This window comes from Haliotis cracherodii, unplaced genomic scaffold (assembly GCF_022045235.1).
Source record: "Haliotis cracherodii isolate W230 unplaced genomic scaffold, xgHalCrac1.p SCAF_10, whole genome shotgun sequence".
In the NCBI taxonomy this organism is placed as follows: Eukaryota; Metazoa; Mollusca; class Gastropoda; order Lepetellida; family Haliotidae; genus Haliotis; species Haliotis cracherodii.
The window spans coordinates 39958920-40103098 of NW_027266265.1; the positions used below are offsets into that span (position 1 = coordinate 39958920).

The following is a 144179-nucleotide window of genomic DNA, read 5'->3' on the forward strand; positions in this document are numbered from 1 at the left end:
TCAGAGAATGAAGCACCTAATCGCAAGCACAAAAAGTCAGCGATCTAACCCACTCCGCTATGGGGGCTTACTCAAAATGGAAGTTGGACAACTGGTTGTCTAGATCATGTACTTTGTATACACCTAGAGGGGTGCTTCACTCTAAAAGAGTGGGTCCGAATCTGAAATGGAAACTAGAATTTGTACTTTAATGAGAAAGTACTGTAATATGCCAAATATAACATTTATTACATTTGACCACTTTCTGAAAGGCATTGTGTATTCACTCAATCAACCTGTTCACAGAGTCTGCCACCTGATCCTCGGCAAGAACAATGAGCAATTTAAAAACACAAAGTTCCACTTTGAAGGGTGCACCAACAATTCAAATTGGCTTAAATCATAGTAGCCTTTTCTCAACAATAAGTTCTGTATAAAACTGTTTTATTCCAATAATTAAAATAACAAGGTTTGCATGTGCAAAGCGTCAGCCATGTTTGGAATAAAAATATAAACAACACAACAATATTTTCTTTGTACAATTGAAAATGTCAGTGAAAATATTAGTCAATCTCAAAGGTCTTACACAAGATTATCTGATTTTATAATATACATTACTGTTAATGATTCAGCAATAAAAAAAAATGTGTGATATCCAAAAGGATGCCTGCACATTGTTTTATTCACAGAATAAATGACACTGTATTATTACATATGGGAGGAATATGTTACTTTTCTTGGTTAAGCGTATTCAGTCACGTTTTGGCCACGCTCCCTGCAGCTGAAATATGGAGACACACAATTGGTGTGACCATAACTATATATAAACATTACTAAATACTTGGGGGATATTGCTGGAGCAAATCTTTTAAATGTTTGGGAAGTATCCCCTGGTTTGTATGTCCTATTATCTAATTATTTTTTTTAAGAATTCTTTTCTAGTGAAATAATCAGTTTCAAAAGAAATGATATCATTGTGAAGAAACTGCTACAAGCACTTTTGGCTTAATTAGTCTTGTCTTTTTACCATAACCATTTTACTTGAATGTTCTGTTAATTATTGTAAATATTAGACAGTCGGAATGTTTAAAAGAAAACATCAGGTATCAAAATAGAATCTGAAACCAATGTGACTACAAAAAGTATACTACTCAAAACAAGTTAAGAAACACCCCCGATTGGACGGCTGTGTTGCAATATCTACCAGCCATGACAAATGAACTATAACCATGTGAAAAAAGTGTGTGTTCTTTACTTCTTTTGAGTAGTACTGGTATTGATATGCAATTCCTCAATAAAAGTGACGTCACATAATTAAAACACTTGGCTTCAAATAGCGTTTACTAAAATAAATTAAGATCTGTAGTACATGTATTAGTATTAGTATTTATGTGAAACCTCATTATATGATAATGAAATTATCTGAAACAAAATTAGATGAAATTGAACTAGAGCTGCAACAATTGACGTTGATTCCATAAGACATCTATTTCAATAGCATTGCCTGTTAGAGAACCAACAAACACATTCAGTAACTGCTTGAGAACTATTTCAACTGGAGAATTTTTGCAAGAAGACCCTTTGATACCATTCCTCAAAGTCTACCACTGGTGGCAGCGAGTGTAACGAAGCTGTGACACGCCGGGAAGGAGCATGAATGGCCTCATTCATGATGAGGTACTTCTACCAGTGAGTGAGTGAGTTTGATTTTACGCTGCTTTTAGCAATATTCCAGCAATATCACGGCGGGGACACAAGAAATGGGCTTCACACATTGTACCCATGTCTGGAATTGAACCCGGGTCTTTGGCGTGATGAGCGAATGCTTTAACCACCAGGCTACCCGACCACTTCTACCATGTCACAACATATCACAACATACCACAATGCACCAAAAGTTAAGTGAATAGCTCCAGCCCTAATTATAAGACAGTAATGATCTTGCAACAGGAATTAATGCAACTAAAATACATGCAAAGTTAGAAACATACAACACACTTGCAACATAAAACACAACCGATTGTAACTGATGATATGTATAGAAGTACTAGGTTGGTTGGTTGATTTGTTGTTTAACGCCGCACTCAGCAATATTCCAGCTATATGACTGCGGTCTGTAAATAATCAAGTCTGGACCAGATAATCCAGTGATTAATGTCATGAGCATCGATTCACGCAATTGAGATCGATGACATGCATCAACCAAGTCAACGAGCCTGACCACCCAATTCCGTAAGTCGCCTTTTACGACAAGCACTACTAATGTTGAGGCATAATTCTGCCAGCTTCATTAATATAGCATTTTTTGGTCGGTCAGTCTTGTAAACCAACTGAAAAATATATATGGCCTAGGTGAGGATTGGTGTTGGGAAAGGGTTAGAAATATATCATCAATCATTGGTCACAATCATCTTGTTCCAACACTGCAACTGATTATAAATTCAGGGATGAGAATTGATATTTTCCTTTCAGTTGAAACTTCTTTGCAATGGAGTTGCCCATAATTTGGGGGTGTTTAGGGGGAAGCCATGAGATTTTAACAACTTTGTGGTCACTAAAATTCGCGGATCCGCGGAAGATTCTATAATCAAAAATTGTTCATTTCTCTTTTTTTCCCCAGACATTTTATGTGAAAGACCCTTTATTTACAAAGGTTTCGTGACATAATTCTTAAGTGAAAATACTTGATTGGCTGAAGACGGCTGTACATGATTATGTGTACCCATCCACAGAGCACAGGAATGCTTGATCAGGTTGAATACTAGTACATAGCATTTGTCTCCATCGTCGATTCTATACACAATCAATCATTGGCACAGAATAAGGATCAATCAGTCAGGTTCATTAATAAAAATGCCAAATTTCCTTTGCAAAGATAAATTTTCAATATTGTACTGGGTTTGTAGACATTCTCTTTGTTTTTTTGTGAAGCTTTGAAGGCTTATTACAGATTTAGAATCCAAACTCAATAACTGAAATTCTGAATTGGACTTTGTGTTTCTTATTGGAAAAGAACTGTCAGTTATATTGTGTATGCACAGGTGAATTAATATTAATTATGTTAATGATTCAATCAGGTATGGTTTTGTTTCTCCCATTAGGTTAGCAGTGTATTAGGCCTGTCAACCCTCCCACATCTGGCGGGAGACTACCACAATTTGATGGAATCTCCCGCTCTCCCAATGAAAGACAATTTCACCCGCAAAACAGCATTTTTCAATAATTAAAACTGTGCCTCCATTGTCCCCCGAGTAAAAACAAAGAACAGGAAGTTGACGATTACGAAAAACCACGAGTAAGTTTTCAGTTAAATTTGTATGCAATTGTCTGGCTACACTGTATAGTATGTGCACCCATTACCAAGTTAATGGGTACAGGAACATTATCAGGGATTGTGTCCAGTCAAACCTCATGATGGTTATACCACATATCGATTACATATCCATCAATATACAACACTATGAACAGCTGCTGTATACGTAATGTTTATACCACATATCACTCTTCACATCAAATACTACACAAAAGAACACAAGGACCACCCAATTCTTTCATATTACTATATTAAGTCTGTCATGTTATGACATATAGTAATATGAAAAAATCTGGTGGTCCTTAACTTCTTTTGAGTAGTATACTACAACATTGTATCTGCATTTGCTTGTGGTTTTACCATCATTGAAATGGTCTCACTATTGTGGTTCCAAATACTGTGACCATTAGTGTAGGTAGATTATTTCACAACAAAAAGGGTGAATACTGGATGTGAGCCATAATCACTGGATTCTGGCACACCGAAGGGGAGTAACTCTGCACAAGCACATTGAATTGCAGAGCCTTTGCTAACAAGCCATTAGTGCCACCCCGTACATTACTCACGACCAATGTACAGAAGTGACATGGGTGACTGCAGCATGCATCTCCCTCCCTCCCTCTCTCACAGTCCACATCTGGGATGTCACCAGCAGATGAAAGTCTTTAGGTAAATAAATCCATGTATAATGACAATTATAAGCATCTTGTAAAACATTAATCTGGTTACAATAAAGTGTATACATGTATCATTCAAACATCCACAACTAAATATGTCTGCTGTATCTTGCTAGGAAACAGAAATGTCACATCCACTCTTCATTACTGACCACTAAGTTGCAGTCTCTCATGACGGAATGTTCCAAGTTCGACTGAAACTTGTGTAGTAACCAGGGGTCCGGAAATAGTCATATGCGCCGGACATGTCCGATTGGGAATCTAAAATGTCTGATTTAAAATATTGCTTACCGGACATTTTAATTTTTCTGTCCGGACATTTTAAAAAACAAACAACACTACCTTCGGGGTCCAAATAATTGATGAGCGTTATCGTATCCCTTCAATGAATTCAGGTGAATAAACTCTAGTCCAGATAAACAATGAACAAATCTTTTTATCACCAGATATTATAATGATGGGATTAAATTACGTACTTCAGTTCGGATTTGTTGACTGGTATTTCCGTCGTTAGGTGATCGTGGTGATCAGCTGATAATGTTTTCTGAGATGAGGGAAAACATTGTGTCATTGGAAAACTTGAGTTTATTAAAAATGTTAGTAAATTTTGGGAGCCAGGCTTTACCACGCGCTATAACCGAAGCGCTCCATAATGAGGGAACACTGTACTTAACAACTTGTAATGTGTGTGAAAAGTCGTACAAAAATACGCTACTTGAAGGGAGCGTGGCCTAAATGCAAATGTCCGATTGGGATTTAAAATTTTCCGGACCCCTGGTAGTAACCATGACAACTTGACAATCATGTATTTATAAGTCATTTGCCCTTGCATAAATTTACATCAGAGTTCAAGTCACACGCACTCAACAACACTGCAGTGTCCTATATATCCCTGAAACTGTTGCTCTGAGGAAGATGGGCAAGCTGTACCATGTACCAGTGTATAATGTACTAACGTACCATGTACCAATGTATTTGTACCAAGTACCAGTGTATAATACATCCTCTCACAGCTACAATGTATCAAGCATCTTTTCTCAGTTTTGAAGCTCAATATGCACAGAGCTGGACTGTCAACAGTATCGGGGGGTGTGTGTTCCTGATACAACCAGCATTTATCATGCTCGCCTCATGCATGACACTACACAGAATGGGTTGGGTGTCACCTTGGGCAAAAATTGTTTGTGTAATTTAGCTTTCTTTGATCACAATTTCCTAAATGTTCCCCATGGTTCTGTCATCCATATAGCTCATAAATCACAATGCAGCGATGGTCGCTCACAGAAATCACAATATAATTAAAGTAGCTGAAAGAAATCACAATATCGTGATTGTAGCTCAGAGAATTCCCAAGATGGTGATATGTCTTGTAAAGCCGACACAATCCTAGGCAAGTATAATCATCCCACTGACATGCTTCCATATGTGTTGAGATCCCTGTTCTGAACAACCGTTGCACACAGATTCAGTCCGATGCACACCTGCACCAACAAGATCACATAAATATGTGACATATCACAGAATCACACAAAAATGTCTGGATCACCATCACCTGTGTCCAAAGAAAGCGAGAGATAAGTCCCTCGTAACCGATCGTCTTGTGATTGGGGTTCCTCTCTCTCTGCTTGCCCATGCCTTCGAGGGCTGTGAGCTGGCACTATGGCTGTGGAAGGAACACGGAGTACCACCTCTCCACCCTCTGTAGAACTGTCTCTCACATGGGAAGGTGAACGGTTACTCTCTGATTGCCTGCCTCTCCTCCCCCGTTGCCGTGGACGATCAGATGGTGACTGAGGCTCGGATTGTGTTTGAGGCTCTGGTTGTGTTCGAGAATCAGGTTGTATTCGAGGGTCAGGCTGTGTTCGAGGCTCAGGTTCTGATCGATTTCTGGAGGATTTCTTCTTCTTTTTGGCTGTGTGATCCCGATCTTTCCCATGAGCAACTAAACTGTCTCTACTTCTTCCTTGACCTTGACTGTCACCTTGACCTGGGCAGGCTGCTGCACCTTGCTCCCGCACAGCCTCACTTTCACTCTGTGGTTTGGGGTCCTTGTTTCTCAGAGTAGATGAGCTGACAGGGCACTCTATGAACTCATCAACTGGCTTACTGTGTCTCTGCTGGTTCATGCGTCCAGACTCATCATGGCGTCCAGACGACACAGATGTGTCATGAGGGGGGTAACAGTCCCTTTCTGCTACTGTGGAATCCGACGAAAAGGACGCTTGGCATAGATGGCGTTCCATTTGTGATCCATCCGACGATGTGTCAGATGCTCTTGGAATGTCGCATGAGTGGGACTCCAGGGAGTCCGAGGAACTTGTGGAGTCTGCCGATTGGTTGAGGACATTCTGTGAGGACGTGAGTCGAGGTACATCTGTGGTCGGGCTGGTTGCCTCCTCGTAGGTGGGTGGGTTAACGAGTCCATTGTTGACGTCTGGCTGGGACCACATGAAAGCCTGTAAGTACAGAAACTGTGTCAGACAGCCCGGGTTATAAACTGTGTACTTTTCATGGCAACAATGTACACTTTTCATCTCAACAATGTCTTTAACTGGCAGTTAGAAGATGTAGTATCTGGGTATGAAATGGGTTTAACGTCACATTCAAGATAATTGCACGTATATAGCAACTTGAGGGTTATAACTGGTCAACACAAAGTATAAGCCCATCCCATCATACAAAACTTTACCAGGACAACTGGCCATGTATGAATCTATCCCAAATAGTACCGTATACCAGGACAGTTAATTAACGATGTATAAGCCAATCCCCTCTTACAAAAGTGTACCTTGACAACTGGCCATGTATGAACCTATCCCAAATAGTACTGTATACCAGGACAGTTAATTAACGATGTATAAGCCAATCCCCTCTTACAAAAGTGTACCCGGTCAACTGGCCATGTATGAACCTATCCCAAATAGTATGGTATACCAGGACAGTTAATTAACGATGTATAAGCAAATCCCCTCTTACAAAAGTGTACCCGGTCAACTGGCCATGTATGAACCTATCCCAAATAGTATGGTATACCAGGACAGTTAATTAACGATGTATAAGCCAATCCCCTCTTACAAAAGTGTACCAGGACAACTGGCCATGTATGAACCTATCCCAAATAGTACCGTATACCAGGACAGTTAATTAACGATGTATAAGCCAATCCCCTCTTACAAAAGTGTACCAGGACAACTGGCCATGTATGAACCATCCCAAATAGTACTGTATACCAGGACAGTTAATTAACAATGTATAAGCCAATCCCCTCTTACAAAAGTGTAACTGGACAACTGGCCATGTATGAACCTATCCCAAATAGTACCATATACCAGGACAGTTAATTAACAATGTATAAGCCAATCCCCTCTTACAAAAGTGTACCCGGACAACTGGCCATGTATGAATCTATCCCAAATAGTACCATATACCAGGACAGTTAATTAACAATGTATAAGCCAAATCCCCTCTTACAAAAGTGTACCAGGACAACAGGCCATGTATGAACCATCCCAAATAGTACTGTATACCAGGACAGTTAATTAAAGATGTATAAGCCAATCCCCTCTTACAAAAGTGTAACTGGACAACTGGCCATGTATGAACCTATCCCAAATAGTACCGTATACCAGGACAGTTAATTAACAAAGTATAAGCCCATCCCCTCTTACAAAAGAGTACCTGGACAACTGGCCATGTATGAACCATCCCAAATAGTACCGTATACCAGGACAGTTAATTAACAATGTATAAGCCAATCCCCTCTTACAAAAGTGTAACTGGACAACTGGCCATGTATGAACCATCCCAAATAGTACCGTATACCAGGACAGTTAATTAACGATGTATAAGCCAATCCCCTCTTACAAAAGTGTACCAGGACAACTGGCCATGTATGAACCTATCCCAAATAGTACTGTATACCAGGACAGTTAATTAACGATGTATAAGCCCATCCCCTCTTACAAAAGTGTAACTGGACAACTGGCCATGTATGAACCATCCCAAATAGTACCGTATACCAGGACAGTTAATTAACGATGTATAAGCCAATCCCCTCTTACAAAAGTGTACCTGGACAACTGGCCATGTATGAACCATCCCAAACAGTACCGTATACCAGGACATTTAATTAACGATGTATAAGCCAATCCCCTCTTACAAAAGTGTACCAGGACAACTGGCCATGTATGAACCATCCCAAACAGTACCGTATACCAGGACAGTTAATTAACGATGTATAAGCCAATCCCCTCTTACAAAAGTGTACCAGGACAACTGGCCATGTATGAACCTATCCCAAATAGTACCGTATACCAGGACAGTTAATTAACGATGTATAAGCCAATCCCCTCTTACAAAAGTGTACCCGGACAATTAGCCATGTATGAACCTATCCCAAATAGTACTGTATACCAGGACAGTTGACCAAGTATATGCCCACCCCCCCTCCAGGACAACTGACCATGTTGAGATAGCCAATGGGAGTGTTCTGGATGACTTCATCGTAGGAAGGCGGAGCATCTTGCTGGATCGTTAGGTTCATCCTTATTCGACTCCTGTTCCTCCCTCGTCCTGCAACATGACATACACACACTGGATCTCTGGAGATGGTTGTTGTCATAAATATCCTGGTAAATAAATCCCTTTTCACCCAACTTACATCCTGGGTGATAGCCATTTCATGTAGGATGAATGAACATAAACAATATGGATAACACCTGTAATAGCCTCCGGCTCGTGGTATAAAGCCTAACGCGGGAAACATTAAACCCCAAGTGATCTACTACAACTTTATCTTACCGACATGTTCTAATATGACATTGTAAAAGAATTCAAACAAATTCAAAATTGAAAGAAAACAGATTGTCACTTGACTTCCAATCCCTGGGAAAAAGCATGCAGCTCTTTTCTTTGAAGTGGGGTATAAGGGATTTATTCTGTCTCTCAAACATCCACATGCAGCCTGATTTGCTCCTGGCAGGGCTTAAGGGATATATTTCCCCACTGAGATCTCATCATTCTGACATGGAGGTTTGATAATTATCCTTATACTGTTGTCAAGCAAGGATCTATACCGAAACATCACTATTACAGTATAATAAAGACATTGTTATCCATACTTTTTTTGTGTCAACTTTGTAAAGTCAAATGAGAAAAAAAAATGACAGGACTTTGTTCTGAAAATGTATGGACACAAAAGATAATAGGACTATGTAAATAAATTTTCTTGTGGCAATTTCATTAAAATTTGAAAGTTTGCATTGCTGGCTCTTTATTCCTTGTCACAACTCCAATTTATTCAGGCTCAAGAAAAGAAACCCTTGTCATTATATACTGTGACCATGGTGACAACTCACGGTTCCGACGCGCCATGTTGCCGCTGACCGAGGTGATTGGCTGTCGACCATTGCGTGGTCCCTGCTGGGACAGCGTACGACATCGGCGGATGAAGATGATGAGCAGACAGATGACGACGATGAGGAAGATGGAGATGACCATTGGGATGATGACGCCGATGCTGATGGTGTAGGAGTAGCGGGAATATTCCCCATCTTTGGTGCCTGGAACAAAGACACGGTGTTATTGTAATATCAACTGTATATAGTGTATACTCCTCAGGGAGCTGAGAATGAAAAAAAGATCGCACACTGATCCAGGGACTGGGGTCATAATGCAGTGCTTTGAGCATGCTTTAGGGTGTGGCACATAATAAAAATACACATTGAATAATAATAATAATAACAATATCATTAAAATCAGATCTAAGTTCTCGCTGCCGCTAAACAAAGATCTGAGGACATCCCATTACGGGTCACGTCAGAACGACCTTTCGTGAAGTTTGACCGACCACTGAAATGACTAACAAGAAGTCGACGTCAGCCAATTAGAAAGCAGCTTTCATGAGCCTTTCGGCACTCATTTCAACCTGGTGACTTCCATTTCAGACTACGCTTGAAAAATATGTTGACACAGTTCTCGATTAAAATTTTGTAAAACTGATCAAACGAACATTCCAGAATGACTAATATATGGTTGCGATTGTATGGCAGTGCTTCCCACGTACTGTGCAACGCCTCTTCCGTTCAAATGATTATCACATGGAAGCGAGAGATAGGCGATAATTTTGACAGAATCAGTCGTACAAGCCGTAACTGTTGTTCGGAATACCCCGTGTTAACGTTTTCGAGGTTGCATGATTAGAAAACACATTCCGACTGTCACTTTCACAATCTGGTAAGCAACGCTCTGATTGGTCAGATGAAAAAAGGTCGTTCTGACGTGACCCATAATGGGATGTCCTCAGATCTTTGTTTAGCGATATCGAAAACAAAGATCTGATTTTAATGAGATTGTATTAGTAGTAGTAGTAGTAGTAGTAGTAGTAGTAGTAGTAGTAGTATCAGCATGACTGCATACACATAATGAGTGAATGACTCTGAACAACAGGATTTAGGTGATACAACATGTATGTATCCACTCTCAACATATATCCCCTCTTAACCATCCAAGCTATCGACTTTCAGCAGCCATTGTAATCACATGACAGCAGATAGCTTCCTAGCATTCTCCTATACATCAATGACAGTGTCGACACTTGCAAGACTTAAAGGTGTAATATTACAACTTGATGAGGAGCGGGACACCATCTCATACCAGACTGACCTCTGACCCCTGAGTTTTATGTACTACATTCACAAAAACAATTTCTGACACAAAATGCTGGGACAAATAGTTTGTGACTCTGGTTTTACAAAACTAAAATAATAAATCACATCACATGCCAGATGTCCTGACAAAAACAACATGGTGTGATCTCAGAAATATGTTTGTGGCTTCTCTCTGAGTAAGAGTGAGTGAGTGAGTGGTTTTATGCCGCTTTTAGCAATATTCCAGCAATATCACGGCGGGTATAACACCAGAAGTGGGTTTAAAACAATGTGCCCATGTCGGGAATTGATCCAGGGTCTTCGGTGTGACGAGTCAACGCTTTAACCACTAAGCTACCTGACCACCCCTTTCTGAGTAAGAAATGTAAATTTACATGCTTGGAAGCAGCGACTGAAAAAAGATTCAAACCCTAACATAATAAAATAACCTGTATATATCACATCAACTATCATAGTGCTTACAATTCAGTGATCATTATCATGATGAACCTTGGATTCAAACCCAAACTGAATGGCAGCACCTAGGCCACTTTATCCACTGTACCCACAGGGGGTGTCATGACCGCCAGATAACATATGGTCTTTTTTTTACATAGAAAAATCCCTCTACATATAAATCTCTCTTCATTCAAAACTATTAATAGAATAATCACACATTGGAAACCTTTTTTCCAGACCTGACACCCTGTTTAACAGGGTAGTGGAGATTGTCAGCTCTTGTATGAAAACATAGATGAATAGGGGAGGACATCTTGTATCTACACACAACAGATGCTGTTACAGATGCAGTTATCAGACTGAATGACAGACAGCTCACATCATCCTGACTTACCTCTATCAATCGGGGGATAGGGGAGGATGTTGGACATCTTGTATCTACACACAACAGATGCTGTTATCAGACAATCCAAACAGCAGACGACACATCTCACATTATCCCCAAAAGTAAGTGTCAACTGCCTGCCTAACTTCCCACAACACCGTACACGGTGAAGTAACCAGGATCCCTGATGTTAACACAGTAGTCCTGACGGCCCTACTCTAAGGACCGCATGTTATCATTTCCTTATTTTCCTCGAAAAATATCTTTATTTCCCTGTGAGCTGTTGACAGACAACAACACATGACTGTATCCTCAAACAAGGGAGTCGTAGCATGACCTCTACAGCCTTGTGACCCCTCACCTATGACATAGCAAGTCAACAAGGTGTGTTTGAACTCGGAGTCAATACAGAAGGTGGTCTTCAAAGTCAGGCACATGTTTTGCTTAGTTTACAGTTCAACTTTTTGCCCTGCGAGAAGTTATGTCAAACATTTCCTGCAACTGTGTCACAGCTGGACTGTTTCGGTGTGGGTTGAGTTGGGCGAGGTAGGAAATGTGAGGTGAACTTGAGGAAATGTGTCCTGTATTGGCCGGAGTCTGGGCGGTTTAGTGGAGTGTGTTGTGTTCATGGTGTTGGACTGTACACAGCCGAACATCCCAACAACAATTGCAGAAAGCTGGGACGTGTTAATTCAGGACTGTGTCACATCTCAACATCATTTTCAATATTTTTATTTACTTTTTCAATGGTTTCACACCTTATCGCTGTTACATAAACATCAGTTATGTGTCTATTTACAGAAGTATAGGATGCAAAAATTTAACGATGGTATTTCTGACTACACCCTTTTTATTGAGAACTTATTTCATGTGTGGGCTATAAACAGCATATCAACACATGCACACATCCTGGTTATGACACGTTATCTTTGTTTGTTTGTTGTTTAACACTGCAATCAGCAATATTCCAGCTATATGACAGTGGTCTGTAAATAAGAAAACACAACAACAAATGACATTCCCCTGGTAACTACTGCTTCTCCCTACTGCTACCGTCTACTGATACTGTCTACTGGTTTGATCTACTGCTACTGTCTACTGCTACCGTCTTCTGCTACTGTCTACTGCTTTTGTCTACTGCTACTGTCTACTGCTACTGCTTCTGTCTACTGATACTGTCTACTGCTTCTGTCTACTTATACTGTCTACTGTTTCTGTCTACAGATACTGTCTACTGATACTGTCTTCTGATACTGTCTTCTGATACTGTCTACTGCTTCTGTCTACTGGTTTGATCAACTGCTTCTGTCTTCTGATACTGTCTACTGCTTCTGTCTACTTGTTTGATCTACTGCTTCTGTCTATTGATACTGTCTACTGGTTTGATCTACTGCTTCTGTCTACTGATACTGTCTACTGGTTTGATCTACTGCTTCTGTCTACTGATACTGTCTATATGTCTATTGTTTCAGTCTACTGCTACTGTCTTTAATATTGCCTTTTGCTTTTATCTACACAAAATGACATCTACTGCTCATGCAATAAATCATGTAAGTGACGGAAACAAATGATCTTTCCTTGTATGATTTCATAAACATTTTTGCTTATTTCTTTCTCATAATAACATTGGAAAAATGCACATTAATTAACCAGTTAGAGACTTTAGATTGATTGATTTCACCAGTACAAGTGATTGAGTGGACCAGCCCCTGGTGTGTGTACCTGGACATAGCTCTGCCCAGGGCCAGCCTCTGTGGGTCTATGTCAAACAATGGGAGTTACACCAGTCACAGCGCCAAGATCACTCCCCGTGGGCAAGTGGTGCCTGGGAGTCGAGACAGTTGTCTCCTGACAACAAACAACTACTACTGTGTTGTCAAACCCTAAACAAACGACTCCAGTGTATCCACACACCTCACAAACAGAAGCAGTGCCTTCGAAGAATATGCACTTAAAGATCAACTTTTGTTTGTTTCTTTGTTGTTTAAAGCCACACTCAGCAATATTCTAGCTATATGATGGCGGTCTGTAAATAATTAAGTCTGGTCAAGACAATCCAGTTATTGACATCATGAGCAGTTCCATGCAATTGGGATACGTTGACATGCATCAACCAAACCTGACCACCCGATCCCGTTGGTCGCCTCTTATTACAAGCATGGGTTGCTGAAGACCTATTCTACCCTGGATCTTCACAGGTTGTTTGTTTGCCTACATACAGCTGCTGGGGATACATATCAACTAAAGTACTCACGGAAATGAAAAAAAATATGTTTTTTCGACCTCAGATCTTAAATAAATGCAGTTAATATACAAAATATGTAAATATTCAAACAACTAAATTAGAGCGTATCAAATGTTTTTATGCCTTTTTACACGTAAAAGTGTGTAAAAATGTGAATAAAACAGACTATTGTGAAACAGGGCATAACCAGGTGTAAGTAGATCAAGGTGACCTATGACACCTTGACGACAGGTGAGAACAGGTGCATAATGCCTATAGTCTGTTTCTGCTATGTCAATTTGGACTTAGTTTTATTTTTGAATGTTGAAAGTGCCGACAAATTACCTCCTGTAAAGTACATTTTGTATTGTTCACTGAGATCAAACTAGCAAATCCAGACTAGTACTTTTCGAGTTGTTTTGTCATTTCGTATTTACAGCTACGTAACACTTTGTGTCGATTTTTAAATTGAGAAAAACAGTTTTTTTCATTTCCGTCAGTACTTTAGACTGGAGCTTCCTACAATACATGCCTTCCTAGCTAGGGTCAATGGCCATTTGTATTCTTTTAAAAACATTTTACTTTCTAGCGACAGTCAAGGGTCAGGTGTATTGTGTCAAAAAAAAGCTACTTTCCTAGCGAAACCCAATGATCAGAGTGTATTGCGTTAACAGAATACTACCAGGGACTCATCGATGATTCCAAACTACATGCCCTTGGCAGGCAAATTGGGAAAACATTTTGTTCAAATTTGTGATATTTTGTGAAACTCATATTTTCCTAAATTCCAAGGGACGTTAATAATGCATCCAGTGCATAAATGTATGGCCAAGCATTATATCATCTTCCCCTGTTACAGTGAAATACAAATCACTTGACCATGCCATCACATCAGTTATAACTGTCACAGCAGGAAATGGGAAATTAATCATTTCAATTTGAGAATTTGTGCAGACATTTGCTGCAGGTCTAGAGAAATCCTTTTCTATTTTGCTAGCTACAGTAAATGATATGTATGTAATATATTAAAAAAGTACTACTTTCCTTATTACAGTCAATGATCAGTATGTATAATGTTATAATAGTACTACTTTCTTAGCTACAGTCAATGATCAGTATGTATTATCTTCAAATAGTACTACCTTCCTAGCTGCGGTCAATTATCAAAATGCACTGGGTCAAAATAATAATATTTCCTAGCCCCAGCCATTAAGAATGGGCTTCAGATTCTGCTAGTACAGAGAATCAAAACCAGGGCCCACTTGCACTAAGCGATCTTAGCGCTACGGCCATTGTAAGCCTATGTTAAAGTATGGGAGTTACGTTCATCTTAGCGCTAAGATCGCTTTGTGCAAGTGGGCCCTGGTCTATGCAGCTGTATACCCCACCCACTAGGCTACCCCTATATCAAGTTAAAACATCATAAACTGGGTACAGAAGATCACCTAGTTTCAAACAAGCTGTTTCAGTACAGGATATTTCGATGTCACTAGAACACACTTAAAACCTGATTCAAATATGAATAACCTTGTGTTGTAGTTTGTGCCGTTGTCCACGGTGATGAGGTTGAGGCCCAAAATGCTGGCCTGTTGTTTCCAATCACGGAGCTGGAAGCTGGGAACCGATACCCTGCCATAATGGAAGCCTTAAATCCAGGCACAAGACTGCCTTCCTAACAACAGGAATCACTGTGTATATCCATGGATATCTTCTCCTCAATGACTGATGGAGCATGGAGATCCTAGTTGCTGACAACTATCTACATGTGTAGAATGTTGAGTTTTATACCAGGAAGACAAGATGGCTAGAGTACATGCTGGTCTGTGCACTGGGTGGAGCTGGACAGACTTCTGTTTGATGTTTACCACAGCAAAGAGTACAAGGCTGGGAGTTAAGTACGGTGCAATGCACTTGTCAGTGCTACAAAACATACTTGCTACATAATGCAGTCATGTTGCCTGTCTGGGGTCTTGTTTCGTACATGAACATTTCAGTTATCGATAGTCTTGATAACTTGTCAATTTTCAAGCAATATCGAGAGAGGAATATTGACAAGGTGTTTATTGTGGAAATAATGATTACCGAGGTACATGCTCAAGTATTCAAAGATAATTAAGATCCATTACAGAGTTGGCAGAAGTGGTGAAAACCCTAACCAACTCAAACATTTATACATTCTGGAATTTTCAGGTGACCATACTAACTTATTTTGTGAAATATTTCACAAAATTACACGATCCCTGAACACAAATATCCAAAAACCAAAATTCACCCCTCCTCTCCCCCAATGCTATATCCATGGTAGTGAGTGAGTGAGTGAGTGAGTGAGTGAGTGAGTGAGTGGGTGGGTGGGTGTGTGGGTGGGTGGGTGGGTGAGTGAGTGAGTGAGTGAGTGAGGGTGGGTGGGTGAGTGAGTGAGTGAGTGAGTGAGTGAGTGAGTGAGTGAGTGAGTTGTTTAACGCCGCACTCAGCAATATTCCAACTATATGACGGCGGGCTGTAAATAATCGAGTCTGGACCAGACAATCTAGTGATTGATATCATGAGCATCGGTCCACGCAATTGGGATCGATGACATGCATCAACCACGTCAGAGAGCATGACCACCCGATCCTGTTAGTCGCCTTTTACGACAAGCACAGTCACTGTGAGTGATTGAGTGAGTGAGCAAGCGAGTAGTTTATGTCCGCTTTGAACAGTATTCCAGTGATATCGCGGCCTGTCAGCTTGATGTGAGAGAAGCCTGAAGTGATGCAGGTACCACATGTTACTGGTAGGTTCACTCAATTTACTCTGAATTTTAAAACTTATGAAGGAATTCATCCTGTTACACAACAGCCAGCAACATTTCAGTTATATCATAGTGAGTGAGTGAGTAGCAACTTTTTTTGTTAACAACCTTTCAGACAGGAGGAACACTGCAACATGTAAATTGCGCCACAATAAGTTGATACAATGTCACATGTCTAGTTCTTATGTCTTCAGGTTACATCCTGAACTGAGGCTGACGTTTGACAAGTGACAGATCAGTGAGGGCCTGTTTATAAGTGAGTGGGTGAGTAACTAAAGTGGGGTTTAACGTCACGTTCAAGATTATTGCACCTATAGATCCACATGAATGCATGTGTGTGTGTGTGGCTGATTGAACTAGTACAGACAAATGATGGTTTTATAGTACTAGACGACTAATATGATAAGCTACAGTTTAAAATGAATACCCCACTCCACACACTCTATCCCCGATCAAAAGACACAATAACAGTAAAATGGAACAAGAACCCCAACCTTGTCCATGATAAGCAAACACATGTACCACCAGATTGTAAGACTATCTCTGTTGAATGAATAAAACACTACCAGACTCAAACAGGGACTAACCCATACTGGACATCAAACCCCAACCTTGTCCATGATAAGCAAGCACATTTACCACCTGATTGTAAGACTATCTCTGTTGAATGAATAAAACACTACCAGACTCAAACAGGGATTAACACTTCAAACCCATACTGGACATCAAACCCCAACCTTGTCCATGATGAGCGAGCACATTTACCACCAGATTGTAAGACTATCTCTGTTGAATGAATAAAACACTACCAGACTCAAACAGGGACTAACCCATACTGGACATCAAACCCCAACCTTGTCCATGATAAGCAAGCACATTTACCACCAGATTGTAAGACTATCTCTGTTGAATGAATAAAACACTACCAGACTCAAACAGGGACTAACACCTCAAACCCATACTGGACATCAAACCCCAACCTTGTCCATGATGAGCGAGCACATGTACCACCAGATTGTAAGACTATCTCTGTTGAATGAATAAAACACTACCAGACTCAAACAGGGACTAACCCATACTGGACATCGAACCCCAACCTTGTCCATGATAAGCAAGCACATTTATCACCAGATTGTAAGACTATCTCTGTTGAAAGAATAAAACACTACCAGACTCAAACAGGGACTAACCCATACTGGACATCGAACCCCAACCTTGTCCATGATAAGCAAGCACATGTACCACCAGATTGTAAGACTATCTCTGTTGAAAGAATAAAACACTAACAGACTCAAACAGGGACTAACACTTCAAACCCATACTGGACATCGAACCCAAACATTGTCCATGATGAGCGAACACAGGCCCCCGCAGCACCATCCTACCTTGCAGTTAACCAATGACATTCCTACGACTAAGACACTATGTAGTGAGTGAGTGAGTGTTGTTTTATGTTGTTATCATCAATGCTCCAGAGATATCATGATGGCCAGAAAATCATTGAGACTTGACATAGCAAACCTGTAGCTGGATGCATCAGATTTCGTTTGTTGATTAACGCCAGTCTCAGCAATGTTCCAGCCATATGACATGGCTTGGAAATAATTAAATCTTGACCAGACAAACCAGTGATTGATCCTATGAGCGTGATTCCTGCTGTCAGGTTACAATGACATGAACTTAACGAAGTCCTGACCTCCCCATCCATTATGTAGTACAACAAGCAAATGTTCCTGGGGAACTATTCTAACCCGAAATCCCCACAGGGTGGCTGCATCAGCAACCAGCAACACTGTGGGGTTACCATGACACAAAATAAACCAGATGACATTTCAACCATTCAATCCCCATCGTTCTCGTACATCTAACACGAGCGTTTTCCATTCTGCCTGGGGATCTGTGCAGGGTACTAAGATGTTTTGAAAGTGCCTACCACAGAGAGAGGACCTTTCATCCGAGTTGTCGCCACAGTGGTCGTAGCTGTCGCACTTGAGGTCTGAGGAGATGCAGCGGCCGTTGAAACACTTGAAGTCTCGGTATCGACAAACTCCTGCATCAGAGATGGGAGCAACATCAGTGCAATTGAACAAAACTCTTATTTCAGTCTTGAATCATATCGTAGGTTTTATTTACACTGTTAACATCTTTAACAGATTGAATACCCATTACAAAGAATTATTATTTTCACAACATTGTAAGAACGTTTTCCATCAACCATGGTACAAACTGGTTGTCTCCCTTTGTCTACATCCAGCTATCAGTCCAAATGAACCATACAGCACATCCAAAAAAGCAACAAAGCCTGAGAGGTTGTTAATGAGCATATTCGTTAGCTAAACCACCATCATAACACGCAAAAACTACAGCCTGTGACTTTAGACACTTATTCATGTCAGCTTCTTTATTTCAGTATTTCTGGGACTCATGTACAACAGTTTATTGCTGCTTTGAGTGAGTGAGTGAGTGAGCTGGATTTAAAGTCGCTTTTAGCAATATTCCAGCAATATCATGGCTGGGAACACCAGAGATTGGCTTCAAACATTGTACCCATGTGGGGAATCGAACCAGGGTCTTCAGCATGATGAGCGAACGCTTTACCCACTAGGCTACCCCAGCGCCCATTTTGCTGCTTTGAACAGTTCTTCATTATATCATGGCTCCTTAGCTTCATGTGGGCAGAAAGCCCAAGGACTTTAACATTTACCTCTCTGGCAAAACCCACATTTAAAGTCTAGAAAACTCTATTTCTGCTAATTAAGTTTAGGTAATAATATTCTATAGAGAGACACTAAAATCTACTGAAAATGACATCAAAAGATGTACGAAAGAGGACTCAAACATATTTGGCACTGAGAGCACATATTGGAAAACCACTTTTTGGTTTCACCTAACAAGTCCCAAGCGCTCCGTGACAATGTTCCATGACAATGTTCCATGACAATGTTCCGTGACAATGTTCCGTGACAATGTCCCGTGACAATGTTCCATCATGTTGTCTTACCGTAGCTGTAGGAGGAGTAGGCCAGAACGAAGTCCCGGGCGTTTTGGTACCGTCCCTGGAGACGCACATAGAAGCCAGTGTTGTTCACGAAGCCATGGTTCTTGTAGCGATCCAGGTTTTCATACTTCACCAGAGCCACTTCAGTGCCAAGGGAGGTAATTCCTCCCCGAATCTCCACCCGGTCCTGCTGTTGTGGGTAGTACACTGGGAACAATGAGAGTGGAGGTTTACATACTCGGACAACTGTTCTGTAGATCACATGTTTAATATATGAAAGTTCTGGATATTTGTGACAAGTTGGTCACTGATCAAAATCTGTGTTAGCCAACACAGCAAGACCTTGACAACAAGAACTCCATTACATTCTACTCAAAACAAGTTAAAGAACAGCCATTTTTTCATATCACTATAGATAATCTGCCATGGCTGGTGGGTAGTGCAACACACAGCCTTCCAATTGTTGATGTTCTTTGACTTGTTTTGAGTTTTGTTTGTTTGTTTGTTGTTTAACGCCACGCTCAGCAGTATTCCAGCTATATGACGTCGGTCTGTAAATAATCAAGTCTGGACAAGACCATCCAGTGATTGACCACTTGAGCATCGATCCACGCAATTGGGATACGATAACATTTATCAACCAAGTCAGCGAGTCTGACCACCCGATCCCACTTACGGCAAGCCTAGGCGCCTTTTACGGCAAAAATGAAGACCTATTCTACCCCGGATCTTCACGGGTCTGTTTTGAGTAGTATATCACAATATGGTTAAAGACAGGCATCCAGTATAGTCAAGACTGGCTCAATGGTCAAAATAGTGATACTCTGCTTGTCTTGAAAGTACAGACAATTTAACTCAACATCAGTGCCCAATAAACTTTAAGATAAACAAGTTTCATTGTTCAGTGAAATCTTGTTCATTTGTTCCCATTGAAGTGTGACAGAGTACCGTATTTTCTTGAGTATAGTGCGCACCCATGTATAATGCGCACCCCCCTCTAGCGGGTTCAATATTTTGGAAAAAAAAGAAATTTGAATATTATGCGCAGAAAAAATTTACACCGTACCCTTTCAGCGAAGTCCGGCAAACGAACGGGTGCTGAGAAACTTCGTCAGTACAAATTCGAAATTTGAGATAAAAAATCACCAGACATGTTTATTTACCGTTTAAATAGTATTTATTGTTCTGCTAGGCATTGTTTTATATCTAGGGATTAAGATTACCTTGTGTATTTTCTCGTAAACTAAGCCGGAAACAGCAATCAGCTGTACACACGTTTTCTTGGAATCGACCGGTGATTCGGTCAAGACACACCCAGTGATATAACTTTATAGGATTTTTAATGCAAGGATCGGCAACAATTGTATCTGAAACTATTTTATTTATAAGGAATAATATATTCCATTATTTTCTTAATTATATGCAGCCTTTACTAAACATATTTAAAATAATAATAACCCTAAGCAAAGCAGCTGATCGCTATTCCCGGGTATTATTTTTTACATGGAACATGTCTGACCAGTCACCGTCAAGGCTCATGCGCACGTGAGCACGTGAGCGCGAGAATTTCATGTTGACATAGAATCGTCAAACAAAAACAAATATGACTTTTAAGGAGTCAAAGTATGTCATTTATGATATATGTATCCATTCTCTGTCAACTAAAGTTTGTTTCAAGGCGTCAATAGCGGTATTCTGACCGTGGTTGCTGTTAATAACGGTGTGTTGTGCGATCTTCCGATCGCTTCACACACGATTTCGCCGAAATTAATAAAAACAATATTATAAGGAATTTTGAATAAAATTAATGAAGTAAGTTACAAACATAAGTCCAGAAATACAAAGAACACTTTTTATAGACAGACAGTGTAATTACGTAATTATTTTGCGTACTTCAGTATGGATTTGTTGACATGGTATTTCCGGTGTTTCGTGCTCACGGTAATGTCTTTCCGAAAAAAGGTGCGCACTATACTCAAGAAAATACGGTAACAAATTTTTGAATTATTAAGTGTAATAAATCAAAGGTCGAATAGTCAATAACTGTTCCCCAGATTAACCATCCATAAGCCAGGGTTAACAAAAAGCTGGAGAAAACATCATACAATAAAATGTATACAAGGTTAAAAAAAATATAAGAATTGGCCCTCAGGCAATGACGTTTGAAAATATAGTGCAGGCTGGCAGTGTTTGTTTCTTTTTTTTTGCTTGTTCAAACTAGTATGTAACCAAAGAAACAACTTTGTATATCAACCTGGTAAAGAGCCTCCCTACATAAACAAGCATACAAACTCCCATTGCCACCATGACCATAACACCAGATAAACAGTAAAAGCAGTGCTCATGAAAACCAAGACTTATTTTTTAGCCTAAACATTCCTAAGACTTATCATCCAGAAAGCAGGATTCTGGGATAAACAGGGTCTGGATTACGAAGGTTTCACTGTATAAGAGTGTGTGATAGACAACTCACTTGGTGAGCTGTCATATTCAATGAGCTTGACTTGAATCATGCTGAACTCTCGATGGCGCCCGAAAACCCAGATACAATCGTAGTATTCATTGGTGCTCATCACAGGGTTAAAGGTCACGACCCCTCCTTCCTTGTCCATCAAGTATCCTCCACAGTCTAGACAGAAGAAAACAAATAAAGTAAGAAATATATAAACACATACAACCTCAATGCATCACAAATCACACAAAGCAATAAGTACCCCGGTAAGTAAGAAGCAATTACTTCCCACATACAGGTATAAGGGTCGGTGGGGAAGCCTAGTGGTTAAAGCGTTCGCTCGTCACGAGGGGCCAGGTTTGATTCCCTAAATGGGTACAATGTCCATTTCTGGGGTCCCCCGCTGTGATATTGCTGGAATATTGCTTAAACGGGGAAAAACTATATTCTCTCACTTACTACAACATATTATGATAAAAAAAAAAGACAAAAGTGAGTTGGGTTTAATGCCGCTTCAAACATTATTTCAGTTATATCACGGTGTGTCAGCTTGATATGGGAGGAAAGCCTGAAGTGATGCAGGTCTCGGACATTAATAACTTGAGCACTGGTATGGCGCTGGCAAACCTAGAAACATAATTTGGGTGAACAGGATTCAGGGTTCTTGGACACACGATGGATGAAACTCGGCACAATGAATTGTTTCAAAATACCAACAATCAATCTTCCAAGAACAAGGTTGTTGAAGTTTGGTTTGTTTGTTGTTTAACGCCACACTCAGCAATATTCCAGCTTTTTGAAGCTGGTGGTTGTTGAAGTAATATTAAAAAATTGACTTTTGGGATGAAAAATATACACCAGTTGGTACTTGAGCTGGGATTATTGGTTTTGTAAGAACGATATAAATGTTAAAAATCATTTTTTTTTAAAAGCTTGCAAACAGTTTTAATAAATATATACAAACCTAACAATAAAAACGTTTATAAAAAAAAAATATATACAAACCTGTGATGGGTCTCACTGTTTGCCTCCGATCTGAAAAGTACGAAACACATGTCAGACACACGCCATGTTAAGTCAGTAGAGTTATTTCCCTTTGCTCATATCAGCTTGTAGAAGATGGTGATGTTTATTCATTCATACACATCCATCTCATGGCAGACTGTAAATATTTGAGTCTGGACCAGTCAAACTATTGGTTGACAACGTGCGGAGACATCCACGCCATCTGGTGTACATTACAATCAACCTGGCGACTATGCTTGTTGTAAGAGGTGACTATGCTTGTTGTAAGAGGTGACTATGCTTGTTGTAAGAGCTGACTATGCTTGTTGTAAGAGGCGACTATGCTTGTTGTAAGAGGTGACTATGCTTGTTGTAAGAGGTGACTATGCTTGTTGTAAGAGGTGACTATGCTTGTTGTAAGAGGCTACTATGCTTGTTGTAAGAGGCGACTATGCTTGTTGTAAGCGGCAACTATGCTTGTTGTAAGAGGCGACTATGCTTGTTGTAGGAGGTGACTCTGCTTGTTGTAAGAGGTGACTATGCTTGTTGTAAGAGGCGACTATGCTTGTTGTAAGAGGCAACTATGCTTGTTGTAAGCGGCAACTATGCTTGTTGTAAGAGGCGACTATGCTTGTTGTAAGAGGCGACTATGCTTGTTGTAAGAGGTGACTATGCTTGTTGTAAGAGGCAACTATGCTTGTTGTAAGAGGCGACTATGCTTGTTGTAGGAGGTGACTATGCTTGTTGTAAGAGGTGACTATGCTTGTTGTAAGAGGCAACTATGCTTGTTGTAAGAGGTGACTAGGCTTGTTGTAAGCGGCAACTATGCTTGTTGTAAGAGGCGACTATGCTTGTTGTAGGAGGTGACTCTGCTTGTTGTAAGAGGTGACTAAGCTTGTTGTAAGAGGCGTCTATGCTTGTAAGAGGTGACTATTTCTTGTGCATATATTTGATAACCGGAAAAAAAAGGAGCAATGTGTTATTCACACAGAAAACATTTTTCATCACTGGAAATACCAACACATAAAATATGCCAGTTTGCTATCATGAACTTACTGTTATTAAAAGAGTAGGTGGCTTTAAAACCAATATAGTTGCGATTAGACGATGTTTGCGGTATCCCTGTTTTGAACTTGACAATTAGCTCTGGGCCGTCAGACACAACCACTGGGCGACTGCTGGATCCGTAGATCGGGCCGATAATGTCACTCTTCTGGAACTGAAACCAGAAACACCTTATGTACTTGTCACATTAAAATATTCTCATTCTCTTGACCTGCAGCGTGCCTACCACAGGATAGATCATCCACACTCACATCAACTCACCTTCAGGACAGATCACCCACACTCACATCAACTCACCCACAGGATAGATCCCCCACACATCAACTCACCCACAGGATAGATCCCCCACATCAACTCACCCACAGGATAGATCCCCCACATATCAACTCACCCACAGGACAGATCACCCACACTCACATCAACTCACCCACAGGATAGATCCCCCACATCAACTCACCCACAGGATAGATCCCCCACACATCAACTCACCCACAGGATAGATCCCCCACACATCAACTCACCCACAGGATAGATCATCCACACTCACATCAACTCACCTTCAGGACAGATCACCCACACTCACATCAACTCACCCACAGGATAGATCCCCCACATCAACTCACCCACAGGATAGATCCCCCACACATCAACTCACCCACAGGACAGATCACCCACACTCACATCAACTCACCCATAGGATAGATCCCCCCACATCAACTCACCCACAGGATAGACCTTGGAGACATATGCCAGTCGTCGAACGTCAATACAATGTACTCGTCGATGTTGACGGCAGAGAAGTGGTAGATGTACTCTTCATCATTCTCGGCATAGAAGTTGGGGAAAGCTGGCGACATGATGTAATTTGAGTCAGAGGGCGTGTCATAGGCTGATCCCCGAATAGCTTGCTTCTTTTCTGAAATGAACAGACACAATTATCAAACAAAAGGGAACTAAAAATTAATTTTCAAAATGACAATAAGACTCAAAAAAAGATAAAGATGACTTTTGTAATATGAAAAAATCTGTGTTCTTTAACATCTTTGGAGTATATATATACTCAATACCACAGAAAATTTACTTATTGCTAATTGCAATCTCTAATAAAGTGTTCTCAAAAAATGTTTCAAAATGAAAATAATTATGTTACTCCACATTCTAACACCAATATCATACATACTCATTGTTTTTAAATAACTTTACATGAATAACCAATGGAAAAATCATGAAATCATCCTCCGTGATCTCAGAGCATACAGCAAATACAGAACTGATCGTGACATTTCCTGCTGTCAGTGTGTCTTACCAACGACAGTGAGTTGCAGGCTCAGGTGGATATTCTTCACCATGCTTCGATTAGAACACACAACAATGTAGAGTTTCTTTGACAGCGAGTAATACGGTGACTCCGGCCACGGCGTGGAGGTGTACGACCGAGATGTCTCATTCACATAGTCCGGATCAAACATGTGTAGGTATGTGCACCTGAAACAAATAGGTACTTGTAGAAACTTGGAAAAAAATTAAATTGGTCCTATCTCAGTCAATTCTATATGTGAAGTATAAAACAGATCCATGGGTTTTTATGAGATAAACCGACTTTTGCACTCGAAAATAAAAAACAGATTGTCTAAGTACACAATGCACGAGCTGGTGAGTTGTCAACTTTCGCAGATGCAACAAAACTCTCTTGTGACAACAAGGAGCTAATGCTTTAAAAATCATAGACAACAAAGTGTATCTGTTTGAATCATGAAGACACTTCTGCACATATCAATTTGTGATACCATATTCGACATAATAAGCGTCCCACTCTAAAAAGCGCCCACTGCGATATTTGCTAATATATTGGCTTGCGAACAATCCCAATTAGCACCCCTTCCAATTAATCAATGTACACAAGACTTACTTATTCGTGTATAATACACACTTGTGTGTAATGTGCACCCTTAATTATGAGCAATTAAATCTGGGAAAATATATCTGTCGTATATGAACATTTCAGGCTGTCAGTGTAAACCATGAAATCTATCTTTCAACTCTGTTTTTTTCACCAAGATAATATTCTAATAAGAGCCCCCTATTTTTAATTTTGTGAGCGCCCTGGGTGCTTATTACGTCGAATACGGTTATTTGGAAACACTACAACATATTTTATCACACACCGCCAATAATAACTTATAACACTCCAAAGTATGGCATCAAAATATCTTCCCATCATACATATGGCCTCAGTGGCCAAAGTGATAACGAGGTGAGAATTATTAGCGAAATGTCAAGTGATGTATGAGGGAAAGATTTTCAGCACAGTTAATAAAAGTTTATGGGGATGTCATATATGGACTACATATATTGTTACATGTAAAGATTGTGGAGTTTATGAAGTATGATAAACTTCGAACATTTAACTGAAAACTTATTATCGGAAGTAGTAACATGCATAACCTTTTTTTATTAATGACAACATTGGTGTATAATAATTACTTTATTCATAATTTATAACAATAATGGCTCTAGTCGTGGTAACTTCCAAACTTTCGGGAAGTTGTAATCTATCGGACCGTCATTCAGGCGATGTTTCTGACGGATCACGATCCGAAAAATACTATCATGAAAGTGTTTCCCGTGGATAAGCCGACCCCTTTCTACAGAATCTTTTTTCAAAATTTGGCTTATCTGCGGACATATACTGTAGTACTATTAAACTATATACTCTGACATTTCAAGACAATATTCATCAACATCTGATAGTTCAATACTACTAAAAAGAAGTTGTAGCCCACCCAATGCTTTCATATCACTACAGTCAATCTGTCATGCCACGACAGATGCCATGACAGATTAACTATCGTAATATCAAAGGATCGGGTGGTCCTTAACTTCATTTGAGTAGTATAGTTTAGCGTAATGATATAGGATGCTACTGTCCAGTGAGGAGCGAACATGAGTTCATATGCTTTGTATGCCACAAGAAACAAAGTGTTTGTCAACTATGTGTTAAAACATGTATTGAGTCATACATTATTCTTCATGTATGTGTTGTTGCTATGGAAACAAATCAATGAAAACAAATACAGTAGGCCTAGATCCAACAAAGTTCGCGAGTCTGACCTTGCTTATTGATCAGGAATTGTCATGCCAAATGTCTCTGATTGTGCATCAAATATTAAAACTGACAGCCACTTCAATGCTTAATCTTGGTCCCAAATGAACTGGCAACTGTTCCACATGACTGAAATACCACTGTTTGCTTGGGCTCAAGTTTTCAAATCTGATATATATATCATTTTATATGGAATGTAATGCTGATTGCTTCTAAAGGATGATTAATAATTGATTCATCTTTCATTGATCAGGCAGGTTCATCTTACATTGACCAGGCAGGTCAACCCAAACTGCCATCTCAAGGAGCCTGACATACTGATTATATAGCATGTAAACAGCCATATCCAGTAGCCTGACATACTGGTTATATACCATGTAAACAGCCATCTCCAGGAGCCTGACATACTGGTTATATAGCATGTAAACAGCCATATCCAGTAGCCTGACATACTGGTTATAAACCACGTAAACAGCCATCTCCAGGAGCCTGACATACTGGTTATATACCACATAACAGCCATCTCCAGTAGCCTGACATACTGGTTATATACCACGTAAACAGCCTTCTCCAGTAGCCTGACATACTGGTTATATACCACGTAAACAGCCTTCTCCAGGAGCCTGACTTACTAGTTATATACCTGTCACCACGAAAACAGCCATCTCCAGTAGCCTGACATACTGGTTATAAACCACGTAAACAGCCATCTCCAGGAGCCTGACATACTGGTTATATACCACATAACAGCCATCTCCAGTAGCCTGACATACTGGTTATATACCACGTAAACAGCCTTCTCCAGTAGCCTGACATACTGGTTATATACCGAGTAAACAGCCTTCTCTAGGAGCCTGACATACTGGTTATATACCTGTCACCACGTAAACAGCCATCTCCAGTAGCCTGACATACTTGTTATATACTACGTAAACAGCCATCTCACGTAGCCTGACATACTGGTTATATACCTGTAGCCACGTAAACAGCCTTCTCCAGGAGCCTGACATACTGGTTATATACCTGTAACCACATAAACAGCCTTCTCCAGGAGCCTGACATACTGGTTATATACCACGTAAACAGGTATCTCAAGTAGCCTGACATACTGGTTATATACCACGTAAACAGCTATCTCAAGTAGCCTGACATACTGGTTATATACCACGTAAACAGCCTTCTCCAGTAGCCTGACATACTGGTTATATACCATGTAAACAGCCATCTCAAGTAGCCTGACATACTGGTTATATACCTGTAACCACGTAAACAGCCTTCTCCAGGAGCCTGACATACTGGTTATATACCTGTAACCACATAAACAGCCTTCTCTAGGAGCCTGACTTACTGGTTATATACCACGTAAACAGCCTTCTCCAGGAGCCTGACATACTGGTTATATACCTGTAACCACGTAAACAGCCTTCTCCAGGAGCCTGACATACTGGTTATATACCTGTAACCACATAAACAGCCTTCTCTAGGAGCCTGACTTACTGGTTATATACCATGTAAACAGCCTTCTCCAGTAGCCTGACATACTGGTTATATACCACGTAAACAGCCATCTCCAGTAGCCTGACATACTGGTTATATACCTGTATCCACGTAAACAGCCATCTCCAAAAGCCTGACATACTGGTTATATACCACGTAAACAGCCATCTCAAGTAGCCTGACATACTGGTTATATACCACGTAAACAGCCATCTCCAGTAGCCTGACATACTGGTTATATACCTGTATCCACGTAAACAGCCATCTCCAAAAGCCTGACATACTGGTTATATACCACGTAAACAGCCATCTCAAGTAGCCTGACATACTGGTTATATACCACGTAAACAGCCATCTCCAGTAGCCTGACATACTGGTTATATACTAGGCTAGAATTCCTGGTCTCGATCATAGCACCACCAGTGGCTATTACGAGTTATGTCCCTTCTATGCCACTCCTATGGACTAATCAGATACCACCTCTCGTATCACTTGCATTTGCTTCAAACACTTGCATTTGCCCTGTCAAGACAATCTAATCGATAATCAAGATCTATATTGAAGAAAAAGAAATAGAAGTCTCACACTGCGAAGTGCATCAAATCATGTGAACACCTTGATTAAATATGAAACATTTGGAAAATATCTGTTGACAATAAGTCGGCGGTGCAAATGCTTTGCAGATACTGCAATCAACCGAAATCTGCATGAAAGTTTACGAACCGGATTTTGATTTCGTTGCGTGATTTTGATTGGACTATGCATAGACTCCTTAGTCCAGTCGAAATGTAAGTTCATAATATCACATGCTTATATATTCAACCTGGGGCACATGGGTTCTTCACTCAACCTGGGGCACATGGAGTCTCTAATCACCTTGATGCACACATGGCTCATAACTCACCCTGGAGCACAGCGGCCTCCATAGTTCCTATACACGTTGTCCCAGAGACAGTTGTGGTAGCTGAAGTTGGTGATGGGTTCGACGCGGAAGCTGCAGTTGATGCAGGTGGTGAAGCGCATGAGGCAGTGGTACTTGGCCTGGGCGTTGGTACCCGTCAGATTGATGGACACCCTGGATGTGTCGTTGATCTCTGGGAAGTAGTCGCCATTGACCGAAAACCCTGGCTTCACGTCACACAGGTTGTAAGCTAGGAGGACAAACACAATCACTGGTTACTAATAAAAAGCAAAATGTATGCTGTTATATCAAGTTTGGTTTAACACAAAAGCATTTCTAAAACAACATAAAATGCCATTTTAGAAAAAGAGCAAAGGCGTAAGGTTATTTGTGCGGGGGAAAAACAAGAATGATACTTGGGGCCAATCAGGGATTTGAACCCACTGACCTCAGTGTCTGGTAACAAAGGGACACAACTCTATGTAGTGAGCCTCAGTGCCCTAGACGACTTGGCTGTCCATGCCTGTGTTTCTCTGCTAGCAGAGAGCTGATGTTCCCTCTTTGCATGTTTGTTTTGTTTTCTAACACTGCACTCAGTGAGTGGGTGAGTGAGTTGGGTTTAACGCCGCTTTTAACAGTATTCCAGTTATATCACGGCATGTCAGCTTAATGTGGGAGGAAAGCTTGAAGTGATGCAGGTCAAAGACGTTTACCACACTGCACTCAGCAATATTCCAGCTATATGACGGCAGTCTGTAAATAATTGAGTCTGAACGAGACCATCCAGTGAATGATATCATGAGCATCAATCCACACAATTGGGATGTGATAACATGTATCAACCAAGTCAGCGAGCCTGACCACGAGATCCTGTTAGTCGCTTTTCACGATAAGCATGGATTGCTCACGACCAATTCTAACCTGGATCTTCAAGGGTTCCCTCTTAGCAATCTCCAAATAATTTCTGTGATTTCTTGCAATTTTTTCCCACTGATCAAAAAGGAAGGGTAGCAAGACAAAACAAGGGTGCCAGCAGAGTAGGATTCAGCACCATGTATAAAGCACTGCTATGTCATGGCTAGGGACACCATGAATGAGTGAATGAGTGAGTGAGTTGGTTTTAACTCCGCTTTTAACATTATTCCAGTGATATCATGGCATGTCAGCTCAATGTGGGAGGAAAGCCCAAAGTGATGCAGGTCTCAGACATTTACCACTTCGGTGAAACCCACGAGCACGAGTATGGTGCTGACAAACCTAGAAACATAATCGGGGCGAACCGGGATTCGAACCCACAATCATATCTTTCTGGCGTGCCCAAGGGACACAACTCTGCACAGCAAATCTTGGCAGATAGCAGATAGTTTTTGCAGACTATTGAATATAATGATTAATTCCTTACCCTGCTAACTCTACCTCTAGTGACCTCTAGTGCACCTCTAGTGACTCCCAACACAAAGTGGTCAACACTAATCATCCTAATAAATATACAAAATGACAAAATGATCTCATCAGCTCCACTGGTTAAAGTGAGTGAGTGAGTTTGGTTTAACAACGTTTTTAGCAATATTCCAGCAATATCACGGCGGGGGACACCACAAATGGGCTTCACACACTGTACCCATGTCGGGAATCCAACCCGGGTCTTCGGCATGACGAGCGAACGCTTTAACCCCTAGGCTACCCGACCGCCCCCCACTGGTTAAAGAGTTCAGCTACAAATAAGGATTGTTTTCACTATTCTTGACTGAATTTTATGCTAGAGATGAGCTGATACAAGGGTGGACTTGTGCCCGAAGCACTACAGCATGTACAGTGTACAGGTAGACTCACATGGCTGAACTCCTGCTGCTGGACTGAGCTGATTCAGTACCCCTGAAACAAAACATACAGATACTACTGTCCAGCCAACTGATCCTATGAAGCAATAATACTACAGTCTTAAAAACAGATTGTATCTATTACAAGAACACTTTTTTCTGTTATTACATAATTAATTGGTTTTCAGTTCTATTGTCTTTTTAAATAAACACCCATTATTTTTAAGGGGAAACAACAAGAAGAAGTGAGAAAATAGTGGTTACTCCCATAATCATACTCACATACACTGAAATATTTCATCAATGAAATTTGTGAACAGAATTTTGGTGAAAAAAAGGCTTCAATTTTTTTAATTTGTCTTCCTATTAATATTTGGCTGTCAGATCAATAAACAAAGTTTATTAAAAGTGACATATGCTGATATTTACAAAAGATACATGGATGATACAGAGGTATAACATTAGAGAAGGGCGATGCTAAACTATTTTACAGGTGTATATATATATATAAACATGATAATATTGTTCATAAATCTAATGTAGATATGCATGACACTGACATGGAAGACCTCATCAAACATATGAATGAGGTATATTTTAATAAATTTACAATTCTATCATTGAGCATTTTTTGGAATTAACATGGTTAAGTGAGCCTAACACAGGAGGCCTCACCTAGCAGGAACAGCATCAGCAGCCTCATCACAATGGTGGACATTGTTGAGTGTGTGTCACTGGTTTGCAGTCTCAGCCCTCATAGTGCATCTGCAACATACAACATCAACATGGTCAACAAGGGGTGGCAACATCAACAACAACAACAACAACAACAACAACAACAACATTAGTGATCATTAGGGCTGCAACGAATACGCTGTGAGGCGAATACGATTCGTATCATGAATATATGGTGACGAATATGAATATTTTTATCACGAATACAGTAACAGGTCATCAGTTAATGGTAACGAATGATTATCATAATATTATACATTCATATACTGCACTTATCCAGGTACTAGTATCTGCTAAAATGCGACAATGACCAGTGACCACATAACTGTCAAACTAAATATATAAGAGTGCTGTCTTTAACATGTTTAAAGAAATCTACACATACATGTTATTAGTTCTTTTGGATATTTTTATTTAAATAACTCATTCTATTTTTGTTGTAAATATTTGATTCTTGTGTCCACGAATAACAAATTCAATTCATGAAGGGATACGGTTCGATTCATCGAATACATGAGTGAATCATAACAGCCCTAGTGATCACAGGGATAGAAATGTATTTTTTCGAGTGTGTCTATCTTGTAATGATGTTTAGGTGTGGCAATAGCAGGGCTGGGACGGGTTCCTCGGGCACTTGGGTCGGTGGGTACTGAGTAGGACCCGGGTACCCACAGGACTACTTAGACCTGTGGTTAGTCACGTGATACATTGTCTAATGACAAAATTTATCTAGAACTCCATGGTTACACTACAAGTCACTAATGTTCACATTTCTGTCTGACTATGCATGCATATGTTTGAATAAAGATAAAATGTCTGGGTATGAATGACCTGATCATTTTTATATGTGAATCTAAATATATTTTGCCACGGCTACAGTCAATCAGACATTTTGTACCCATCTCTTAAGACGTACAGTGGGTACTCAGGTTAGGAACCCCTTTAATAATTATTCGAACTTGTCCCAGCCCTAGTCCATTGGAATTTAAGTGTGTCTCTGCGTCAAAACATAAAACAAATTTTCTGATTTTCAGGACATCCACAATGTCCAGTTAACTTTTGTTTTTTCAAAAAAATGGTTGAAAAAAATAATTTCCACCATTTTGTTAACAGATTATCCCAGACAAATCCCAGAACCCCCTTCCAAAATATCCACTGTATTACACCATCACTTCAGACATAACAAACATAGTTTGTTATAACCCCGTATATCTATATATATGATATACATGATATATGTACAGTTGTTGTATACTGTGATATAAAGGGTTTTATATAACATGAAAATGTGTGTCTAGTAAGCACAAATGTCTAGAATGGACAGAGAAGCAAATATATTGCATGCCAAGGGATGCACAATAATAGTCAATGTACCATATTCTTGACAACAAATTTGAAGGTCCTGTAATTAAAATAATTCTCAAATCTGATAGTACAGTACTCTACAGCATTTCATTACTTTACAGGACCCTCATATTTCTTGTAAGGATCCTTGAAATAATTATTGGGGGTCCCCTTGACCCCTAGTTTTGTAGGTCAAACCCCTGTATACTCCTGGTATATACCTTCACGGCTGTGACAATTGGGGGTTAGAATAGGTCTTCAACAAGCCATGCTTTTCGTAAGAGGTGACTAACAGGATAGGTTGGTCAGGCTCGCTGACTTGTTTGATACATATCATCATATCCCAATTGTGCAGATCGATGCTCATTATGTCAATCACTGGATTGTCTGGTCCAGATTTTATTATTTACAGACGCCGTCATATAGCTTGAATATTGCTGAGTGTGGCGTTAAAAAACAAATAAACATACAAAACAAACAAGTTGCTCCATCGTAAGGCAGTGAGCAAGTGCAGGGCATGATCATGTTAATCTCCCCCTATCTTCCTGCAATACATGCATGTAAGGAAATGAGCCATTGACTATCAAGACTATACGATGACCTGACACTGACACTTCGAGGCCAAGCAGTGGTGGTGTCAGCAGCTGGCGCACCTCGCTACCATAAAACCTAATAAAACACTCATGATAGGAAACAATAAACTTCCTGTTGTGCAAGGGAATTCTCAGTAACATTCAATAAAACACAAACTGACATTTTTATGGCACATGTTGCTGCGTTGTGTGTAGGTTGAATAAGCTACACCAGCCCTAGCAAGCAAGTGATGAATCATATATGAACAACTTCACACACACACATATATATATACCTGCCTCAACACATAACTGATTAACTTCTGTTTATATACAGTACCTGAAAAGCTAGAGGTTTGCGGCTGTGGTATTTGAACTGGGACTAGGGAACCCATACTTCTACCATTACACAACGATTTATCAAGGACTCCAAATTAAACTACTATTGGCAAGCAAATTAGGAAACAGTCGCTATTTGGATCAAAATTGTGATTTTTATAAGTTCATAATTTCTTCAACATGTTCAATTCAAAGGCGTTTTAACAATGTACTAGTATATCAACATTACATTTACCTAACATCAAACCCTCTTCTTCCTTATTCGTCCAGTTATCAGTGATATATACGTCACCACTACAAGTCACTGCTACAAGTCACCTCTACAAGTCACCGCTACAAGTCACCGCTACAATTCATCGCTACAAGTCACCTCTACAAGTCACCCTTACAAGTCACCTCTACAAGTCACCGCTACATGTCACCTCTACAAGTCACCTCTACAAGTCACCACTACAAGTCACCTCTACAAGTCACCACTACAAGTCACCTCTACAAGTCACCGCTACAAGTCACCGCTACAAGTCACCTCTACAAGTCACCTCTACATCACCGCTACAAGTCATCTCTACAAGTCACCTCTACAAGTCACCGCTACAAGTCACCGCTACAAGTCACCTCTACAAGTCACCACTACAAGTCACCTCTACAAGTCACCTCTACAAGTCACCACTACAAGTCACCTCTACAAGTCACCACTACAAGTCACCTCTACAAGTCACCGCTACAAGTCACCGCTACAAGTCACCTCTACAAGTCACCTCTACAAGTCACCGCTACAAGTCATCTCTACAAGTCACCTCTACAAGTCACCGCTACAAGTCACCGCTACAAGTCACCTCTACAAGTCACCTCTACAAGTCACCACTACAAGTCACCTCTACAAGTCACCTCTACAAGTCACCTCTACAAGTCACCACTACAAGTCACCGCTACAAGTCACCACTACAAGTCACCTCTACAAGTCACCGCTACAAGTCACCTCTACAAGTCACCAACAAGTCCCAATTTTCAACAAATAAAAAAACGTATGTAAATTATTTGGTTTTAATTCTTTCAACATCATGTTCAGCGCAAAGATGTCACCTCTGAAGTAACTTAGTTAGATCAATACGTCATTCACACAAACATCAGTCAAATTTGTTTTATTTTAATATTTCAAGATGAAGTCGCTACAAATGGATAATTAACCTAGAAATAGATGTGGGGAAACCCTGATGGTAACAGACAAGCCGACTTTGTTCGAAAAATGTACTTATATGAATATCACCGATGTTTTGTTTAACAACAACGATTTATAAGGTACTTTATTTGCTGGTCCACAGGGACTGGCAGTCACATGAATTACCCGTCCAAGCCTAATTTTACTGGAAAAAACTGGTAATTATCGGTAAACGGGAACGCTGTAACATCAACATTTTAATGAGGTATTATATAACACTCTTGACCTTCTGAGAGAATAATTACTCGTAATGCAAATCTGCTACAGTTATGGATCACAATATCAACAAGGGGGCATGTGTCACATGTTATTGATCATCTCGCTGGTGCACAATGAAAATCTACAGACATCACATACATAGTATACAGTTAAGAATTGACGTCAATATTTTACCGCTTATGGAGGCATAAACAGAAAAAGGCAGTGCGCAAACTGTGTAAATATGCATGCCAGTGTGCACAGCTGTTTCTACATTTACAGCTCTATAAGCTAAAAGAGCATATTGAAGTCAATTCTTATGAGTGAGTGAGTATGGTTTTACGCCGCTTTTAGCAATATTCCAGCAATATCATGGCGGGGGACAACAGAAATGGGCTTCACACATTGTACCCATGTCGGGAATCGAGCCCGGGTCTTCGGCGTAACGAGCAAACGCTTTAACCACTAGGCTACCCGACCGCCCCTCAATTCTTATGAATATATATGTCAACAATAAGAACTTCACAGACTGCTTATTTATTCGCTCACATACATAAGAAACAGCAGAAAACGATACGAAATCAGCCACATCGTTCAGGACAACAACGCAACACAAGCCCCGCCCATTTTATTTTCAGTCTATCAAAAAACAGTAGTATGTTTGTGAGCAAGGCCTATTTTGTTTTAGGTTTATGGAAGATTTATCAGTGAATTTGTTAATAAATAAGGTCACATTTCTCTCGCTTCAAAAACTCGCAAATTAAGAAATAAATGAAAGTTGACCCCAAAAGGATTCCTGAACATCTACATTGACAAAATATTTCATTTCATACCTGCTCAGTCCTCAAGGAAAAGAAGCCAGGCTAAAAGTCCCCATGCCCTACTTTCTACTGGTGACTAGAGTGGCAACACCCACCCCTCACGGAATCTGGCATTGGTGTGTGTTGGAGGGACGAGAGTGTTATACTTTTACATGTGATATATGATATATCCATCCCCACTCATATGTCTATATTCCCCAAGCAACGACACTCATGTTCTACTGGGTCACAAACATGGGATAAAAATAGTCACGTAACAAAAGAACTGGCCGCAACTGTCATTGCTGCATCAATAACACTGAGGTACTGGTAAAGTATTTCATTATAATTTAACAAAAATCCCCAAATAAAAGTGAAAATGATTCCATAACACCACAGAAGGAAACAGTCCCCATTACACAGTTTCAGAAGATTTCAGATTAGTCCAAAAGAGAGATTAAACAGAATTTACTTTAACCTCACCTCACCTCACCTCACCTCACCTCACCTCACCTCACCTCACCTCTATCAAATATACTGCACTGTTACCTCTTTCAACACCAGTCTTCTAGAAGCGTTTGCTGCTATGACACAGACTCTGGGATGATAGGTGAAGCCTACATTTATTAAGGAAAATATCAGCTTGCAAAACATCTTTGTTCTTGCATATCATACCCTGCAGGGTTGACTATGAATTTTCTGATATAGGCATATTATGTGAAAATTTCAAATATTCCAGAGGTACGCCCATCATGCCCATTGAGCACAATGTTAAAATGCCCAATTGTATTTGAAAATGTGGGCCTCTTTTCAAAATGAGGGATTAGAAGCACAAGGCCCCATCCTAGAATTATCCCTGATTAATCACACCATATGAAAGGTCTAATGACTCTAATCCTATTGTTTATAAATATGATAGTTTTTTTATAATATCATTTAAATAATGCATTAACAACTTAATTCAGTTCGTTTTTAATAAAAATGTAAGCTAACACATTCATACTGTCCAGATTAGGAAAAGAGGAAGAGAAAATAGTGGCGGTTTTCTGCAATTGTAAGATAACACAATATCACTTACCTATTTCCTTCTTATTTTCATTGTTTTCAAAAAACAAAGTATTATAAAAATAATTTTAAATAATATCTATCATGACCTATTTCCCGATAACAGTGGCTTTCTGCTCGGTAACATGAGAAAATACAGGGAAATACTTGCATTTTCGAAGCTCTGTCTGCATAACACATGCGAAGATTACTTTGATGTTTGGTATCATTTGAAAGCTCTGAATATCTATATATTACAGAAATCTTGCCAGGGGTATATTTGTAGTTATAACATGTGCTTTTAAGGGACAGAAATTGGTTCCTAATGACCTTTTGTGTCGTAATCTGCTATAAGGATCTTGATTGGTCAAATTCAAGCACGTGACCTAAGAAAAACAATCAAATTACAGAAATGGATACTGTCCTCATGCATGACAAAGATTTCTAATGCATATACCCCGGTATTTTGGCATTAAACACTGTATTCCAGTGTAAAAATTGAGCCAACAGAAGTAGAGATGACATTTGACTTCCATTACATGATCGCCCCCAAAAAAGAAGGAAATCATAACTCAGATGTACTTTTAATATTTTTGATTACTTCATTTAATGTACCGTATATCGCTGTGTATAAGGCGACCCCACGTATAAGACGACCCCCCTGTACAGGCCTTCGAAATCAACCCAAAATCCTATACTCCGTGTATAAGGCGACCTGGAATGAAACACATCACAAGTGCGCGCACAAACCTTAATAATAAAAAATATGTTTATCTTGAGTTGTTTTTTTCTACGATGACTGGTCGCGTGTGTAACTCCAGCACATGACGCCATTTTGTGTTTACACGGTGCAACACCAAATTGGTATGAAAGATTTGCTTGAAACGTCTTTATTTTGCTCTTTAACTTTTTCGATATGGGCCCATTGTTGAAGCATGAGTGCCAGATTTTCCTTTTCAAAAACATTGAGTAAAATAGTTAATAAATTTAAATCTATCAATAAAATATGATGAATTATAAGGAAATACAGACATTGTAAATGTGACAGATTAAACAAATGAAAGATAGGACAGGCAGATTAACAAAATTATTTATTATTTTGACATGGCTATGGCGTGGCCGGTTTTCTGGTGTTGAAAGAGATAATACTACATACCCTCACCTCAAGCTACATGCCTCCTACAGACTCTGTGGTATAAACACTGTCCAGTCAGAGCAAGCTACATACCTCCCTACAGACACACTGTGGTATAAACACTGTCCAGTCAGAGCAAGCTACATACCTCCCTACAGCCAGTGTGATGTATTAACAGCAGGGTTCCAGGTTAGGTTATGCATGGCGCCTGGTTGGAGTGCACCTTGACTTCACAACAAAAGCCATAATGTCATAAACATTACCACATGAGTACAATCTGAGTTATGGTAGGAAAGTCAAGAGGACACCATAAACCACCCATATCCATGGCACCCTGTCAAATGATACCCTGCAAGGACCTACACACTGAGAGGGTCAGCCTCCACTAACATTGCTAGTTGAGGTGGGACGAACAGTAATCAGAGCTAAAATAAATGCAATGGTTTGATCGGTCTGCATCAAAAGTGCATCATTTAACATGCAATGGTTGTAGCGTCTACACTTTAACACTGACTTAAGATGGTGGGCTCCTTCACCTTTAGATCGGCTTATGAAAGTTGCAACTCCGTTCAACATAATTGGGCCACAAAAGCAATCTTAATACTATGACTGCTGAAAGCCTATGTTAAAGTATGAGAGTATGATCACCTTTCGGCTACGATTGCTTTATGGAAAGGGATCTTGGATAAATTGAAATTTCGATAGAGGATAATCTTGCCAAAAAAATTGATTTGTATTAGCCTTGAAGGGCCTCTAATAACTAGTGAGTAGTTTATGCAACATGTGGCATACTAGATGAAGAGAGCCAGCTACAGTCCTGTGCAGCATCTTTTGTGGAGCAGTGCTCCAGGTTGATTCACACTGTCACAGTCCCGCATAGAATATTCTGTAGTTTTAATGCCACTGAGTTAGCTTTGGGATCTCGACAACAACTTCCAAGACAATAATCTAGTATTAATAACCCAGGCTATCTCAATTTTGTCAAGTGGCTCTGGAAAGACCAGTAGCAACAAATCAACAGTCATCTGACAAAGCACTCAGCAGCCATTTTGATTTTCCTAGTGAGCAGTGCAGCGAGCCTGACCACCCGATCCCGTTAGTCGCCTCTTGTGTCACCTTTTACGGCAAGCATGGTGAGATTGTTCCTTTGTACTGTTTTTCTCCAGGGAAATTATTCCCATGGAACAGTTTTTACAAGGAAAATCTAATCACCATACATTGACACTGTCAACATTTGTTCCGGATGGAACTAATTAAACATGGAACTGATCATCTTCAGAAATTACACATGTATACAATACTCTTTGAAAAGTATTCCAGTTATCCATGTTAAACAGTGGCATGGTATCTCAGTGGGCTAGCACTATAAAGACCAGGTCCCACATGCAATCTTAGCGCAAAGATGATCGTAACTCCCACACTCTAACATAGATTTCAGATAGTCTTAGAGCTAAGATCACTTTGTGCAAGTTTGCCCAGGCCACTACAAGCAGCGACACACACATATGCATGAATATATCACTATATGAGAGAAATAATCGATTTTTCATTAACCCATTCTACTTCATCTCAGCAAGATATCACTATAGCAATATTAGTATATAGCAATATTAGTATATGTAAATGACCACTCAGTAAATATCATCCCCAGATGGGTTCACATAAAGATGTTTAACAACAAATTGTAAAGAAACATACCTATGTTCATACACCTACTTACAATACTTCCATGCAGCTGTAGATTCCATCCACAGCATGTAGAATCTGTTTTGTTATCACATAGAAACTCTCAGAAACAAAGTTATCACATATCAACCAGGAAATCCATTATATAAAATCCATGGAACTACTACAGAGCTGCTTCCCATTTAATATGAAATTCATCTCCACAAGGACCTAAATGTGTTATACAATGTGAAGCCGGTTAATGTTACGTTGCATACAATGACAAATAACATCCTGCATCTTCCCAACAGGAGACAGCCCTGCTTGATCATCCCAACATATGTAACCATTAGCTTGGCCAGCAGTGTTGCATGATGCAACATGACTCATTACATCCTAGACTTCTTAATCCGAATAAAGATGTAAAATATCAGCTATTCGCCTGAATCCTACCCTGAATAAAGCTGTATAGTATCAGCTACTCACCTGAATCCTACCCTGAATAAAGCTGTATAATATCTACACTTGTATCCTACACTGAATAAAGCTGTATAATATCGGCTACACACTCATATCCAACCCTGAATAAAGCTGTATAATATCTACACTCGTATCCTACCCTGAATAAAGCTGTATAATATCACCTACACTTGTATCCTACCCTGAATAAAGCTGTATCATATCACCTACACTCGTATCCTACCCTAAATAAAGCTGTATAATGTCACCTACACTTGTATCATACCCTGAATAAAGCTGTATAATATCACCTACACTTGTATCATACCCTGAATAAAGCTGTATAATATCTACACTCGTATCCTACCCTGAATAAAGCTGTATAATATCACCTACACTCGTATCCTACCCTGAATAAAGCTGTATAATATCACCTACACTTGTATCCTACCCTGAATAAAGGTGTATAATATCACCTACACTCGTATCCTACCCTGAATAAAGCTGTATAATATCACCTACACTCGTATCCTACCCTGAATAAGGCTGTATAATATCACCTACACTTGTATCATACCCTGAATAAAGCTTTATAATATCACCTACACTCGTATCCTACCCTGAATAAAGCTGTATAATATCACCTACACTTGTATCCTACCCTGAATAAAGCTGTATAATATCACCTACACTTGTATCCTACCCTGAATAAAGCTGTATAATATCCAGCAACCAGTTGACCAACAAACGCTCACTGTTTTGAGTAGCTGTAGTCACTGGTAGATCATGTAGATCACTACCCCTAAAACACTAATTAGATCACTAAACTAAGGTTATTAACCTAATTACTCCACATGATCCCCATGCCAGATTGTGTAACATTTGTTAACACATTAGCAATTTCATTAAGCAATATCTGACTGGAAGGGTATAATGAGTGGTTATCACCACAGAGGCTGGCTCCATGTACTGCCTGGTCATACCCAGCAGGGGAAGTCTACACCCTGAACAAGGCAAATACCTGCATTTGTAAGGCAAGTTTCATCTGAGTGAGTGAGTTTGATTTTACACCACTTTGAGAAGCATTGCAGTTATATCAGCTTGATGTGGTAGTAAAGCTTGAAGTGATGCAGATCTTAGTTGCTTACAACTTTGATGAAACCAACGAGTATTATTCTGGATGATCACTGGTTTCAGTTTGTTTGTTTGTTTGTTTAATAACACCTCACTCAGCAATAATCCAGCTATATGACAGCAGCCTGTAAATAATAGTCTGGACCAGACAATCCAGCAATTGACAGCATGAGCATCGATTGGGATACACAATTGGGATACGATGACATGCATCAACCAAGTCAGGGAGCCTGACCACCCAAACCCAGCTAGTCACCTTTTAAGGCAAGCATGGGTTGCTGAAGACCGATTCAATCCCAGAACTTCACGGGTCCTGAACATTAGCAATGTCATGAAGACGAATTCTAAATGTCAAACTTATATATACCACAACTGAGAGAATATCATTTCTGAAACTAAGTGAATATCATTAATGAAATTGAACTTAGTTCACTGGTCAGTTCATTTACAACTCGTATGATCTTAGTTCACTGGTCAGTTCGTTTACAACTCGTATGATCTTAGTTCACTAGTCAGTTCATTTACAAGTCAGTTCATTTACAACACGTATGAACTTAGTTCACTGGTCAGTTCATTTACAAGTCAGTTCATTTACAACTTGTATGAACTTAGTTCACTGGTCAGTTCATTTACAACACGTATGAACTTAGTTCAATGGTCAGTTCATTTACAACTCGTATGAACTTAGTTCAATGGTCAGTTCACTTACAACTCGTATGAACTTAGTTCACTGGTCAGTTCATTTACAACTTGTATGAACTTAGTTCATCATCGTTAACTTAGCCCACTTGTCTGTGAGACAGCCCCTATAATCGTCTATTGTTTCACTTATCAACACGCTTCTTTCGTTCGCAACCTTAAACTATAGAACATTCTGAGAAGTCCCTGTCCAATTTCATAAACAAAATGATAATCGTGGCTGGTATTCATCATATAAGGCCTCTGAATTCCTATTAGTTGGTTTACAAAATCAACAAACATGAAAAAATGAAAAGAAAAGAAAATCCGAAAGTCCAATTCTGATTCATAATAATGTGTCATTCCAGGAACACGTAACTGATATAATTTATAGCTGCTAGGAGGACGAACCACGTCCATTTACAAACTGACACCACCAGAAACTTCTTTATAGAGTTGATACTCAAAACACTAACGGACACACCAGTTAATGATTAACAATAAAGACAAGTTAAAATTGTTTTTTCAACCACCTTCACTGAATTTCAGGCCAATCATTTTGTGAAACAACTATAAATAACCTGACCTAAACAAACAGAACCATTGAGAATATCTAAGGTGTTCATATGGCCAAGATGGCTACTGAAGTTAGTGGAGATCAGATATTTCTTCACTAGCTAGCCATTCTGGCTAGTTGGGGTTCTTGTGGAGTAACATTTAGTACCAGAAATAAAGTTATCATATTTTAAAATATTTATCTAGGAAATAAAAAATAAAATCCAAATGGATTGCAGAACAAACTTTAATTTATGGAACAGAGGCAATATAGACATGATTTGGATTAATTTTTTAAATATATTTTCTAGGGTCTGAGAGACTTTTTACAATCCACCAAAGGACCTTGTAGGGCTGGGACGAGTCCAAATTTACTACCCGGGTACTCGACCAACTAATACCCAACCCTTCCCGGGTACCTGCTGTAGGTCTCAAGAGCTGTGATGGGAATGTGTGATTGGGAATTGCTTTACTGCAGCCCTGGCAAAAACTTTTTAGATACATGTATCAGATCGTCAGATCATGTGTACACTGAAGTTGACTGAAGCTTTATCTCTTCTCAAAGTCAAGAGGAATGTGTTCATCGTCAGAAAGAAATGCGAAAAACATTAACTTGTAGTGTAACCACTGAGCTATAGTGACTTTTTGTCATTAAACTATAGATCACATGACTAATCACAGGTCCAGGTAAAATAGTGGGTATGGGTCCTACTCAGAACCCACCCAACCCGAGTACCCGATTTACCATCCCAGCCTGACCCGTGAAGATTCCGGGGTAGAATAGGTCTTCAGCAACCCATGCTTGCCGTAAAAGGCGACTATGCTTGTCGTAAAAGGCGACTAACAGGATCGGGTGGTCAGGCTCGCTGACTTGGTTGATGCATGTCATCGATCCCAATTGCGTGGATCAATGCTCATGATTTCAATCACTGGATTGTCTGGTCCACACTCTATTATTTACAGACCGCCGTCATATAGCTGTAATATTGCTGAGTGCGGCGTTAAACAACAAACCAACCAAACAACCAACCATCCAAGCCCTAGTCAACACTACTTATTTTTTACTGATACTAAATGTATTAATCCCCTCCTTCGGGATCAGCTAAGGGTTTTCACATATGTATCTGTAAGAAGAAAGGGAACAAGCACCAATCAAATGAAGCTGTATCCCCTGCTGAGGTTGATAATCAGATTATATCACACCCTGTCCACCTGCTGACCTTGTTACATGGGATTACATACATCGCCTTAATTGAGATCTATTGAAACCTCAGGACATTGCCAATGGTTAGTATAGTTGCACAGCTCTACTTACAATAATGAGGCTACTAAAGGGTCACTAGACTCAGGTCAATTAGCAGTGACCCAGCCAGTTTGATTCAAGAGTTCAAACGCATATTCTTTTGTTTGTTTATTTGCTTGTTGTTTAACACCGCACTCTGCAATATTCCAGATATATGATGGCGGTCTGTAAATAATCAATCTAGACCAGAAAATCTAGTGTTGGCAACATGAGCATTGATCCATGCAATTGGGATACGATGACATGCGGAGGGGACTCAACCCAAAATAGTATGAGAATCTGTACTTTACTCAGAAAGTGTTATCCCCAGTATAACATTTGTTACATTTGACCACTTTCTAAATGGCATTCTGTGTTGATAAAATAAGGAATATTTGTTATCCCGATTTGGCAGTTAGTTTGAAACCCTAGCTAAATCCTTTTATAAACAAAAAATTGAACAAATAATTTATCACTGTTGTGGGGTAGACACCATTGTTCATATCCAACTTGTCGACAGCTTCTTTTGGAGCAGTCAGTTATGTAAAATAACTACATTTTTGGATAAAACAATTAGTCCCCCTAGATTTTCCCTAATCGTGGCCTAACGGACAAGTGGCTGTCTCTATCCCTGCTGTTCTGTTATCAAAAGGGGTACCTAGAATAACATCTACTCCCTGAAAGTCATGTGCATGGTCACATACACATAGTTCTAGAAATGAACCCTCAAGTGCCAAGGAAACCTCAAGTACCTTATTTCAAGAGCTAGAAGTGGGGATAAGTATTAGCTGCTAGGGCAGAGAAGGGGATGTGAGGGGAAATGGGTGAATGTCTTATTTAATACATGCTATGGGGTCTGTGAGAGAAAGACAGGGAAACAAAGACGAGACAACTGTAGCTGTATATCAATGGGTGTTATAATTAGAGATGTTATAATGATTGATTATTACGGATAATATATTGATTATCCACTAACAATGCAAAGAACATGATGAATAAGTGACAGTGTCTATAATGGAAGCAATCGTATAAAAATGGAGTAAAAAAATACATTTTATATCAGACTTTCCTATACTCAATTATTTCTTTAATCTGAAAATAATTACACATATACCCGGCAATCCATTTATCATCAATATGCAACAAACACATTTTCATTCATAATGCGTTATGGAATGAGCTTTACCTTTAAAACAAACTTTTTTTGGACACAATTTCTAAAAAATAAAGACAAAAAATGTGTGAAATGTCGGCGTGAAAGATCCTATTGGGCCTGATTCAATGGCAGTTCCCACAGTGTAACAGCAGCACACCTTGTCGACATACTACTGACAATAACAGCCACATGTTACATCATACATGACCTTACACCTACCAGTAACATATAGGCTATGAGATACATGATAGCTCTACTTACAGCAGACATCGGCTTCCACATGAGACAATGACTTTTTAGTTTGACACAAGCTTCGCGTCTGCTACCTGTAGATCCAAGGTCACGTGCGTCCTGTCGTCATCCTTGTCCACTCCCTATGTAAAATACTCTCACACTTTCACAGAATTGAAGGAAATACACAGAAACACAACAACCAACACAAGTCACTTGCTGATCAACGGCCCTCCACAGTATCCAGGAATCTTACACAACAGAACCACCATCTTAACACTGAACCAACAACCATGGAGCACAGGATTAGAAAACAAAACTTGCTCCAAGTCTCGCTTTGTGTAAGTCCAAATAAGTGTTATCCTCAACGCTAATGCATTCACTGAAGCATGTCAAACGTCACCTTACATAAGACAACAACATACCTGTACCGTGACTCGGCCTTCAGGCAGTACAGGGTTACACTTCTAATGGCCACATGCGTTCACCTGTGCCACTAGCGAAGGCTATTCGATGAAGAGACTGTGTGTGCTATAGCATGGTGTTTACACTCCCCGTCCGACCAAACAGTCCACACTGTGACGGACTCGTCCTCTCTGACTGGGATCTCACTCGATATAATGGAAAACTTGCACAGATGAAGATTCGAGTTTTCACACTTTATCTCCTACAGGAAGTCTTGTAATGCCAATCAGGATTGAATTTCTTCGGTTTTTGATCTTGTGAAAGTAGTTTGAATAAATATTTAAACTGAAATGAATGGCTAAATCGAAGGTCACATAAAAGCATGGTTGGGCTTATGAAGTGAAGTGGGTTTGAGTGGGGTTGAGTGAAGTGGGTTTGAGTGGAGTGGAGTGGAGTGGAGTGGAGTGGAGTGGAGCGGCGTGGCGTGGGGTGTAGTGGACAGGGGTGGAGTGAAGCGCCCGATACATGTATTGTTGCATGCCTTCAGTCACTGGTTTGCTGATCCGTACTTGATTGTCTTGTATTACAAGTCACTATGACATAACTGGAATATTGCATACTGCAGAGCTAAACACCATTCACTCACTCACACATGTCCCACAACAAGTTTTCACATCACATTTCCTCAAAACAAGGAAAAAAAGTAAATGTCAAGTACAAAGACGTAACTGTGGAAACTGGAGAGGGAGCTAGCCCTGCAAGCTTGAAGCAGGTGACATATTTATCACCCCACCACAATACAGGCAGGTGACACATTATGAATCAACCCCACACAGGCAGTCGCTTCACTGTTTTTACAATACGACCTTCAGCTGTATAGCGAAGGTGAGTCTTCTATCATGTGTGTACATACTAAAGATTTTTTTCACCATTTTATTTGGTTTCGTTGTCGTAGGCCAGACATTTTTGTTCTAACAAGATTTTCAAATCCACAGAGTCCGAAAGTATTTGAAATGCAGTGTTTGTTTGTTTTAAAATTCAAAGATCAAATTATGACTAATCACAACAGACATATATCTATAACAGAAGGGGGATAACTCCAAACTTGTTTTTTTTCCCTACTCCCCTAGCTCGCCCCTACTTTTTTTCCTCACCATATTTTTTAACTTTTGTTCAACTACCAAACTGAAGTTGGGCCAAAAATTTGTTTAAAAAAAAAAAAGTCCAGTCATATCTAACATTCAATAGTCTGCAGTGTACAATTTCTCTGACTTAACTGAGTTCAATTTCAATTTCTTTATTCAACGTACTGAGGAGGCCACATGCCTATAGTACAATCATGATTACAGGAGCAATTGGTACAATCATATAATTTCCAAACTTGATTTTCTTTGTATAAAAGCATGATATATGTACATAGAAAGAGTTCATAACTGAGTTCATACGAAGGGTCAGCTTAACAACAACGTAATCCTGACGCTTAAAGGGAGAAAAATGGAGCTGTTTCTTAATTTACTAATTAGTCCACGGTGCTGAGGTAGCCTAGTGGCTACAGAGTTGGTTTATCATGCCAATATCCCTAGTTTCATCCCCCACACAGGTACATTCCTGGTATCAATGTATCTGGCATAGCACTTCAGGGTTTGAAATTTCTCATACTAAAGCACCAATGCACAGCTAAAATAAGTTCTCCATGTCTTAAAGTGCAAGTCTCATGTGTATATACAACTTTGCAGAATTGGACAGATCGTGACATCATTAATGCAAATGTAGTATTCAAAACTTTCGCAAGCCGCACGTAAATAAGGTTCATTTGCACTTTAGTCCTGTCTAACAATTTCAAAGGTCGAAACGAAACTACAGCAGAGGAGATGAATATGGCCTCCGAAATTACACGCTTGATCACACAACAAGTCCGACCATCCAATCACACCCTAGCAAGCAATCCTCAATTCGCGGTTATAGTTAGCTGCACACAACCTTATCAAAGCAAACCCATTCTTCACCATTTCTAACACTTAGACATTCTTCTATCCACAATTCTACAATGATCATTTGTACGCTGTACTTTCCTTTATATGAGCGGGAATTTCATTTATATTGTTGCGAGACTTTCTTTGTTGAATCATTATGCATCAACCACACTTACTTTGTTCTTTTGTGCGGTATTATGAGCTTAAATTGATCATAACTTGCAGATATGTCCAACTCTGACAGTGACAATAGTTCTAGAGTTACCATGGAATGTGAATAGTTCTCGGAAGATGAAATGGTGATGTCTAAGGAAGAAGTACCAGAGAACCCCGACATGTTTGATTCCTGGAACCTGTGACCGACAATAGTGACGGAGATAACAGGGATGATCCCCATCTTGGACGCATGGATCACAAGCGATTGCAAAACACAGATTCTCCAAATCACAATATCCTGTTGCAGTCTTGAAATAGAGCAACAAAGATGAATCAACATCGCAGAAAATCTGTGAATCTGTATCACTGACGTGTTTCATTACACTATACACATGGCTGAGTATGTTATGATACAGTTAACTACGGTTATAACGAACTCTAATGGACCACTGATTTTAGTTCGTTATAACCGTAGTTTGTTATAAGTTTATATACAACATCTATACAGCAAATGGCCATGACCAAAAATTGAGTTCGTAATTTCCGTCAGTTCATTATAAGCGTGTCCGTTATAAACATACTTTACTGTACTTAGGACTGACTGCAATAATCTACTGCAGGAGCATGCAGTTGTTGAGTGAGTGAGTGAGTATGTTTTACGCTGCTTTTAGCAATATTCCAGCAATATCACAGCGGGAGGGCACCAGAAATGGGCTTCACACATTGTACCCATGTCGGGAATAGAACACGGGTCTTCGGTGTGACGAGCCAACGCTTTAACCACTAGGCTACCCAACCGCCCCCAGTTGTTGAGAGATAAGAGACTGTACATGAAACAAATACTGTTCTGGTTAATTAACACTAATTAGCTACAAAGATCAATCGATATTTATCAACATAACGGCATGGATTGGGAGGGGAATATTACAATGTCAATATTATATAATTGATGTTAAATCAAGATTACTTGACATGCAACCACTAGCCCTACTCTTGACATACATGGAATCCACATATTCAACACAGGTCTCCTAGCAACTTATGAAATCATCATCTATATTCTGTACCCCGCTGGTCGTAGTACCCAATCAGCTTGCAGGCCTAGTCGAACGTGCTAATTAAGCCCCGCCTCCTTGTTAGTGCTTTAAGATTCTTTAGATCGTTATAAATACAGGCCTTAAAATACATACATTTAACACTTTCACACCGTTTTTCTCAGCTGTCATATACTACATCATACAGGCGACATAATGACTTAGGAAAAGTGTGTTACTATTTTTCATGATACTTGTATTTTAAGGACATCATTAGAATTCACATTTTTTAATATAGCAGTAGCCTGTGACGATTTTATTATATGAAACCAGAGCAAAGTGTACTTCACATAACCTCACAGATTATTTCTTTTTTTCATTGAAACGTATTCTGGTTGGTTTTGGGCGGTGGGGTAGCCTAGTGGTTCAAGTGTTCGCTCGTCACGCAGAAGCCAGGGTTCAGTTTCCTATATGGGTACAATGTGTCAAGCCCATTTCAGGTGTCCCTGCAGTGATATTGCTGGAATATTGAATCACTCCTCCTCTCTGCTTGGCACAGGTACATTACAGAGGGCACATCTAAACACCTTTATCAGTGCTTTTAGGCCACATAGGAAAGTAACTTCATTTCTATCCCTGCACTAAGAGCTAAATAAATCGAAATCACTCCTTCTCTATTTATATGAACTCTGAAGTTTGTCAAGAAAGGTGACTAAACCCCTTACCATAGATTTTGCAGTCTACACTGGATTTGGACCAGGGGAAGTTGGGATGTGCCGGTGGAGTGTCCACACTTGGCAGCCCTGCAGTAGGGGCAACTTTTTCTGTTACTTGGATCTGTGACTTGTTTGTTTATTGTTTAACGCTGCACTCAGCAATATTCCAGTTATATGACGACTGTTTGCAAATAATTGAGTCTGGACCAGACAATCCAGTGATTGACAGCATGAGCATCGATCCACGCAATTGCATCAACCAAGTCAGTGAGCCTAATGACCCGATCTTGTTAATCGACTTTTACGGCAAGCATGTGTTGCTGAAGACCTATTCTACCCCGGAATCTTCACAGGTCGGATCAGTGACTTATTCAGATGGGCCTTCTAGATATTAGTGAGAAAAAAAATAAATAAGCTGGCACCAAATCAGAGGACAAATGAATTAGTTTTACTTATGGATATGAAGTGTCATGCAAACATTATTTACAGACTTGTTATCCCTTCCATTTTTGTCCAATCTTTCTCTTATAGCGCCATACCTATCCATGCCCCAAAGACAATTATGTATTGAGCTGGCAGAAAAAATATGACTTCATTTTATCTTCTTTCACTTTTCAAAAATCATATCCTGATATTTTTTTTGTCTTCACATCGTTACTTCTCATCCCTTCACAACAAAATTTAAACATGGTAAACCAAATCCAAATATATCAGTTGTATTCATTGTTAAGATTCCAAGCACCATCAAAAAACATTTATCAAAAACATTGCATATTATCCTAAAAACAGAATGGACCATCTGGGACAGACAGACAGACAGACAAATTTATTTCGTATATGTGGCAATGAGGCCAATAGTACAATTACAATTCATAGTCGAGCACCATTTGTATACTGGGTCTAAATAGATATTCATATTTTGAATTTTATTAATATTCAATGCATCACAATCTTTCAAGAAACATACTGACAAAAAGTTTGAGTCTGATGGCTATTTTTGCCATTCATTAACTGTACAAAATGTCTGTCTGTTGGATACATATACTAAGAGTCGGGGAAGCATATGGTTTATATATCCTCATGTACTGGCCATATAAATAACACATGGAATTCATCTGTATAACTGGAATGTCAGTATAACTGTATATTAAGAGTATGTATACCACATCTGGACTCTGTTAAACATCTGCATAAACATATAAGATTGAATAGTTGATAAACACAGCTAGGATATTATATCCATCTTAAACATATAGGCATAAACACTCAAGACTTTCCTGAACACACAAAATTCAACAGAGATGACGTCATTTGATAGTTTGGCTGATTGCAACGATGCAGTTTCCAGCAAAATGACCGACTACACATCGCCCTGTATGTAAAAATCGTGAAATACTAAATATGTACATGTATTTGATAAACAATGTTCTAAAAATGTTATGAATTTAATTTATTAAATGAATGTTATGAAACATTATCAATAGACTGCTATGAAGTGATCACTGCTAATACAAGTCAATGCTGCAATTATGTGTATTGTGTTTTGTTTTATCCAATATGGCAGACGTTTCCGAGCAAAAACTTATATAAAGAACGTATATACTGATTTCTCCAGTCCCTTGTAGTTCGTTATATCCATGTTCTACTGTAGTGGCACAACATGACATAACCAGTGCATTGTGGGTATAACAGTGGTCATGTGACTTTCTCGGGGTGGAATACACAGAATATAAGGTTCAATCAATAAAGAAAATGAGTTAACAGAAAATAGAATGCAAAGATTGACTTCAAAAGTTTGAATAATCAATACTCACAATTTGTCTTATTTGAGAATCTGATTTGAATCTGAATGCCGATTGAAACAATATCTTGGAGTGAGATCTGTCTCTAGGAAGTCATAAACGCTGTCAACAAGTTCAGCGTGACAAGTTTATGATGTGTGTAGAGTGCTCCAAATCGAGAAGACCACTGACAATGTGTTTAACTGGGGCTGTGTGCAGGACTGTAAATACTGACAGGGTGTGCCTTGAATATTAAAGTAATATGTCTCTGTTTAAATGATACAAGTCTGACAAGAGTCTCGGGCAAGACCCACCCAAGGAACAAAGGGGTTTCTGTAGGGGTGAAGCTGTGACTCAAATAAGTCACAAGCACAATCTACCAAGACTGCACTCGTGCGATTACATATCTGTAGGGAGTACTAGTGTCATTAATATATCTGAGGGGAGACTGTACTTGTGTCATTTATATATCTGAGGGGAGACTGTACTTGTGTCATTAGATATATCTGAGGGGAGACTGTACTTGTGTCATTAATATATCTGAGGGGAGACTGTACTTGTGTCATTAATATATCTGAGGGGAGACTGTACTTGTGTCATTAGATATATCTGAGGGGAGACTGTACTTGTGTCATTAATATATCTGAGGGGAGACTGTACTTGCATCATTAATATATGTGAGAGGAGATCATACTTGTGTCATTAATATATCTGAGAGATCATACTTGTGTCATTAATATATGTGAGAGATCGTACTTGTGTCATTAATATATCTGAGAGATCATACTTGTGTCATTAATATATGTGAGAGGAGATTGTACTTGTGTCATTAATATATCTGAGAGATCGTACTTGTGTCATTAGATATCTGAGGGGAGACTGTACTTGTGTCATTAATATATGTGAGAGGAGATCATACTTGTGTCATTAATATATCTGAGAGATCATACTTGTGTCATTAATATATGTGAGAGGAGATTGTACTTGTGTCATTAATATATCTGAGAGATCGTACTTGTGTCATTAGATATCTGAGGGGAGACTGTACTTGTGTCATTAATATATGTGAGAGGAGATCATACTTGTGTCATTAATATATTTGAGAGATCATACTTGTGTCATTAATATATGTGAGAGATCGTACTTGTGTCATTAATATATCTGAGAGATCATACTTGTGTCATTAATATATGTGAGAGGAGATTGTATTTGTGTCATTAATATATCTGAGAGATCGTACTTGTGTCATTAGATATCTGAGGGGAGACTGTACTTGTGTCATTAATATATGTGAGAGGAGATCATACTTGTGTCATTAATATATCTGAGAGATCATACTTGTGTCATTAATATATGTGAGAGATCGTACTTGTGTCATTAATATATCTGAGAGATCGTACTTGTGTCATTAGATATCTGAGGGGAGACTGTACTTGTGTCATTAATATATGTGAGAGGAGATCATACTTGTGTCATTAATATATCTGAGAGATCATACTTGTGTCATTAATATATGTGAGAGATCGTACTTGTGTCATTAATATATCTGAGAGATCATACTTGTGTCATTAATATATGTGAGAGGAGATTGTACTTGTGTCATTAATACATCTGAGAGATCGTACTTGTGTCATTAGATATCTGAGGGGAGATTGTACTTGTGTCATTAGATATATCTGAGGGGAGACTGTACTAGTGTCATTAATATATCTGAGAGATCGTACTTGTGTCATTAGATATCTGAGGGGAGACTGTACTTGTGTCATTAGATATATCTGAGGGGAGACTGTACTTGTGTCATTAATATATCTAAGAGGAGACTGTTCTTGTGTCATTAGATATATCTAAGAGGAGACTGTACTTGTGTCATTAGATATCTGAGGGGAGACTGTACTTGTGTCATTAATATATCTGAGGGGAGACTATACTTGTGTTATTAGATATCTGAGGGGAAACTGTACTTGTGTCATTAGATATATCTGAGGGGAGACTGTACTTGTGTCATTAATATATCTGAGGGGACTGTACTTGTGTCATTAATATATCTGAGGGGAGACTGTACTTGTGTCATTAAATATCTAAGGGGATACTGGTTATAGACAATTATCATCTAAAGGGAGACTGTACTTGTGACAATTACACATCCAACGACATAGAAAATCCAAAATTCGATCACCAATTCTGTGAAAGAGCCTTTCAGAAAACCGTCATCGATGTATGTATTTGACAATCAGTTTTCATCACAATCACTGCCCGAGGCAGGTGTTCCAGGTAATCTTTGAACGTCCAGGTTTAACATGTGAATGACGAGTCCAAGGCCACTTTCCGCTACTGTCATCAAAGACGACCACCTGGGCCATGTGTGGTTACTGCGGACAGTTAAATTCCCCCATGTAAGAAGATGTCACACAATGTTTCATCTGCCCCCCACATCCGGCTGTGTCACCAGACTAGATTTAGCTTTATATTTAGACCCATTTTCCTGTTGCTGTATTTCTTCGGGACCATCATATTGATCTGGAGCCATGAATCCCTCTACATCTGTTTGTGCACGAGTTTTTTCCGATGCCTCCTATTGGTCAGAAGGAAGTAGTACACCAAGTAGGAATGTTATTTAAAGCTATTTCGTCAAGGAAGTTCCAACAGTTTATTTGATCTGATTACAAAAAACATGGTTGTCGTAGTGCAGTATTACCCGTATGTCACAGAACAAAAGACAAGATACTGAAAATAACTAATTTGTATTTATATATTCATATTGCTGAAGGCAAATGGTACTATATTACTCATATAATGGTAGATTGATCATGATTAATAACTTTTCATTATTTCAGAAATTAACTTTAGAGATTCTCAATGCTGATTGGTCGTACAATGCTTCAATTTTTAGAAGAAAAAAAAAGGCATTATCTATTCTTCATGACAGACCAAATTGATTACATATTACCATCTGATCAAGACGTCTCTCTAGACGGTTGACATTTCATACATTTTGTTTTCATTTTCTCTCATAATATGTCAATGGGTAATAAGTAGAATAACCTACTCAAAACTCAGAATTAAGGATAAACCTTCATCCAAAAATAAAAGTCCCTCGCCAAAGGCTGGGATTAACACAATTTATTCACTCGTAACAGTACAATGTGTGAAGCCCATTTTCCCGCATCCCCCAGCATGATATTGCTGGAATATTGCTTAAAGTGGCGTAAAGCCATACTCACTCACTCACTAGTAACAGATACTTTGTAAATTCCTTGTAGCTCGTTGGTTATTTACCAAGTAGGTTATACATGTGAAACACATATTTTCCCAAACATCACAATACTTATCATACTTATGTAAGAAATGTTTTGTTTCAGAATCACACTATTCCATGCATACAATCTGAAAATAAAATACCTTCCAACATAAATTTTTCCTCATTTGACACAGTAGCCATGGTAGCAAAACAGATAATATTATCATTGTAATAACACGCCCATGGTTAAAATATTACATCCAGCGCATACAAATTGAGAATGAAAACAAATAATATACAAAGAGTGTGGTTATTTGTATCCAATTTATGCATGTTATGTCACATTTTGGTTTCTATTGCTCGTTGCTTAACACCGCACTCAGCAATATTTCCAGCTATATGACGGCGGTCTATAAATAATCGAGTCTGGACCAGACCATCCAGTGATTGACATCATGAGCATCAATCCACGCAATTGGGATACGATGACATGCATCAACCAAGCAGGCGAGCCTGACCACCTGATCCCGTTAGTCGCCTCTAACGACGAGCAAAGTCACCTTATACATCAAGCATGGGTTGCTGAAGACCTATTCTACCCAGGATATTTACGGGTCTGTTATGTTATATTTTACCTGTAATCAACATTTCTATTCTGGTAAGAAATACACCCAAAGTGCAAGGTGTCAATTGTTGATTTTGTTCAATCTAATACTGGATACTCATCTCTGACAGGCTTAGACTTCTGAGCATGTGCAATGATGACACAAGATATATTCTTGGAAACCTAATAAAGTATGGCACATGTGGCCAGCTTGGGACCCTCATACTCTTGCCTTGGACCCCTATACCTTGCCTTGGACCCCCATACCTTGCCTTGGACCCCCATACCTTGCCTTGGACCCCCATACCTTGCCTTGGACCCCCATACCTTGCCTTGGACCCCCATACCTTGCCTTGGACCCCCATACCCTTGCCTTGGACAGCCATACCTTGCCTTGGACCTCCATACCTTGCCTTGGACCCCCATACCTTGCCTTGGACCCCTATACCTTGCCTTGGACCCCTATACCTTGCCTTGGACCCCCATACCTTGCCTTGGACCCCTATACCTTGCCTTGGACCCCCATACCTTGCCTTGGACCCCCATACCCTTGCCTTGGACCCCCATACCTTGCCTTGGACCCCCATACCCTTGCCTTGGACCCCTATACCTTGCCTTGGACCCCTATACCTTGCCTTGGACCCCTATACCTTGCCTTGGACCCCCATACCTTGCCTTGGACCCCCATACCCTTGCCTTGGACCCCCATACCTTGCCTTGGACCCCCATACCCTTGCCTTGGACAGCCATACCTTGCCTTGGACCTCCATACCTTGCCTTGGACCCCCATACCTTGCCTTGGACCAACATACCTTGCCTTGGACCCCCATACCTTGCCTTGGACCCCCATACCCTTGCCTTGGACAGCCATACCTTGCCTTGGACCTCCATACCTTGCCTTGGACCCCCATACCTTGCCTTGGACCCCCATACCTTGCCTTGGACCCCTATACCTTGCCTTGGACCCCCATACCTTGCCTTGGACCCCTATACCTTGCCTTGGACCCCCATACCCTGCCTTGGACAGCCATACCCTTGCCTTGGACCCCTATACCCTTCCTTGGACAGCCATACCTTGCCTTGGACCCCCATACCCTTGCCTTGGACAGCCATACCTTGCCTTAGACCCCCATACCCTTGCCTTGGACCCCTATACCCTTGCCTTGGACAGCCATACCTTGCCTTGGACCCCTATACCTTGCCTTGGACACTCATACCCTTGCCTTGGACCCTCATACCCTTCCTTGGACCCCCATACCCTTGCCTTGGACCCCCATACCCTGCCTGGACCCTCATACCCTTGCCTTGGATCCTCATACCCTGCCTTGGACCCCCATACCTTGCCTTGGACCCCCATACCCTGCCTTGGACCCCCATACCTTGCCTTGGACCCCTAAAGTACTACTGCAAGTCAGTCCCCTATAATTGAAAACAGATGTTTATATTGCAACCTGGTAACTGGAATACTGTTCAAAGCTGTGCAAAACCCAAATCACTCACTAACTTTTAATATCAAACACAATACATTCTACCAGCAATAATGATTAGCACAAAAAAACAATATCCTTAAGATTATTAATCTTTACTTTAAAAATGTTCAATTCTAAAAACAAAATTACAAATCATAGAAGTTATGTCGAATTTACAATGCCACCAAAAGGTAAAATTGTTGTTCTCCACACGCCAATAGACAAATCATATTGCTCTTAATAGCAAACCAAGACTGTCTGAAAGACTATTCTAGAATGGTTGTAACTGCTAAATGCTGAATGTGCGTGTTTGTTCTACTGCAGTTACTGCCAAGGGTGATGTAACAATATTGATCTGCTTGCTTGTGTAGTGACACAATCAATCGTTCACACAAACAACCATGGTCAATAGCAGAGTTAGAAATTAAGGGAAGGGTGCTAGGGTCCTTGTTCCTATCATGCCTGTAGTATTTGAATCAAGGGACACCCACAATCTTTCATTTTTAACATCAGGCCTATGACAAGGGACCCTACAACTGTGTGCTAATATTGAACATATACAAAACAATCACCTCCTGAAAAATAGCAGAGAATGATGTTTAGACTGCCGACAGCAATATTCCAGCTGTCCTCGTGATCATGGCTGCGTGTCAATACTTGAGCCTCGAAAATACAATGGTTGACAGCTTGAGCAATGAAACACGATTTTGCGGTACAATAATACACAATCAGCCATGATATCCTTTGACAACCAAGCCTAACTTTAGTCATCTTTAACAACCAATGTTGGACACTCGGGAAGTTTTCTTCCTGTAATACCCACAATTCACATTCAATAAACCTTCCCCGATTTTATATCTGCAACAAAACTATCTGCCACAAACCTATCAACCACAAATATATATACAACCAAGCAGGGATGGAAACTAGCACTCGAGCCAGCTTGGCACTAGTCCGCTAGCTTGAGCCAGTTTCCCTAATGTTAAAGGTGTCCTCGGGGCTGGTAGAATTTCAACAATTTGGGGGATGTTCCTATATAATAATATTATAGAGGCCAGTAGACTTTCAACGTTAAGTTAAATACCTGCAAAGTTAAGTTTTTTCCGCACTTTATACACAGAATTATGGGTATGAAATGTACAACAGGTGGGTCCAAGCAGCTAGAGGAACAGTTAATTTATTGTAACAGTCTAGTTACCAACACTCAAACGACAATTACTGTATTCGACGTAATAAGCGCCCATGGCAATATTTGCTAATATTTTGAATAGCTTGTGAACAATCCCAGTTAGCACCCCTTCCGATTGATCAATGTACACAAGGCCTATTTATTCGTGTATAATACGCACTCGTGTGTTATGCATCCTTAATTATGGGCAATTAAATTCTGGGAAAAAATATCTGTTGTGTATAATACACACAGTCTTTTCTTTTGTATCATTTCAGGCTTTTAGCATAAACCACCAAAATTATATTCTAATAAGGGCCCCCTATTTCTAATTTTGAGAGCTCCCTGGGTGCTTATTACGTTGAATACGGTATACATATATGTCCAGTCTGCACTATTTCAAATCGGACATTTTGCAGTCACAACTGGACCGATTTTCAGGTCCCTGGTTAGGGAGAATCCATTTGATTTTCAGGGTTGATGGGGGATGTGACAATTGATTTAATTACATTTACTGACAGCAAGCACATTGTCAGTGATTCTTGTCTTAGTTATTACAATCCAGGTTGAGTAGCTACACATTTTGTGGACTAGTAAAATTTGTCTCAACTAGCGGTGCAAAAATTGATACATAGTATTGGATCTTGTAAACTTGGTTCTATACTTGCAATAATAAAGCCCACTCGTCTCACATCAGTTTCAGAACACCATCCACAAGTTCCAGTTCTACAAAATAGTCCTGGCAAAAGAATTATTTACATGCTTTTTGTTTACTCAATATTATCGTAACCTTGACTTCTGCTGGCAACAAGTTCAAAATCTTCGACAAATATCTCCTGTAATGTTTCCTAGCATAGACTAATCCTTCTCAAACAAAGGGAGATAACCCTAGACAAACGTCCTCTCTCATACATTCTTGTTTCGCATCCAACAAACCTGATGCAGGACAATCTGCAAATATTTTGCGGATTTTGTTTTCTTTGAGGTCGACCATGAATAAAGCTGTCAATGGGCTCACACAGTCCCAACAAATTTGGATAACTCTTAAGACATGCGCTCAAATGATGGTTGCCTTTTTTCAGCAACAGAGTCAACATTATTTTCATATAAAACAAACAAAGTTTCTCCTCCATGGATCTTCCTGCATCCAGCAATGGCTGCCACACTGAATACAAGCAACTGAATATTGGAAAATGTAAGATTTCCATGCCGGCTACTGGACAATTACTTACTAGCCCTGGGGAAGAGGAACAACTGATAATTTAGGAGACTCAAGTATGAGTAAGAAGTGATTTTAAAGAAACATTTTCTTTCATATTTATTAACATAATCATCGTCTGATGTAGATTAATTTTATTTTTTTATTTTCTGATTTTGTGACCAGTTGTGTACACGAAAAATCCGGCAACTGGCAAAAGAGGCCCAGTTATTTAAGGTTCCGCTATTCACAGTGCAGAGTTGCATCAGAAACGCTGGTTCAAGTCCGGGTCCGTAATTATGGTTCAAAGTTTGTCAGCGCCATTTCTTTACTCGTGATTTCATTAAGGCATTAAATGTCAGATGCCTGCATTCTTGCCATAAAAGGCGACAATGCTTGTCGTAAGAGGCGACAAATGGGATCGGGTGGTTAGGCTCGCTGACTTGGTTGATGCATGTCATCATATCCCAATTTCGTAGATTGATGCTCATGATGTCAATCACTGGATTGTCTGGTCCAGACTCAATTTTTTACAGTCTGCCGTCATATAGCTGGAATAGTGCTGAGTGCGGCGTTAAACAATGACAACAACTTTGCTAAAGCATATATAGTGTGATGCAGATCTCAGCTCTAGCAGCCTATACTCTTGCCCTTCTCAGAATCTAGGTTTGTTAACACTACTAGATTTTAGTTCATGTACCCTCAATCCCACAACATGATGTTTATAAAAACAGGGGTGGACATCCCCTTGGTCGGTTAGTCTAAGACTTTAAGAGGGACGAGTTATCCCAAATCTTGTTATTTTACACGAACCTGTAGTCCAAATTCAGCTGCAGACTTATGTTGGATATGACCAAAGGTGTAAACATGAACACTTAAGTCTAATGTCTACTGTGGAGGAGTGAGAGTGAATATGGTTTTACGCTGCTCTTGGCAATATTCCATCTGGGGACAACAGAAATGAGCTTCACAGGTTGAACAGATTAGGGGAATTATCACACCAGACTGCGATAGACAAATGTTTAGCAACTAGTCTACCCACAGACCTACATAACCGGTCTGTGCTCTACCAGCTGTGAAGGAGACTGTTCATCTTCAAGCTTTTAATGATTTATTCTGTTAGTAATAATTCCATGGCAAACAAATCAACATCAACTCCCTGCTGTCAATTTACTGCCTATCTCTTGTTGAAAATCAATAAAGAAGGTTCAAGTGTCTGTACACAGATCTACATTTTTTTTTCTCGACATGGGATCCCAGATACTCAGTAGGGTTTGTCCCCAAATCAATATCAGACAAGTCATGCATATATGTCTTGACTTTTATTGAAAGACAGCCATTGTATAAAGCTATTTATGTCTGATCTATTTTTAGTTCTGACTCTCTTGGAGGTACAGTGAATTATATTATCATGAACATAAATTCATGAACTTGAAATCTGCCATTACTCAAGAAACTCCACACTGATGGGTTATCTTCCCGAGGGACCGCCTCTGTGGTCTAGTGGTAGAGTGTCCGCCCCGAGAGCGGAAGGCCCGGGGTCCGATCCTCGGCCACACACACACACACACACACACACACTCACACACACACACACACACACACACACACACACACACACACACACACACACACACACACACACACACACACACACACACACACACACACACACACGTAATAATCTTGGACGCAATGTTAAACCTCAAGCACACACACACACACACACACACACACGCACTCACGCACACGCACACACACACACACACATGCATGCACGTCGCTATATAAATGACACATTATGATATACCATCAAATTTACACCCAAAGTATTTAGGCATGATCACCGATGCTCATGACATGGCCCGAGCTCAATATGCACATGTGATAGGGGCTCAGGTTGAGAGGGAAAGTCAATAGACTGAATCAATAATCACTTTGGCCTCTCCCAGCCATGAATAATGAAATCTTGACAGGAACACTGGAAACATAAGCTTGTCGCTTATCACAGAGCACATAAATTATCAAGTATCATGGCTATGTGTTATGGCAGTCATTGGCATGATTTGTGTGATTTGATCCACAACATACTAGAGAGACTAGATGCTAGGTTTGCAACATCACATACACATGACTGAGACAGTGTAGATGTTTGTTGTTGTTACTGTTAGTGACACACTCAGCAATATTCCATCTATATGACATTGATATTTTCATGAGCGGCACACCCATAAGTAAAAATGACAACTTTATTTCACACAAATTAAATATACTAATTTAATATTTTCAGAAAATTATAGCATTTCATCCTAATGCCTTATGATTACACTGCTGACCATTGCAAGCAGCACATCTTTTGTCAGTCTGTAGTGTTCACTGATACATTTCAGTAACTATTTGGCAATTCTGACATGTTGAATTATTTGTGCAAGCCTTAGAAATGAGAGTGTAATATCTCCAGGTTCATAGGAAGGCAAGCTAGACAGTATGGTAAGACCCTGAATCTGCCGCACATGACAATGCATCATGTTTACACTGTTTTGTCCATAGATCAACTATCTGTAACGATTCATCAACACACTGATGCAAGGAATATGGCTCCTTAATCATGTTAATGTATCAACTGTTCATAATGATTCATTAAAATACTGACATAAAGGAATATAGCAATAATGCAAGATCAGTTATTTATTTCTTTTTCAGGGATTTATCTACACTTGCTTAGAGATCAATATTCAGCCCCAAGTCCGCAGCAAATGTCATTAAAAATTCTGAAATTGGAATTATACATTTCCCAATTCATGTAGTAACTAATAATTACCGTATTCATCGTAATAAGCGCCCCACTCTAATAAGTGCCAAAATCGAGATTTGCTAATATATTGGCTAGTGAACAATCCCAAGTAGCACCCCTTCCGACCCCTATTCTCATATAATACACACCGCTTCCTCCCCCTATCTGCGTAAAATACGCACTCGTGTGTTACATGCACCCTTTATTATTGGCAATTAAATTCTGGAAAAAATATATCTGTCGTACATAAACATTTCAGGCTGTCAGCATAAACCACGAAATTTATCTTTCAACTCCAAAATAATATTCTAATAAGAGCCCCCTATTTCTAATTTTGAGAGCGCCCTGGGCGCTTATTACGTCGAATACGGTAATTTTATGGCTTTGTAGAGGTAACCTGTATGTCACTGATGATTGGACCAATGTTCTAATGCGTGACTGCTATCTCAGAATATAATCTTAAAATACCTCTAAATATAAGAAATAAAAGAACTTTAAAGAAATCCCAATTTTGAACAAATTAATGATATTTTTCACAAATGGCCTGCCAGGGGCACTTAGTTTAAAATCCAAATTCAAAACAGAACTTCAGGGATCTGCCATCAGGTAATCTGTCATACAGACCTTGAAACACAAATATTTTATAACTATAATTTAACAACTGTTTTTTTCTGTAAAATAGTTCATTTGAGAGACTAGATGTTAGTCCAGTCATCTGGTCACACAGCCCTTAGATGTCCAAGAACGAGGGTGGAATTCTTATTCTTAATCAATTGTTTAAATTAATATTTCCTCAGACATTCGAGTGTTCTATGCAGGTCTTGATGGGGGTTGTTAAATGTCTGTAGTCGGACAGCAAAGTTGGGGGTCTTTAGTCAGTGGTCATTAGTTTTTCAGCTTATTCAGCAAACAACACATGCAAATATGATAAGCTGTCAAGTTGAACCTAAAATGCAAAATCATCTCTATGCAAATGCAGATCATCATTCTATCTGTAGGGAAACATGGTGACTAGGGCTGGAACAAGTCCAAATTTACTACCCGGGTACCCACTGTAGGTCTCAAGAGATTGGTACAAAACATTCGATTGGGAAACTTCATGCCTCAAAGTTTAAATTTTTACCAAGTAACCATATGGCTACAAGCAGTTTTTTCCAGGTATCCAGTGGTAAAATCAAGAAGTCAAGCCAATACTGTAGGTAGCCAAAACCATTTTAAATTATCTTCTATCAAATAACTATTACATGTACAAGTCATAGCACTACTCTTGGAATTGTATATTAGTGGAAAATGTACATGAGTTTGTTATTTGTGACTCAAACAAAGATGCAATTTATGTTTCTAGATTACATAGGTATATCCTTGCTTATCCAATAAACTATCAACTAAGATAAAATACTAATTACATTAATATCTATGTATTTCGGTTCATTGTTGACTTTAGGAGGAATTATTTGCAAGTACAATTAGTAGTAGACATAATTATTTTTGTGGCTACATATGTGTAGTCATTTGGCTACCTCTGGATTTTAGACAGTAGACAAATTGAAATTTAGGTCACATTGGCCACCATTTTAGTCATAACTTTGAGGCCTGGAAACATTTGACCGTACTCCTGTCAAAATGTATTTAGATACACGTATAAACTGATCTGGTCATGCATACACTGAAGTTGACTGAAGTTTTATCTTTAGGCAAACATATAAAGTCAGAAGGAATGAAGAATAGTCAGAAAGAATTGTGAACATTTGTCACTTATAGTGTAACCATAGAGTTTAAGATAATTTTTGCCATAAAACAATATAATCATGTCACTAACCATGGGTCCGGGTAGTTCTGTGGATATTCGGGTCCTACTCAATACCCACCCAACCCTAGTACCCGAGTTACCCGTCCCAGCCCTAATGGGGACACAGCTGGCTCTGCTTTAGCTTCATGGCTACAATTTGTGTTTTGCAAATACCAAATAATGACTGGTTTTGTTCAGTCATTAGATATAGTTAAATACAACTTTTATGAAATATTAGCAAGATTACAATAAAACAGTAAACTTTTAATTGAGGCTGAACAGTTTTTTTATGGCCACTTACATTAATCTTTTATAAATTTGATTTGACTCATCTTACATCTATATCAATTTATTTAGTTGTTTTACACTTAACAATATACTGCATCAGGAATCTCTTCTATATGCACACAAGCATGTATTTTGATTTGCATACATCCATGAGTGAACAGTACTAGTGTTCTCTGACAGGGTTGATGAGTTTGTCATTGTGCCATAGTATTCTTTTCATCATCCTACATCATCCTGACTGGATATCTTTCATTTCATATTACTGGAAATACAGGCATTGAAATGAAAATGATCAAGTCTTTCATTTTGAAAAATTTTTCGAAAGTTTTTTTCATAAATGTAACATTTTGATTTCTGTTATAATGATTATCCTCTTAATGGCAGTAGATCTAAATTCTTCTATGTCCTAAATTACTGATTATGATATATAAATACTATAACAGAATTGACATTTCATTGCGATCTGTCCATCAAAAGTATCACAGGCACTCTTCCCGGATAGTCAATATCACCTGAGTTCAACATCCACCCAAGTAGGTCATAGGTAGGCTTTTCTCATCTCATCCGTCGGGCATTCCGAAAAGGTGACAGGTGCTCTTTAATTTTACTTTACTGATTCCAGCAACCCCACATCTGCGCACACTTACGTGAACGAACTGAATCTGTCGTGGGCATAACACGTCAAAACATACACGAAAATACGGAACGGAAAACAATATTACCGACTTACCTTATCTCGTCCCGCTAACAAGGTCTTCGTACTGTAGCTTCTCGGCCATTACATATCTCGGGAGATATCGAGTGATTCCGTGCTCTCTCTCTCGAGTACTCTCGGTTTCAATCAAGGACGATAACTCTAATCTTGTTGCCAAGTCAAACAATTATTAAAACGGCGGTACTGTGTGTTACTGTGTGATTCAACAATGGCGTTTGTTAATATTCACTAGTTCTTGAAAATTCAAAATAAATGATTACTATCATATATCCTAGAGGTTTCTTGACTTCATGATCGTGAACTATTTCTCGTTTCCGCCTCAGATTTGCGGGAATATTATTAAGGCAATCCGGGTTTTTTTTTCTGTTTCCCATCTCCAATCCGCCCTGACGTGATATAAATAATAACAAGGTTTTCATATCTCAATTTTCCCCGCCGCTGTGGAAATGTATGCCACGATGTGACAACAAAAACTACTACATTGCACTCCATGAAAAACCAGATCACATTCTATGGGCGGCCATTTGATAAACAAACTTTTGACCGAATGGCCGCCCATACACATTCAACATTCTTCAGTTATATTTATTAATAATTCGTTTCTGAAGCAAAGCAACTCGATCTACGTCATAAATTAATTTAAAGACTGGGGCCAAGTTTTCTAAACTTTAAAATATCATAAAATAGTTTACACAATTAGCCAAAAACAGTTTTTATTTATTTATTTCCGCCCGTTCGCCCTCTTGCTGGTTGAGGTTGGATATGGGAAACATTATTAGTTATGGTGTCTTTAGTTGCCCCCGTTTACGGTGTCTTATAAGGTAACCGAGACCAATGTTTTTTCTCCTAACCTAATATGACACGACATTTAAAGACACCACAACGAATTTATTATGCTGAAAAGTCTACACTATCTAGTATTTTTATCGCACATGTCATGTCAAAATGAAAACTTGACACTTATAAATGACAGGGCCAGTACATATGTTGCCGAAACTACGCACTGATCCGTGAAGATCCGGGGTAGAATAGATCTTCAGTAACCTATGTTTGCCCTAAAGGGCGACTATGCTTGTCGTAAGGGGCGATTCACGGGATCGGCTGGTCGTGCTCGCTGACTTGGTGGATGCATGTCATCGTATCCCAATTGCGTGGATCGATGCTCATGATGTCAATCACTGGTTTGTCTGGTCCAGACTCGATTATTTACAGACCATCGTCACATAGCTGTAATAGTGCTGAGTGCGGCGTTAAAGGGAGAGTTTACACGCAAGAATCACTTTCTTTCTTATTTTAAACAAAACGCAATTTTGGAATTAGTTAGTATCAGTGTTAGAAAATATACACTCATTTTTCTCACAGTGAAAGTACGAAATTCGCAATAAGTGTGACCATGTCATGCCGTTATGAGGCCTTCATTTTCCGAGCTAAACAGGCCTGAGGTATCACCCTTCGATGATGACGTAATTGGTGCCTATTTAACTGGGCCCCTGTCTTGTCACAACGCAAAAGATATCAAGTACCAATTTATGGTGAGACAACATGGCATCCGACACATTGCCTGATCCGAAGAGGTTCCATCAAGAAATCGCAAAACTATAAACTTATGAACCAACACGAGCAAGTTTCGCGGTATGGAACCGATGAAAATCAAGTTAAAACAAGCAAACTACGCACGAAATGTGAACGCTTAAACAATCACTATATAGCTATAACGGATAGAATTATTAAAATGCCTGCATGTTATCAGAAATATGCGGGGCACTCTATAGAGAATACTACACTCATTCTCGTTAGATACCATTTTTACGAAACGAGTGGACTTTCTATGGTATCTGACCTCGCTTTCGCTCGGTCAGATACCATAGAAAGTTCACGCGTTTGATAAAAAGATGAGGCGGTTTCACAGGTCTCCTTTATTTCTAGTTCAGGTGGGTAAACCACGGACTTGTATATGGTTATATAGGTCCGTGGGTAAACCAATGGAAGGGACACTGGCTATTTGGCTGAAGGCAAATAAACAAAATGATTTTACGGCACTTCTGTCATTTCTTGCTCTGTCTGAAAGGCCACGCGTGCACACGGAGACCCGCATATCGATGCGGTGTATGGTCTTTGACAACCTATAGACAAAGTGGCGAGTCCGTTTGACCCTTTCACAGTTCAGGTGCGGTCGGGTAGCCTAGAGGTTAAAGCGTTCGCTCGTCACGCCGAAGACCAGGGTTCGATTCCCGACATGGGTACAACGTGTGAAGCCCATTTCAGGTGTTCCCCGACGTGATATTGCTGGAATATTGCTAAAAGCGGCGTAAAACCATACTCACTCACTTCGCAGAACAATTCTTTAAATTCAATTGTTTACCGCTAGGTAGTTTATAAACAGTGCGTGGACAAATTTGATTTCATCCCATCAGCCTACCATCACCTTATCAACTACAATGGTAATGTAGCAGTATTGTATAACAGACACTGTAACTACACATCGCAATCAAAGCCGCCTTGTTACACGCTTGTTCCGTAGGTTTTATCCCCTGTCATATATACCTTATCACAAGTTGTCAGCTAGTGAAACAATGTTGGTTGTCATCGGACCCGTGAAGATCCGGGGTAGAATAGGTCTTCAGCAACTCATGCTTGCCGTAAAAGGCGGCTGTGCTTGTTGTAAGAGGCGATATTAACATGGAGGAATGTAGTACAATTTCATGGCAAGTGGAGGTATATACATGTATATGTTGTCGTAAGAGATTACAAACGTTATCGGGTGGTCAGGCTCGCTGACTTGGTGGATGCATGTCATCGTATCCCAACTGCGTGGATCGATGCTCATGATATCTATCACTGGATAGTCTGGTCCATACTCGATTATTTAAAGACCGCCGTCATATAGCTGGAAAACTGCTGAGTGCGGCGTTGAACAACAAACAAAACAAACAAGTTGTCAGCGTTTGTTGTTTCCGTTTATCTCTGTGTATATGTAATCTTAACTATATACCATGTCCTACCCAGTTCTTGATCACGTGTTTTAACAAAAGTTCTAGCGCCTGTAAAGACACGTCGCATTGAACTAATAAAGGTGATGAACTCCATAATTCAAATGTTTATACATGTAGATAACTGAAGTGTCCGTAACCTACTTAAAGCTATATAAGAAACAAAAACACTGTGTTCCCAGCGAAGCAGTGTACTATATATAAACACAAGAATGTGTACATATTTTGCGCTGAAACATTCTCCATCTCAGAGCCAAAGGTCGCATTGATGGGATTACATTAGGAGTCTAGAGGCTTAGGCAGATTGGCCGCCGTGGCGAGTTTGACACCATTTGATTTTTGTTTGCTACACGACAAACCGACAGACAGACAGATATATTTTTTAATGTCTCATTTGTAACACAAATTTACAACCAATCGCTTAGCGATTTATGGGAGACACTAAAACAATCAAAATTCATAAAAGATAGGTCTATACATTATTTATTTTAAATACCCCGTCTTAAAGTTAAGATGCAGTGGCAGGCTTTGGAAGCGTCAAAGATCAGTAATGAGCTGGACCAAATAGTAAGGAACTGGTCGTCATTTTGTAAATCTAAAAAACCCGCGGATTTTACTGTTACAAACAGCAAACAAGTCATGACGTATAGAACTGTATACAGGACATTCCAATAAAACATGTTTTTCATATTCCACACAGTTTTTACAATTGAAACACGATCTCTCATTAAAAGAAACATTTTCATAACGCCCTGTTTCAATACGTAATGGTGTTACACCTCATCGGAATTTGGCAAGTGCGCTTCTGTGAGCCCTAAGTAAATGGTGAGCCAGGTATGCCTCCGTCTGATAAAACTGTTTATAATTTCTGTAATTTCGCAACTTAAAGTTACAGCAATTAAAACAGTTGTTATCCATAAATTGTGTCTACTTTGTCTTCTAATGCCTATCAAACAATTCATGGGTTGAATTTAATTATCTCGACCAGAGATCATATACTGTAGGTACATGTCGATTACTGCATTGTATATAAGATCCCCAGTGAACGAGGAAGTAATTGTCAGTGCATAGCACGTGAGGTAGCAACTTCAGTAATATCTTATTATGTGAAGTAGTAAAGATAGACACTAAAACTGTAATAGTTCATTGAGGAGGGGGTGCTTTAGGGAAATGAAATGATTCAGGCTAAAACATTCAATTATAACCCTATGAGTGAGTGAGTTAAAGTTTAACGTCACATCGGCAATATTTCAGCCATATCGTGACGATATAACCTATGGGTGTCTAACGATAAACTTTGGTGTAAACCAATATTGTGTAATCAAATTGCAATGTGCACGAGTTGACTTAAATTACGTACGGTAGTCGTGCTGACCGATGAGTCAACAATGAATTAATGCACGGAAAGACATGTGAAATAGGTGAGCCCAATTTGGAGTACAGGTCTCATTGTGTACGAGTTGACAAACAAAAAGAGATTCAAATAATTACACAAGTAAACATTGCATACTTAGTCGCCTATGTAAACAACAAAATAATCTGGACCAATAGATCTATTACTGCGTATGCCAACCAGGTGCTTATATGCGGACGTCCAAACAAAAGCAGTCCCCAGCAACTGAACTTAAATGACTATCAATTAAATAAGAGCTGCTTTTTTAATCCATATATTATGAAATGATATGTTTTGATTTGTTTTACATTTACATTTTACATAATTTAAATTCTAAACGTAGATTGTCAAGTATTCGGAATATACCGCATTTCTAGCAGAGTGAAAATCCTTACTGAGCAGAAGTGCGCAAAAATCACATTTTCTAAATAGATATTTCATGAATATAGCCCGGGTATCCGACATTGTTCCATCAAAGCTGTCTCTATCCGAGCTCTCCACATGTCATGGTGTACGTACATATAGCTATATTGTTCGACCAGTACGTGTTCATATACTAGCGGTTAGTTAAAGTAGAGATAATTGATGGATAACAACTTCTTTATTTACTGCAAAGGCGACGTTTCGATATATATCCTTATACCATTGTCAAGCAATGCTAATTGTTTTGTTGAATGTGACAATGCCCTCGTATACATATGGCCTCATAGTCATGTTACCACCTTATCCACCTCTCACGCATACAGATGAAAGAGTTATCGCCCCTCCTCTTTCGACCAATCGTATTGCTTGTTACATATGCCATACTCCAAGTACTCACTCCAATCATTAGCGGTGATACGAATTTCAAACCAGGGCTGCCATTCTTTCTGGACAGAGAGTATTTGTTGTATTTCTTCTTCAAGTCGTGTTAAGGTAATACGTATAGACGTTTTAGAAAACATATACAATGGCCTGATATCATCTTCTGTTTAATTCATCAGTTATAATTCTGAAACTGATTTGTTTTTTCACTGAAAACTTCCCTGAACTTTTCACTAGACATGATGCAAAATAATGTTTAGGTGGACCTTCGATCAAGTTCCCGAGTACCGTGAACTAATCGTATGATGGAGATCACAGCAATCAAATATAAATATCGGTGTTGTTGAGTAAATATTACATGAAGAGTTACACTAGATGGACTCAATTAACAAAACCTGAACCTATGTGAAAGTACGGAAAAGGAAACAAGTATACACAAGAAAGCTATTTTCGAGCACCAACGTGAAAAATGCATTGGTTGATTTTGAAATGTATCAGTATGCCTATCAATATTAGTAAAATTCCCACCTGTCTGGAAATTTAAAAATATCATAACCTCTGGCTGCAAGTATTATATGTCTTGTAAGGTTAGGTTGACATAACCCAGGTGTAGCCAGGTCCACTTTAGGCTATAGTCACAACACACATCACTTGAATTTAATGTCTGTTTATTAGTAGAATTACTTATACGAATTTGTGAATTACAGGGTTAGATAAGGGCGGCAGTTCACTAGCCTGCCAAGAAAACCTGAAAGCACAAAAAAACAATTAGATAATGCCTTAGCATCTACTGATATTCATCTACATGAAAGTTTAGGCCTATAACTTCCATAAAATACCCGACAATACTACCATGACTAGAGATATACTGACTGAAGGATGCTATCTGATAATATACATCAACATTCAGTCACGAAAATTAAATGCCATCCTGCTACAGACATTAAACTCTAATCGTGCCATCTAAACATCACGCATGAGGTGTCATCTACTCGATATACATAGCTGTGTGCCTCATTTACCGGCAACACAGCAGTACACTGGTCAGTCTTATGTCTTACATGGTGCAGTTAACTTGTGCTGATATCTACTTATGCCAATAACAACACAGAAACAGTATCTTACAGTGTTTGCCATTATCAATCAACTTGTAAACATACAAATACCGCAAACGTAAGGCGGGAAAATTGACCTTGCGGTACCCAAAAGTCTAACTTTAAAATAAACACTTAACTATCCTGCAACAATGTAAAATACCTATTTACAAGGTCCCAACACATCATTATTTAGCAGAGGAAGAAATATAGTGATTATTGAAATGCTTACTTGGATACACTCGACTACGCCATCTCTATATTCCTTCAAAATATTATTTACATCCAAATGTCCATAAGTTTAATATTCTTTTATCTACAACCAACTCAAAGCTGATTATTAATATCGCTAAATATCTGTATCACAGTAAAGAAGAGAGAACACTTATTTTATCATTGTGACTGTTGCCATAAATATGCCATACATTTTGTACAAAGGACCTGTGGCCTGTACTGTACTGAATAAAGATGTGACTAGATCAAGATTTTGATGAAATGTTCACAAGATACGTATGTCTGTTGATACTTGGAATATGACCTAAATTGGTTGTCAGTGATATGTTGTTGTTTCACATTGTTTTCATGACTTGTTTAAGACTTATTAAAATGGGACCAGGTTCTGACAATATTTGGTAGATTACTCTAACATCACTGTGTTTGAAAGTTTGAAAAAGAAAATTTTAAAGATGTAGATCAGTCGAGCAGTCACTAAATACCTGGTACACCTATAGAATATCAGATACCTGTCAATGGTGTCTTTTGTTTGAAGCAAGTACACAACGCCATGACTATTTTGAAAATGGGCAATGAAACTGGAAATAAGCAGAAAACATGTCATCTCAAAATTGAAAGTCAAAGCAATTAATATTCATCAAAATTTGAACACCAATATAGGAATGTCTCTAGTCCAAGGTTGCTCAGAAATAGAAATTCCATAATTGCCTAGGTACCTACCTGACATCCATAGGGGATACATTTGGAACAATGACAAAATATCATTCATTTTAAGTAGTTATGTTGGGGGGCAACCTCCTGTTATTTTCGTGAGTCGGCCTAAAGAAAATGTTACTAAGGAAGGAGCTCATGCACATTGCATACCAATATGTTGGAAGGTGTCATTTGTTCCCTTTTCTAACTAAATAACCTGGTTATATAGACACAGTGTCTCAGTTTCACACTGGACATGTATTGCATCGAGACCTAAGCTGGAAATAGCCACCATGCCGTCGTATTTTGTTCGCCTGTGAATAGTGTACTGGCGTAAAAGGTTCAAAATTGGTTACCGTGTTGGAAATATTTTACCGACCAAGTAAGATCATAGACTTCACCTAAAATATGACTGGGCACAGGGAAATGGACAGGCAACTTTTTCAAATGCTGGTAGTAGTGTAGGCTTGGTAATATGTCGAGTACATTTTCTTGATGTGCTTGTAGTTACAGATCTGGTTCTTGTATGAAAGTTTTGGTACCAAGGTTTTAAATTCATTCAAACTGAAGTGTGAACATAATAAACCAACCCCCTGTTTTGTTTCAGTTAGGTGTGTAGGAGTATGGAAGCGAAGCGGGTTCTGCAACCTGTGAACTCCAACCAGTCAACAGAGGGCGCTGAGGGGGTCATGAGGAAGGCGGGCGATATGACGGATGGCGTGGATGTGGACAGTCTCAAGTAAATAAACAGTCATTGACTTACACTTGTCATTGTACTTAGTCTGACGAAATGCTTGTTCCTACATTGTACTGTTGATAAAATAATTGGATAAACTGTTGATTTGATTAGTCATGAAGATGATCGTCTGACATGTCTAATGATGTACTGTAATTCATGAAATTAATGTTGTCGTAAGAGGCGACCAATGGGATCGGGTGGTCAGGTTTGCTGACTTGGTTGATGCATATCATCGTATTCCAAATGTGTGGGTTGATGCTCATGATATCGATCACCTGCCTGGTCCAGCCTGATTATTTACAGACCGCCATCATATGGCTGGAATATTGCTGAGTGCGGCGTTAGACAACAAACAAACATGAAAGCAATGCAAAATATGCTAATGTCCCTTGCTCCCATTAATGAAGTGAAACATTTTTATCGTAACATAATGGAGTTTGTCGTGTCAATTTCACTGCACATTGGCAAAAATAATGACATACATTACAAAATTGACAATAAACAAGTAACAACATGCAAGATTTAGTTCAGTGTAACGACACAGGGATATAGTATTGTATTCCGAGATGAGGGCCACAATACAATACATCATTTACAACCTCTGTATCACGATATATACGATACATTACATTACAGGTTATATTGGTATGAAAACGTGAATAATAACAGAAACTGTTCAACAGCCAGCTTACATAGATACTCTGTAATATTTCCCATCTGGCTTTAAATAGCATAACATTCACTGTGTTCTTGTCTCTAGCCTATAGGTATATGTTTCTGCCCTACAATATCCCGACTTTGTTCTCTTAAATTTAGGAACAATTGATTCAGAGTTGTGATTCACCTGCCAACTAAAAGAATATCTATTTTTGAAATAAGTACCATATCATGATGCAAATTGTATCACACCCATAGTATTTGGATACTGCATAAAGAACAAATGTTCACTCTACAATTGCGACCGCCTCCATGGTCTAGTGGTAGAGCGTCCATCCACCCACCCCGGAGAGCGCAAGGTCCGGGGTTCGATACCAAGGCGCATCATACCAAGAGACGTTAAAATATGGTACTTGTTGTTACCCTGCCTGGCGCTAGGCACTAAGGGACTATAACAAGGATAGGCCGGCTCAGTCAGTATACTGTGTCTGAGTGGGGTATTCATTCATGCGGCATGGCATCTCAGTGTGCTAGCACCATAAAATCAGCATCAATCCGAATTAGTACAAGCAGACAGACACACACACACACGTATGCAATAATCTTGAACGCAACATCAAACCCCATTTCAACTCAAATCACTCTACAAGTGCAGTTACTCTAAATATCCATCCTTCAACACCGGGCACAAACATTAGTATTATACTCTGGTGTGGTGTTTGTGTTTCAGACGGAAATGGTCACTGGAGGATTTTGATATAGGCAAGCCACTGGGAAAGGGCAAGTTTGGCAATGTGTATCTGGCCAGAGAGAAGAAAAGCAAATACATTGTAGCACTGAAAGTAAGTTATGTCTGGTTGTATGTATGTGTGAATGTTTGCCACATATAGTTTCTGTTATTAGTACCTTCAGCCTCTAGGAAAGAATTACATGTATTTAGAAAAACATTCAAGTATGCCACAAGGGCTCGTTTTAAGATGTATAGATATGCTCTAGTGTGCCAACTAGAAGCATAATTTTGATCCCTCATCAAACTCAGTGAATGTCATTTCACCAAGGCTAGATACTAATTTAATATAAGCTGAAGCAGTATCACTCAGGGTGTATGTGGTTTTATGTGTCCTGCGTTAAGTTGGAAGCCACATGCAGGATGTGAGTGGTATAAGACGTAATGGGGGACACATTACACCACACATGACCCAACTGCTACAAGTAAACATTTTTTAATCTGCCATTGTTAAGAATTAAAACAAATTGAAAATTGATAGAAAACAGATGTTTAATGGAGCTGAGGTTAATTTGTACTGCCTCAATTGTCTTTCATTTATTCATAAACATTTGTGAATCATACTGTACGTTAAGCATGTTCAGGTGTTTTCCATGTGTTTATTTATGATAAACATTGTCACAAGGTATTGTTTTCAATCAAATGTAATTTCTAAGTGTGGTCAGCAGGAACCAGGAACCTATTTTAACCATGAATTTGTGATGTTTAATCATAACATTGGAACTAAAATACAATCAATTTCCAACCATGAGCATATCTCTGATATATCACCATAATCAGTGAGAATTGCCATAGTATTCTGACAGTATGATGAAAACGTTTACCTTTCAAAATGTACATTTCCTTGCATTATTTGGCTTGATGTCAAACACTCCCCAATGCTGTTCAATGCTAAGAAAGTTGTAGCTCTGGCTGTTGTATGAATTATCATTTATGAATAAATGTTTCTTCAAATTTTGTGTTTTTGGCTGAGAATGTGTGGGGAAGTCAATAAGTATAGGCTCTAATTCATTTTGATTTCTTCTTTAATACTATCAGCATTTCTTGTAAAAAAACCTGTTACACTCCTATTTCTTTTAAATGTCGACTGCCATGATGGTTTATGGATGTTGCTACTTCCCAGAGAGCGGGAGAGCGGTGGTTCGATCCCTGGCTGTGTCATACCAAAAGATGCCTGGTGTTCAGCATTTAGGGATAAAACTGGTTGGCACTAAATCAGTATTTTGTGTCCAAGTGGGGTATCTGTATTAAACTACGCCATAGTATCTCATTGGGCTAACACTCAAACCGGCATCGGTCTCGATTAGTACAAACAGCCACATATGCATTGACATCACTATATATAAGTGCAATAATCCGCTTTCACCTCTTTAGAATATTCTCACTAGGAGTGTTACAGAGCTCCAGATAAGCTTTTGGTGTTGTGGGTATTTTACCCATGCATTTTAAAATCATTGGGTATCAGTAATTCTATCTGGGTATTCAAATTTCTGTTACCCACTAGTTTCTACACATGTGGGTATTTTAGTTAAATATTTAAAAACACTTCATCTAGTCCCTGCAAACTGGTGTCGTGTGGGTTGGAGAGCTTTATAGGACTCAAAAATACCACGATACTTCCACGCGAAAGTGTGATGGCAAATGATCATGACTGTCATCATGGAGTTTGGCAAGGTTGACGGAATGCCTGTTTATAATTTCAAAATAATTTGCTGATTTGCTGATTGAATATGCAGGGTTACTTCACAATATTTTGATGATACACACAAGTTTTATTTTCGTAGCGTATCTGTTATGTTCGTTGCATATTTGATACGCTTGGATTTAATTTTACTGCGTATTTCTGCATTTTTTATGCTTATCTGGAGCTCTGGTGTTATATTTCTAGAACAGTATTGCCATCATTGTTGCCGGTGATAGTAATGCTGCATATTTGTCTGTCAGGTGTTGTTCAAGTCCCAGTTGCAGAAGGCTCAGGTAGAACATCAGCTGCGACGTGAGATCGAGATTCAGTCACATCTCAGGTAGGATCAACGTGATTATCAACAAACAGGGTTTACAACGTATGTCATCAGCTAATAGTTTTGTCAACTGTGACCTGCAGGCAGCATGGGTCTATTCTTACGATGTCGGTTTAGCCACCGACATGTCTTGCCTAGACATGATTGTTTTACAAATTAACACCTCCTGTAGGGATTTCAGATTATTACAGACCCGTGAAGATTCCGGGGTGGAAAATGTCTGCAGCAACCCATGCTTGCCGTAAAAGGTGACTTTGCTTGTCGTAAAAGGCGACTAATGGGATCGGGTGGTCAGATTCGCTGACTTGGTTAATGCATGACATCGATCCCAATTGCGTGGATCGATGCTCATGATATTAATCACTGGATTGTCTGGTCCAGACTCAATTATTTACAGACCGCCGTCATATAGCTGGAATATTGCTGATTGCGGCGTTAAACAACAATCCAACCAACCAATCAGATTATTACAAGTCCCCAACAACTTATGCTGGACGTAAGAGGCGACCAAATGTATCGGTTGCTGATGCTCTAGGACTTGGTTGAATGTGTGTCATCATACCCCGATGATGTGGATCATTGATCACATTCAATTATTTACAGGCCGCTGTCATATAGCTGGAATATTGTTAAACAACAAATTAAAGCTGTGATATTTGTTACTGTGAGATAAGCTGGCATTGATTCACCCCCTACCCACAGACACCCTCACATCCTGCGGCTGTACGGCTACTTCCACGACAAGACCCGGGTCTACCTCATCTTGGAGTACGCCCCGCGGGGGGAACTGTACAAGGAGCTGCAGAGGGCCAAGAGATTTGATGAACAGCGATCAGCCACTGTGAGTAATAAATAATAGGCTATTTATATTGCCCATATTTCCACACCACTCAGGGGCATGCTCAAAGGGCTATTATTACCCCGGTCACTGGATCAGTGTGCACTCTCATTCTTAGCTCCCTGGGAAGTATACAACCCAAGCTGCCTGTTATCGCGAGAAGGTTAACAACCACATTCCCATCTCATCCTACCGGGTACCCATTCACTGCTTGGTGAACAGAGGTACTTTTCGAACAAAGTCACTTGCCAAAGAAGATGCCACATCTGTAGTGGCACCAGTGATACAAAGCTCTTGGCTACAGTACTTTTTTAGTAATATGGAGCAATATGAAGGGGTTATGAGTTAAATATTTCAGGTTATTACATTTTACTGGTAATAAACCCTGAAGAAACCTGCTGAGTTTTGTCACATTTTGTGTCTTTTGATGTATGGTAGAGAGGAAGTGTGTTTGACCAATTATGTACATTATTAGAAAATTAAGATAAGTCTTTTTTAGTTTTTACTCTATTACTATCATGACAACATTATGCAGGAAATTCTAAAGGCACACTTCTCACTTTGTGGGTGTGTTATGCAAGATTGAGAATAGTCAACATGTATTTAAAATTGGAATTGGTCAGAGTGCTTGGAGGGTATGCTGTTTGTGAATTGGTATCGGGTATAACAGCTGTCCTGTAACCAGTGTTTGAAACTAAGATGATCTTTGAGGTTTGAATCTAGGGATCAAAAGACGTAATCTTTTTTTCCCTCAATCTCATTAACATCATATCTTAGTTCTCGCTACCTGAGAACATCCCATTACGGTTCATGTCAGAATGACCTTTTGCAAACTTTGACCGACCAAGCAGTCGACAGTAGCCAATCAGAAAGCAGCATTCTTGAGCTTTTCAACACTAATTTCAAACTGTCAACTGCCTTTACAGACTGCTTGAAAAATATGTTGACAAAGTTCTCCATTAAATTTGTAAAACATGAACAAAAGGACATTCTGGAATGTCTATTATATGGTTATGATCGAATGGCAGTATTTTTCAAGGCTTTACAACGTCTATTGTGGTTATATGTTGATCCCATTGAAGCGATAGAGCCATACAGGCTGTATCTGGTGTTCAGAATACCACATGTTAACATTTGCGAGATTGCACGATTAGAAAACACATTCCAACTGATCTAAAAAACCGACGCTCTGATTGGTCGGATGAAAGATCGTTCTGACGTGACCTGTAATGGGATGTTCTCAGATCTTTGTTTAGAGATATGTTTTTAATGAGATTGTTTTTATCCTTTTTGTAAATAAATTTTTTCAGACCCCTTAACTTGATATTTGATTTCAAACACTGTAAGACCCTATCTATTTGCTATTATGATTATCGTGCTTGTGTTTCAGTATATCGGCCAGCTGGCCAATGCCCTCATTTACTGTCACAGCCGTAAAGTTATCCATCGTGACATAAAACCCGAAAATCTCCTTCTGGGCCTGAGAGGAGACCTGAAGATTGCTGACTTCGGCTGGTCTGTGCATGCCCCATCCTCCAGGTAATGTTGCCACAGCCCCGTCCTCCAGGTAATGTTGCCACAGCCCCATCCTCCAGGTAGTGTTGCCACAGCCCCATCCTCCAGGTAGTGTTGCCACAGCCCCATCCTCCAGGTAATGTTGCCACAGGTAGTGTTGTCAGTGCCCCATCCTCCAGGTAATGTTATCAGTGCCCCATCCTCCAGGTAATGTTGTCAGTGCCCCATCCTCCAGGTAATGTTGTCAGTGCCCCATCCTCCAGGTAATGTTATCAGTGCCCCATCCTCCAGGTAATGTTGTCAGTGCCCCATCCTCCAGGTAATGTTGCCACAGCCCCATCCTCCAGGTAATGTTGCCACAGCCCCGTCCTCCAGGTAATGTTGCCACAGCCCCGTCCTCCAGGTAGTGTTGCCACAGCCCCATCCTCCAGGTAATGTTGCCACAGCCCCATCCTCCAGGTAATGTTGCCACAGCCCCATCCTCCAGGTAGTGTTGTCAGTGCCCCATCCTCCAGGTAATGTTGTCAGTGCCCCATCCTCCAGGTAGTGTTGTCAGTGCCCCATCCTCCAGGTAATGTTGCCACAGCCCCATCCTCCAGGTAATGTTGCCACAGCCCCATCCTCCAGGTAGTGTTGTCAGTGCCCCATCCTCCAGGTAATGTTGCCACAGCCCCATCCTCCAGGTAGTGTTGTCAGTGCCCCATCCTCCAGGTAATGTTGCCACAGCCCCATCCTCCAGGTAGTGTTGTCAGTGCCCCATCCTCCAGGTAATGTTGCCACAGCCCCATCCTCCAGATAGTGTTGTCAGTGCCCCATCCTCCAGGTAATGTTGTCAGTGCCCCATCCTCCAGGTAATGTTGCCACAGCCCCATCCTCCAGGTAATGTTGCCACAGCCCCATCCTCCAGGTAATGTTGCCACAGCCCCATCCTCCAGGTAGTGTTGTCAGTGCCCCATCCTCCAGGTAATGTTGCCACAGCCCCATCCTCCAGGTAATGTTGCCACAGCCCCATCCTCCAGGTAATGTTGCCACAGCCCCATCCTCCAGGTAATGTCAGTGCCCCATCCTCCAGGTAATGTTGCCACAGCCCCATCCTCCAGGTAATGTTGCCACAGCCCCATCCTCCAGGTAATGTTGTCACAGCCCCATCCTCCAGGTAATGTTGCCACAGCCCCGTCCTCCAGGTAGTGTTGTCAGTGCCCCATCCTCCAGGTAATGTTGCCACAGCCCCATCCTCCAGGTAGTGTTGTCAGTGCCCCATCCTCCAGGTAGTGTTGTCAGTGCCCCATCCTCCAGGTAATGTTGCCACAGCCCCATCCTCCAGGTAATGTCAGTGCCCCATCCTCCAGGTAATGTTGCCACAGCCCCATCCTCCAGGTAGTGTTGTCAGTGCCCCATCCTCCAGGTAATGTTGCCACAGCCCCATCCTCCAGGTATTGTGGCCTCGTCATAAATATAGTTGATTAATGGTTGTGTATGATATGTGTGTTGGGATGTGCATTCAAAGTGTGACGTGTGCTGTGTGTTATGACAGCGATGTTAATTGTGTTGTGCCTTGTGATATCATCAATGATATTGATTTTGTGATGGAATTCACGGTGTTCTTATTAATGTGTAATATAATATTTTTCAGACGAACTACGCTATGCGGCACTCTTGACTACCTTCCACCCGAGATGGTGGAGGGCCGGATGCATGACGAGAAGGTAGACTTGTGGAGTCTTGGGGTGCTCTGCTACGAGTTTCTAGTTGGCAAGCCACCTTTTGAGGCTGAAGGACACACAGAGACATATCGAAGAATCACTAAAGTTGATCTCCAGTTCCCAGAGTACATGTCTTTAGGAGCCAGGGATTTGATAGCAAAGGTGAATAGTTGTGTGGTTGGAGATAAAACATGTCAGGATTTCTGTTTTAATGGATTTTTCTCCAGATGTGAAGGGGATGGTGGAGAGAAGTAATTTTCTCATGTGACAGTTTCATGAAAATTACTCATGATAATCACCTAAATGGAGTGTAAACTTGGCAGTGATTTAAAGAGAAATTGGGAAGACAGTGCTATGTATTAAGTTTGAATGACACTTGTAAACTTTTATAGAATATGTATTACTTCTGGTAGCTGTATTGTATATTTCAATAAGTAGGGGCCGTTATGTCTCAGTTCTCTATGAAGGAGCTGGTAGTGTTGATTTTGTATGATTATCCTAGTGAGGTATTCAGCTACAGAATGCAATGTAACAGAGCCCAAGTCCATAAAGTGCTAGGATTGTTGTAGCTCCCTTGTATGAACATGGGCTAATGATAGACATAAGACTATGGTCACGTGAGGACTCCTTAACAAAATGCTTAATAATGGACTACCTTTTCTACTTGGTTCGAACTATTAACATGGGACTATTTCTGCTTCAGCTGCTCCGACACAACCCAGCCAATCGGCTGCCCCTGGGAGAAGTGATAAACCACGCCTGGATCAAACAAAATGCAACACTGCCTCAGACAACTTCCTCATCATCATCATCCTCCTCCGCCTCATCATCATCAGCTTGCAGTGGAACCTCCCAGTCCTGATCCCATTCCTACCTAGACTGCTGTGTGCAGCACACCCACCCCAGCCTAATGTAGCACACCCACCCCAGCCTCATGTAGCACACCCACCCCAGCCTCATGTAGATACAGCCACGTCCTGGGACCACACAACTCACCAGGCTGTTCACCTCGAGATGTGAACCTGATTGACAGGCTGGGGGCGTGGCCACCTGCCACAAATCTGTACATACCCAACTTGAGGTGGATTACTCGGGACCATCATGATGTGCCATTCTCATAATTGGGGATCAGCCGAGATGAATTACTTAACTATATGGATGAACGGAACTGAACTTTAGCTAGGAATGTGATACTGTTCAATACTTCCTGAAGCTGTCTTATCGTTATTTTATATAATTATTTTTTTCTAATCATTTGTTTGTGATAATATGACTGGTAACTGAACTCAACTTGCATATCCGAGTATCTTTCTCGTCATGTTTCTAATTAATGTTTGAACATTCAGATATCCCAAGTATGTTCTTTCTCCCAGATGTATTTAGTGCAGTGCACTGTACTGGATGAAGTAGAACTTTGTATGTATTTTAGCATCCTACAATCATGTCATGAGGTGCAGTCGGTGCTGCCGCACTCGGGATACTTCATGTGCGTCATCACATTGCAATAAGTTTGTATATACATGCATTCCAGAAGTCCCTTTGAAGACGGAAGGGATACCTGAGAGCCTTATATTGTGATGTTTAATATGTTTATCAGACATTGATCTCCAATGTCTCCATGTAGTTACAAATATATATGTTTTTCTCTTGTACACATGTATTCATTTGACTCACAACCCAGAACAAACACCCTTGATCAAGGGAGGTAACTCTTATTCCCATTATCTTAGAACAATGTATATGATGACCCTCAAGTTGTCACAGGGTAAATGTGAAGATGTATTTGTATCTGTTCTTTCTATGTTCTTATGCTCTGTCACCATGCTGTACAATCTTCTAATCTTCAACCTTTGACCCTGTGACGCTCGCTGCTTAGTGGCACAACGGGCCAAGACATTTTACTTCTGTGAATGGATCTCGTGCCTCATGTAACCAAATTAATGTCAAAAGAAAACATAATTAAATTTTGGAAATATTGAGTTTTGGGATGACAAAACATGCACAAAAAAATATGAATTTGTAATTAAATTATTTCCCTTTGTTTAGACTTTGTCTTTTTATTGTTGAAGTGTATCAACATTGCAAAATGTCTAGACTTACTGGAAACTTAACAATCATACCTAATTATTGCAAAAAAACTAAATGCAAAGGAAGCAGATGACCCTACCCATATTCCAGCAACTTTCAAGCTGTATAAATCCATTATGGCCGACATGACATGTATTCAACTTGCATCTGCAGAACCTGAAACCCATGGCTCTGTTGAAAGGGGCCCATGGTCAGAAGGAAGGATTGGTTGGCCTTTCACAAAAGTTGAACAAATGGTTGCATCAAATTTGAAGACATGAGAGTAGACACCACATATCTAGCTCACCTGACTTTTGTGTAATTTTAAACATCTCTGAAACTGAATAGCACTTAGGTTTAAAAAATATTAAGATGAACACAAGCTGAGTGATTTTTGACATTCACATTTGAAAATATATCTACCTAGTCTCCATATTTTCTAAATTAAACTGCTTCGGACAGGTGTTTGGGGCAAAAGTAACTGCTTTCCCCCCCAAAAAAAAGAAATGATATCTTTCAATGATTCACAAGTTTCAAGTGCACATTCATGCAAAGAACACAATTTGTTGGGAGCGTGATACATGTTTTTTGAAAATGAACAGCTATCAAGTGCTCACCTATTGTCTAACCCTAACTAATGCTTATGCAATGCCTAAGTTTGCAGCATACCCATGAAGATGATTTCAGCAAACAGGAATGGCACAAAATGAGGTTCATCAAAACACAATTATCACTTGAGTGATATTAAGAGCAGGGGAATACTCATGACTTGGCACAGGATGGTCGTCACCATATTTGATTGCATCTTCAGAATTGATATAAAAACTGCCAAACAATTTCTTGGTTGAGACCATATACTGACTGCCAGAACTGTGCACAACATCCTGCCCTCATGTCCAGAGATATGCCTAATTGTGCTTCGACGTCACACGCATCACATCGAGGTCTGGACCAGACAAACCAGTCCTTGTTACTGTGAGCAACATTCCATGCCATCACAGCAACATACAAGTCACGAGTCCGTCCACATGATCCATTTAGAATGAATACAAGCAATAATATACTGTAAATCGTGAAATTAATGCTTCTCCAAAAGAATGCGACCGCTGACCCTTAGCCAAAAATGCGACACTCCCCTCCTCAAGCATCAGTGGATTTATATATAAAGAAATGTCCTGTCAGGTTTGCAGGAGAATCCTCACATTAATCCCATCACACATAAAATAGCGCTGAGTAAGCTACTTCCGCTAAAACAATACAGCGAGCTGGATTGTGTCGGCCTTTGATGCAGTTGCAAAGAAACAACAATGCTGTGTTGCGTGGGTGGCATCTGTCTGGACTTGCAGGTGTGATCAGTGATGACATAAGTGAGTAGAACTCGTCTTGACCCCAGCAGTGACAATTCTCAGGATGTAATTAGTGTTTGGATGACATTGTTTATATACTTACAATCATTACAAGTGCTGCTCAATAAACAGTGCTGTGGAATACATAATTGTTTGTTTTCAGCATATGTCCAAGTTAGTATTTCTGCTGTCCATAATGTCTTATTGTTGACATAAATGCGATGTACCACTCGCATTTTTCTCATTTAATTCACGCTCGTCAATTCTGGTGCTTTAATTTCAAGATTTACAGTAATGTAATATTGGGAGTGTTTCTCACCCCTTACATCCAACAATACAATGGCATACCCACAGGAGATTTCAATTACAGTATTCGACGTAATAAGCGCCCAGGGCGATATTTGTTAATATATTGGCAAGTGAACAATCCCAATTAGCACCCCTTCCAACTGATCAATGTACACCAGATTTATTTATTCGCGTATGATACACACTCGTGTGTTATATGCACCCTTAATGATGGGCAATTTAATTCTGGTAAAATATATCTGTCGTACATAAACATTATCTTTCAACTCTGTTCTTTCACCAAAATAATATTCTAATAAGAGCCCCCTATTCCTAATTTTGAGAGTGCCCTGGGCACTAATTACGTCAAATACGGTATGTTTGTTTTTCCGTTTCAATTAACTACTGGATTAGTGAGTTTGATTTTTCACCGCTTTTGGCAATATCACGGCAGGGGCGGCAGAAATAGACTTCACATGTCGGGAATTGCGAACGCTTTAACCACTAGGCTACCCGACCTTCCCACTACTGGATGAACTCTTCGGAATAATCAGCTGGTACCTTGTCTTCAAATAATAACAGCCCCCGACCGTTTTGACTGGCCAAACAGCATTAACTTGATCCTGAGTGATGGGGTCAGCTCGAGGTTTTTGCACTGCAATCTTTCTGGTATGGTTAAATTTCAAGAACAATTGATACAGATTTGATTTGGGAACAGTTTTATTGTGACAGGTTGACAGCACAGATACATGTTGCAGAACTTGACATGGTTTTATAAGTTGAGTGAGCCACACACTACAGGGTCAGATGGAAACGGTTGTCTCAAACCTGCAGTCTTGAAGCATATTTACACGTTGGCATCCGTCAGTGAGCTGAGTATTTACATATGCAGGTAACGAATGTAACTAGGGCTGTAACAAGCTACCCGAGATTTGTGTCACAAAGCACACTGATACTATCTGTATGATACATGTATTGATACAAAAGATTAATATAGCGACTATGTTACGTATGACAATGAATTGTGGTACACTCTTCCCTCAAATGTGCACGAGGTCCCATACCATTGTTAAGATGATTCAATTAGTTTACTAAATGTTTCGTTTGGGTCAATAGTCTTGGAGTTCCCAACATGGCGAGTATCGGGTTTTCAAATATTGTACTACAACCTTAAAGGGCAAGTTCACACGGAAATGAACCTTTTTTTCTTTTACTTTTTCCACATTAAAAGTGTTAACATAGAAGTGTCATAGACAAAAATATAAAAACATCATATTTAATTAACATATTTTTTGCACTAAAACGATTTATATTTTTCACATTTTCCAAGTGTTCTATTTCCATAACAAAAACACCATGGCTTATGTCCCTTGCAATATGACGTCATTGGTGCCAATTGATAAACATTATGACGTCATCATGCTTTGTTAGAGCCGCTTCACGTGGTGTAGGTACAGTTTTGTGATTCTAGCATCTCAGATGCCAGCCAGAATTGTGTTATGCTGAGTCACCACTGCGCCGGAGTGTGTCGTAGACCATGTTGTTTTACCGCAAACTGGTCCTTGATATCTTTTGCGTTGAGAATAGACAGGGACCCAGTTGAATTGGCACCAATTACGTCATAATCTAAGGGGGATAACTCAGGCCTATTTCGCTCGTAAAACGAAGGCCTCATAACGGCATATCACTTTCACACTATTGTGAGCTTCCTACTTTCACTGTGAAAAAAAATGAGTGTATATTTTCAAACACAGATACTAACTAATTCTAAAATTGCGTTTTGTTTAGAAAAAGAAAGAAAGTGATTTTTGCGTGTACACTTCCCCTTTAACATCGGCATACATGTCATGCAAATGATACGTGCCGTACCACACAAATGATGCACGTCCTATCACACGAGCGATACATATTATGTCACACAAAATGTATCGTTACAGCCCTGTTTCACCGGTCACAGAACTTTGATCTGAGCACTAAAACTGTAAAACCTTTACAACATATAAAAAGTGGTCCTCGGAAACACTACGCAGAAAATGATAATGAAGGCTATTATGATGTGTGGGTGATTCTACTGATGCGATGATGTGCAATGCTGACATCAAGTCTAATACAAGTTGGTAGATATTGGTTGGTTGTCTTAAGTCCTTTAAAATATTATACTAGTTTTTACATTTAGAAGGTAATCAAGGTGAGAGAAGTTCAGTAATCCTCAACTATTTCTTCAGTAATCCTCCCCTTTCAATATCAATCATGTAAGCTTCAAATGTACAATCACATTGTAGTATGTTTTTTTCTACAGCACAATTTGTCATGATTTAATACACTATGTAACGGACAAGATCAAGAACAGTCACGGAGTACATAATAGACATGTTTAGGTTATGCCCTCTGACTACAAAAGACGACCCTCTGTCGAAGCAATCATCCTTTACCTCCCAGTCAATCGTCTCTTTTAATTACAAAACAAATCATCTTGGAGATGATATCCTCATTCATCCTTCACCTCTTCTTCTTCCTCTTCTGGTCATCACCCCTGTCACTTGATTGCCGTTTTCGTTTCCTATCATCGTCTCGGTGACTGCTCTTGCTGCTACTCTTATGATGACGATCCCTTCCACCTCGGTCCCGATCTCGTCCTCGGTCCCGATCTCGTCCACGGTCCTTATCCCGGTGCTTGCTAGGGTGACTGTGTCTGGGTTCCACCTCCTCCTCGATACCAGCATCAGCTGAAACAATAGTATAAGGAGTCAGTTGTGATGAGAACAGTATGAAGGAAATCAGTTGTGATGAGAACACTATCACTGTCTCAGTGGTAATGACAACAGCATCAAACTATATGCTATATTTGTAATGAGAACAGGATCACAAAATCATTAGTGTGTTGGGATTAACACCGCTTTTAACAGTATTCTAGTTATATCAAACTTGATCTGGGAGGAAAGCCTAAATACTGTATAGATTTTAGGTTAAACGATACAATTTACTGTGGTTCAAGATAAGCACCTGCCCGCAGGCCTGTTACAGGTAGATCTCGTATCACTTGGATACCCCACTAGGACACATCTAACAGACTGCTAGCCGACCCGTCCTCCCTTCATGATGAGCGCGGGGGCACGGGTGGCCCAGTCATCCAAGGCGCCGCGATTCGCTGTGCAGAGTTGCGTCCCATGGACACGCCAGAAACCTATGATTGTGGGTTCGAATCCCGCTTCGCCCTGATTATGTTTCTAGGTTTGTCAGCACCAAACCCGTGCTCGTGGGTTTCACCGAAGTGATAAACGTCTTAGACCTGCATCACTTCGGGCTTTCCTCCCACATTAAGCTGACACGCCACGATAAAACTGGAATACTGTTAAAAGCGGCGTTAAACACAACTCACTCACTCACTCACACATGATGAGCACCATGGAGAGTAAAAGCAAGCAAGATCTTTAAATGTCTCTTGGTGAGACGCAGCTTGGGGATTGTACCACTGTCTTTCCCAACTCCGAGCAGACAAACGATTCACTGCATGAGAGGTGGTTCACAGCAATGAATGGCAAAACATAAACTCTAGCTGTCTTCCTGCCTTTTTTGACAAGTGGACTCTTACCTTTTCTGGCTTCTTCTTCAAGTTCATCCCAGTCTTTGCCACTCTCCTCACTGGAACCCAGTTCTTCCTCTTCTGTAATTTGAGATGTAATATAAGTAACAGATGTAAATACAAGACACACATATGTACTTATGCATACCACTGTTAAATAGACAGATGGCTATACAGAGAAAAAGAACAGACACAGATAAATAGCGAGCTACCTACATTCTACATAGGTACCAATAGAGCTCCCCAGAGCAGCTTGTGGTTGACACTTTTTAACGAGAGCTCCCTACATCACCCTAAGAGCTCCCTACACCGCCATCTGGAGCTCCCTACATCACCTCTAGAGCTCCCAACATCACCCCTAGAGCACCCTACACCACCACCAGGAGCTCCCTACCCCACCATCTGGTGCTCCCTACATCACCCCTAGAGCTCCCAACATCACCCCTAGAGCTCCCTACACCATTATCTGGAGCTCCCAACATCACCCCCAGAGTTCTCTACACTTGAAGGCCATACCCGTATCATCCTCCCCGCTCCAGTCACTCTCCTCGCTGTAGTCGTCACTGCTTTCAACTTCAGTCTCATTCCCACTTGGCTGGTAATGCTCATCTTCTTCATCATCGTCATCATCGTCTGCCTCAGCCTACACAACACATTCAACCTACATCAGAACACACCCATCTCAAAGAACACTTGGCAGTTAACAATGATGGGTTGGTGTTGAGGATGGAGAAGTTGTCAGATCAACCAGATTGGGAGTGAGTGAGCAATATTCCAGCTATATCACTGCAGACTGTAAAGAGTCAAGTCTAGATAACTAACAACTATTCAGTGACAAGCGCTCTAGCTTACTAAATGATCCTATATAGTTGACACTTACAACAAGCAGTTTGGGGGAATGATAAAATACAGAAGAACTCACATCACTGTCTGGTCCCAAGAAGCTCCAGCCACCATTATCAAAGAATCCCTCCGGGTCGTCGGTGATTGTCTTCATGATCTTTCCCCAGTTCAAACTCTGAACACCCTCAGTGTAGCAGATATCACAGGAACTGCAGACAATGTCGACACAGGATTATCTCATGTATAGTCTGGCGTTCACAGATTTCGATTACCAAATGAAATTGTGCATTCTAGACTTCAGCAAACTTTCCTCTCTTGTAGTCAAATTTTTCTGCATTGATCGAGAGATTTGTTTGAAGAATTTCAGCTTTCATTGTAGGATTAAGAATAAAAAAATATCCTAGGCAAAAAAATTAATAATAGTCTTGGTTCTCAGGCACTGCCCCATCATCATAAAGTTCACCACATGTTTCATTCTTATTTCCATTTTTGAAAAACAAAAACAAAACCCTTAAATATTCCAAGTCCAACGGTAGTCAAATACTGTATTCCAGTATTTTACTCATCAAGGAATTCATTTATGTAGGGAGGCCCTTTCCCAGGTTGATTGTACACAAACTTTTTTGTTGTTGTTACATACCAGTTTGAACAACAAAAAACACCACCGCTCACACTATATTTTCAAAAGCCATTGCCTGAGAACCAATTCTTTTATTTTTTAAGCCCTATCCAGGTGTGGTTCTGGTCCTCACTTGAGCCACTCCTTGACGTGGTCGAGCATGTTCATGGGGATGGAGTTGATCATGGAAGCCTTGCGACTGTAGTCCTTGAACACGAACACCATGTCGAAGTTCTTCAACTGGAAAGAGACTCGCTCAAAGTGCACCAGCTCCACCTCCTCTAGTGTCACCACAAATGGAGGCTGAAACAGAAACAGGCAGTGAGGTGGCTGCTTGGAATGGTATTCATGGGGTGTAAGTAGGAAGTAAGAGGAAAGCAGGTCAAAGTTTTTTCTTTGTTGTTGAATATCGCTCTCGGCAATATCCCAGGTACATGACAGCAGTTTGTAACACATGGTCTGGACCAGACAAACCAGTGATCAATATTCTAAGCAACAATCCACTCCATCAGGGAAAGATGACAAGCATTCAGCCAAGTCACTGAGTCTGACCATCCCATACACTACAGCCAGTGTTCAAATTTTAGAAAGGAAATCAAGATGTCGTTCTCATAACCCGAATGCCAAAAGTTAAAGATTTCCCAGATCCAAATACTATAGGAGCTGAAATTAAGGACCCTAGTGCACAGCTTCATTTTAAACACAGTCCAGGAGCCATCTACAATGTTAGAAGCATCAGTCTGAAACATTCTCCATTCATCTAGACCTGCTCAGAGTTTGCTAGACCCAAATCTGCAACAAATGTTAGCAAAATTTCCCCTATTAGAATTAAACATTTCCCAATCTATGCTGTTATAGTTGTAACTAATGTTATGACTTTGTAAGTAGTCTATCCTTACAGAGCCTGATACAAATATATATCAAATACAGCCCATGCAAGTCTATAATGTTTGGCAAGTCTAGATTACAGCAGTATCTGAAAATGAAGAGAGTCTCTGGGATGCCTTTCATTATATTGTTATTAAGATAATTGAACAACTGTTTGATATCTGTATGATATTTTCATTTCAGAGACTAGATGTTAGTCTAGCTTTGTAAGGTGATTTGTAATTCACAGACAATAATACCAATAAAGGAAGGGGCTTTAAAGCTCAGTTTAACATTATTTCATTGAATGTTATGTTAAAATGCAATGTTGAAATACCTCTGAAATTAGGAAAAAAAGAACTTGAAAAAATTTAATAATAATTTTGAACAATGAATTTTCCCATTTTGCCAGCTAGGTCACTTAATTTGGAATCCCATTAAAACTCTGACTCACCCATTCCGTCAGGTTGACAAGGCAACCACTGGTGGGTTGTAGTAAAACTGTACTCCTGAAGGGGGCGCCATGGTATCCAAGTTCTCGGAAGGGTGTGTCAAACTCGACTTCCTGTTTCGTGATCGTCTCCACCTTTTCACAGAAACTCTTGAAGGCTGACTTGAGTCTCTGTCTCAGTTCTCTCTCCGCCTGCAATGTCAAGTCAACAAGTGAGAAACAGGTGGGTTTCATTTATATCAGCTTAATGTGAGAAGAAAGGCCAAGCGATGCAGACAGTAAATATTTACCACTCAAATGAGAGAGGGAGTTTGGTTCTAAGCCACTTTTAGAAATATTCCAGCAATATCACGGCGGGGGACACCAGAAATGGGCTTCACACGTACCCATGTCGGGAATCGAACCCAGATCTTCTGCGTGACGAGCGAACGCTTTAACCACTGGACGACCTGACTGCCCCTACTACTTAAATAAACCCAGGGGTAGGGTAAACACCACATGGATGGTATATACTCAACATCTATAACAGTGAATATAGTTTTACACATGGCTCCCAATGTAGGGAATCGAACCCAGACCTTCAACGTGAGGAGCTAACACTTTCACCAGGCTACTCTACCAACCTTCAATAACAGTGAGTGAGTGAGTGAGGTTTTACGCCGCTTTTAGCAATATTCCAGTAATATCACGGCGGGGGACACCTCAAATGGGCTTCACACATTGAACCCATGTCGGGAATCGAACACGGGTCTTCGGCTTGACGAGCGAACGCTTTAACCACTGGGCTACCCGACCGCCCCCCTTCAATAACAGAGGATATGCTTGGATCACATTGATAACTACTTTTAGATTTGTCAAAGTAACACTATTGGCCACGTCCTGACGACGTAATGAATATAAGCAGAATATCAGCTGGGAATGGTCTACAAAAGCCGTCACCTACTCACATATATCCATATCCTGTGGACTGAGAGGTTTTATGCCGCTTTTAGCAATATTCCAGCAATATCACGGCAGGAGAGACCAGAAACGGGCCTCACATATTGTCCTCATGTGGGGAATCAACCTGGGTATTCGGCGTGACAAGCGAACGCGTTAAACGCTAGGATTGAGTGAGAAATAATTCGGCCAATAAAAATATCACCTGTTCCGCATGGAGATCATCTCGGTCATGCATGTGCTGGTGTTTTCCCAAGTCTGTTGTGATCTCTCCAACCTCTGTGTAAAACGCAACATCGATGTGCTTCTTCTTCCCGAACAAGATGGCGTGCTGTTGAAGTGATCACACAAAAGTCACAAATCAGTACAAAAAGCTGTCAATATTTAACTGGAATGATGTTTAATTAACTGGTTGACAAAGTGGGAAAATAGACTAATCGTTTCTTTGACCAATCAGAGTTTAGAGCTTGTAAAGAATATTTAATAAAATATTGACATCAGGCATCATTTTCTGAATAAACCACAGACAAAGGCTGAGTAAATTGGTGAATGTTTGTTTGTTGTTTAACACCGCACTCAGCAATATTCCAGTTATATGATGGCGGTCTGTAAATAATTGAATATGGGCCAGACAATCCAGTGATTGATATCATAAGCATTGATCCACGCAATTGGGATACGATGACATGCGTCAACCAAGTCAGCGAGCCTGACCACATGATCCCATTAGTCGCCTCTTACAATAAGCAAAGTCGCCTCTTACAGCAAGCATGGGTTGTTGAAGACCTTTTCTAACCCAGTCCAAACAGGTCTCAAGACAAGCTAGACATGCTGTGTTCATTAAGACAGTGACCTTGAGGTGGAAATGCAGCAGGATGATCATCTCCCCGTCACAGGGCTGGAAGAATGCGTGCTTGATGTTGTTGTAGAGGATGTCCACCTTGTCCCCTCGCACCGACGTGAAGCGGAAACCTGGTACACAGTTAACCCAATAAACAATCAAGAGCCTTCAAAATTCACTCTTAGCCTCTAATCCCAAGACTACTAAATTGTACTGAGGACAAGTTAAATCCAAAGACAGTAGTGTGTATTAACGGGTAGCATTTGAGGGCCATATTTCTGAACCAGTTCTCAATGTTTCAATTTTGGTACAAAAATTTGAACTGAATAAAACTGATAAAAAAAATATTAAACAGGGTACGGTGTAATTATTTTTCTGCGCATAATATTGTGCCCCCAGATTGGAAAGAGAAGCAAGAAATGGCGTATCAGAGACATTATCAATTCAGTAGAACACATCAGAGTGAGTGAGTTGGGTTTAACGCAGCTTTTAACAGTATTCCAGTCATATCGCGGCGTGTCAGCTTAATGTGGGAGGAAAGCCTGAAGTGGTGCAGGTCTCAGACGTTTACCTCTTCGGTGAAGCCCACGAGCACGGGTATGGTGCTGACAAACCTAGAAACATAATCGAACCCACAATCATAGGTTTCTGGCGTGGCCAAGGGACGCAACTCTGCACAGTGAATTGCGGCGCCTTAGACGACTGGGCCACCCGTGCCCCCAGAACACAACAGAAGAGATAGGGATAAGAAAACATACAGCTTTATCGATAACAACTTCTGTTTCAATGGATTTAGTTGGAATGCATGATAACAGTGTAAGAATCTACATCGAAATGCTGTTAAATACAGTGAACCAGAAGTCGTTATCCTTTAAGTCAGGATTATTAGTACAATCTAAATAATTTTTACATTTGTATACTTATCCTGCATTACTCCTTAGCAGTGATGGTCCATATAAAAAAAGGGATCCGAGAGCGAAACAACTTTTCTCTTCACCCAAGACCATTGCTAGGTGCTGTCCTGTATTGTCGTACGGTAAGCAGTAGATGCATTAAGGAGTAATGAAGGATAAGTAGAAAATATACCATTTTCAACGGTATTTCAGTCACAGACCACCACTTTGGGTGCAAACTATCTGTTACTGGTCAGGTCAAGCTATACAAATTTGTGAATCAGTAGCACGTCTTTACTAATGTCTCACCATTTGTGTGAGCCTCCAGGGTGCCAGAAATTCTCTTAGAGACGATGTTTGGTTTGATGTAGAGATCCTTTAACTTTGCATTTCCTCGATTGGGATTCACCACCAAGGTGTCTTGTTTTACAATGCCCTGGAAACAAACAAAAACATTCACCATAAGCTATCACCGATTGGTCCACTGGTTTGTTTAGTCATGACACAGTGTAGAAAGAAGCAACATAGTGACGCAGTCTGCAAACATCTACTGATTTAGTTGAGTGAGTGAGTTGGATTTAACGCCGCTTTTAACAGTATTCCAGTTATATCACAGTGTCTGTTTTAGAGCATAGAGCTTATGTAAGGGACATAACTCCGTAGTAAGATATCTATCCAGAGCCACCTCTACTGGCACTCACCTCCTTTTCTCTCTCCTCTGCCTCTCTCGTCTTAAACTTCTTCTGGACCTCCTTGATGAGACGGAACGCCGTGTTGAGATTGGACGAGGGTGCGGAGATCTCTCCAGGTTCTTTGGTGTTGGAGCTACGATATGTACTGGAACATTCCGAAACATGGGTAAAACAGTATGTGACCTGGATCACTGCTTAACAACAACAACAGAATGTTAGTTTAAACAGCCTGCATGTAGGAGAGAGTCACACAGTCATACATCGGAAGTGTGGAACACTGAAGATGTACAGAGCTCCAGATAAGATTCTGGGGTCGTGGGTATTTTACCCATGCATTTTAAAATCATTGGGTATCAGTAATTCTATCTGGGTATTCAAATTTCTGTTACCTACTAGTTTTTACAGATGTGGGTATTTAAGTTAAATATTTAAAAACACAATTCATCTAGTCCCTGCAAACTGTTTTCGTGTGGGTTCGAGAGCTTTATAGGACTCAAAAATGCCACGATACTTCCACAAGAAAGTGTGATGGCAAATGATCATGATGTAACTGTCATCGTGGAGTTTGGCAAGGTTGACGGAATGCCCGTTTATAATTTCAAAATAAGTTGCTGATTTGCTAATCGAATACGCAGGGTTACTTCAAAATATTTTGATGATATATACAAGTTTTATTTTTGTAGCGTATCTGTAATGTTTGTTGCATATTTGATATGCTTGGATTTTATTTTACTGCATATTTCTGCATTTCTGATGCATATTTTACGCAGATACGCAGCTTATCTGGAGCTCTGATGTACAAGGAACCTGTGAATAGTCAAGAGTGGATAGTAACAATAGTTTCTGAATATGAATCAAACATCTGTCCACCCTGGTAACATCAGCATATTACATCTTGGTAATGTCAGTAACTATGGCAGATATTCTCAAAAGCACACTTGACGCTGAAGTTATCAATGGAACATGAGATAAAAAACACCAAAATGCTTAAAGCTTGGTACTGACAGCGTGAATGTAATCAAGTCATTAACAAAATGGTCCCGTGAAGATTCCGGGTTAGAATTGGTCCTCAGCAACGCATGCTTGTTGTAAGAGACGGGATTGGATGCTCAGGCTCTCTGACTTGGTTGATGTCATCGTATCCCAATTGCATAGCTCAACGTCCATGATGGCAATCACGGGATTGTCTGGTCCAGACTCAATTATTTACAGACCACTGTCATATAGCTGGACTATTGCTGAGTGCGGCGTTAAACAACAAAAATCACTAAAATGACATTCTGACAATGTTGAGATCTGGTCAGTAACATTACATTTCTTTCAGGAAGTTGGCGTCAGGCTGCTGGAAGGCATTCTCATTCTTTCCCAGGGTAGCTCCAGGGTGGAAGAAGTTGACTCGCAGGTACGTGTAATCTCCTTCCACAGATGACGATATATTCTGTACACACAAACAGGCTGGTGTCATAATCATTTTCCTAAACACAATCACTGTATACACAATCCCTCCTGCATTAAAACAGTCCTAAACTCTATCCTCTATCTTCTCGCAATGTATCATCTACACACATTCAACATAAGAAACTGTTATATTACACAATATTTACACGATATTTGTTCTTTACACAATGACCATTACAATAATCTATATACAATCACTGACCTACATACAATCAATAATCCTACACACAATCATTGACCTACATACAATCATTGACCTACCTACTAATATTGGCCTACATACAATCATTGACCTACATACAAACATTGACCTACATACAATCAATAATCTATATACAATCATTGACCTACACACGATCATTGATTTCCACACAGTCAATCACCATGTCACACTGAAACTAATAATTTTGATATTTCCAAAGGAACAATATTCATAGGAATGCTATCTGCAGCTTGCTTGGACTCCATGAGTGAGTGAGTGTTGAAGTGTGGCACCAGCGAAACACTCACCTTGATTGTGGAGATATGGAAAGGTACGGGGCTGCCAAATATTGGGAGGATGATTGTTTCATATCGCTTGTCTGTAAGAAAGAGATGATCATGAACGTGTATCTGTTGCAAGCGGCACCTTCAATGTTATAAGGGTATTCAAGTCAATCAAACAATAGATATGATTGTTCATAATACTGAGAATACTACCCCTATAACATCAGGAGTAAACCCGCCACCTCCAATTGTCTGCATCTTGATTGAACTGAAGTTCGAAAGAAGTGAGTTTCCCAACCTTACGCATGCCCAAGAGGCCTGGTAGCAAGATACTATTACTTGCATAACTTCTTATGGATAGTGGAGAGTGAAAAGACTTCTGTTGAAAATCTGATTTTTTTTATAGTGTAATGACAGTCAAAATTACAGGATTTATGGCAATGATGTTAAACAGGTTTCGTTTTTGCAGGAATTAGGTTTATTTACCATTTCAGTGATCTGCATGTGTTTATAGTTCTATTTACTTACCAACATATATCTTGAGATCACGAACTTCTGATTCTTGAGGGAAATGGTTGAAGCTCTTATAGGAGACATTAGACTTGCGCACTCTACAGTAGTGGAAAACATGAGTTACGAGAACTAGTCCACAGCTCATTTCAGACAAGTAGGTTATGAAACAAGTAGAAGGTGCTAGTCTTGGACCAGCAGGCAAGTAGATGTGTCAAAGATGTGTCATAGATGTGTCACAAACATGCAGCAGAGAGCAGCTGTAGATGAACTGGTAAACTAAGAGTACTGTATTCGACGTAATAAGCGCTCCGCTCTAATAAGCGCCCACTCGACAGTTGCTAATATATTGGCCAGTGAACAATCCCAATTAGCAGCCCTTCCGATTGATGAATGTACACAAGACTTATTTATTCGCGTATAATACTCACTCGTGTGTTATATGCACCCTTAATAATGGGCAATTAAATTCTGGAAAAATATATCTGTTGTACATTAACACTTCAGGCTGTCAGCATAAACCACGAAATTTATCTTTCAACTGTGTTTTTTTTCACTAAAATAATATTCTAATAAGAGCCCCCTTTTTCTAATTTTGAGAGCGCCCTGGGCGCTTATTACGTCGAATACGGTATACCATACAGCTTCCTCCATCACAACCTTTACCGATCAGTCTTTCAAGTAGATTGCCAGTCTGGGACAGGGTGTTTTAAGGGTAAAAATATCATTATCCTGTCTCATACTGATTGCTTATCTCATCTCATTCCAAAAGGTAGTGAAAACTCCTTCGCTGTGTTCCCTTGATCAGAGAAAAACATCTCACACAAATGCACCCCTCAGCTGCGCAGCCACATTGGCAACATGTGACCTTATCTGGACTCGGATACTAATTGCTTGAATCCCACGAATGGTGGTGGGATCCACCGATGCATGATTCAGATTGTGATCTGTTTAATGAGCCCCATGGGTGGTGGTGGTGGTGGTGAGTGAGTAAGGTTTAACGCTGCTTTAAGCAGTGTTGTGTTTTAATGGTTCTAGGTGTGCGTTTTCTCGGTTCTCCAGGAACACAGTTCAGGAAGTTTCTACTACCTTTCCGGATGAGTAGAGATAAGCAATAAGCATGAGTCAGGATAAGATGAAATATTATAGTGTGGTTCTGATTACCCAACTGACCATAATAGTGAGTGATAATAATAGTTTAACGCCGCTTTTAGCAATATTCCAGCAATATCACGGCGGGGGACACCAGAAATGGGCTTCACATATTGTACCCATGTTGGGAATCGAACCCAGGTCTTCGGCCTGATGGGCAAATGAACGCTTTAACCACTAGGCTACCCGACCGCCCCACTGACCATAGTATAAGGTGCTAACTGTAACCTTTTGACAGTGGCACTCAGTGTTTATTATTATTGCCAAATAGAGAAGGCAGCTGTGTGGTCTGGAAGAGTTTCTTTCAACTGCACTACTCACTTTTTCTCCCCTGAATCGGATTTCATTCCCTTCAGTCGTTCCTTGGCCTCCTCGTTCAACCTGGTGGCCAGCTCCCTCTGGTGTTTCAGCCGCTTGTCCTCCGAAGACACGTCCGTCTGGAAACATTTACTTACGCTTACAGCATGTCTGAATATTGCTTCACACCTGAACACATTGAACAATCCCAGAAAGACTATTTTGTCCATATGATCTCCTGTTTCTGCTTAACCTTTATCAGTCAGGGATTTCTGCAACTCCACGATTTTGGAAATATTTTCAGAAAATGGAACTTGCAGCAGAACTGTAGAAAAACCACGGATTTGGGCATCATGACTGCATAAACTGTTTACACTGAGATTAATATCTTTACTTTTTGAATTTGTAATTTTAGCTGCAGAATTTTGATACTTTCACTCTGAAATTCACCTGGGACTGTTTTATGAGCACTTACCCTGGTTCTGCTCTCGAGCACAGCTGAACGCCGACCACGGCCAAGCACTTCCTCCTCCTTAACCTCTTCCTCTTCTTCCTCCTCCTCCTCTTCTTCGTCCTTGAGGAAGATACCGATGTGTTTGATACGCTTCTTGACACTGGTCAGAACCGTGGCAGAGGAATTCTGTGAAAGCAACATTGTGTAAAGTTGACATCAGTCATTGTATTTATATTACCTGCTCAACATGTGTTAAACAACTTATCAGGACATATAATTTTCACGACCTCACAATAATTCCACCCACCTCATTGACTAGAACTTTGTTCCTGATAAACAGGGTGTGTGTCTACAACATTCTACCCACCTCATTCACTAGGACTGTGTTCCTGATAAACAGGGTGTATGTCTACAACGTTCTACCCACCTCATTCACTAGGACTGTGTTCCTGATAAACAGGGTGTGTGTCTACAACGTTCTACCCACCTCATTCACTAGGACTGTGTTCCTGATAAACAGGGTGTATGTCTACAACGTTCTACCGACCTCATTGACTAGGACTGTGTTCCTGATAAACAGGGTGTATGTCTACAACGTTCTACCCACCTCATTCACTAGGACTGTGTCCCTGATAAACAGGGTGTATGTCTACAATGTTCCACCCACCTCATTGACTAGGACTGTGTTCCTGATAAACAGGGTGTGTGTCTACAACGTTCTACCCACCTCATTCACTAGGACTGTGTTCCTGATAAACAGGGTGTGTGTCTACAACGTTCCACCCACCTCATTCACTAGGACTGTGTTCCTGATAAACAGGGTGTATGTCTACAATGTTCCACCCACCTCATTCACTAGGACTGTGTCCCCGATAAACAGGGTGTATGTCTACAACGTTCTACCCACCTCATTCACTAGGACTGTGTTCCTGATAAACAGGGTGTATGTCTACAACGTTCTACCCACCTCATTCACTAGGACTGTTCCTGATAAACAGGGTGTGTGTCTACAACGTTCCACCCACCTCATTCACTAGGACTGTGTTCCTGATAAACAGGGTGTATGTCTACAATGTTCCACCCACCTCATTCACTAGGACTGTGTTCCTGATAAACCGGGTGTATGTCTACAACGTTCTACCCACCTCATTCACTAGGACTGTGTTCCTGATAAACAGGGTGTATGTCTACAATGTTCTACCCACCTCATTCACTAGGACTGTGTTCCTGATAAACAGGGTGTATGTCTACAACGTTCTACCCACCTCATTCAATAGGACTGTGTCCCTGATAAACAGGGTGTGTGTCTACAATGTTCCACCCACCTCATTGACTAGGACTGTGTTCCTGATAAACAGGGTGTGTGTCTACAACGTTCTACCCACCTCATTCACTAGGACTGTGTTCCTGATAAACAGGGTGTGTGTCTACAACGTTCTACCCACCTCATTGACTAGGACTGTGTCCCTGATAAACAGGGTGTATGTCTACAACGTTCTACCCACCTCATTCACTAGGACTGTGTTCCTGATAAACAGGGTGTATGTCTACAACGTTCTACCCACCTCATTCACTAGGACTGTTCCTGATAAACAGGGTGTGTGTCTACAACGTTCCACCCACCTCATTCACTAGGACTGTGTTCCTGATAAACAGGGTGTATGTCTACAATGTTCCACCCACCTCATTCACTAGGACTGTGTTCCTGATAAACCGGGTGTATGTCTACAACGTTCTACCCACCTCATTCACTAGGACTGTGTTCCTGATAAACAGGGTGTATGTCTACAACGTTCTACCCACCTCATTCACTAGGACTGTTCCTGATAAACAGGGTGTGTGTCTACAACGTTCCACCCACCTCATTCACTAGGACTGTGTTCCTGATAAACAGGGTGTATGTCTACAATGTTCCACCCACCTCATTCACTAGGACTGTGTTCCTGATAAACCGGGTGTATGTCTACAACGTTCTACCCACCTCATTCACTAGGACTGTGTTCCTGATAAACAGGGTGTATGTCTACAATGTTCTACCCACCTCATTCACTAGGACTGTGTTCCTGATAAACAGGGTGTATGTCTACAACGTTCTACCCACCTCATTCAATAGGACTGTGTCCCTGATAAACAGGGTGTGTGTCTACAATGTTCCACCCACCTCATTGACTAGGACTGTGTTCCTGATAAACAGGGTGTGTGTCTACAACGTTCTACCCACCTCATTCACTAGGACTGTGTTCCTGATAAACAGGGTGTGTGTCTACAACGTTCCACCCACCTCATTCACTAGGACTGTGTTCCTGATAAACAGGGTGTATGTCTACAATGTTCCACCCACCTCATTCACTAGGACTGTGTCCCCGATAAACAGGGTGTATGTCTACAACGTTCTACCCACCTCATTCACTAGGACTGTGTTCCTGATAAACAGGGTGTGTGTCTACAACGTTCTACCCACCTCATTCACTAGGACTGTGTTCCTGATAAACAGGGTGTATGTCTACAATGTTCCACCCACCTCATTCACTAGGACTGTGTCCCCGATAAACAGGGTGTATGTCTACAACGTTCTACCCACCTCATTCACTAGGACTGTGTTCCTGATAAACAGGGTGTATGTCTACAACGTTCTACCCACCTCATTCACTAGGACTGTGTTCCTGATAAACAGGGCGTATGTCTACAATGTTCTACCCACCTCATTCACTAGCACTGTGTTCCTGATAAACAGGGTGTATGTCTACAATGTTCCACCCACCTCATTCACTAGGACTGTGTCCCCGATAAACAGGGTGTATGTCTACAACGTTCTACCCACCTCATTGACTAGGACTGTGTCCCCGATAAACAGTTCTGTGTTCTCATGACATCATGAGCATCGATCCACGCAATTTGGATACGATGACATGCATCAAACCAAGTCAGCGAGTCTGAGCACCCAGTCCCGTTAGTTGCCTCTTACGACTAGCATTTCACCTTTTACAGCAAGCATGGGTTGCTGAAGGCCTATTCTAACCCGGATCTTCTTATACTAGAGTAAGTGAGTGAGTTGGATTTAACGCCGCTTTGAACAGTATTCTAGTTATATCACGGCTAATATATCCTAGAATGTAACACACACCTCACTCAAGAGGACTGTGGCGTATGTCCTAGAATATTACACCCACCTCATTGACAAGGACTGTGTCCCTGATAAACAGGGTGTATGTCTACAACGTTCTACCCACCTCATTGACTAGGACTGTGTCCCTGATAAACAGGGTGTGTGTCTACAACGTTCTACCCACCTCATTGACAAGGACTGTGTCCCTGATAAACAGGGTGTATGTCTACAACGTTCTACCCACCTCATTGACAAGGACTGTGTCCCTGATAAACAGGGTGTGTGTCTACAACGTTCTACCCACCTCATTGACAAGGACTGTGTCCCCGATGAACAGGGCGTATGTCCTAGAGTGGTCGTCTTTGCCTTCCTTGTTCGTCAGACCAGAAAAACCAACATTCACGTTGAACACCATTCCTGAAGCGACAGATTGTTGCAGTCAATGCGAGTTCAAATGTATGATATTGACTGCAAGGCCATGACTAATAGATTGAGATCTTCATACATCTATTAAATGATGAAGTTTTCTCAAACCGAGTGAGGGATTAACAGTATTCCGGTAGGTAGAAATTGAACCCGGGTCTTCGGCATGACGAGCGAATCCTTTAACCACTAGACCAGACTTGCCCCTCAGGTGCCTACAGTCGATACACTAGCTTAAATGTAATTCCTATATAACCAGCAATCTGTTTTCAAACTATCAGTTTGTATCTACGATTCTCAGTATTAGCAAGTACTAGAAATGTTTCTCTGAATGACAACCCTTCACAGCTCAAAAAGTCTCTCTTTCCCCAGATAAGGTGAGTGAGTGAGTGAGTGAGTTGGGTTTAACGCCGCTTTTAACAGTATTCCAGTTATATCACGGCGTGTCAGCTTAATGTGGGAGGAAAGCCCGAAGTGATGCAGGTCTCAGACGTTTACCATTTCGGTGAAACCCACGAGCACGGGTATGGTGCTGACAAACCTAGAAACATAATCGGGGCGAACCGGGATTTGAACCCACAATCATAGGTTTCTGGCGTGCCCAAGGGACGCAACTCTGTACAGCGAATTGCGGCACCTTAGCCAACTGGGCCACCCGTGCCCCCCCCCCACCCCCCCCCAGATAAGGGTTTTCAAACAGTATAACTGTCCCTACCCTTCTTGGCAGGAGAATTGGTCTTCGGTGAGATGAGCAAGGAGCCCTCCCTGAACTCGATACCCATCGCAAAGCCGAAAGTCTTGGTCATCTTCTCCATCAGGTTGGGTTTCTCGGACTTGACCAGCTTCATCACTGCTTCATAAACCTCATTCAGTTTTGTACCTGAAGGAAGAATGAATCATGCAACAACTATTTCACCTTGGGATATAAAGAACATATTTCACTCAAGACAATCTTGAAACAAGAGTCTTCAGAAGATGACAAATTTCCCCCCACAATTTCGAAAGAACAGATCATCTGACTGTTACAGTAAGTCCAACTTGATGAGAGTTTCTATCGGAAGTGCCTGTCCGTATACAAGAGTAGTTATTGAGCTATCAAACAATACCTTGGAATTGGAATTAGGAACTTTGAATTTCTATGTTCTGTACACACCAATGTGAACAGAGTTAATGTCAAACTTAAACAAGGGTTTGCCACTATCGTGGCTATATCCCCCGCCCCTGTTGCAGAATTTATGACATAATTAAATCTAAACAAACCTTAAATTTTTTTAACTGAGGTGGAACTTGTCATGGAAATTGTAAAAAAAAGATGAGTTTGGAACCTAAGTCCATCCACGGTTTATGCGTTATGCTCCGGAAACGAACCCTACCCTCACAGAACCTAAGTCCATCTTGTTGCCATGGAAACGTAAAAAATAAAAATTTCTAAAATTTCTAAATAGCAAAAGGCACCAGTTCAGCATTTACCTGACAGACCTGCAAAGTTTGATGAAAAAATATTGAACGGTTTATGAGTTATGCTCCGGAAACAAACCCTACCCTCACAGAACCTAAGTCCATCTTGTTGCCATGGAAACGTAAAAAATAAAAATTTCTAAAATTTCTAAATAGCAAAAGGCACCAGTTCAGCATGTACCTGACAGACCTGCAAAAAATATTGAACAGTTTATGAGTTATGCTCCGTGACGGACTGATGGAGCCCGTTTCTATATCAAATATATAAAAATTCTAAAAATCCCTAAATAGCAAAAGGCACCAGTTGACAACCTGGTCTTTGTGTGTGCACAGTATCATGAAAGAGAACCTACTACTTTTAGAGACAAACGGACAAACACACCACTATAAACAGAGTCATATCAATCTTGTTCCTCTGGAAACAGAAAAAAATTAATTTCTAAAATTCCATGAATACCAAAAGGCACCACTTCCAACCCTTGGTTTATACATGCACCAGGCTTGGATGAAGAGTCCTCATGGTTTTCAAATAGTGCTCCGGAAACGAAATTAACAACTCCCTTTTGAGACTATTAACCACTCCCTTTTGAGACTAAGTAAAAAAAAAATCCATAGAAATCAAGACAAAATAAAAATACCAAAAGAATTTCATTAGTAAAATCTAAATATTTTTTACATTTGTATACTTATCTTGCATTATCATAGAAAATGGCACCACTTCAGGGTCTGTTTGATATATCTGCCAAGCTTTGTTGCAAAATATTGAATGGTTTTTGAGTTGTGCTCCGGAAATGAAATGAGTATGAACAGATGGACGGCCTGACAGATGGACAGGCAACAACTTTACCCCCCGCATTAAATGAAAGAATAATTACTCACAACCTGAGCACGAACACATATTCTACATAAACATTTTCTCACTTCTTACGACATAGCATCTCGCGTAAATCACACATCTTGCCGCCACTATAACATGGTATCTCCCTCACCATGTTGGAGTTTGCCAAGGATCTCGTCCTGCACCTTCAGAAGAAAGTCATAGTTTTTCTGCATCTCGTCTGTAGGGTCCACAAGGAGTGTGCGGCAGATGTTGGAACAGTATGACTTGTAGCGTGCTCCCAAACAGCAGACAATAGTGCCAAAGTGAACAGGACTGTCATCACTGAAAGGCAAGGGCAAAAGACCATCTCAATTCCCAAACCAATTGGCTAAAAAATTCAAAAGATTATATTTCAAAATAATGAGTGAGTTGGGTTTAATTTTAAAATAATGCTGCTTTGACGTGTATATCGGTAACAAGGCAGCACATCAGTATCATGTGCAATAAAGTCTGAAGTTTCGCAGATCTTAGATGTTACATTGGTGAAACCCACCAGCAAAGGAATGGTGCTGACAAACCTAAAATATCAGAGCAACCCTGGGATTTGAAACCACGGCTATAGATTTCTCACGAGCCTAAAGTATGCAATTCTGCAGTGAATAGCAACACGATAAATGACTTGGCCACAAGGGCCTCAATGCTGGGAGTGCGGTCTCCAGGTGATGTCCATGTATGGTGTACATGGCTGGGCGTACCTGACGGTGCTGAACTTGAGGGAGTACTTCCCCCCGCTCTGGATGATGGCAGGGTAACACATGTCCAGCTGGGAGGTGTCCGCCCCCGTCACATACTTCTTGTTCTGGAGAGCCTGCTCCACGCCATCAGCCAACTTGGAGTGTTTCACTTTCTGTGGACAATAATGTTTTCATACATTCAACCTGTGAAAGTATTTCCAGCGAAGGAGTCAAGAAACCGAACTCCGGCGCAGTGGTGACTCAGCATAACACCACTGCCACAGGCTAATTTGCATATCACGTGACCGTATTTTTCTCTTATTTGTAAACAAACGCGCTTTTTCAGAAATCAATATAGAATGGACTAATGCAAGTATTTGGGGTCGCTTAACATATTGTTTTGCATAATTATATAGATATGCTACTACAACTGTGACAGTGAGTTGCATGACAATATATATTTATGCATCAAAAAGACCGTATCGCCAGCTCTCTGTTGGGCTTCGATGACAGCATGTGGAGCCTTACAACCAATGTAAACAAAGAATAACTACGCAAAAACAAATGGATTTTCACGTATTAGGATACTTTCTTAATAAACCGTAACCATTCTTTGACGTTTGTTTATGAAAATGTGTTGACTTGTCATACATGAAACGGATGAAAAGCATATTCAATATCTTGAATGGACTGTGAAAGATGTGACAAATCGTCACATGGCGCTGGCCAGTGGCAGAGGTACTATGCTGGCTGGCTGCCGGCCTCATGGAACTCTGGGTAGGAGAGTGTCAAGATATATGCCCTTTCCTTTGTAACCCCATGAGCTATACAAAACCAGTCATCAAAATTTGTAATTTCATCATGCAGCAACTTGAGAAAAACAGCAAAAGAGAAAACTCTCAGAATCTTATAAAAGATAAAAAACAATCATAGTGATTAATGTAGCAAGTTTGCTGAAGCTAGGATACATAATATTGTAAACATGGATCTTACAAAAACTACCCAAAATTTATGTTTCGCCATGTTTCCATGGAAACGGAAAAAATAAAAAAATAACCAACTTCAAACTAGCAAAAGGCACAAGTACTCATTGGGGTAAATGTGTGTAGCAAGTTTGGTGAAGCTAGGGTGCATGGTTAAAAAGTTATGGGCCGTACGGAACGCTATATACCCCCGATTTACTTCGTAAACGGGGGTATAATAATTCTAAAATAGACACAAGCTTTATCCTGATTAATACATGTACTAAGTTTGATTGAAAAATCTTGAATAGTTTTTTAGTTTTGCTCCGGATATGACATGTACCTCTGTTTCAGCTAAGTCTAACTTTGTATCCATGGAAACGGGGAACAATGAAATCTAATTCCTAAATAGTAAAAGGCACCACTTCAGCCCCTGGTAAGTACATGTACCAAGTTTGGATGAAATATATTTCACAGTTTTCAAGTAATGATCCAGAAAAGAAATAGAGACAGATAAACCAGATGATGATATCCGATTAATTTTGACGATAGATTAGTTACACCGACCCAATCATAAATCATGACTGTACAACCAATTCCTAACACTAAAAGTGACACGGCTCGCGACCACTGAAGCACATCTTGTCACAAAATGAGCGTTTTTTACCTTCTCAGCATCGATGATCTCCATGATGTTTTCCTTGAGGTACTTCTGGAACACATCGCACGTGACTTGACATGCCTTCTGGATCGTCTTCTGCTCCGACTCCTCCTTTGGAGCCATAATGTACGCCATTGGCATGCTGATGTCCGACTGGAGTGGAGAGGACGAAGCAATATATGGAAGGCCAACAACTGAGCGATGGAATACAGCTTTTACAGGGGACTATTGGGGCCACTTTCACTGTTCTGATTGCATTACAAAAGTACCCCACACTATTGTAATAGTATTTAGATACTTGCCAACTATTGTTATATAGTATTGCAATAGTAGTAAACCAACTTTAAGGCTTTGTTATCATATATTAATCAAGGTAAATGCAATGAATAAAAATTGGACTGTGCGTAGACTTGTTAGTCGAGTCAAAATCTAACTCCATAATACCAGCCTAGTTCGGCAAGGGTGGAAACTGGACTTTTATAGTCAGTTAACTCTCTTGCCTCGGGATGCTTACAACAAGCAGTCACCTTTTACGGCAAGCATAGTAAGTATTACCACACCAAAACATTGGGGCGTCTCTTACGACCAGCATAGGGTGCTGGGTACCTATTGAAAGCTGGAATCCCCACAGGGAAGGTAAGTTCAGAATAGTGGCTAAAGTGAGGGTGGGGAAAGCTTCTGCCAACTATTCACAGGTAACTCAGACCCCCTTTTCACATATCAAAGGTAACTCAAACCCCCTTTTCACGGATCACAGGTAACTCAAACCCCCTTTTCATGGATCACAGGTAACTTTTCCACCCATTTCACAATCACAGACAATTATAGTGTAAATTAGTTCACATTTCATGGAGATTCATTCTCATTTTTCATTCTGATAGTGATTTAAACCACATTATAGTCAAGTTTCTGCATGTATAAACTAAGACTGCATCTCATATTTTTGCAACATATAAACTAGGTAACAACTTGTCAGAGGAACCATCTCTTGCATTGCTTGTTATTGCTAGGTAACTGTTCCCAAAATGTATTACATACTAGTATTCCTGGTTTCGATATTAAAAAAACCCCGAGGTAACGAATAATAACAATTCACTAAAGAAAAAAGACATGTCACAGAACACATGTAATTTATTTCCATATTCACTATAACACGACTCTCACGCAAATAATGCATCAAAGCTAATTCTTAATATGAAACATCAAGAGCCAATAACATAATGGAATAGGTATTCCCTACCCGGCCAAAGTCAAAACACTCCATGTGGTCCAGTAACATCACACAAACCATATCTATCCATATAATCCATGTTGACTATTGCCCACATTTCATTCTAGACCATTTTAAAAGTCACAGACTCTAAATGTACGCACCTTCTCGAAGCCTGCTGACTTGAGGGCTGCCCTCCAGTCGTTCATGAAGTCCCCAGGGAACTTGTCCTTGCTGAACTCTCCTACTATCTTGCCCTGACAGATAACACAAGTCAACACATTACAGTTTAAAAACTTTCTCAGGATTGTACCTCCACAAAATACTCACATTTCTCAAAAGTGAGTGAGTGAGTATGGTTTTACGCCGCTTTTAGCAATATTCCAGCAATATCACGGCAGGGGTCACCAGATATGGGCCTCACACATTGTACACATGTCGGGAATCGAACCTGGGTCTTCGGCGTGACGAGTGAACGCTTTAACCACTAGGCTACCCGACCGCCCATTTCTCAAAAGTACAACCTTCCTTTTCAAAGAGATATCTCCTTATTAAGGGGCAGGTTGAGTGCCACGCTTCAGTATTTCAGTTATTGCATAGCGTGGCTATAGACAATACAGTCACGACATTATGTATCATTTATATGAGTATTTCATCATAGCTATAAAGGGTAAATGTACCTTTCTACTGTCGGTGATGGATGATGTCAGTTTAGCAAAATTAGCTTTGTCCTTGTCTGCCTGAAAAACAAAAACAGATAATCAGTGTTACCATGACTACAGGTCACTCTCAGTGTTACAAATAAATGATAATACTGTGCCCAAAAAGTAGGGGATAGGGGGAGTGAGAGAGGTTTTATGCCGCATTTAGCAATATTCCAGTAATATCATGACGGGGACACCAGAAATGGGCTTAACACATTGTAGCCATGTGGGGATTGGAACCCGGGTCTTCGCCATGACGAGCGAACACTTTAACCACTAGGCTACTCCACAACCTGAGGATAGGGGAACGATCAAGACATATATCTTCAGATCTTTATGATACTGGCAAATGGAAATGATATGATCATATCTACTGGGGAGTAGGCAACCAGACCTAATGGATTCTAATGCTTGGTGTGATGAGCATGATGAGATGGTGGTCGTCGAAGAGGTCAGGGGTCAAATTCAAAATTTGCATTTTCCAGGCAGCGTCACTAACATCGCGTAAAACCACCCGTTGGCTAGACATGCAAAAATTCTTCGTAGTATGTTTCTGAGGAGTCAACCAATGTCAGCTTGACTCATGGTGTTCCACAACTCATCAGTGAAAGCAACACCGACTTCATTGAGAGGGGTGGGTGGTTTTGACATTGATGTACATGTCTACCAATGACGTCCCAGACGTGTTCAATGGGGGAGGGTCAGGAGTGAGTGATGGCCATGGCTTGACATGGATGCTTTGCTGTTGGAAGAATCAAGTCACAACCCTGGCATGTGCATTATCATCTTGAAAGATGGAATGTTACCCAACGAGTTGCAACTGGCACCACAAGTGGTGCAATGATGTTGTCCCAACAGTATTGTCCTGTGACTGTCAGGGAGCTTTGTTTCTTCGGAAATGTTCTTGCCACATAATCACTTACATGTACTTTCATTGTAAGACTTTGGTGTATTTTCGTGTAGTTTCACCTAAAAACAAAACATCCCATTCCTTTTTTCCATAGTATACATATATATCGTTGTTTAAGCCACACCAATATATTTCTTTGACTTTTGGTCAGGTGAGCTAAATATCATACCATCAGATCCTGTTCTTAAATAAATGTACACGCATATACTCTATCTGCATGTACTTCACCTCATCCCAGTGGAGATCCAGGTTAGAACTGGTCTTCAACAACCCATGCTAGAGGGATCAGGTGGTCAGTCTAGCTGACTTGGCTGCGGTAAACCATATCTCTGTGCTGATCCCTGTAAACGATTTTGATGTTCCCTTGTCACTACAGTTATAGATTGTCCAAAAGTATTCTCCTGATCCCTGATCCAAATCTGCATCACACTATATAAGCTTCAGCAAAGTGCATGCATCATGATCTAATGACAAATGCAACATGATTCACTTCCTAAGAGACTTGCCTTCAAGTAAAAATTACTTATATTTTAGATTTTGCAACAATGTATTTACTTATTGAGTTGTAAACTGGACTGGTAAAAGATTTTCATCCACCACTGCTGAAAAAATTCAGAAGCCTCTCGCTGATTACAATCCAATAAGTACACAGAAAGTTGCATGATCAAAAATAAAAGTACACATATTTGAAGGCAAGTGTTTCAGGAAGCGAATCATGTTGATAGTTTTTGTGGGATTGCGATTCATGTATATTATGGCAGGGTTCTTAGCGCAGTATGTTCCGAATCAGGAATTTATTAGAAAAAAACTATTGGACCACATGTAGCTTTATGTAGCAACAAGTCAATCTCAAAATTGTTCATAGGGAGCAGCACAGGGATAAGTTACCACAGCCAGGACAGCACTATGTCATGTGAAGCAAGATGACCACAAACTCACCTTGTCTCTGGTGAGAAGTTTGATCGGTGGTACACCCTGGTCATTCTCCTTGGCACTTTCCAGTTGACGCAGGAAGTCAATCTTCTTCTTACTTGCCAGGATGTAGATTCCACTCTCACAGAACACAATCACGGTGTCTGTCAACTCATATCCGAACAGCCATGTCTGCAACAACAGATCCATCCTAATCATTCACGTAGTCTACAACTAGGATACTAGTCAGTGGCAATATTCATTCAGCAGTGGACAACAGAATGAATGCAGATTTAAGGAAATGTATACAGTGGATGTTTGTACCTGGAGAGCTGTAGACTTGGAGTAGACAACATCTTCATCCACGCCTACTGCTGTTACAATTGCATCTATCTTCGCCAAGCTGTCATCTCCAGACGATTGCTGTAATGAAACAAAAGCCTTAAAAGGGTTCTTCCACAGTAATGATGACAAAATTTGACAATACATAACATCTCAACTGGGAAAAAGAATAAGAACCAGTCTCTGACTTTAGCCACTTGTCTGAAGCCCAAATCTGGTAAACTTCTGATTGGTCAAGTAAGCTAAGGTAACAATAGTATGTATAGTAACACTAAATAACGCTAACTTCTACTGAAAACCATGTTAAACCAAAGACTGCTGTGACGCACTATAGTCGGGTACATGTTTGGGGCAAATTGACAGTTAGCAAGGTCACAGCAAGTCTTTTTGAAGTTGCTCAAAGTTCAAAACTATTTTGTTTGATGCTTGCTCCAATTAAAATTTTGTGCAGCCTTATACATACTAATAGATCTAGAAGTCAATGAATGTCCCAGTTAAACAGAGTTAATATGTTAGATTCACAGGGTTGGGTCAAAACTCCAACTGTCTGATTCGGATCACAATGCCTTTCTCATGCTCTGATACGCATCATGATACTTGCATGTGCTCTTATATGAGGTGTGTTTGCCATCTTTTAGGATGGCTAAATACCTGGCACACTGACAATTTACAGTTGACAGTGTCAATTACGGCACAATTGATAAAATTATTTATGTTTTCAATACTAATCAGTGATTGTTTGGTGAACAGTTATTAAAGCAAACATTTAGGGTAAGAAACAATATTGTTTGCAAAGTGTGTGATCCATACTTGTATCAGGAAGTAGAAAATGGTGATGCACTGGTGTATCCACCACCACTAATGAATGCCACAATTAAATAGAGTTAATAAGTTAGATTCACATGTGGCACTTTACAACTCTGTTACCATGGGTACCTGAAGTTGCTGTCAGGACATTTATTTAAGCCCACTCACAATATGGAGGAAGTGTTTGGGCATATGAATGTAGTGTTTGTTTTATGCCGCTGTCAGCAATATTCCACTACCTGTGAGTTATTGAGTCTGGGCCAGGCAAACCAGTGTCTGATATCTATCAAGTCCTTGAACAGGCATTTATAAGTGAAATGAATAGATCTATGTTTATTTGAGGTTCAATTGAACAATAATAATCATACGGTATCCAACCAATAGAACATGCTACGGGTTCAATTGTGACAATGTCATGAATGTAGCATTAAACTGAAGTGCGCAAAAAGACGGAATTCATGCTTGGCGTCATTTTACTTTACACTAATGTATATTTGTGCAATTAATTTCATATCTCGACCAATATCTGTCACTAACATTCAGATTCAATACCAGTTCAAACTAGCTAAGAATAGTAAATATTTGTGGCATCACTTTTAAACATTCTAAAGAGCATGACATTGATATGGACCACTACTTTGATATTTTTTGTTTACGAAGGGGAAAAAATCACGTGTTTCATTGGCTTTGGAAACATTTTGGGCATAAAGAGATATAATTTACCACACAAAAAACATAACATTATGTCTGATTAATAACTTACGGCCCAAGAGGTATAAATCCTCTTCATTCGCCTGAAAAAGGCGTCTTTATCCACACGCAAAGACATCACGAAGATGTTGCCTTCACTGATATGGCGGATATTTCAAGACGGCGGGAGAAAAGGTGCTTCCGGTGCTGATTTGTTAAGCTGGTGTTGATTGGTTTATATTTCGTGTAACATCCAATACGCCTGTTCCAATTGGCTGAAGTTCTGTTTCCGTAAACATCATGGCGGTGTGTGTGGCAGTGATAGCGAAGGAGGTGTGATGAAAATCATTTATGTCTGCTCATATTTAGGAATACAAATGTATTTTTTATTTAATACACCATGGGTTGACATCGTTTTTAAAAGTGTGATTAATACAGTTGGCATAAAGGCACTGCTTTATAGTCAGGCGTGTATTTCAGGCTGACGGGGACCATACATTTATCCACAATTCCCCACTCAAAAGTAGGACATTTCGCCCAACACCACTTTTTTGTTGCTGTAAGAATTAATAAGAGCAGGTTTGCATGGGGTTCTCAGGATATATCTTATGAAGGTGTTTTTCAAACATTGACTACTAATTATAAGATGATACTGGAAATAAATATAGACTGCCATTTTGCCTGAGATAGGGTTTGTGGTCTTAACGATGACCATGTAGACAGGATTTCATTGTAAACAATTGCCTAACGATCATACTGAGCATGGGCGGATACAGAGATGGTGCGTTGGGAAATGTACTAGAATCTAGTTGATGGTGTCTTTAGTACAAAGTTCATGTTATGTGAAACCACACAGTGATGAGCTAGTTTATGATTTACCAAGGGGACACTGCTGCACTCCTGTTCCAGGAATAGTCATTAGTGATGCATAATCCCCTTCTTCCCTCTAAAGCAGTTTAGGGTTCAACTTTTAGCTGGATACCAAACAAAAACGGCACCTCTATCAAGTTAAAATGCCACCGCAGTACCCTGCGAAAACTGCACCATACCTTCGTACGATTGTGACAATTTTTTTAATCAATTAAAATGAAACGTTATGTATATGTGTCAGATTCTAGAGTTATATTCAAGTGATTGTTCTTTAAAATTGACAATGGAGATAGAGATATTTAGAATATGAGTACAAGTAATAGTATCTGATTCACACATCATTTTGTATTTCCAAATATGTGTCTTGAAACCACACTTATCCCAACGAAAGTTTTCCAACAATATGTCTGTGCAATTGTTTTGTGGGTAGTTAGTGATTAAAATATAATTCAACTTTAATTAGTTTTATTTAATTATACAAGAGACTGCTGGCAGACAATTGGTGCTGAAAGTGTATATTCAATGTTGATTAAATTAATTAATTTGTTCTTTTACACATTAAGCAAAAAAGCAAGCCAAACATCATGCTTGCTAATGACCAGTAATAAGTAGGTGTAGCCAGTGGTTTTTAGATGATGTCAGGATCAGAGAATGTTGTCTGTGTTGAATTTATGTTGAATAGTATGATTGGATTGAATTTTAAATATCAGCAAATATTGTTTGTGATAAATAAATGTATGGTAATGATTTCTGTATACATGTCGAATAATACAAATTGTGCCATTTTCGCGAACAAAATGTGGTGCTGTTTGCTCAAGTTGGCATCAAAATTCACCATGCAATTTTGGTGCCATTTTGAAGCAGTGTCGTTTTAGCTTGACCCCAATCTAGTACCAATATTCCCCATGCAGTTTTGCTGCTGTTTTGACGCAGTGCTGTTTTAGCCCGATCCTGATTAAGCTGCATTACTGCCATACTTTCTTAGGGGCCACAGGGGATCAAGTAGTTAAGGTACCCTAAATCACATGGCAGAGTTCTGCCTCTTGGCTTTGCCAATATCCTCATGTAGTTCTGAATCTAAATTGTTTCTCAATTGGTCTGTCAGCACCTTGGCCATGTTATTCCGGTTGAACATTACAACACTAATCTGCTATCAACAGGCATTACCAGTCCCAGACTCGCGATGTTAATCGAAGATGACAGCATACAGTCGTCTGCGTCTTGTTTTTCTTCATGAGATGTTCATTTGTTTCAGAATTATCCCTTGTTCATCAAGACGATGCCAACAGAAAATGAACTCAAGTTTTATTATACTGTTCATACATCACTAGATGTTGTTGAAGAAAAGATTAGCTCCATTGGAAAAAATGCCAATGATCTGAGGGAGCTATATCTTGGTCTGCTGTACCCAACAGAAGATTATAAAGTGTATCCTTTTGTACAGTGCAAACAAACAGCCCAGGGACAAATATGTGTGAAGTCTATGACCCATATGCCTTCTGTAGCTGAAATATTGCCGAGTTCGGCGTTAAGCAACAAACAAAATTAATGCTGGAGGAAAGCTCATTTGTCACATACTCTGCATAGCAAATTGTGGTGCTTTAGACGACTGAGCCATCGGTGCCAGACCTCCCATATTTGTCATGATTCAACCAAACTTGAACCAACACAGAATGCCAATATGGTTCAGTTGTAGCTTTTATGCTTGCCAAATAAAAACTATTAACAAGAATAGTCGCTGGAAGTGCCAGGATAGAAAGGGTTTTGAAGTGTGCCACAGGGCGCTGATAAAGATGTTTAGGTGTGCCAACTAGGAATACTTTTTATAGAAACTTATTTAGACAGTGGTGCATTTAACTTCTTCAAATGTTCATCATTTTCCATGTGTTGTCCGGTTGGGCAAGGTACATTTTGCACTGGCTCCACGGGATAAAATGTAACCAGACTCTTCTGTTTGAAAAACTGTGATTTCTAAATGTGCCCTCACAGTACAGGGAACTTATTTAAACTCTGTCATTTTGAATTTAACTGTGCCATTGACAGTAAATACCAGGAATTATGAACATTAACATGTATTTAAGATGACCTATATGCCTTCTGCCGGAGAGAGAAAGGTCGATGGTATGATCCCCTGGCCGCATCATACCAAAAGACGTTAATTGCCAGGCCTTGTTACCCTGCCATGAGCTTGGGCGTAAGGGGATAAAACAAGGACTGGTTGACTTGGAGTCTGTATACTGTGTCTCTGTGGGGAAGCCATGTTAACCCGTGGCATGGTATCTAAGTGGACTGGTGCTATAAAACTGGCATGAATCCAGACGAGTACAAACAGACACACAAACGTACATGCTGGTTGCTATATAATTGCAATAAACATGAATGCCATGTTGAATCCCATGTTACCACATCACCACCTGACCAGTGAAGATCCAGGGTAGAATAGGTCTTCAGCAACCCATGTTTGCCGCAAAAGGCGACTATGCTTGTTGTAAGAGGCGACTAACAGTATCAGGTGGTCAGGCTCACTGACTTTGTTGATGCATGTCATCAATCCCAATTGCATGGATCGATGCACATGACATCAATCACTGGATTGTCTGGTCCAGACTCGATTATTTACAGACCGCCTTCATATAGCTGGAATATTGCTGAGTGCGGCGTTAAACAACAAACCAACCAACCGTACCCTGATTGAAAGGTTTTTCACAAATTTACTTTATGTCTGACTGGGGGCATACCCACAGTCGGCAGTCTTAAGGACATACTGTCATACGGGCATACAATCATACAGTCATACTGTTCCGATCCCAGCAATAGGACGCCAGGGCCTCGTTCCACAAGGCAATCGTAGTGCACCATCACCACCTTGACCAGTAATGACCAGTGCAGACATATTGATTGTTTTGTTGCCAATATTCTCCTTGATCGTTTTACGAGTTATGGCTATGTCACCAACACCAAAGTGAAGTTTGTTGTGGTTGTGGAGTCATCCAACCTCACTCTGAGGGACAATGATATTCGAGGGGTAAGTCGCACAACCTCGTGACACAACTTCATTATTTGAATGTTGAATGACAACTTAGGCTATTTTTAAACACTTGAAAAAGATTTTACATATTATATATCTACTCATGATATGCAATACTTAACTGAAAAGTTAAAATCAACATTTCACTCAAGTAAATTAATAAATATATGCATTCCTCATTTCATATCAGATCAGGTGTTTTTAATACTACCACAAATACAGCAAGTTAACTATACATTGTAACATTTGGGGCAGGGCTTGATTTAGCTATATAAAACATGCACCAGTGCAACCAGCCATATAATGAAAAATGCAACCCAATATTTATGTCTAAATGCGCCAAGGGCACGTCCAAAAAATTCAAATTTTTGTGTCTGATTATCTCTTATTTGTCCACACAGCATCAATCCTTGAAGCAGGTGCAACCTGGTTTAGTCTGGTGCAAATAGCTTTTCATGTCAACATGCACCTGGTGCAAGTCCCATCAAGTTCCTTAACTTGAGCCCTCTGTTGTATTCAGGGACCCATTGCTGGAATATTGATAAAAAAGGGTGTTAAACCATACTCGCTCACTATTCATGATACACTGTGGTTTATGACTGACATGCAGTTTTCATTCTTGACTTGATAAAGGTCTGCCCATGGCCCAGTTATAATGTGGACCGTTCATAAATTTGATACTCTATATATAAATAAACCTACTCTTTTATATACAGGGTTTCATTTGATAATATCTAAATGGCATGTGTTGACTATCTCTCACTCTAATCTAGCAAGTGGGTAAAGTTTGACACACAGGATGATTTTACCCAGGAAGATCTGGGTTAAAATTGATTTTCATCAACCCTTGCATGTACTAAGAGGCGACTTAATGGATCAGGTGGTCAGACTCGCTGTTTGTTTGTTTGTTTGTTTATTGTTTAAAGGGCAAGTTCACACGGAAATGAACCTTTTTTTCTTTTACTTTTTCCACATTAAAAGTGTTAACATAGAAGTGTCATAGACAAAAATATAAAAACATCATATTTAATTAACATATTTTTTGCACTAAAACGATTTATATTTTTCACATTTTCCAAGTGTTCTATTTCCATAACAAAAACACCATGGCTTATGTCCCTTGCAATATGACGTCATTGGTGCCAATTGATAAACATTATGACGTCATCATGCTTTGTTAGAGCCGCTTCACGTGGTGTAGGTACAGTTTTGTGATTCTAGCATCTCAGATGCCAGCCAGAATTGTGTTATGCTGAGTCACCACTGCGCCGGAGTGTGTCGTAGACCATGTTGTTTTACCGCAAACTGGTCCTTGATATCTTTTGCGTTGAGAATAGACAGGGACCCAGTTGAATTGGCACCAATTACGTCATAATCTAAGGGGGATAACTCAGGCCTATTTCGCTCGTAAAACGAAGGCCTCATAACGGCATATCACTTTCACACTATTGTGAGCTTCCTACTTTCACTGTGAAAAAAAATGAGTGTATATTTTCAAACACAGATACTAACTAATTCTAAAATTGCGTTTTGTTTAGAAAAAGAAAGAAAGTGATTTTTGCGTGTACACTTCCCCTTTAACGTTTCCCTGTACCCTAACTCTGTCATTGTGAATTTAACTGTATCATTGACAGTAAATACAAGGAATAATGAACCCTGACATGTATTTCAGATGTTCCGGAAGCTCCACCACGGCTACGTCGACATGCTGTGCAATCCCTTTTACAACCCTGGAGAAAATATCACATCCAGGTAGAGCTCACTTTGATTTTGTCAATAGTCAGGACTGTAATGCAAAGAATGTTTAATAGAGTGAGTGAGTTTGTTTAACACCGCTTTTAACACTATTCCAGTTATATTGCGGCGTGTCAGCTTAATGTGGGAGGAAAGCCCGAAGTGATGCAGGTCTCAGACGTTTATCACTTCGGTGAAACCCACGAGCACGGGTATGGTGCTGACAAACCTAGAAACATAATCGAGGTGAACCGGGATTCGAACCCACAATCATAGGTTTCTGGCATGCCCAAGGAACGCAACTCTGCACAGCGAATCACGGCGCCTTAGATGACTGGGCCACCCGTGTCACAGCAACTTGGAGAACCCACAATCATAGGTTTCTGGTGTGTCCAAGGAACGCAACTCTGCACAGCGAATCACGGCGCCTTAGACAACTGGGCCACCCGTGTCACAGCAACTTGAAGGGAGAACCTATAACAGCTCTGCTTTTATTGTCATTGTCTTTAACGTATATTCTAAGAAAGTGGTTGCCTTATCAAGAATAAGTTTGAATCTTTAATGTAAGAACAATTACAAGACTGAATGAATTCTTAAATGTTTTGGGTTTTTTTGCTGCAGGAATTTTGAAAATGTTGTGATTTCCATGATGCAACAAGAATAGACTTACAACAATCGTTACCCTGTGAGGGATCAGCATCAAGAAGCTATAAATATACATTCCTACAGATCGTGGGAGTCAAGTGAAGCGGAGTTAATGTGACAGGCAATGCATCAGATCCAACTGTGTGGGATGTCTCCTGGCTGCATGTGGTTGCTGGCTGGTTCAGTGAGCTGTCCGTAGATTCAATCTGTTGTATAAGTAGCTACTTGCACAACAGCTGTAAGATTTTAAAAGATGATGATGTTCCAATTTACCAAATACCCCACATTTCCGTGCCTGTTTTTCTCAGCATGCACAGTCGTACTATTTATGAGTGAGTGAGTTGGGTTTAACGCCGCTTTTAACATTATGCCAGTTATATCACGGCGTGTCAGCTTAATGTGGGAGGAAAGCCCGAAGTGATGCAGGTCTCGGACATTTACCACTTCGGTGAAACCCACGAGCACGGGTATGGTGCTGACAAATCTAGAAACATAATCCGGGCGAACCGGGATTCGAACCCACAATCATAGTTTTCTGGCGTGCCCAAGGGACGCAACACTGCACAGCGAATCGCGGCGCCTTAGACGACTGGGCCACCCGTGCCCCCCACTATTTATGACAAAACCAAGAACCCACATGAAAACATTCACAAACACTGCTAACATGTGAAGTAGTTTCCCTCCAACACAGAGCAGGGTTTTAGTTTTTTTTATAGATATTTCTATAAAAAACACATACGTACATACTGTTTTGAAAATAAGTATAATCGGAACCACATTATTTGTATTAGGCCCAATGTCAAATGTGTGCAGCTTATACAATTTGCTGAACTTTGTTGTACATTTTTAGATATTTATTTGAAATGAAACTCTGGCCACTCGGATGTCCCTTGACAGAAACAGACTATTTAGCTGTGTACTGTCAGAGGATGATATGACCCATGCTGTCTAAACAGTGTGTACAGAGTTGAGGACTGTTGTTGTCATGTTGTGTAATGTGTGCAATATTCTCTTCTCAATAGAGAATTGTAAATAAACTCTTGTTTCATATATCTTCATATGTTTCTGTTTTTCTTCAATGAAAATAAGCAGAATGGTTAGTTCAGTTGAAGACTCCCATCTTCCCGAGGCAAGGAGCCAACTGACTATAAAAGCCCCGTTTCCACCCTTGACGAACTAGGCTGGAATTATGGAGCTATATTTTGGCTGGACTAATGAGTCTATGCATTGTCCAATCAAAATTGCTAACGAAATCAACATCCTGTTCGTAAACTGCCATTCAGATTTCGGTCGATTGCAGGATTTGCAAAGCATGTGTTCCGTCAACTCAGCTTAAACAGATAGTCTTTTCATGCTTTTAATCAAGGTACCCGTGTGATTTGAAGCACTTCTCGAAGTAAGACCCATTTTATTACAATATAGATCCTGATTATTGATTCACTGGGCGCCGCCATTTTGTTTGAAGCAAATGTATGTGATATTGTAAGTGGAATCTGATTGCTCAATCAGAGGGACATAACTCATGATAGCCACTGGTGGCGCTCAGATCAAACCCTGAAATTCCAGGCCTTGTTCGGCAAGGGTGGTAACTGGACTTTTACAGTCCGTTAACTCCCTTGCCTTGGGAAGATGGAAGACACCATGTTCTTCCAATGGGTTGTCTGTTATACCATGATTTGGGCTGACACACGTAAACAGAGTTGCCTGTGGAGATCCTTGTACCACGAAGACTTGGGGCGACACATTTGGCCTGATACACACACAGAGTTGCCTGTGGAGATCCTTGTACCACGAAGACTTGGGGCGACACATTTGGCCTGATACACACAAAGAGTTGCCTGTGGAGATCCTTGTACCACGAAGACTTGGGGCGACACATTTGGCCTGATACACACACAGACTTGCCTGTGGAGATCCTCGTACCACGAAGACTTGGGGCGACACATTTGGCCTGACACACACACAGAGTTGTCTGTGGAGATCCTTGTACCACCATGACTTGGGGCAACACGTTTGGCCCGATACACACACAGAGTTGCCTGTGGAGATCCTTGTACCACGAAGACTTGGGGCGACACATTTGGCCCAACACACACACAGAGTTGCCTGTGGAGATCCTTGTACCACGAAGACTTGGGGCGACACATTTGGCCTGATACACACACAGAGTTGCCTGTGGAGATCCTTGTACCACGAAGACTTGGGGCGACACATTTGGCCTGATACACACAAAGAGTTGCCTGTGGAGATCCTTGTACCACGAAGACTTGGGGCGACACATTTGGCCTGATACACACACAGACTTGCCTGTGGAGATCCTCGTACCACGAAGACTTGGGGCGACACATTTGGCCTGACACACACACAGAGTTGTCTGTGGAGATCCTTGTACCACCATGACTTGGGGCAACACGTTTGGCCTGATACACACACAGAGTTGCCTGTGGAGATCCTTGTACCACGAAGACTTGGGGCGACACATTTGGCCCAACACACACACAGACTTGCCTGTGGAGATCCTTGTACCACGAAGACTTGGGGCGACACATTTGGCCTGACACACACAGACTTGCCTGTGGAGATCCTTGTACCACCATGACTTGGGGCAACACATTTGGCCCGATACACACAGAGAGTTGCCTGTGGAGATCTTTGTACCACGAAGACTTGGGGCGACACATTTGGCCTGACACACACACAGAGTTGCCTGTGGAGATCCTTGTACCACCATGACTTGGGGCAACACGTTTGGCCCGATACACACACAGAGTTGCCTGTGGAGATCCTTGTACCACGAAGACTTGGGGCGACACATTTGGCCTGACACACACAGACTTGCCTGTGGAGATCCTTGTACCACCATGACTTGGGGCGACACATTTGGCCTGACACACACAGAGTTGCCTGTGGAGATCCTTGTACCACGAAGACTTGGGGCAACACATTTGGCCTGACACACACAGACTTGCCTGTGGAGATCCTTGTACCACGAGGACTTGGGGCAACACATTTGGCCTGACACACACACAGAGTTGCCTGTGGAGATCCTTGTACCACAATGACTTGGGGCGACACACCAACATCACCGACTTGCCTGTGGATACATACTATTAGACCAACAGCCCAGAGCACTTTGGTCAAACGAACAAGGTACCAATATCCGAAAACAGGAACATTTACTGTGTAACCCAACATATTCATACATGGATGTCTGCCGGGGAGCCCCTGCTGCGTGTGGCCCCTGGCCCCCCAAAAGAAGGGGCCATTCAAGGGCTGGATCAAACATTGGAGGTACCACATAAAAGTAAGTGTAAATGAACTGGTACATCTCACAAATGCACTCAGTGAACACTCTGGTAAAATTTGACTAGAGTATACATTCAAAGTACCAGATGAAAGTAAGTTTAGATGAACAGGTACATGTTACTGAGTACAACACGACCCATACCTGACAAATTGTCCTTTGCATAAGGTCACGCCAGACCCCCCAGAGAGGGTCCCAAAATTTGGGCTGGGTTAAACATTGGAGGTACCACATGAAACCAACATAAAATGAACAATTGCACTGTACTTATTGCACAATACCCATTGCTAGACAAATCATCTTCTGCATAAGGCCCACCAGACACCCACAAAAAGTTGACCCTTCAGGTATACACGGGTAAAATTGGTTTGGAATATATATCAATTGTACCACATTAAGGTAGGTTTGAATGAACAGGTTCATATCACAGAGTACAGAATGGGCCACACCAGACAAATCTTCCTCTGCATAAGGCTTAAACATTGGAGGTATCACATGGAACCAACATAAAATGAACTCTTACACTCTACCCATTGCCAGACAAATCCTCTTCTGCATAAGGCCCGCCAGACACACCCTCACCCCACTGCACGCAGTTGACCCTCTGTAATCCCAGTGTGCATAATGAAACATTGGACATCAGCTCGCCAGACACCCACAAAAAGTTGAGAGTCAACAGATGGTCAAATTTATGTTTTGTTCTTAAAGATGGAAGGATTTTATTGAGATTAAAATCACGTATTTATAAAATCAGGTCTCTGAATACTAGTATTGATATCCTAGATTAGGCCTATCGTTGAAATGTAATGAAAATGGCATGAATCTGAATCTTGTGAATATATATCTGATCAGCTATGAAGTCCCCAAAGCCTGCTACAGCCTGATAGCTTGGCTATGGATTCCTACAAGCCAGATAGGCATATGATGCTATGTGCCATGATTTTTATATACTGAACAACAAAAGTTCCTGTGACATTGAATAAGATTTAATGCAAAGCTATGTTTTTACCAAATCTGAAGCAATTTCGGCTTGCAATATATAAAAGACTCCTGTAAGTGTTCAAATGGTTTTAATTTGTCATACTGACTTCGGAAAATGCGTGATTTCATTAAAAAAAAAACATGAACATGCCAAAATGTCAATTTACAAATCAATAGCGTGTGTGTCCGCCTCTGGTTGCGATGCAAGCAACACATCTTCGTCTCATGGAATGGACCAGGTGTCGCACAAAGTTCTGTGGGATATCTGTCCATATCTGCTGGAACATGTTTCGAAGTTCCTGGAGTGTCTGTGGAACACGTGGTTGACGTCGAAGGCGCCGATCCATCTCATCCCACATGTGCTCGATTGCTGATAGATCAGGGGAGCGAGCCGGCCAGGGGATGACATTCACGTTGTTTTTGTTGAAGAGATCCTGAACAAGTCGAGCAATATGAGGCCGGGCGTTGTCATGTTGAAAGGTAATGCCTGGGCCATGACGACTCAAAAACGGTAGAACAACAGGTCCGATGATCTCGTCGCGGTAGCGCTGTCCATTGAGATTTACCTCTACCACTATCAAACGGGTCCCCTGTCTTGCTGTAATCCCACCCGATACCAAAACGCTGCCGCCCCAGAACCGATCTTCTTCCATGATACAATGAAGACAATCCCTGTACATCTGAGGCGGAGACGTACGGTTTGTGAAGTTAATCGTCGAAGGGCAGGGATGCAGTCACTGTTGCTGGATAGAATCGATTTCGTAGGTGTTGTTCGAATCCAGTTGTCTTGTCGATTATTGGTTACGCGTGACCTGCCACTCCGAGGATGGTCTCTGACTGCATTCGTCTGTTGCCAACGTTGCCATAAACACCAAACGGTGTTTCTGTGGACGTTAAATAGTCTTGCAACATCACGTTGACTCGATCCTTCTTCAAGCACACCAATGGCTCGCAGACGCTCGTTTTCGGACAAGCGTGGCATTTCATAATGTTGAATAATTGCGTAATTTTGTTGTTTTTCTGAATGGTTGTTGTCAGCACGATGCTAAACAATGCATATGGAATCCCGTTAACGTACACGAAATGCATGGGGCTTGCATAAAAGTCAACATTTGCATGGAATGCATGCTTTTCTGTAGCATTTGCGTTTTCGTGACTTGATTCCATACATGTACTACAATAATGAAAACCAAACTTTACTTGTTTGAAAAATACAAAATAAATTTTTTTTGTTGAGTACGGAACCGTAGAGGGGACATCGGATGAGAAAATAAATATCAATAGTAAGGCGTGGCCACGAGATAATAAATCGAGGCCACGAGATAAAAAGGCGTGGCCACGACATAATAAGTCGTGGCCTCGAGATAATAAGTTGTGGCCACGATATAATAAGTCGTGGCCATGAGATAATAAGTCGTGGCCACGAGATAAATTAACCAATAGAATTTCAGTTTTGGTCGGCCATTTTATATACTTTTCATCATTCCATTACTTATGAAACTATTATGAATCAAGACCTTCGCAGTGAAGTAATATCACATTATTTCCATCTCTGAATCAATTACAAGGATATTGTGTACATTCTTGATAACATCTATGGTTTCAAACTAAGTGTGCGGCAACTTAAGAGAATTCTATGAATCTGAGTCGTCGTAGATTCAGCCCTCTCGTGGATGTTGTGAGTTTTATACAGGATCAACTATCAGCTTCAGGACAACTGTGTTGCTACTGTATCATGTACGCTAGATGTCAACAAAGTGGTGTAAAGGCTAGAATGGAAGACGTTCGACTTATTTTGCGTCATCTAGATCCAGTGGGAGTTGCATCAAGGAGAGTTCGGCGACTACGTCGGCGTTCCTATTATGCCAAAGGACCAAATTTTGTTTGGCATTTAGATGGATATGATAAACATTTGTCCATTTGGACTTTGTATACAATACCAACAACCATCCAAAGGTAATTGGTGGATACTTTTTAGAGGCCGTTAGGACCCACAGAGGTTGCCCACGCATTGTAAGGGCTGACCATGGTACAGGAAATGTACACGTCCGAGAGTATTAACAGTATCTTCGACGTGACAAGACAGATCCACAAGCCAGAAGATGCTTCATTGATGGTTCCAGTACATCAAACCAAAAAATTGAAGTCTGGTGGTCATTTCTAAGAACGGAATGTACACAGTTTTGGATTGAAACGTTCAAAGGTCTCGGGGAAAATTGGGGAATTCAGGGGAGATTTCTTGGACAAAAACCTTATCCAGTTTTGCTTCATGGCTATTGTTCGGGTACACTTTATTGTATTATGTCATTCAAGTAGAACTGTTCATACATAAAGTAACGACTTCATACATGTAAACTTTCTTCGACATATATGTTTCTCTGTACTATAAAATATGTTACTGTTTCCTGCAATGATCAATACAATATAAAACACGTTTTTGCTGTTTTCATTTCCTATTCTACACCAGATAAATCGGTTTGAAACAGTTCTTTAACATTAACATTTTTAAGATGATCTGGATTCCGTGGCTGCCGTTTGGAACAACCATTGCATTAGACCCTCAAGAAACAATGTTGCAAGTGGTCATCCAGAGCAAATGTACAGTGCTCCAGCTCTATGGGAAACTGAAGATCAGCTCTGTGTTGTGTCCGACGAGGACGTCTCTACCTGCCTTGAGGAAGCTGTGCTTCGCTCAACAATCCCCTGTGATGAAGACGTGTATGAAATATGTACTAAACTCATGGGCAGAGACAACCTACAACCCGCAACGAATGCTCAAGAAGCAGCTGATCTGTATATACATCTCCGACAAGAAATCTACGAATTCCTGTAGTAAAGTGTAATATACATATGTTTTATGATCCTACCAAATGTAACTCGTTGCCTCCTTCCACGAGGCACGTATTCTTATTGATGGTTATGTTTAACATTAGTAGTTTGCAGCTAAAGCATGTATAAATGCCACTACAAACTTTCGTTTAATGTTTCAGACATAAACCATTTCCCAAATTTATCATTGATTCACTCAAGCAATGTGAACTAAAACTTCCAACTGATTGCACTTCTGACAAATGTTTGCTGATACAAAAGCCGCAACCCTACAATAAATTTATGTGCACACAATTACTTGCATAAGCTTAGTTTACTAGTTTAGAGCATAATTAACATAATGTCTGAATTACATAAAGCTGACACGTCATTCGTAAAATGTTATAATTCTATAGTCGCAGACCTTTGGAACAATTGCTTAAATTGTTGAATTACAAGCCCTGATGGTAATGTAAGTAAAGATTATCAGATGACAATTTGCTATGTTAATAGGTTTTATATCAGTTCGTAATGCAAATTATGTACTTTGAACGTTGTACCCCAAAACTATCAGTCTAGGTAGATACATGAAACAAATGAATGTTCACGAATTAACATTAAAAGAATGACAAAAATAGCCTGTTAAGCTGTTAACTGATGGCTCTTTTATCAATTAAACAGGATTTATTCTGTCTGTTTAAAACATAACAAGATGTTCATAATATGCAATCCAAATATATCAAAATGTTAACAGATGTGATATTTGTAAGTTTTAAAGCTTCTGTACCCAAACTTAGTAATTCTTAACCAAAAGCATCCATATTTTTCTTTAATTTCCATTACAACATAAACATGTTGACTGCAAAAAACTTGCTTACAATGGTCATTTTAACGTATTTGGGGTTTTAAAGAAAGAACATATATCTGCATCCTTCTTCGTTTCATTACAATAAACGTTCTTTACAGGCTTACAAAATAACAGGTTTACTAAATGCCACAACCCTTGAGCTAATATTTCTTTGTCTCAACAAAAACTCATTTTTAAAAACAAATTCCGCTTAATTTTCACATTAAGAGACACATTTAAAAGGGTCATAGTAATTTAAGGTTTCTCTTGTACCAAAAGCACAAAAATGTAAAATGATTCAAACGATCCCTCTTCTGACCCTACAGGGAACACGGCATTGTCATGTTGATATCAAAGCATGCAATTCCTTTAAACTTAACTTTAATAATATACCTCATCAAACCATTTAAGATTCAACACCTGGTTTGTATATTAGAAATAATACGATAAGACATTCGTCTAAAAATGTTTTGAACACGAGTAAATAAAATCTTCTTAAACAATCAGATGTCAATACCAATTAACCTATTTGGTAGTACAGATTCAATAAAATTAGACTAAAAGCTCAATCGATTATAGCCGAACAGTTCTGTAAAAGTGAAACAAATGCAAAACAAAACTGAAAGGGGGAAGACAATTCATGACAAACACAGTCATCCCCGTCTTTTCACTCGGAAGTGAAGATATTCACACTGATTGCTGCATACATGTTTTTTGTGAACAGGTTATAATTACTGATCATTGGAATGTCTAATACATTTGCACATGTGTTAGCTGGAGGGAAGTTCTCTCTGTTCTCAGGGTTGAGTTCCATTGCAGTGTGGAATGTCAGCTGCGGGTGTTGATGGAGACCAAGGGGAGGAATGGATCCCGCGCCAGTCGCAAAAACCAATATGTCACTCAAGGTGACTGATTATGTGCCCTCTGAAAATACAGTTTTGTCAAACAAAAATAGTTTGAAAAAAAGTACCCAAACATATGAACTCACTAAACAATATGTACCCAACCACATTAACTCACTAAACAATATGTAACCGACCATATTCACTCACTTGACAATACATCATGACACATATTTGCGAATGCAGTTAGATCTTAACAGGTGATATAGACACACAAGAGGGCCCATGTTCTCAGTCCTGATCGTGTCTGGTTATCTGGACTCTCAAACACGTTCTAGCTTTACATATGGATATCCCCATGTAATTTGCTGTTATAAATATATATGGTTCACCATGACAGTTATTATAAGCACACTAACGTCCGACTGTTTTTCTTATCTCATTACCTGCTACGTCCAGAAGATAGTCCATCCAATAACTGACTGTCTCTTCTTCCATTCTGCGCCTGTTGCTCCCAGGTTCGGAGAAGGATGGTTCACTGAACACCATTTCAAGCACGGAAGCGTTCAATTCACACTTTTCATCGAAACAGAAAAATCCCCTTACTTCTTTGATGTGAACACGCATTTCTGCAAGCACTCCCAGTCCTTTTTGGAATCTAGAATTGAAAATATTTTGCGCTAATATGCAATAGACATGAATGTCATAAAACCCAGAAGACATTAACTTTAGTTATCTTAAAGTAGTTTGTGTAAGGAAACAAATAAGACTATGTACCTTAACTCGAACAATACCCACAAATTATCCACTTTATGAAATATATTTGAGTTTGATATATTTTTGTTGCATGTGTTTGTTTCATTGAAACGTTCTCCTAAAGACAGTTTCATACTTTATCCCATTAACGATCAATTCTCAGATGTCAAAATTCATGTGTATAATTGTGCATCGGTCTGATCGTTGTTATGATTTATAACTGAATTAACTGTGAAAACATTCCAAATACATGTATGTTGTTGTTTTTTATTAACTTTTGCGTATTAAATTGTGGCAGATACTAAAATTACTTTGACCATTACTGCACTATGACACCATTCAGCAACACCAACACTAACGAACGCACTTATTAATGATATTTAATAGTAAACGTCAACGCCTTAGGGCTGTGATTTATCATATCCGCCGAAACAGATTCATTGGGGCATTTGTGGCGATGTAAAGAGAACAATACATGCATGGATTACTGATTACAAATCGGAATGACACCAGGTGTTCGCGAAAAGGGGGAACGTGTCCTGCTCTACCGGTAGCACCCACCATGCACATATATTGCAAGCGGCCTGTCATATTTGGTAGATATATCATTCTGTCTACCATAAAACTTTTGGAAGGATTTAACAAGACAGTGAGTGAACGGTCAAACATTGGTTGAAAAGCTTGGTAGCAGTACATACTGATCTAGGCACTCTTTGATTCTGCCAAGCACAATAAAATGGATCAAGGCATCACACAGTTCTTCCTTCTTTGCCAAGGAGAGAGTAAGAGAGTAACATCCAGCAAGTTGGATAAGTTGATCAGCACCACCTACGGCATCCAGGAACGAAGACATATCCTCTGCATTTCGTATCTGGAAAACATTGCATATTTCTATAGTTTTAACAATTCAGACAAAAGAAATTATGGAATTCATACAAACAGTAAATTCATGCCATTTAATTGATGAACAAAGGCAAACATGTTATTTTGGGGATAACAAATCGCTTCGATGCCCGGTGGCCGAGTGGTTGAGGTGGTACATGGTGGAAGTTTCAATGCTGGCAAATTGGTGCCTGATTCTTAAGTGTGGGTTCAAATCCCGAATGGCACTCAACCACAAAGTACTAGAATCGTTACTATTACATATAGTGCTATCCCAAATATAGCAGTGTTGAAACAGTACATATTTCTGAAGTATAATTCTAGTTGATACATTTTCTTTTGAATAAATGGAACATATATGACACTAAAGGACCACACAAATGTTGATATTTAAGTAACGCATCTTGTAACGCATCATGTAAACCTAATTAGGGAATTGAGTTTGAATCGACCTTCAGTAGACTTTCCCTCTGTGCGACATCTTGGATGTCATCAATCTTTGGCTGAATTTGGCTGTCGCCAACAAGTGTACTGAACAGCAGTGGACTGACAAACCGTGGCAGAGGTCCATTGTGTACGACAGAATATGCTATCATCTTCCCCGCTGTCAAGTAGAGACCGCTTTGTAAAGCTAAAACAAGAAAACTTACATCAGTGAATGGATAAATTAATAACGTCAACGCCAAAGAACAATCAAACTCGATATCTGCCGAAACAGATTCCATTGGACGTGAAAGACAAAATCGTGTGGAAAAATTGTGAATGAATCACCGACTTGCGATGAGATAAGGTGTTCGCGAAATGGTAAGCTTCTCCTGTCCTACCGGTAGCACCAGTCGTTCACAAAATTTCAAGAAAATAGTAAATGCCAATTTGCCATGAGTTTAGAAAACTCAACATAATTGTCATAAAATGGGATGGCATCACATCATATTGAAGTGTGACTTGTCATATTTAGTGCAGGCTTCCGAATGTCTACCATATAATGTTTGGAAAGACCTGACAAGGCCCTGGACAGTGTAACCTTGCTTGAAGAGCTTATTTGTTAATAGCGCATGTCTTTCTTTGAAGTCTGAGTAAAAGGTACATGCTCTTAAGTACAGAAGCAATTCTGAAATGCAGACACCATAGGCGGGAGCTGAAGAGATGTTGCTACACATGTAAGGAAAGTTGACGATGGCAAAATTAAAATCATCCCTCTTGTGATATAGCTTAGTAGAAATACTGCCATTATTGTCAATCTCAAAGCATAAGTCGACATAGGAAACCGAGTATTTGCTCTCAGTGGTTTCTTTAATTTCTAATACTGATGGATATATCAAATTTGTCTGTTTTTCTGGGTTTTCCGATTGCTTTGACTTGCACCAGACTACCGTCGCAAGCCTGTCCCCGTATGTAATGTAGGAATAATCTAGAAGGCTCTTCATCCTTCATCTCAAGGATAAGGCTTGGGTCGATCTAAACATAAATATTTGTATCTCGTCAGTGGTTTAATCACATCAATGCTTATATTTTAAATCACATCAATAATAGTAATAACTCTCAACTCATCTTAATGTTACCTGTTATTTATCTTATAATTTAATTTTATATCATTTAACAATCTAATTGTAAGGACTGTATCCCAGAACTTTAAGCCTGTTCAAAATGGAAAATAAGCTACGAAAATCGATGCTAATTGTCAGCACAAATGATTATTTCAATATTGACGATATATCTTATTACTTCGTTCTTTACTGATAAATGTTGCCAATGCATGTTGTGCACATTATTACATTTAAGCTATGGCATATCCCATTTTGTTTAATAGTTTGTTTGTTTTATTATATTTCTATACTTGTTTATTTGGGTTTTTTTAAAAACAAAACCCAAAGAGAACAGCACAATACGTTTTACACGAAAACCTTATCGTCTTTCTACCTTGTCAGCAACAAGTAGCTGAACGTTTTCGCCAGGAACTTCCGTGTCTGTGAGAAAACGCTCGAGGTCCTCCATACTAAAATTCGAAAATACGTAACCTGAATTTCATTGGCTAAATTATGTCGTGGCCACACCATATTTTTCTCGTGGCCTCGACTTATCATATCGTGGCCACGACTTGTTATCTCGTGGCCACGCCTTATTTATCTCGTGGCCTCGACTTATTATCTCGTGGCCACACCTTATTATCTCATGGCCTCAACTTATTTTCTCGTGGTCACGACTTATCATCTCGTGGCCTCGACTTATTATCTCGTGGCCACGCCTTACTATTGATATTTATTTTCTCATCCTATGTCCCCTCTACGGTTCCGTAGTTGAGTGTTGCTGAATGGATAATGATAGCCACTAATGCCACTTGGAAATGTTTTAGGATGATAAGTTTTATCATCTAAAAATCTGAATTCAGGCCAAATATATCTCCATATTTATTAATTTTACATACACGTCTTTTCTTCTTTGACGAGATCAAGTCTAACCCAATGCAATGGTATCATTAGACTTATATCAAAGGCTAGGCCTATCGAGATATCGAGATTAGACTAGCTAACTGTATCAATGGATGCTGCATGGATAAAACAATGCTTGATGACACATAACCTGCAGGAATGTCAACACAAAGGAGATCTGACTTGGACTTTTTGAAAGAAATCTTCTCGCCACGATAAAATGAAAGAGCGTTTTCTAAAACCCTTACCTCATTAATTTGCGCTCCTCTTCTGAAGCTTACTCGTACGTACGTATTTGTGAACTTTCAAGCAATTTTTAAATTTGTGCGACAAGGTAGACATACGATCGAGCGAGAACTATGCAACCAATCATTTACATTGCATTAGTTAGGCTTGATTTTTCTGACGCAATAGTATCTCGTCAAGGAAGAGAGGAGGTCTATGTAAAATTGATAAATATGGAAATATTTGGCCGGAATTCAGCTTTTAGATGATAAAACTTAAACGGAGATCATAGGTTTTTAAACTCAATTATCACCAAGAGATTTCCTAATGGTATTAGGGACTGTCATTTACCATTCTTATAGCAGGCTTTGAGGTCTACCTCTGCATATTTGGGTTTGTAGGAATCCATAGCCAAGCTATCAGGCTATAGCAGGCTTTGAGGACTTCATAGCTGATCACATATATATTCACAAGAATCAGATTCATGCCTTTTTTATTACATTTCAACGATAGGCCTAATCTATGATATCAATACTAGTATTCAGAGACCTGATTATATAAATACGTGATTTCAATCTCAATAAAATCCTTCCATCTTTAAGAACAAAACATAAATTTGACCATCTGTTGACTCTCAACTTTTTGTGGGTGTCTGGCGGGCCTTATACAGAAGATGATTTGTCTAGCAATGGGTATTGTGCAATAAGTAGAGTGCAATTGTTCATTTTATGTTGGTTTCATGTGGTACCTCCAATGTTTAACCCAGCCCAAATTTTGGGACCCTCTCTGGGGGGTCTGGCGTGACCTTATGCAGAGGACAATTTGTCAGGTATGGGCCGTGTTGTACTCAGTAACATGCACCTGTTCATCTAAACCTACTTTCATCTGGTACTTTGAATGTATACTCTAGTCAAATTTTACCAGAGTGTTCACTGAGTGCATTAATGGTCAAAATTTGGGATGTCTGAAGGGCCTTATGCAGCAGACGATTTGTCTGGCAATGGGGTTTTTATTATTAGTAGAATGAAATAGTTCATTTTATGTTGATTTCACGTGGTACCTCCAATGTTTAACCCAGCCCAAATTCTGGGACCCTCTTTGGGGGTGTCTGGCGGGCCTTTCGCAGAGTTAGATTTGTCTGGCGTGGCCCATTCTGTACTCTGTGAGATGTACCAGTTCATTTACACTTACTTTCATGTGGTACCTCCAATGTTTGATCCAGCCCTTGAATGGCCCCTTCTTTTGGGGGGCCAGGGGCCACACGCAGCAGGGGCTCCCCGGCAGACATCCATATATGAATATGTTGGGTTACACAGTAAATGTTCCTGTGTTCGGATATTGGTACCTTGTTCGTTTGACCAAAGTGCTCTGGGCTGCCGCTCTATATTGTACAATGACATGAACTAACAATCACACCAACATCCCCCGAGTTGCTATGCAGACCCATGTGTTTGTGTTATGCAGTTATAAGAAATCATTCTTTTGCCCCATACGCAGTCAGGGAGCTTCATGTATTCTTCTGTCACTCCCACCACCTGTGTTCAAATCCCAAAATGAGTGCTTTATCCACTTTCTGGGATCCTTAAAGTTTTCTAAAAGCAGCCAATACACTGAAAAGCTTCAGTGACAGCGAGTGAGTGAGTTGGGTTTAACGCCGCTTTTAACATTATTCCAGTTATATCGTGTGTCAGCTTAATGTGGGAGGAAAGCCCGAAGTTATGCAGGTCTCAGACGTTTACCACTTCGGTGAAACCCACGAGCACGGGTATGGTGCTGACAAACCTAGAAACATAATTGGGGCGAACCGGGATCCGAACCCACAATCATAGGTTTCTGGCGTGTCCAAGGGACGCAACTCTGCACAGCGAATCGCGGCGCCTTAGACGACTGGGCCACCCGTGCCCCCTTCAGTAACAGTGCACACACTTGCTCTATTAGTGAGTTGGTTTTAAAGCCAATTTCGACAGATATATCACATTGTCAGCCTCATGTGGGAGGAAAGCCCTAAGTGATGCAGGTCCCAGACATTAACCACTTCAGTGAAACCCACCAGGATTTGAACCTACAATCATAGGTTGCTGGCACCCCCAAGGGACACATCTCTGCACAGCGAATTGTGTTGCTTTAAACAAGTGGCCCCGCTCCATCCATTACTATTTACAATGTACAACATGGTAACTTGGGCTATGATCTTTATTCAGTATCATTCATATACATGGTGAGTGGCCACACACAGAGATGCACTCTGATAGTTGGTCATCAAACAAAAATGTGTTTAAAATGCAAACAAATAATGGACACAACACTTGATGATTGAGCTGATTGTTGGATCAAAATGATAACAATATTAAACATATAAAACACCAGCCACCAATAGTTGGGAGCTCTTGAGCTGTATTTTCATTGGGCAAGGTGCCAACAGAAAGTTAACAATGACCAATTATGACACTGAGTGTTTCGAAAAGATCAATCAGAGCTCAATACCTGTGTCACTTCTATCAATGCTACACAAAGGAAAAATGGCAATGGCTGATAACAAGATATGTACATCTGATATATGGGAATATTCAATACTATTTGAATGTTGTAACACATTTCCAGGAATAGTTCATAGAATTCCTGTGTACAAACCACTTCACCTAGCATTGTCAAGGAATGGACAAACGTACAAGTCCAGAGGAGTCCAAGCTCTCCGTTAAGGCAGAAGAATACAAGTCCACACAGTGCTGATTTCTAATCAAGTTACGTCCATAAAAAACAGTCTCTGAAAATACTCTGTGTCAAGCACTAATACTTCCTGTTTACTGCCTCTGAGATTGGACTCTATATCTAACACTGAGATTCGGTCTTGTAATCACCATACTTGGGTCATACTCTTCCCTGACTTAGGTAGGTCACATGAAAATATTCATTACAGCAGCTCAGAAACATTACCTTAATTATTTGATTTATTTCAAAATATGTGCATATTTCACAATTGTTCAATTAACACAAAGCACTGAAAGCCAACATATTGCATGTAGCATAGCAGATCTAGCCGTGTTTATACATCAAGCAGTGAACTATACGAGTTGGACTATCACTTTAGCTTCAATATCACAAGACAGGTGGTCCTTAACTTACATGAATAAATACCTGTAATACAGCTCACACTTAGCATGACGACAGTGTTCATGCTCTTCCCATACCACACAGACCTAATCCGAGGTAGCTGACAGTTGCGTATAACCAACAAGGGGAATCTATTTTGTATTGCAACCAACTACATTTTTCAAATATCCCCCATGTATTTTTCCTCAAAAAATGACATGAATTTCATTTTGGGATAATTGTAATATTACTCTTTAGACTGATGCAAATTTTGTAAGTTTTCATCAAGACATGGCAGTTATATTTCAAAATAATTCAAGTCAAACAATTTGTTTTACATGTTTAAAATCAAAGCAATTTCATGATATGCAATATTTACATTAACATGAATTAACTAAACATTCTGCATAAAAAAATCTAAAGAAGCACAGGAAATAAACTGAAGGTGGTAAAACGTTCATAACCAAACAAGGATAAAATATCATGGGTAAAAAACATCATTGTGTAACATAAATGGTAGCTCCTAGGTCCTGATCTAAGAGATTTCCATGTCACAACAGCTGAAAGTTTGGCATGCGGACTACAACACAAGACAGTGAGTGTGCCAACATTAATACTGATTGTGTACCATCAACTTTCTAGCAAGTTTTGATTAAGTCTATTTACCATACATCCAATCACATGTGCAAGGCTGTTTCTGCAGTACCAAGTCAACTGTCATGTATTATCACAAGATACATATTTCACATACTGATGGACAAAATGAAATATTTTCAGGCTTATGCATAATAAAAAGTATATGGAATGATTCGGGATCAATACTGGACATTGTGGCAAGATCTCTAAACTGACATTTGAATATAAAGCGAATAAAAAAAGTTGAGACATTTCAGTTGAAGTTTTCTACTTATTGCTTGTTAGCTGTCTGTACATGCACTTGTTAGTATTCAAATAAATCTATTCAAATGTACATCTCATCCACCTCAACACAACAAAATCAAGCTCTATGAAATTATTCTTTTTGCTGCTTTTTTTCATTGAAAGATATGGGTAGTATTTACATATCCAATTAAGCAATTTTTTAATACAGCTCAAACCTGACGTGTTTGTGGAGACACTGTTATATCCTGAAAGTAGTGTTATATTCTTTGATTTCTCAATGGTAACAATATCATAACGTCCCATCGACCTACCACTGCTCCCTGTGTTCAGCATTCAGAGAATTATTCAGATATTCAGGACAGGATTTAGTGGTAGCTTGACTTTCTGGTCACATGTGTACCATATCACTCCAAAAGAAGTATGATATTGTCCTATACTTCTGGAAAGGACCTACTGCATCATATCAGGAAGAACATATCACCAGAGGATACGACAAGCGCCAAGCCATTCTGTAGTCATGTCACCGTAATATTGTCCCTCCTTGGACATTTTGTATGATATAATTTAAGAAAGGAAAATTATACCATATTTTTTTAAATAAGTAACATTGAACATTTCATTCAAGAAAGGGCATAAGTACCACACCATAGTGTATCCTGAGTAACATGTCCATCTCAGATGTGACTGCTCAACCCATCTCAACAAACGTGACAACCCCAATAATTTCACAAAATACTGTCCAACAAAAGGTGATTTTTTTTCAAAGGTGATAATTGAACCAATTCATAATATTTGGGGGTTTCACTGAACACAAAACAGTTCAAATGCTCCATACAATGATGAATGTATGCAATGCTGGACACTGAAGCAGGAGAAAACCCAGACATTGCTTTGAGGGTTTCGGAGTGAGTGATGTGTTGGATCTGATACTAACACTGAGCTACATGGCAAATACTGGGGCAAGGGTGGAGTGAAGGTTTGGGGGGATGTAAGTTCATATGGTTACAGAGTACATGGCAAAACAACAGAATCCAAATGAAAACTTTGTCATAATAAAGAAGACAACTGGTGTTAATTGAAGGGTGTCGCAAGGAACATTTACTCTAGCCAAATAACATAATGAAAGTTCTGCCTGCTACACCTACCAATGACAAGTAACTGCCAACTGTACAAATTTTCCTATCAACAAATACACTGTACAATCAAACTATTTCATACAAATGAATAATAAACTTGCACATCAAAGAATCTTCTGACAATGAGGACACATTCAATGACACTCAACATATTAACATACACTGTAGTATATGTTGTGCTTATGGTCATATTAAATTAAACATAAAGAATAACTTGAACAACATGTAATAGCACTTTCTTCTCCAGTCAAGGCAAGTTACAATCAAAATCAAATCTTACACACCATCGGGTTGAATGCTTAAAGTTGGGCCATGTGCCTTACACCAGATAATCAGGACCAATATCAGAACAGAAGAGCCTACCTCAAAGATTATCGCTTAACAGCAAACAATTTCATGCACTAAGAACAAAATGCTTATCTTTCACATAAAAGGTATTAGTTTACTATCGCAGTGAAGTCAACATAACTGAATAATGTCCAATGGCTATTTTGAAGCCATCCTTTCATTTACTTATAAAATAAATATTTCATTTAATAATCAACTTAATTAGACAAGCAAATTCAGAATTCATCCCAGAAATACCCCCAAAATGAGATGCACTTCATGATTGTGTACCAAGATGCATATCTAGCTGCATATTCAGAGATGTACTTAATGGCTGAACACCTATCTACAACCAGCACATATGGAGGTCATCCCACAAAATATAGCAAGAACAATTCAAGGTTCGTCTAGTATGTCATAAAGCTTCTCACACTGGCACCAATAATGTCCATTAAATCCCACGACAAATCCACATCTCTTAACACACACTATAAAACCTTGCATTCATTTTCTCTCCACAATTAACCATATTAAATACCCTTGTTAAAATCTGTACATTGCCAAGCCAGTGACGACTGGCAACAAAATGCTCTGTAGTAAAATAACATTTGATCACTGATGCCTAAGACACATCCATATCAAAAGCAGAAGTCAGCCTCTGCCATGTCCAAGGCCCAGCGGAACTTGTCCCTCTGGGTCTTGTTGTAGATCTTCTCAACAGGAACATTCCACTTCTTACACCTGGGGGAGGAAAGGGAGATAACTGCGTTAGACAATGTTTTGCATTTGGGAGGAAAGCCCAGAGTTATGTATGTCTTAGACATTTACCCACAAGCACAGGCATCCGACAACCGGGCCAGACTTGCCAAACTAGCTTTGTGGAGTCATCTTGCCATGCTTACCCATAAGAAATAATTGACATGAGTGTTACACAACTGAGCCTAAGCATCCGCCAAGTGGTTGATATGTCCATGAGTGTTGTCTCTGACATGACTAAAGACGATAAAGAACAAGTGTCAAGCTGATGATTACTGATCCAGAAGTATACAGAAAAAGACCAAAAAGATCACCATCACCATATTAGCTGACTTACCAAGCCACTGAGATTCGGGGATCCAGATAGTTCAGCTTGGACGTACCAAGAGCAATTTCTTTATTTTCCTCCTGCAAATAGAACAAAATGTCTGTCACAGATACAATATTGCCTATATTTCTGGAACGATGCTTATGACGTGTTGTTGTTTAGTTACTTGTGAAACACAACATTTTTTTTGTATCAGTAGATGCTAAGGAGGGTAAGGCATAAAAAATAATAGAATTGGTTCTCAGGCGATGGTTTATGAAGTTATTGCGTGTGCAAATTGTGTCTGAGAACCAAGACAAATTATTTTTAGCTTAAATTGATGATCAATAGTGTATCTTGATTGAAATATCCAGTTGAAAGATGGCAATAAATACTCCTGACTTCTGCACTAAACAACAGAAATGCTGGGAATGAACAAGGAAACACATGTGCATGAAACATCTACTGTTATGAACAACATTCTAATACAAGTAAGTCACATTAGGGCAAATCTAGGATTAAAACCCATGATCATATATTACTGGCCTGCCTAAGGGAAGCACAGCAAACTGCATGACATACACAACTGATCCACCCATGTCCACCATTCTAAAATGAGATCATTTAACACACATAATCTACTGATATTGACTGTTGACAACTGACCTTGTCTGTGGCCTGCACCTCCAGCTTAGTGAGCTGTTCCTCCAGCCGCTGTACTGCCTTCTTCTTCTTCTCCACAGTCCTGTAACACACACACACACTGTCAGTCACGCACATGGTGTCGCTAGATATGGAGGAATGTTACTCCAGACACAACTAAACACTCTTTGTGACTGATGGCACTGATTAGAATTCAGCCAAGACCAAAACAGATCACAGGTTCAATACACTAACCAGACATGACTTGTCCAGAGTATTATGCCAGTTCTCCATGACACATCAATCAAAATAAAAACTTCAGAAAGTGAAAGTCTTTTTGAAGTTGAACAAAATACATTCTGACATGAATACTAACACAAAGACACCATTCCACATAACTTTGCCCTGACAACCACCTGTTTTTGTTTTTTCAGCCTATTACATAATATTACTTAGATGTGAGTTTTGAATCTGCGTGAAGTGTGTTGTACTTACTGTCTAGCCTTCTCTGTGTTGTGGGCCTTGTAGTCAGACTTGGCATCCTTCACCGACTTCTTGGCATCCTTTACCTGCAGCTTCTTCTCATCAATCTGCAAAAGACAGATCATCAGTTACAAGACCTTCAAAAAGGTTAAGTTCAATTCTATCCTCAGATATATCATATTCTGAAATACGGATTAAAAATTGTCAAGTAGATCCATGAGTCGAGCCAGTAATAACAGCAAGGGGTCCAAAGAATTGTCAAACTCATGACGAGTGAACAGACTATATATGCATGAAAGCTTGAAGTTCCAAGACCAGTGAATCACATTCTGGATAATGAAATGTAATCGGCAGGATAAATTATGCCCCTTTACCTTTTTCATAAGGTTGTCCATGGACTGGGCAAATGTTTTTGGAGCAGACCGCTGATGGTTACACAAGATAGCCACAGCTCGGTTGGCTCGGTTGTAAGACAGGATCTTGGCCGGAATAGGGTCCTCAGCTGTAGAAGAATAAACGCATATATGATTAAGTTAATAATAAACAAGTCAATCTTTTGTCTTGCACACAAAGCAGTTAAGTTCTTCAAGAACAGGTACTAATTTATCACAGATTTTGAAATATATGTTAGATGTGGAGTTGCCATACAACATGTGAGTAATCTTACGGTTAGTGAGAATGTCCAACTGTTCCTGCAGGGTGCGGGAAGCGTTGTATGTCCTGAACACCTTGGCAGTCAGGCCTTCCATCAGGTCATGCAAGTGCTTGTTCAAGATGGCCGTCTGTACAGGATGGAGAACATGGATTAGTTATTACCTAAGTTGCCAGAAAAGACTAAGCATACTTGTAAAATATTCTTGTTGTATTGAGTCAGTAATTTCTAAAACCTTCAATACAGGACTGTACACTACATCTCACAATATGTCACTGTTACCACAGAAAAGAATTGTAGTTACACTAAGGAACAAAGGAACAACCTACTCTGATACAGATTTGTACATCACATAGTGATCAAGTTTAGGTTTTCCCAGAATTAGTCCACCATTCTATCAGAGCGCAAGGCAGAGTTGGGCCAGGCAAACAAATGGTTGATAAAATGAGAAACAACAAGCATAGGGTATTGAGGGTCTACTCAATCCTGGAATCCCCAGAGACAGAGATTTATAAATGATATGACTTTTGCCCGGTGTTTTCAAGGGTGTACTCACATTAAGTCTGTCAAAGAGGTCATCTTCAGGTTGTTTGTTGTCCATGAAGAGCTGCAGGTTCTTAAAGACTCTCTTCTCCACTGGCATGCTGTTGTTGTAGCGGATGGAGTCCTTACCGAGGAAGTCAAATTCCACCACACACTCCTTGTTGTCTTTCTCCTCATGCAGCGTCATATGTTCCACTCGCAGTGAGCAGCAGCCTACCGTATCGGCTGTCTCTCCTTCTTCCTTCTCGTTACCAGCTCTCAGAGCAAGCTGGACACATACATGATGGCATTAGTTGTTGGATTATATCTTCATACAAGCAGAGACTTACCCGGCGGTTCTCAGAGGCCTAGTATGATTATGACTAAGAGTTACTTTTGTTGGTCAATTAGTGGAAGGGACTTTCATTAATATTTCAATTTTGAACCTAACAATCCCAGAAAAATCTCTGATAATAGGAACAATTGTAAAGATGTAAAAATGATGGCAATGAATTCTTTTGGCCCTGTTCTCCATTGATCCTAATGAGTAGTGAGTGAATATGGTTTTTGCAATATTCCTGCAATATCATGGCAGGGGACACTAGAAATGGGCTTCACACATAATGCTTAAGTGGGACATTGAACCCGGGTCTTTAGCGTGAAGAGCAAATGCTTTAACCACTAGGCTACCCCACTGCCCACTATTGACCCTAATGAGAAAAACAAATGACAAGGTGGCCTTTCCTATTAACCCTATGTGAGAAAGCTATTAAACACATTTTCTTAGTTCACACCAGTTTATTACGCATCCTGGAAAATGTAACACCTAATTATTTACTTGCTTGCGTTTTAATAATGAGAGAATGTGTGAATCACCTTGTCGATGAAATAGAGGGCAACAGCCCGCTGCCTTATTCTCATCTCCTTGGATTTCCAGTCTTCACGATACTGAGCACGGATCTTGTCAACACACTTGTGCAGACGACGGGCAACTTCGTACTTCTGCCAGTCCTTCTCTCCCTGGAAGAAACATACATATCTGTTTTAGGTTTTATGTCTACATTGGGATATCCATACATATTACCAGTGTTGTGCATTCTGGTTAATTTTACCTAACATTATACTCGTAGACTGTTGAATAACCCACAACAACATAGTAAGTTAGCAAAAGTTGACTGCACAATACTTTTCTGAAGTACATGCTGTGCCAGGAAGGGAGGTAGCTCAATGCACACAAGGGGAGATAACTCCAAACTCTTAAGCTGCAATTCATACTACTAAATAGCCCAGAATCTAACCAGTCACATTACATATGGTAATTAACTATCAAAAGTCAACTAATGATGCATCTCTTCACCAGGTTACTGATGCTCAATGTAATTTCTGGTATAATAAAGCTTTGAACAGTACTTCAGTCATTTCATGGTATGTCGGAGACAGTTAACTACTTAACAACATAGAAACATCAGGGTAAAACTAAAATTCGAACCAATTGTTTCTGGAATGCCTAAGGTACAAGACTGCAGGAAAATGCAGTGCTGTAAACAAATGGGCGACCCATGGCCCCATCAATATTACAAATACCAAAATCATATTCCTTTGCACTGTACAAAGGTTTTACACTGAGGTTTACCTTGAGTTTGGAAGCAGCATTCAACATGATGTACTTGGTCTGACCCTGGATGTTTTCATTCCAGCTGGAGAGCCATGTTACCTGACACATACAACAAAACATTCAACTGACACACCTCATGGAATTAAATATCCATGTACAACCAACTTTGCAGAAACAAAACCTCTAAAACTTGTTGAGAGTTGTCAAACACACTACATTAATTCTTTTATTAACTTCTAAGAATAATGCAATAGTAACTGTCTATTCAACATGCTAACACTTTCTGGAAGATAATCCTTTTGACCATGTTGTGAAACAATACCATAAAAAGTTACTGACGTGGAAAAGTTACTTAGAAGATTTAATTTTCCTTAAAGCACTTGTAAGGACAAGACATACCATGTTATCATGGCGAACTTCTTTCCACTTGTGGCCTTCAGGGGGCTTTGGGATAACAGACTCTCTGAAGAAGTAAACAACTTTGTGAAATTGTCTGTGAAATGTAACAATTTCAGTAACATAAGAGTTTTTATTCACACATGATTCCTGTGTTTCTATACTTCATCATTGTTACTTAACTTCTCCTGATTTTGGATTCAAGTCCTCTCATATCATCATATACAATTTCTAGTATTTTGTTGTCACTACTTCCAATACTTCAATGACCAAAGGACTACCAAAATCCCATAGCCACATACAAACTTTTAAACTCGTATCACCAATAACAGTACATAGCATAACTTTAGTAGCAGAATTGAAATGTTGAATTATGTGGTATTTTAAATGTCTTGATAACTATATTCTCTCTCTCTCTCTTACTTGCTACAGTTGATAATGACATCCTCAGGCTGTACCCTTCTCTTCAACATGCCCTGCTTCGGATGGTCACCTCGACCTCGGAACAGACCTGGGGGTTCTATCTTGAAGTTACCGATCTTCTCTGTGTGACCATCAATCTTGCAAAAGCCATACTCCTTCACTAGCGCTTCATTGTTCTTCCTTATTACCTGTAGTCACAACACAGAAAATCTTAAATAAGTTATAGTCTTCCCAACTTGGAAGGTAACTCATCTTCATCATAACTTGACATAGATATTATTGTTGACCCAAAGTAATTTTGTGCTGGCTATCAATGTTTCTGTAGCAACAAATACCAATCTCAAGGCAAACAAAAAAGGAAAAAAACTTCAAAGGAGTGGAAATCAGTTTGAAATAACCAGAATTTACAGTTACTACAATCTGTGTAAAGATAATGATATGGATCATACCTTTGTTTTAATACAACTAATTACACTGATACATTTCTACCATTCTTCAAAATTGTGTACATCATGTAAATTCAAAATGGCAGTAACATTTTAGACAATGCATTGCACAAATCAGCTCTAAATGATACACAAGTCCATGTCCTATGATTGATTAACTCAAGTGACGACGACCTAACCCCAGGGCTCAAAACCAACAGGCTGTATGCTCCCATAGCATTCTATCCAGGAACTTCCTTAATCCTCTCACTTTTAACCGAGTGGTAACAAGGACCCTTGACTTTCCTGCTCAATATACATTATCATACTGCAGGAGGATAGGGTGGTTCTTAATCAGTTTGCTATGTCTGAGTACTGGTTATATCTGCTGTTGCTACAGGCTATGATGTCTTACCAGTTTCTCTTCCTTGGTCATGGCCTTTCGTTCCTCAGTCTTCACCTTGAAATAGTCGGCCATTTCACTAAAGTTACATTTCTTCAGATCCTTGAGCTTCTCCTTTTCTTCAGAAGTCATACACTACAATAAAATTATTGGCATGCTTATTCATATCAAATCTAGTAAAATCCTAGATATTTTTTAATATCTGTATCTTATCCTGCATTACCCCTTAATGCATATTACTGCTTGTTCTTGACAAAAAAGAGATGTGTGAAGATCTTTGCTTGAAGAAGTTGTTCCAACTAGATGAGAGGCCAACCCTATCACACAGCTCCCACGTGGGAGTGAAGGGAAGTGAAGTCATGGATCCTCATATTACTCTAGAGTCCGGAACATCGTGGGGAACTCTGGAAGGCATTGTGGGGAGGCAGCTCTGTGACAGGCGTGTCTCTTTAGATGCAGTAATGCAGGATAAGTATACAAATATAAAAAATATCTAGGATTTTACTAGATTTTTTATTTATCCTGCATTACTCCTTAATGCATCTTTATCAGACAGAATCAGTGGAGGGCATACCTTCAGGTGTGG

General features: G+C 40.0%; 6 protein-coding genes and 1 pseudogene across 12 annotated transcripts in view; 3 read left to right on the top strand and 4 right to left on the bottom strand.

The window, feature by feature from the left end:
* Positions 1-406: 406 nt before the first annotated feature.
* LOC139454375 (uncharacterized) lies at positions 407-65291 on the bottom strand. Of its 6 annotated transcripts, none has more exons than XM_071236035.1 (15): positions 65206-65256; positions 45893-46005; positions 31992-32081; positions 31330-31371; positions 29500-29746; positions 25302-25480; positions 24718-24911; positions 23987-24149; positions 22931-22960; positions 21947-22102; positions 19477-19680; positions 18409-18525; positions 9327-9530; positions 8432-8541; positions 407-6425 (listed from the first exon to the last, which is right to left on the bottom strand). In XM_071236035.1, the coding sequence occupies exons 3-15, from the start codon at positions 32032-32034 to the stop codon at positions 5493-5495; spliced, it is 2622 nt and encodes an 873-aa protein (XP_071092136.1). In that variant the 5' UTR covers positions 32035-32081; positions 45893-46005; positions 65206-65256; the 3' UTR covers positions 407-5492. The 6 variants fall into 6 exon arrangements, with proteins under 6 accessions (XP_071092136.1, XP_071092135.1, XP_071092134.1 ...); XM_071236034.1 differs by lacking the exon at positions 65206-65256 and adding an exon at positions 46288-46386; XM_071236033.1 differs by lacking the exon at positions 45893-46005 and having other exon boundaries at positions 65206-65291.
* Positions 34722-35339, top strand: LOC139453810 (polycystin-1-like protein 3). The gene has a single exon (XM_071235271.1). It carries the CDS (start codon positions 34722-34724, stop codon positions 35337-35339), a length of 618 nt encoding a protein of 205 aa, XP_071091372.1.
* A 5120-nt stretch (positions 65292-70411) lies between the features above and the next one.
* LOC139450488 (aurora kinase A-like) lies at positions 70412-82653 on the top strand. The gene is made up of 8 exons (XM_071232205.1): positions 70412-70488; positions 73006-73137; positions 74525-74636; positions 76526-76605; positions 77305-77443; positions 78831-78979; positions 80589-80820; positions 81362-82653. The coding sequence occupies exons 2-8, from the start codon at positions 73022-73024 to the stop codon at positions 81518-81520; spliced, it is 987 nt and encodes a 328-aa protein (XP_071088306.1). The 5' UTR covers positions 70412-70488; positions 73006-73021; the 3' UTR covers positions 81521-82653.
* Positions 82654-86183: 3530 nt separating this feature from the next.
* On the bottom strand, positions 86184-112362 carry LOC139454376 (FACT complex subunit SPT16-like). The gene is made up of 25 exons (XM_071236040.1): positions 112257-112362; positions 110669-110767; positions 110372-110536; positions 108499-108558; positions 107983-108075; positions 106615-106761; positions 105007-105158; positions 104421-104593; positions 102689-102853; positions 101855-101967; positions 98466-98630; positions 98015-98130; positions 96560-96642; positions 96056-96126; positions 95401-95525; positions 94097-94232; positions 93705-93831; positions 92515-92633; positions 91867-91992; positions 90726-90914; positions 89538-89707; positions 88865-88994; positions 88459-88585; positions 87952-88023; positions 86184-87085 (listed from the first exon to the last, which is right to left on the bottom strand). The coding sequence occupies exons 1-25, from the start codon at positions 112320-112322 to the stop codon at positions 86859-86861; spliced, it is 3216 nt and encodes a 1071-aa protein (XP_071092141.1). The 5' UTR covers positions 112323-112362; the 3' UTR covers positions 86184-86858.
* A 1950-nt stretch (positions 112363-114312) lies between these two features.
* On the top strand, positions 114313-119492 carry LOC139450495 (trafficking protein particle complex subunit 2-like protein). The gene is made up of 4 exons (XM_071232219.1): positions 114313-114481; positions 115991-116078; positions 117754-117833; positions 118437-119492. Exons 1-4 carry the CDS (start codon positions 114333-114335, stop codon positions 118477-118479), a joined length of 360 nt encoding a protein of 119 aa, XP_071088320.1. The 5' UTR covers positions 114313-114332; the 3' UTR covers positions 118480-119492.
* A 7575-nt stretch (positions 119493-127067) lies between these two features.
* Positions 127068-129605, bottom strand: LOC139453811 (G2/M phase-specific E3 ubiquitin-protein ligase-like; annotated as a pseudogene).
* Positions 129606-133713: 4108 nt separating this feature from the next.
* Positions 133714-144179, bottom strand: part of LOC139454377 (DNA topoisomerase I, mitochondrial-like) — a 19782-nt gene continuing 9316 nt past the window's right edge. For both annotated transcript variants that reach the window (XM_071236042.1, XM_071236041.1), the window contains exons 9-20: positions 143606-143728; positions 142766-142953; positions 142346-142409; positions 141965-142045; positions 141208-141351; positions 140366-140620; positions 139825-139939; positions 139532-139659; positions 139170-139264; positions 138699-138777; positions 138063-138133; positions 133714-137710 (exon numbers count right to left, since the gene is read on the bottom strand). In XM_071236042.1, the coding sequence (XP_071092143.1) occupies positions 137608-137710; positions 138063-138133; positions 138699-138777; positions 139170-139264; positions 139532-139659; positions 139825-139939; positions 140366-140620; positions 141208-141351; positions 141965-142045; positions 142346-142409; positions 142766-142953; positions 143606-143728 (1446 nt within the window). In that variant the 3' untranslated portion in view covers positions 133714-137607. The remainder of the gene's footprint in view (positions 137711-138062; positions 138134-138698; positions 138778-139169; positions 139265-139531; positions 139660-139824; positions 139940-140365; positions 140621-141207; positions 141352-141964; positions 142046-142345; positions 142410-142765; positions 142954-143605; positions 143729-144179) is intronic.

What these genes read in the sequence shown, in the direction of transcription:
- LOC139454375 (XM_071236033.1), bottom strand. Translation starts at nt 32,034, where the DNA reads ATGTCCACCATTGTGATGAGGCTGCTGATGCTGTTCCTGCTAG. An exon ending in CTCCAAGGTCTATCCTGTGG is followed by an intron (nt 24,150 to 24,717) that starts GTGAGTTGATGT and finishes TTCTGGTTTCAG; the next exon opens with TTCCAGAAGAGTGACATTAT. An exon ending in CCATTGGCTATCTCAACATG is followed by an intron (nt 6,426 to 8,431) that starts GTCAGTTGTCCT and finishes CTGTACTTACAG; the next exon opens with GCTTTCATGTGGTCCCAGCC.
- LOC139453810 (XM_071235271.1), top strand. Translation starts at nt 34,722, where the DNA reads ATGTCACCTCTACAAGTCACCTCTACAAGTCACCACTACAAGTCACCT.
- LOC139450488 (XM_071232205.1), top strand. Translation starts at nt 73,022, where the DNA reads ATGGAAGCGAAGCGGGTTCTGCAACCTGTGAACTCCAACCAGTCAACA. An exon ending in GTGGATGTGGACAGTCTCAA is followed by an intron (nt 73,138 to 74,524) that starts GTAAATAAACAG and finishes TTTGTGTTTCAG; the next exon opens with ACGGAAATGGTCACTGGAGG. An exon ending in GTGCATGCCCCATCCTCCAG is followed by an intron (nt 78,980 to 80,588) that starts GTAATGTTGCCA and finishes AATATTTTTCAG; the next exon opens with ACGAACTACGCTATGCGGCA.
- LOC139454376 (XM_071236040.1), bottom strand. Translation starts at nt 112,322, where the DNA reads ATGTCTTTGCGTGTGGATAAAGACGCCTTTTTCAGGCGAATGAAGAGG. An exon ending in AACTTCTCACCAGAGACAAG is followed by an intron (nt 108,559 to 110,371) that starts GTGAGTTTGTGG and finishes TTTGTTTTTCAG; the next exon opens with GCAGACAAGGACAAAGCTAA. An exon ending in CCTTGGCAAACTCCAACATG is followed by an intron (nt 102,854 to 104,420) that starts GTGAGGGAGATA and finishes TTCTTCCTTCAG; the next exon opens with GTACAAAACTGAATGAGGTT.
- LOC139450495 (XM_071232219.1), top strand. Translation starts at nt 114,333, where the DNA reads ATGCCAACAGAAAATGAACTCAAGTTTTATTATACTGTTCATACATCA. An exon ending in CCAACAGAAGATTATAAAGT is followed by an intron (nt 114,482 to 115,990) that starts GTATCCTTTTGT and finishes TCGTTTTACGAG; the next exon opens with TTATGGCTATGTCACCAACA. An exon ending in GGAGAAAATATCACATCCAG is followed by an intron (nt 117,834 to 118,436) that starts GTAGAGCTCACT and finishes TTTTTGCTGCAG; the next exon opens with GAATTTTGAAAATGTTGTGA.